A 111,513-nucleotide genomic window follows, 5' to 3' on the forward strand; every position below is an offset into this window, starting at 1 on the left:
CTAAGGAGGATATGAAAAACAGGGTGGGGGTTGGGGGAAGGATGTTCAAAGATATCTATTGTCACATTGGCTGGGTAGCTCAGTCGGTTAGAGCATCATCCCAATTTGCCAAGGTTGTAGGTTTGATCCCTATTCAGGGAACATAAAAGAATCAACCAATGAATGCATAAATAAGTGAAACAATCTCTCTCTCTCTCCAAAAAAAATTTTTAATAAAAAAACCACTATACTTTCAGGGATCATTTCTATAGTTTGTTAAAATTGTTTTTAAAAGTACAACTCCATAATATGGTGCCATGAGCTCTCATATTCTTCTTGTTGGGGCCTGAGCTGATCTTGCAACTGACCTTTTATTTTCCCAGAGTGGATCTTACAAACTGTTAAAGAAAGCATGATTCAATCACTCCATAAACACCTCTAGACACCCACTATGAGCATAGACCCCTTCTCAGGAGGGGACTACAGAAAACAAAGACAAGGTTCCAGTGGATTTGTCCTACTTTCAAATAGCTCTTAGGCTGGCTCAGAAAGAGTAGCAGAATGCAGGAAGCAATCCTCACTACAAATGCACTTAGGCATCAAGTGATTTCATAGTTATCACAGGTGAAACAAAATAAAAGGAAAATATTCTCCAACTTAAACTTCCAATGAGTTGGACTTAGCCTGGCCTTGAGTTTGTCTCCAGAAGAAATTCCCACTAGGTTTCATGCTTTTTCCCTCTGGAGAACAAGTCGCAATGCCTTTTTTTAAATCTCATGGCCTTATCTTTTAAAATACTAACCCTTTGTTTTAACTGTACAAGTTTTCCAATAATTAACAGCTACCACATTTAAAGCATATGTTTAAAATACACATTTACACAAAACATAGTTTTGCCTGCAAACTACTCATTTGCAAAAACATCACCAAAAACAAANAGCAGAATGCAGGAAGCAATCCTCACTACAAATGCACTTAAGCATCAAGTGATTTCATAGTTATCACAGGTGAAACAAAATAAAAGGAAAATATTATCCAGCTTAAACTTCCAATGAGTTGGACTTAGCCTGGCCTTGAGCTTGTCTCCAGAAGAAATTCCCACTAGTTTTCATGCTTTTTCCCTCTGGAGAACAAGTCGCAATGCCTTTTTTTAAATCTCATGGCCTTATCTTTTAAAATACTAACCCTTTGTTTTAACTGTACAAGTTTTCCAATAATTAACAGCTACCACATTTAAAGCATATGTTTAAAATACACATTTACACAAAACATAGTTTTGCCTGCAAACTACTCATTTGCAAAAACATCACCGAAAACAAAAGGTCTGAATCTGTTGCTGTTAACGAGGATCCACTTTAGGGATTTTTTCAGAGTAAGTTTCCTTCCCCTCTAGCCAATTCAGAATCACGTCTCCCTCCTATCTTCAAAAGAAGTCAATTTTCAGACATAAATTTATGTGTAAATCAAAGAAAGTATGCCTGTAGCTTGTCATTTATATCAATAAAGTGACATGCATTTGTTAAACGCTAGCTATGTGCCTAGCCATGTTCTAGGTGCTTGAAAGTACAAAAGAACAAGGAATCTCTCTGGATCTATTTAAAACCTATTTTGTCACATTGAAAACGCTTCAAAGATTCCAAAGATAAAAGAGCAAACTTTTTTCCACTGTGAGCCTTTGAAGCCCATGTTAACTACTACAGAAGAGTTTTCGAAACTTAGATTCTTAAAGAGGTGGGAAAAAAATGGGTTGGCCTGAGGTTTGAAAGAGGTTGTGGCAGCCAGTATGAGGCATTCTTCAGGGAAAATAGTGCTTTTAGTGTCTATGAGTTCTTAACTATAAAGGCAGAGTCTAGCTGGCTGTGCTGTGGGTATCAGGGCAAAATTTTCACCCTGGCTGGAAGGTAATAACTATAAAGCCAGGTAAGAGCTTCCATGTGTTTCTAGAGGGCAATTCTAAATCATAAGAGCATAGAAAAACAGAGAGAGGACAGGAGACATCAGAGACGGAGAAGGCTTTGCTGTTTTGTCCACAGAAGGAAAGACATATGTCAGAGGCAGAGCTGCCGAAGCTCATTACTGGAGGTAGAAGGCAAAGAGGAGACCTCATTTTGAGAAGACAATCGCAGGGATCTGAGCAGCTACCATAATTTTTAAATTCAAAGGTTAGAGTGGTACAGGACTCTTACTCAAATAAAATATTTATAGATGGTTTAAGGCCCCAAATTATTATTAAATAGATGAGGTTTAAAAATAAGTGATTCATTGAAATAGATTACAGGTATCCCTGGTTTTGCATGGTTCCAAGATGTAGAAATTTCAGTTACCATGAGTTAGTTAAATAACACCGTTCAACAAAACAATTCAAATCTCACTTACCATTGTATATTAATTGTGAGTAAACAATTAACCACTGAACACTCATTATTCAGTTCTTGCACAGACATTAGAGAGTATAACCATGCTGCATCCTTGTCTCCCAGTGATAAGCTTACAAAATATGTTACAATAAAGATTAAAGTGCAGCAAAAAACCAAAAAGGGATAGTGCTGAAAGTAAAATAGGACGTGATTAGAAGACTTGAGAAATGGCAACAGAAAAGCAAAGATAGGATGAGATCTAAGCTTTCATGAAGCTATGGTATAGACTCTATTGACAAAATGCAATGACTATGAAAACAAGGTAAAGTTACTTCATTATATTTTATAGACTAAATTGTAGTAGGAACAGAAAGCCAATGATGGTAGAAATGCAGTACTTCTTATTTGGACTGAAGACTGAAATAAAAAAATAATCCCAATCACTTTGACTAGAATTCAGGCCAAAGTGTTAAAATTAGCTGCGATATTGAAAGAAAACAGTAATTGCAAGGAGACCCAAAAAGAACCTTTAACTGCCAGTTTCACCATTTCAGATGTCAGCGTGAACTGATTAGTGTTAAACTATCTGATGAAATGATGTACAAATAAGGATACTGCAGTGAAATTTGAGCCCAGATTCCTAGGATTAGTTAAAACAGGTAGTTATGATGCTCTCAAATATGAAAATAGCTATGACAAAAACATAAAGATCTCCCGAGGAAGAGAGATTGGTACAAAACAAACACACAAACAAAAAAACCCAAAACCCTCAGGTGAAGAGAAATCTCAGAAATAGTTCAGATGTTGAAAATGCAAATGCAAAGAATGAAATATTGAGAGCTGATACAAAATTAGAAAGGTTTACGACAATTTACCAAGGCTAAAGTACTAATATATGCTACAACATGGATGAACTTTGAAACATTGTGCTAAGTGAAAGAAGCCAATCACAGAATACTACATATTATATGATTCTATTATGTTCAGAATAGGCAAAACTATAGATATAGAGAGTAGGCTAATGGTTGCCTAGGAGTCATGGTAGGGGTGGGGTGGAACTGGGGAACTGGAATATGATAACAATGGGCTATAAGAGATCTGTTTAAAGATAGCAGAGAGCTGTCAAAATAGAAGAGCCAAGATTCCAAAGAAAAAGGAAGCTCACTAAAATGAGTTCATTATTTTGTTTACCTCATTACCCTTCAAGGCAATGATGAGCCTTACTGTGGTAGGGACTGTTGGGGGTGAAGGGATAGGGCTGCTGAGAAGCCAGGCAGAGAATGAGTGCTGAGAGACAGAGAAACCAGTACTCTCATGGACTTGTGGGGGAGGGGGGACAGGACTTGGGGCCTGCCAAGGCAGCCCAGACTTAAATAGCCAAGACTCCCAAAGAGGGGAGGCCTGGGAAAGAGAGGGTGGCATTCGGTGATTTCCCTCCAAAACTAATAAAATTGTTTTCAGTAAGACTAAAACCAATTTATTTATTGTTTATTTAGTAAGACTAATAAAGAAAAAAGGGAAAAGGCACAGATTACCAATAACAAAAATAAAAATAGAGACCTCACTATAGAGCCTGCATGTTTTAAAGAGACTCTGATAGGCTATTAGACTAATTTTATGCCAATACATTTTAAAGTTTGGATGCAATAAACAAGCTCCTAGAAAAATAACAGCAAAACAGATATAGGAGGAAACATAAAATTTGAATAAAGCTTTAGCTATTAATAACACTGAATCTACTCTTTTAAAATCTTTCTACAGGCTTCCAGTCAAGATGGCAACGCTCACATCCTCCCACAACCACATCAAAACTATAACTAAACTACAGAAAAACCATCATCCAGAACCACCTGTAGTCTAACTGAACAGAAGTCCTACAACTCAGGATATAAAGAAGAAGCCATATCAAGACTGGTTAGGAGGAATAGAAACCTGAAAAGGAATGGTCCCATGCCCACATATGGTGAAAAAAATTAGCAGGGATGCCCTGGCTGGTGTGGCTCAGTGGACTGAGTACTGGCCTGCAAACCAATAGGTCACCAGTTTGATCCCCAGTCTAGGGCGCATGCCTGGGTTGCAGGCCAGGTCCCCAGTTGCAGATGTGCAAAAGGGAACCAATCGATATTTCTCTCCCTCTCTTCTTCCCTCCTTTCCCCTCTCTATAAAAATAAGTAAATAAAATCCTTTTAAAAAACATTTTTAAAAAACTGGGAGGGATATTTTGGCTACAGAGCCCCCCACTAAGAAGTGAGGGGGTCCCAACCCCACTTCAGGCCCCATCAGCCCAGGAAGAGAAGTCCCCATAACTTTTGGCTGTAAAAACAAGCAGGAAATGAAACTGAGTGAGACAGAGGGCTTCTGGAGTTCCAGGATTTCCTCTTAAAGGGCCTATGCATGGACTTACTTGGATTTACTCCATCTGAGTTCTGGCACTGGGGCAGCAGCAGCTTGAAAAGTATCAGAGACATACAGGGAGGAACTAAAGTGTCTAGCATCAGGGCAAGAGCTGAGGGTAGATTTCCCTCAGACAGAAGTGTTGACAGAGGCCATTGTTCATTTTCTGAGCCCTCCCTACACAGAGCCAGCAGGCAGGTGCCATATCTGAATCTCCATCAACCTGGCTAACACTATTCCCCTTGGGCCTGGTGGTTCCCTGAGACCTTGCCCTACCCAACTTACAAGCCCACCCAAGCTGTTTCCAGTACCTTTTCCATACAAATATCCTGCCTTGGCTCATTCTTCAGACTTTCCTAAAATCTGTCAAACAAGCAGCACCTGATCTCAGCATGTCCTGTACCTCTCACTAAGTGACCTCAGGCCCAGCACTAGCAGCAGCCAGCCTTGGTTTACAGGTTTGCTTCTCCTGGGCACATCTAAGCCCAGCACAATTAGCAACCATCCTTATATCACTTTGTAGCCCATGCTGGGTGGCCCCATGCTGAATATACATGGTGGCTGACCTTGGCCTGCACTTCCTGGGAGGCCCCAGAACCAGCACAACTAGTAGACAGCTTCAAATCATGTGAAAACACCAATTAGACACCTTGACAAGCAATCCACTCAAGGGGTGACTTCAGTGGACACCAGAGCCCCACTGAAGTAAGTCCTGCTCTGTGGGGTAGACCCCTGCACAGCTGATCCTCCATGGTGGTCACAGCCAGTCCTGTAGCCTACTGGCTTGGAGATAAATCCCTACCATTGATGTGCCAACAGCAATCAAGGCTCAACTACAAGAGGAGGGTATATACAGTCCACTCAGGAAATAGGGGGCACATCTGTAGTGCCCAGCTTGGATGATCAGGGAGGCTGTACCACTGGACCCTAGAATACCTACTATGTAAGGCCACTTTATCAACCCTGGGAGGCATAGAAGCTCTACCTAATACATAGAAACACAGGGAGACTGCCAAAATGAGAAGGAAAAGAAATATGTCCCAAAGGAGAGAACAGAACAAAACTCCAGGAAATGAATTAGACATAATGGAGACAAGCAATCTACTAGGTGCAGAATTCAAAACACTAGTTATAAATATGCCCAATGAACTTAGGGGAAGAGTAAATGAACTTAGTGAAAACTTCAACAAATAGATAGGAAACATAATAATGGAACTATAAAACATAAAAGAACCAGTCAGAAATGAAGGATACATTCAATGAAATTAAAAATACATCACAGAGAATTAACAGTGGAGTAGATGAAGAAGAAAATCAAATCAGCAATTTGGGAGATAAAGAAGCAGAAAATATACAATCAACAAAAAGAAAAAAGAGTAAAAAAATGAGAATAGTATAAGGAACCTCTGAGACAACTTCAAACATACCAACACTTGTATCATGGAGGAGTCAGAAGGCAAAGAGAGAGCAAGGAATTGAAAACCTACATGAAAAAAATAATGAAAGAAAACTTCCCTAACCTGGTGAAGGAAATAGACATATAAGTCCAGAAAACACAATCAGTCCCAAACAAGATGAACCCAAAGAAGGCCACACCAAGAAACATCATAATTAAAATGTCAAACGTTAAAGACAAAGACAGCATCTTAAAAGCATCAAGAGAAAAACAGTTACCAACAAGGGAGCTCCCATAAGACTAGCAGTCAATTTCTCAACAGAAACTTTGCAGGCCAGAAGCGATTGGCAAGAAATATTCAAAGCACTAAAAAGCAAGGACCTGCAACCAAGAGTACTCTACCCAGCAAAGCTATCATTTAGAATCAAAGAGATTCCCAGACAAGGAAAACCTAAAGGAGTTCATCACCACCAAACCAGTATTATACGAAATGTGACAGGGTCTTCTTTAAGAAGAAGGAAAAAAAGGTTAAAATTATGAACAATAAGAGGGCAATAAATACCTATCTATCAACAAGTGAATCTAAAAAATAAAAATAAAACAAAGAAACAGAACAGAAACAGACTCAAAGATACAGAGAACATTTTGACAGCTGCCTGATGGGAGGAATTTGGGATCATGGCTGAAAAAGGTGAAGGGATTTAGAAATATAAATTGGTAGTTACAGAACAGTCACAGGATGTAAAGTACAGCATAGGGAAAATAGTCATTAGTAACAGCGTGTTAACTATGTATGGTGTCAGATGGGTACCTGATTTATTGGGATGATCACTTAGTAAGTTATATAATATCTAATCACTGGTACATACACCTTAAATTAATATAATATTGTTTGTCAATTGTAGTTAAAAATAAAAAATTATTTAAAGTCAAAAAAATAAAATCTTTCCACAAAGGAACTCCAGATGTAGTTTCATTCCACTGAAGAATTCTTCCATTAAAGAAGAAATACTAATACTAAGAAAACTTCTCTTGGAGAAGACAATCTATAAAAATAAAGTAAATTTACCTCTGGCTGGTATGGCCCAGAGGACTGAGTACCAGCCTGCGAACCAAAGTGTCACTAGTTTGATTCTCAGTCAGGGCATATGCCTGGGTTTGTGGGCCAGGTCCTCAGTGGGAGTGCATGAGAGGCAACCACACATTGATGTTTCTCTTTCTCCCTCCCTTCCTCTCTATCTAAAAAATAAATAAGTAAAATCTGTTTTTTAAAAAGTAAATTTATCATGTTTACTAGAAAACAAGGCCAATATACAACAAAAATAAAATACCAAAAATAAACTATTAGAAAATAAGATTTGAAAAATTGTACAATAGTAGCTCTCACCTTCCCCCTCCCAGTGGATCTCAGATTTGAGTTTTTTTAAAATAATCATCCAACATTGAATTTAACACTTTGGAGGAAGTCTTCATAAGAGATGGTCTATACTGATACAGTTGGACAATAGGACTCAATTTTCTCCAACAAACGTGAATATATGCATGTCTTCCTTTTAGACAGGCCATCAGAACAGGCCATCCGAACAACTCTCCTGGTGCTCAGCTGCAAGGAAAGTCGATGTCCCAGGAGCTACAGTAGCTCCAGGTATGTCTGACTAAGTTCTGTGGAAGAAGAAAGGGAGCTAAATAACACAGCTGATACCATCCACCAGCTCAGCCTCAGTTTACTTCCAGGTGCCTCTTGTTTTCAAGGGGCACTGACCCTATAGGGGGACCTACCTTGGACCCGGCTGGAGAATCTCCCAGAAATGTAGGCAAAAAGGTAAGGGCCAGAGGCCAAGAAGCCTAACTGCTGATCCTCAGAGTTTGATGTTGAACCTGTTGAGCTTAAAGACTGTTAACACCTCCCTTCTACCACTGCACTGATGATTGTTTAGAAAATGATTATGACAAATGTTATAATGGGTTGTTAATGCCCTTAATATGTAAGAAACATACAAATATCAACCCAAAGGACTGCTAAGGCCCAAAGTACAAATAGGCAACAATCCTGAACAGAATTTACAGAAAAAAACATCAATTCTAATGTCCAATAACCATCTGAAAAGTGCTTGCCTGGGGTAAAAATCAAAACAAGGCTAACAAGGCTAATTCTAAACTAACTGCTATAAAAATACAAATGCTATGAGGATGAGGGTTAATATGTCCTAGCCCACCTCATGTATAAATAAGTCAAAACACCTTTTACTTGAAATAAGTACAGGCTCCAGCTACAGCAAAAAGGAAAATTACTATCTTCCTTCATGCTGTTGACCTGACTCTTCTATCATGATTCAGGAATGACCTTAAGAGAGATGTAAATCTACTGGCAAACTATATTAGGAAAAAGAGTTTTGGCAGAATATATCTCAGCATTCAGACTGACAACATACTCACAATATACCTCTTCAACACACATACACAATCACTCTCACACACATGCACACATACTTCCTGAAACTCATTTGTTTTAAAAGCTTTTCAAAGCATACCACCTCTTGATTGTCTGACTTCTTTCTGACCACTTTCCACTTGCCAGTTAGTTTTCCTGTTTGCCCTATAAACACCCTGAAAGGTTTGCATCCTTGGATTTATTCTCTTTAGGTTACACACCTTTTTGCTTAGTGGTCTCAGACTCTATCATTGCTTCAAGAACTATCTCTATGCTAACAACTTCCAAATCTGTATCTCCAAACCTGTGTGAACTTTCCTCACAAATTCTAGATCAACAGTTCTCATATGCACATATGTCATATGTCATATGATGTGACTTCAAATGTACACATCTAAAGTGGAATTTTCCTTTCTTTCCTTTCCTTTCTTCATTCCATCTACTTTTTGTCCTGTGTTTATTTGTTCATTCATTCATTCATTCATTCATTTACTCATTCAACAAATAGTTTCCAAGTGTCAGCCATTATTGACCCTTCATTCTTCCAAGCAAGAGAGAATCAACCTTCATTCTTTTCAGCCCTTTTTCTGCTCAGGTCAACTTTGTATTCTAACTCTGATCTCTTGTAATTAGCTCTTTTCTTCATGTCTACTAACTCTTTAGCCTCAGTTCCCATCATTTCTCACCAGGATGCTTGCAGCAACCTCCTGTATGTTTTCCCTGCCAGTGAAGTCAGTCTGTTTACCACAGTGTTGGCAGAATTAGCTTCCTAAAAAATAAATCATGTCATGCCACTTCATGTTCTTAAAAGCCTCATAGCCTATAGCAGTGATGGGGTATGTGGACCAGAAGCACTGGAATCAGCTGGGGAGCTCATTAAGCTGTCACTTCCTAAGCCCTAGACCTATTGCATCCATCTCCTTGGAAAAGAGGCCTAGGAATACCTATTTTTAATGAGCTCCCCAGGTGATTTTTGTGCCCACTAAACATGAAGATCCACTGGCCTACGCAAGAGAATCCAAGCTCCTTAGACAGAAATACAAGGTTCTTCGCTGACTGGGCCCAACTGGTATCAGTTTCCTCCACTTCTACTGTGCACCCTACACACAACTCCTGCTGAATCTCTCACTATTGTCTAGACACTTCAGGACCTCCCATACCTCCATGTCCTTCTCTACACACAATTCCTCTGCCTCCTTCCCCTAGCAAAAACTAGTCTACCCTCTTTTGAGAATCCTCCCCTGACCACCACCCCGTCCTTCCTCAGAATTGTCTCTCCCTCATTTGTTCATAGCCCTTTCCTCACACCTACACCATGGCCAGGCACTAGTCCCATTGAATCAGGCTTCATAACCATGTGGCCCAAATCTTTATAATAAGTCTTATGTATTGGTTTGTGTGTGTGTGTGTTTGTTTATATACACATCTTATAAGTTCTCTGGAGAACCCTGACTAAAATAGCCACCAGTTGGCCATTTGAAAAATGTTTCTATTTTAAACCCCCCATTGAAAACTTTGTCCAAAATAAAAAGACCACCCACCGAATGGGAGAATATATTTGCTGATACATTTGATAAGGGGTTAATATCCAAAATTTATAAAGTACTTACAAAACTCAAGCTCCCAAAATCAAACAATCCAGTCAAAAAATAGGCAAAGGAACTGAACACACACTTTCCAAAGAGGACACACAGTTGGCAAATAGACATATGAAAAGATGCTCAACCTCACTAATCATCAGAGAAAGCAAATAAAAATGACAATGAGATACCATCTCACACCTGTCAAAATGGCTATCATCAATAATCAACAAACAAATGTTACTGAGGGTGTAGAGAAAGGGGAACACTTTTGTGTTATTGGTGGGAATGCATACTGGTGCAGCCACTGTGGAAAGCAGTATGGAGACACCTCAAAAAATTAAAAATGGATCTGCCTTTTGATCCAGCAATCCCACTTCTGGAAATATATCTGAAGGGAACCAAAACACCAATTCAAAATAACATAAGCACCCCTATGTTCATTGCAGCATTATTTACAATCATCAAGATATGGAAGCAGCCCAAGTGTCCATCAATAGATGAGTAGATAAAACAACTATGGGACATTTACACAATGGAATATTACTTGGCTGTAAAAAAGAAGAAAATTTTACCCTTTGCAACAGCATGGATGGACCTGGAGAACAATATGTTAAATGAAATAAGCCAGTCAGAGAAAGATAAATACCATACGATTTCACTCACGTGTGGACTCTAATGAACAAACTGAACTAATAAGCAAAACAGAGACAGACTCATAAATGGAGAACAGATGACAGCTAGTGGGGCGGGGGGACATTAGGGAGTGGAAGGATTGAGCAAAAAGGAGGATCCCATGGACATGGACAACAGAGTGGTGACTGCTGGGGGGAGTGGGGAATAAAGGGACTAAATGGTAATGGAAAAAATACAATAAAGATTTTTTAAAAATCTAAAGCCTTGTCCATTATGTTAAGTGCTCCTGTGAAACAGTGATAGGCACAACCTGAGTGTGCTGCTGGTGCCCAAATGTGCATCACGTCCGTGTTCCATACTCACACATCCAGCTGTCCACTTCAATTCTCAACTGAACATAAGTACCTCGCACTGAACATGTCCAAAATGGAACTCCTGGTTTTACTCTCCAAACCAGCTTACACCCAATCTTCACTATCTCAAGAGATGGACTGCCACTCACCCATTTGCTCAAGACAAAAACCTACAGCAATCTCAATTCCTCTCCCTCATTTTCCTCAGTCCGCTAACCAGCAAGTCTTGTTGATTCTGCTTCAGTCTGAACACTTAACACCACATCCACCAGCTTCTTCCTGGACCAGCCACCATCATCTGCCACCCAGACCTTTGCAATGGCCTCCCCCAGTCTCCCTGCTTTCACTGTTGCCTCCTGCTTTTCTCCATAGAGTAGCTAATGAGTATTATAATTAGACATTTTTTTAAAGATTTTATTTATTTTTAGAGAGCGGGAATAGAGGGAGAAAGAGAGGGAGAGAAACATTGACATGTGAGAGATACATCGATCAGTTGCCTCTCACACACCTGGAACCAGGGACCTGGCCTGCAACCCAGGCATGTGTCCTGACTGGAAATCAAATTGGCAATCTTTTGGTTGGCAAGTCAGTACTCAATCCAATAAGCCACACCAGCCAGGGCTATAATTAGACATTTTAAAAGGTGACAAAACTGCCTTCTCAAAACCTCCAACAGCTCCCCAATCGCTTGGAAAAAATTCCAGATCTCTACAAAGCCATACAAGGCTACCTCCTCTCCATGCTTCTCCTACCAGTCCCTTGTCACTCAACCCCTCCACAGTTTTATCCTCCCAAGTATATGCAAGTCTTCTCCAGTACTACTGGAGAAATTCTGTTTCTCAAATATATCATGTTTTCTCCTACCTCTGGGGCTTGGAGCTTGCTGTTCCCTCTCCTAAAATGCTCTTTGCATGGCTCACTCCCTCTTATCTTTCAGGTACCTGCTCAGATGTCACCTTCTCAGAGAGACCTTCCATCTGCTTCCCCAGCACTCTCTATCCCATCAATTCACTTTATTTGCCTTCAGAGCACTCATTACCAACTGATGTTACTCTATTTACTAACTTGTTTGGCTTTCCCTCTCTCTCCACTAAACTATAAACCTCATAAGGGGAGAAAATTTTTCTTGTACACCTTCAGACACATGAAACATAGTATGTGTACAATAACTAAATGAAAAAATGGGTTCTTCTTAGTATGTAGTGCCAAAAATTCAGTGTTTACACACTGATGTGTATCCTCTTATAAGACACAAAAATTATATAATTCATCCTGTTTACCTTTTTTCTAAACTTCCAGGAAGTCCAATTCTAAATTTTGTATTCAAGGAGGTGGGGGAGGAGAGTGAAGGGGGGCTAAATGGTGATAGAAGAAGACTTGACTTGGGTTGGTGAACACAAAACACAATGCTCAGATGATGTCCAATAGAATTATATACTTTAAATCTATATAATTTTATTAGCTAATGTCACTCCAACAAATTCAACTTAAAAAATAGTAAATAAAAATAAATTTTGTACTCAAGCCCACCTTAAATTTGGTTTCCTTTATACTTAATTATCCCTCTATTACATGGCTCTTGATCTATTATTATTGTAACATTCTATAGAGTGATCTTTTGTGGTAAACCACCTCAATTCCTTAATCTAGGTGGACTATAAAAATTAATACATATTTATTTTTGTTCTGTCATTAATTCATGGGTGTTAACATTGTCTCTCTAACATGACTAAGCTTCTTGAAAACAGGCCTTCATCCAGGGTGGGACAAAAGGTAGGTTTACAGTTGTGAGTACAAGAAGCAGAGTTTATTCTTGTACTATTATTTCTTAATTATTGTATTATTTTCTATATGAATAACTGAAGACCTACTTTTGCCCCACTCTGTATAGTGGTCCTTCATATTTCCTCAAACACATTTCAATGGGTAGAACTTACTATATTTGCTCAATAACATTATTAAAATACTGATTTCGTCAGTGGTTAATTGATCAAAGGCATAACCACATTTGGTTACAAGTGAATAAGCAGGGTCTAGAGAAAGTTGTCATTTCCCTTTCAAAAAGTGGACAAAGAGTTGTTAGAAGTGAGAGAGCAGGAGCTACCTACATAAAAAAGTGAGCTTGACTTGGCGAGGAAAACAGGGAGAATATCACAGGCACAGCTAAGACTGATGCAAAGCTCAGTGGCAGAAAACCTAGAAGGGGCCAAAGGTTCTTCAAGGAAATGCTCCTGGAAAAACTGATAGACAGAAAGTAAAATAGGGGAGAAAATAGTTTGAGGCTACCTGGAGGAGAGGCTTGAAGAAGGGTGAAGCTATTGATCCAAATCTTGCCGGAGAGATAAGAACACCCCTTGGAAGAGTGATTGGGTTTTGTCATGAACATGGAGGATTGCCCAAAAGTGAGGACGCTAAAGGTGGGGAGAAAGACAAGATAGGAGAAAAAAGAGAGGGAGAGGGGTAAGTTCTGATAGAACTTACAAGTCCTGGCAGGACTACCCCTTCACCACTAGTTCTCGACATTCGGCAAAAAGCCCAGCCGCAATCTTTTTCTCTTTGAAGAGTGTATTTTTGTAAGATTTTATTTATTTATTTTTAGATAGAAGGGAAGGGAGAAAGAGAGGGAGAGAAACATCAATGTGTGGTTACCTCTTGTGCACCCCCTACTGGGGACTTGGCTGGGAATTGAACCAGCAGCCCTTTGGTTTGCAGGCCAGCACTCAATCCACTGAGCCACACCAGCCAGGGAGCCCAGCAGCAATCTGAAAGGCCAGCACTAACCATGAAGGCCAGCAGGCAGGAGGAGATGTTGACATGGTGGGGGCAGCAATTGTCCCCACTGCCATCTTTCCAGCTGGCTGGGTGCTCCACAGTTTCACAAAAATCCTTGGCAGCACTGCAGTGCTAGACACGTGTGAGGTTTTGAGTTTCTGTAGGTGTTTCCCCACACCAGGATTCATGCCCCATGAATCCACAATTCACGTACCTCACACCAGGAGAGGGAAACAGGACGGGCAAGAAAAGCGAGTGAACACAGCAGACACCCCTCGTCCACAGGCACTCTTTCAGCATCCAGAGCCTCCTACTGGACACTTCGCTCAGACACTAATGTCTAATAGAGGCCCAGAAATAGCAGGGACAAAATGTGACGTTTCATCTGAAAACTGTGCCAAATAACTGCATGCTAGTGATATAATGTGCCAGGGTTTTTGTGAAGGGTTTTAGTGTGCTCAGAGTACAGCTCTCCATTACTGAGACACTTACCTATTACAGAGCAGGAAACAGATGGTAGGGTGAGTTTTAACACATGAGGGAGAGCACTTTCGCTTAGAGGGCTTTTGCCTAACTTTGGACCTAGAACCACTGACACCTTCAAAACACCTAGTGAGCATTAATTAAGTGACACTCACTAACTCCACCAAGAGGTCAAGCTACCCTGATGCACAAGCTGAGAATCACTCATAAATCTAATTAGTACAGGCAGGACAAATGGAATAAATTCACAATAAATCTTGAAAAATTTGTATCGAGTGCAGCTGCGACTGTCATGTCCTTCCCACCTAGGTCAGCAGTCAGGTTCTCTTTATCCACTAACACCGTCCACTCCCTTCTTCTCTATACTTGTAGAGGCACAGCCATGTCCATGCAAGATCCTCTCCACCATCAAAGTGCATGTTCATTGAATACTTCCTGTGTTCCAAGCACTACGTTTACATTTCCATCTCATATAAGCATCCCAACAACCCTGCAAGTTAAGTGCCACTATTAACCCATTTCACAGATAGGTAAATTCATCAAAATTAAGCCCTTACCAAGTTGGTGGAGCCAGCCTTGGACCTAAAGTATTCTGACTCAAGAGCTCCCATTCTTCACCTTTAAGCTGTCTAGACTGTCTCCCACAGGATGACACAGGGTTAATTCGACAGATGCCAGAATGAGGCACATCACCCCACACAACCACTTTCCTGGAAGAGAAAGAGGTGGTTGCAGTTGATGGGGGGAAATGGATTTACAAGTCAGAGACAGAGAAGATGAGTACATTTAAAACTCGGAGTGTATAATAACTCTGAATATAAGTGGCTTCGTTTGCTAAATTAAACTGGTATTGGCTGAGATTACAGTAATGCAGCAATCACTTTCATTTTAATCTAGTTTATAATATTTGAAGTTTCTTCCTAACAAACATGAGCCCTGACTGGTGCGGCTCAGTTGATTGGGCGTCATTCCACAGAGCAAAAGGTTGCCTATTGGATCCCCAGTCAGGAAACATGTTGCAGGATTGCTCCCCAGCCAGGGCACGTAGAAGAGACAACCGATCGATGTTTCTCTCCCTTTCTTTCACCCTGCCTTCCCCTCTGTCTAAAAATAAATAAAATCTTTTTCTAAAAAACCATGAAGCTCAGAGAACATCTTTCAATTGATTCTGGAGAGATGAAACATTAGAAAAATCTGTATCAATTGATCTCAATGCAGAGATTCTTCTAAAACTAAAACTCTAAGCTCTGGGTCTCAGCTTCCTACAGAATACCACACACACACATACATGCAGGCACGCAGGTGTGCGGGCGCACACACAACACACCACATACTCATTACATATATTCCAAGAGCACACACATACTAAACAAAAAACACACACAACATAAACACATACAGCACACAATACACACCACAAACCACACACTACACACACATATCAAAGCGCACCCATATTCATCATCAAAAAATATACCATAAATACACACACATACACCACACTCTTACCACATACATACATATATGCCACCAAACACCCATGCCACACAAACCACACAGATAGCACACACACACTAACAGCAACATGCACTGCCTTTGCTTTTAATCTCTTCTCTGCATCCATTTCTGGTGTAATAGCACCTTTTATTTTCAATGTGAACTGTACAGCTCTCTAGGGGCAATTATTTTAAACTTCAGAATGCCTGAATTAAATGACAATTTAAGTTAATTTTTTATAATAAAAATGAAATTTACATTAACAAAAAAAAGTGTGGGGCTTCAAAAATCATACTCTTAAGTTTACGAAATCAGTGCAATTTTAAAATCTTGAATCTGCCATTAGGGGAAGAAAGGAAATCTATTTTGCAACCTGGTACATTCTTATGTTGACTTTCTTACTGTGACTCATGCCATAGATGCCTTGTGCAAATGTAAAAGAAAATAAATGGACTGGTATGTGAAAAGAGTTTCAGTGATGGGGGAGAAGCTATATGGGAAGGTGAATCACGCACTTCCCAGCCTTCAGTCACTTGAAGCTCCTCGGACAGCCCAGATCATGTTTAAAATATTTATTTATTTATTTATTTATTTATTTATTTATTTATTTATATGTATGTATGTATGGCCCTGGCTGGGGTAGCTCAGTGGATTGAGCATGGGCTGCAAACCAAAGGGTCACCAGTTTGATTCCCAGTCAGGGCACATGTCTGGGTTGCAGGCCAGGTCCCCAGTGGGGGCCACGTGAAAGGCAACAAGACAATGATGATTCTCTCTCTCTTTCTCCCTCCCTTCCCCTCTTTCTAAAATTAAATAAATAAAATCTTTAAATATATGGATATATTTTTTACTCATAGTTGGGAAGAGCTTCACAGGACACTAATGGAGAATAAGAGACAATTTTTAAACTTGTCCTGACCAACACTTCCTGTTTCCACTGTAAAACAATCTCAGCCTAACAGCCTATCCTCTAGTTCTTTATTTTCAAGATTTTATTTATTTACTTTTAGAGGGAGAAGGGAGGGAGAAAGAGAACAAGACAAATATCAATGCATGGTTGCCTCTCACGCACCCCCCACTGGGGACCTGGCCCACAAGCCAGGTAATGTACCTGGACTGGGAATCAAATAAGTAACCCTTTGGTTTGGAAGCTGGTACTCAATCCACTGAGCCACACTGGCTAGGGCTAGCCTCTAGTCCTTTTATTCTCCCAATTTAAAACCTTATGGCTAGGACTTCTGGCCAAGATGGAGGCATAGGTAGAAACACTGTGCCCCCTCCCACAACTAAATTTAAAGACAGCAAAGTTTTAGAAACAAAAACACAGCCAAAACAGTGAAAATTGAATTGTATGAAAGTCCAATAACAACGAACCACTCAGCCAGACCAGTAAGAGGGGCAGAATCAGCGGTGGAACAGGGTCGGGCTGGAAAGAGTGTTCAGTCTGACCAACCCAGGAGTGGAGGCAGAGGTGGTTGGTGGATTCCAGGTATGGGGTGGCAACAGGCAGACCCAGTGAGGGTGCAGGGTGGCTGGCTGACTGCGGTCACACATTCACACACAGATAAACCAAGCGAAGGAGGGAACAGTGAGACAGACCACTCAGGCTAGGGCCCCAGCAATGGGAATTAGAGCCTGAAAGCACCAACTGGAAAGACTTTCTCGGGGTCAAGGGGCCGGGAGAGGCTCCCAGGCTCACAGAGAGTTCATAGGAGAGACCCACAGGGTCCTGGAGAGTACACAGGCCTACACACCCGGGAACCAGCACCAGAGGGGTCCAATTTGCTTGTGGGAAGCCGCAGAGAGGACAGAAATCTGACAGAAAGGGCACAGGGCAGCTGGCTGACTGCAGTCACACGTTCATGCATAAATAAACCAGGCAAAGGAGCCAGCAGTGAGACAGACCATGCAGGCCCCAGTGGCTTGCAGGTAGCAGCAGAGGGGACCGCCATTACCCCTCTCTGACCCCGCCCCCACATATAGCATCACAACCCAGCAACCTGGGTTGCCCCGCCCTGATGAACAGCTAAGGCTCCGCCCCCATACCTAACAGGTGCTAACAGACCAAAACATTATGGCTCAAGAACAGCTCAAAGCCCCAGAGCCAATAATTCTAAGTGACCAAGAAATAGCCAACCTTTCAGATGCACAGTTCAAAACACTGGTGATCAGGATGCTCACAGACTGGCTGATTTTAGTCACAAATTAGAAAAACAAATGAAGGCTATACTAATTGAAATGAAAGGAAATGCACAGAAAACCAATAGTGATGGAAAGGAAACTGGGACTCAAATCAAGTGGGTGGACCAGAGGAAGAAAAGAACTACCAAACAGAAAAGAATGAAGAAACAAGAATTCAAAAAAATGAGGAGAGGCTTAGGAACCTCCAGGACATCTTTAAACATTCCAACATCTGGATTATAGGGGTACCAGAAGGGGGAAAGAAAAGCAATGAGTGGAAAACTTATTTGAACAAATAATAAAGGAGAACTTCCCCAGTCTGGCAAAGGAAATAGACTTCCAGGAAATTCAGGAAGCTCAGAGAGTGCCAAAGAAGTTGGACCCAAGAAGGAACACACCAATGCACATCATAATTACATTAGCCAAGATTAAAATGAAGGAGAGAATCCTAGAAGCAGCAAGAGTTAAGGGGACAGTCACCTACAAACCATTTCCCATTAGACTGTCAGCTGATTTCTCAAAAGAGACCTTACAGGCAAGAAGGGGCTGGAAAGAAGTATTCCAAGTCATGAAATCCAAAGACATACAGCCAAGATTGCTCTATCTAGCAAAGCTTTCATTTAGAATGGAAGGGCAGATAAAGTGCTTCTCAGATAAGGTCAAGTTCAAGGAGTTCATCATCACCAAGCCCTTATTATATGAAATGTTAAAGGGACTTAATCTAAGAAAAAGAAGATAAAAAATATGAACAGTGAAAGGACAGCAAACACACAGTTATTAACAACCACACCTAAAACAAAAGCAATCTAAGAGGACAGTTAGATCAGGAGTGGAACCATAAGAATGGAGATGACATGGAGGGTTAGCAACAGGGGAGTGGGAGGAGGAGAAGGGGGGAGAAGGTACGGAGAATAAGTAGCATAGATGGTAGGTAGAAAATAGATAGGGGGAGGGCAAGAATAGTATGGGAAATACAGAATCTAAAGAACTTGTGACACATGGACATAAACGAAAGGGGGAATGGTGGGGGAGGGGTGTGCAGGGTGGAGGGGAATGAAAGGGGGGAAATAAGACAACTGTAATGGCATAATCAATAAAATATATTTAAAAAAAAGAAAAGAGGTCTGCAATGTATTGTTAGGTAGAAAAAAGCAAACTAGAAAATGGCATTTATGGTGTAATCTCATATTTGTAAAAAAGAAGAAGAAACATATGTTTGTTGTGCATAGAAAAAATCTGAAGGAAGCAGGAATGGTCATCTCTAGGTGCAGGATTACTGAAAAATTTTACTTACAATGTCATTTATTTGAGTGTTTGACTATTTTCTAAAAGTATGGGTTTTTCTAAGTATAAAAACCAACAAAGACTTAAGAATATAGTTCATGCTGTCCTCTCAGAATATAAGCTCCTTAAAGACATGGATGACAGATGAGCACTCCTCTACACACTGCCTGCCGCCACAAATAAGGGGATTCTTAATAAACACTGATTTTTATAGACCAAACAAAAGGAGGAACTCAGTCTCACAGACAGGGTAAGTTTCAGGAAAGTAGTGATGACTTACCCTTCAGAAGACTTCTGCCTGGAAATCTGTGGGAGAGCATATTAAGCAGAGTTTCGAGAGCCCATCAAAGCCCCGGCAAGCTAGTGATAACCAGAGCTACACTCTAACCTATAGTAGGATTACGATCAAAATGTATGTAACCAGGGTAATTCTATATAACTACACTATTGTAAAAAGCTTTTCAGAATCTACTTGACTTTTCTAACAAATACGTTGACAATTTAGTGTGGGAAACCAACCCATAGAGCAGGATTTGTCTCCTGGTCTACACTGAGGGGGTCCTATGAGATGCTGTCTGCCCAGTATTTTCGCTCTGCTCTGCATTAAAATATACAAAATATGTACAAGGGGTAAGACATGGCTTCCAGAATACACGAGTTTAAATAAAAATACATTTATTGGAAAAGTAATGTATCAGTTAACTATACATTAAACCACAAAAGTGCTTTACAGATGATTACCCTAAAACTCTGGCGCATGCAACAGGAAGCATTTTTCTCACATACATAAGTCTGCAGGAGTTGGTTGGAGTAGCTCTGCTCCACGTGTCATCACTCTCCTGGGAACAGTGGAGAACCCAGGATGTGTTCATGGCAGTGTAGAAGTACAAGAGGGCCAGGCAAAACACAGGGGTATATCTGAAGCCTTTGCTGTTATCATGTCCACTAACATCCCATTGGTCAGAGTAAATCATATGGCCTATCCCAACAGCAGGAGGACTGAAAATATACTCCATATCTAGTGAGAGGAACCACAGTCATATGGGAAAAGGCCGGAACACAGGCGTAGGTTGAAGAATTGGGAACAATCATGCAATCTTCCAAAACTAACACGAACTCCTGGTTAACCAATAACACAGTAACATTTGTTTTCAGACTTAGTTGGTTTTGAAAGGAGGGCACTAGTGAAACAGAACAGAAGGAAAGGGGAGGAGTGGAAACTAGAGAAGTGCAGCATTTTAGACATTTCCCAGAACAGAAGAAGGGCTAGAGGAGGTGCCACAACGGAGGTCCCTGGAAGACGACATAAGAAAGCAGAACACCCTCATGAATGACATTCACTAATGAAAATTCAGGAATATAGAAAAACAATATAAGGCAGTAGGAAGAGAAAGATATAAGAAAGGTAAAATAAAACCCCAGAGAAAAACAATTTTTAAGAAAACTTCACAGAGAAATCAACTGTTCAAGCATCACGTTTCTGCATTTGAAATTGGCATTTCTTGTATGGCCCTCCCTAGTCTATTACCTACAGTTTATGGTTTATAATCTGAAAGAGGTTGCCAACCCCCATGAGAATTTCTCTGTTTTAAAAAAGTGTGTGTGTGTGTGTATGCAGAATTTTTTTCAAACCAGGCAGATCAGAAACTTCCCAGAATTTGATCACAAAACTGGAAATGGCAGCAGCCACACCCATCCTTCTGGCTGCCCTGAAGAGGCTGTCTCACGGTCACTGCTTCCAGGTCCTGGGAGGTGCTCCGTGTTCCGAACCCTCTGAGGCCGCCCTCTTCCACATTTCCTGGGAACCCTGTGAACTGTCCTTTGATCCTACCAATACACGTATTTCTGCTTAAATGAGTCAAAATTGGTTTCTGTTGCTCTTAATCAAAGAACTGTGTCAGGTGTAAGCCCCTTTCTTTTTTTATCCTCCAAGGAGATGAGAGAGAGAGAGAGAGCCCTTAAAGCAAACAAAAAAGCATGGCATCACTCAAGAATCTAGTATCTAAAATTATTTCATGAAAATTACTGTTACTATGGCAACCTTTCCATGTGTATTCAGCGAGTTTATAATATATTAACACTTGAATGTAACCGAACTATATTGGTTTATTCGGCATTGGTTCCTTTTTAAATGGCTTTGTCTCATAAAAGTTATCAGAGCTTCTAGTTCAAGATGGATGACTAAATGAGTAAATCTACTTTTCCCTCTAAAATTCCTATTGAAATAACAGCATAAAGTCCTCCACCATTCCACACATACACACACACACACTCACACACACTCACACACACACCCATATAATCCTTTAAAGTCCCAGCTCCGGGCCCTGGCTGGTGTGACTTGGTGGATTGAGCACCAGCCTGTGAACCAAACAGTCACTGGTTCAATTCCCAGTCAGGGCACATGCCTGGGTTGCAGGCCAGGTCCCCATTAGGGGGCAAATGAGAGGAACCACACATTGATATTTCTCTCCTTCTCTTTCTTTCTCCCACCCCCTCTCTAAAAATAAATAAATAAAAAATAAAGTCCCAGCTCCTATTATTAGAATCTGTTCTGATGATCCAACATGGTTAATATCCGTCTCATTAACTGATACATTAAAAGCAATCAAGCCAAAATCCTAATGAGATTTTTTTTATTTGACAAGTTGAATAAGAAGTTCATATTGTATTTCTTGAAGGGTGACTATATTGAAGAGTGACTATAGAGGAGCCAAGGAAACGTGGAGAAGAACACTGACCAGACAGGCCGTGACCACCGAGAAAGTGAAGACGGGCAGCAGCAAAGCTGCCCAAAGAGCCCGGGGCATGTCTGTTTCTCACCCCGCCGAGCCCTACACCGCATACACTAGCTCTTCCTAATTATCTGCACCCAGGACAAGTTCAGCCAGAACTTTGGGCAGCAATTTGTCTCCAAGAACACCATATAATTCATTCACATGCTACATGATTCTGAGATTCAGTGGCTCACTAATGCAGAGAAGAGCTTCATCCTGCCTGAAGAAACCGGTCAGGCAGCCAAGGAAGATAAATAAAAAAATAAAGAGGTGATCCACACATACTATAGACAGTGATGTCTTTACAACTACAGAGACCCTTAAAAACACTTAAATTCATCAATAAGGAGAAATTGATTGCACACACACAAAGTCCAAATGGTCAAAAAAGTGAAGTGCAAGGAAAAAGTCTTTACTACAGAGAGCAACCCTTACAATCCCAGCATCCCATGCTATGCAAAGCCTGGAAGGAGTGCCCAGCAAAGAAATGGAATAGTGATGAGCAGGAAAGAGACAAAGACTCTGTCGCTGAGGAAATAGAGATAGAAGCCCACACTGGTTTGCCTCTTCCTCACAGGAGCATATGAGCTTGGCTAGGTGAATGAAATGGAAGCAGGGAAGAGAAAGGAGGAAGAGTGGGAAGAAAAAGAAAAAGAAAGAGTAATGAAAACTGGTATGAATTGAGTAATAAACAGCTCAATAGAACTGAAATAAGAGTCCATAATAGAGCAGTGTATTAAAATTCAGTTCACCATAAATGGACATTTCAAGTGAAGAAGCATGATAGCTATTTTATTTTATTTTTTTAATATATTTTATTGATTATACCATTACAGTTGTTCTATTCCCCCCCCTTCATTCCCCTCCACCCGCACACTCCCTCCCCCACCATTCTCCCCCCCTTAGTTTATAACCACGTGTCTCAAGTTCTTTAGATTCTATATTTCCCCCACTATTCTCGCCCTCCTCCCTATCTATTTTCTACCTACCATCTATGCTATTTTCTGTGCCTTCTCCCCCCTTCTCTCCCTCCCACCCCCCTGTTGCTAACCCTCCATGTGTTCTTCATTTCTATGGTTCCACTCCTGATCTAGCTGTCCTCTTGGTTTGCTTTTGTTTTAGGTGTGGTTGTTAATAACTGTGAGTTTGCTGTCCTTTCACTGTTCATATTTTTCATCTTCTTTTTCTTATATAAGTCCCTTTAGCATTTCATATAATAAGGGCTTGGTGATGATGAACTCCTTGAACTTGACCTTATCTGAGAAGCACTTTATCTGTCCTTCCATTCTAAATGAAAGTTTTGCTGGATAAAGCAATCTTGGCTGTAGGTCTTTGGATTTCATGACTTGGAATACTTCTTTCCAGCCCCTTCTTGCCTGTAAGGTCTCTTTTGAGAAATCCGCTGACAGTCTGATGGGTACTCCTTTGTAGGTGACTGTCCCCTTATCCCTTGCTGCTTCTAGGATTCTCTCCTTCATTTTAGTCTTGGCTAATGTAATTATGATGTGCCTTGGTGTGTTCCTTCTTGGGTCCAACTTCTTTGGCACTCTCTGAGCTTCCTGGATTTCCTGGAAGTCTATTTCCTTTGCCAGACTGGGGAAGTTCTCCTTTATTATTTGTTCAAATACGTTTTCCACTCGTGGCTGTTTCCTTCCCCCTTCTGGTACCCCTATAATCCAGATGTTGGAATGTTTAAAGATGTCCTGGAGGTTCCTAAGCCTCTCCTCATTTTTTTGAATTCTCGTTTCTTCATTCCTTTCTGGTGGGATGTTTTGTTCTTCCTTCTGGTCCATTCCATTGATTTGAGCCCCAGTTTCCTTTCCATCGCTATTGGTTTCCTGGACATCTCCCTTCATTTCAACTAGTTTAGCCTTCATATGTTCCTCTAATTTGTGACTATAATCCACCAGTTCTGTGAGCATCCTGATAAATAGTGTCTTGAATTGTGCTTCTGAGAGGCTGGCAATTTCTCGGTCACTTAGAGTTATTGGCTCTGGGACTTTGCGTTCTTCTTGCACCATCTTTTGGGCTGTTCGTGCCTGTTCCGTAGCAGGATCGGAGCCCTAAAGTGTTCACTAGAGCAGGGCAACTAAGTCGCTGGATTGCGACATTGTATGTGGGGGCGGTGTCAAAGAGGGACAATGGCTTCCCGTCTGCCGCCTGCCGCCGCGTCCCCCACCAGCGCCGCAGCCACCACCATCACGAGGCCCACTCGTTTCATTCCACTGCACGCGAGTGTGCCACTGCCGTCAGCCCTCCACCACTGGGTTCACCCCCTGGGGCCTGCGTGGTCCGTCTCACTGTGCGCGAATGTGCGACCATGGTCAGTCTGCCCCACACCCCGACTGGTTCCGGGCTGCCTACGTGCCTAGGTCGGGGGATCTGTCCTGCCCGACCCAGCTCCGCTGCTGGCTCTGCCTCTCTTACCGTCCCCGTTGAACGGTTCGTAGTTGTCGGACTTCTGTATAATTCAGTTTTCTGGTCTTTGGGTGTGTCCTTGTTCTCCAAACCTTTGTTGTATTCAAACTTGGTTGTGGGAGAAGGCACAGTGTTTCCATCTATGCCTCCATCTTGGCGGAAGTCCGATAGCTATTTTAAATGAGTTGTAGTAATTACCTAAAAATTGAAAAAATAAAGATGGATCCCTATCTCATAGTATACCAAAAATTAAATGTCAGATATAATAAAGACCTAAGGTCAAAAAACAAAAGTACAAACGTACCAAAGAAGATATAAGAATATATGGGTAAGGAAGGCCTACTAAACAATAAATTAAAAAAATTAATGCCTGTTTCAGCTAGATAATAATTTTAAACCTCTGTATAATTATAGACACCAGAAACAAAAATAAAAGGTTAAAAAGTCAAAATTTGTCAAGTATTTGTGATATAATTCACAAATAAGTTGAGGAGAAAAAGAGGCAAATCATTTTTTTTCATGTGCAAGGGAACATTGCCAGAGACTATTCAATATCTCCAATTTTTATTCTGTGATGGTTCTATAATAATAAAAATTTTAGTTGGGCTTGTAGTTACCCAAAATAAAGATATTTCACAGCCTTCCTTAAAGCTTAGTCACTGGTAACACATGACTGAATTCTGGCTGCGGCAATTTGTGAAGAAGGGTCATGAAGGAATATCCAGGAACCTTCTAAGAGACAGTATGCATGAGTCCTTGACTCGCTTTTCATCTTTTCCTCCATCCTGCTGCCCAGTGATGTGGACTCCAGCCAGTGGTGTCCATGGTGTTGTGGCTGCAACAAACAAAATCACACAGACTACAGAAGTCCTGTGGAGTAAAAGGGACAGCATAGCCACTCTCCAAGTGAGAGAGCACCCCAAACCTTGCCTGGACAGGCTTTTATTGCTTTCTGGGAGCATTACATCAAGGAAGGTCCTGATCCATTATGCTAAGGTTTACTTTAAGTGATTACTTCTTACAGATAACAAAGAAAAGAATGTTGCAAATGCAAGGGAATGATAACAGTGATTGATCTGGTAATACTTTGTCCTTGGGACAACTTAGCACAGACTTTAGGGAGTTACTTCAAAGATATACATTAAACATCTGCTGTCTAAACTCAGGGTGAGGGAATCTTAGGAAAAGCAAGCCTCAAAGCAGCCTAGGTATAATGCAGGCCTGGTCCCCCATGGGAAAGCCGATCTGTGGGCCTGGCTCCTGTGTACCACCTCCCGCCTGTTAGTTTTCCGAATCAGAGCTAAGCTACATTCACCATTGCCATGCGAACCAGTTCCCTATAGCCCATAAAGCAGATGTTTCCATCTTTGGACTTGAGCTCAAGATGAAAAATCGTATCATAACAGGAAGAGAGATCCCTTATCCTGTGGAAGAGTGTCAGGAATGGTATATATGTAGATGAGTGGTAGTGAGGGGGATGAAAAGTTGAACAAGACAATGCTTAATGGCTTCTTTTTGATGAAGCAGGAGAAAACACAGCTAAGAGTGAGAAAAATTAGAACTTAAAGACAATGGCATTGGCATGCCACAATTGTTGAAAACAGACAAGTCACAGAATGAAATGATAGTGCTGAGAGCCCAGCAATGGTTTAAGGCCATGAAGGTTTAGCAGCACCAATCCACAAGGTTTATTGAGTGCATTGGTGGTTCAGTGGTAGAATTCTTGCCTGCCACAAGGTTTATTGCAAGCTCTACTGATTTTTTTTCTAACATTGATTAACTTACCTGATGATAGGAGCAAAGGAAGCAAATTGTGGCAATGACCCAAGGTTGGGATACGGTGTAACGGGTTTAGCAATAGAAGTGAAATGGGTATTTAGATGATCAAATGTGATAAAGAAGAAAGAAAGCCCAACATAGAGTTACTAAACCAAGAGAAAGTGGAAGCACCAAAGGACTGAAAATCTGACAACGTTAAAAAACAGATATAGGGGAAATGAAGCTATAAAAAAGCTGGGGGCTGAGTCAATAATTAGGATTCTTGAGTTTTACTTGAGTCTTCCAAGATGAAGGTGTTCTGGGAAGAAGGCAAGATCCAGAATATGGCCACGCACTAAACAGAAGTGCATCTCATAGTTAAGAGCATGCACTTGGAGCCAGAGAAAATTCCTCTCACCAATTTTATTGTTATCTTCACTTAACCTTGCTTTTTTATCATACCTAATCCACATGAATGTGGTGCAAATTAAAAGAAATAACTTATCTAAAGAGATTTATTCAATGTCCAGCACATACTGTGCTCTCAATAATTGCAAAAAAATAGAAAAAATACCCAGGTACCCTATTATTCTGCCTACTATTAATTCAGAAGAATAACACATTATTGGGTAGAAAATGTACTGCCCTTAATATTGATGCTAATTATAAGCAAATTCCTAATAAAAAAAAAGTGAAAATTCTAATCTAATCATGAGCTCTTATTTTCTTTGACTGAAAGTTGCTTAGAGGTCCTGGCTGGTGTAGCTCAGTGGATTGAGCACAGGCCTGCAAACCAGAGGATTGTGGTTCGATTCCCAGTCAGGGCACATGCCTGGGTTGCAGGCCAGTTCCCAGCAGGGGCACACATGAGAGGTAACCATACATTCATATTTCTCTTCCTCTCTCCTTCCCTTCCCTTTGAAAGATAAATAAATAAAATCTTTTAAAAAATTAATTACAAAAAGAGAATTGCTTATAATATGAATTTTAAGTACTACTTGCACATTATGGCGTTCATGAGGATGTGCCTGTTACAATTATAATTAAGTCAGCAATTACAGCACAAACTCAACCTCTTCATCTAAGCCAACATTTTGAAAAGAGGAAACAAATATTTATAAATGAAAAAAGGGCCTTATTCCAGATAACAAGTAAAAAATAATCATAAGTAAACAGACAACAAGGCCAGTATGCTTGGAGATGGACGAATTATTCTTGGTAAAGCTGGAAAGGACATCAAAGTTACCTGGGCAGTCAGCAGGTTCAGTGTCAGAAAGCTTTTCCTACTCCATGTGCCCTTATCACACCTCTCTCACTCTGTAAATCATTGTCTGAAGTGTGAGAACTGGATATGAATATCAAAGGTATAAAATAAATCACTTCAGAGACTCAAGATGGAGATGGAGATAAACACAGCTCACCTCCTCACACAACCACAGCAAAAATTACAGCTAGACTACACAGCAAATATCACGCAGAATTGTCAGAAAATCAAGCTGTATGGAAGTCCAGCAACCAAGGAATTAAAGAAGTCACATTTATCCAGATGGGTGGGAAGTGCGAAGATACGCAGAGAGACAACGAGACCCGGACATGTAGAAGGGGCAGTCCCACACCCACATGTGGTGGATAAAAATAGGAAGGACACCTTGAGAGCCAAGGATCCCAGCCCTACACCAGACCACCCAGTCCATGCTTCCTCTGCCAGGAAGGTAAGTCCCCATAACTACTGGCTGTAAAAAAACAATGAGGGTTGGGCCGTGTAACTCAGTGGGTACTTAAACAACATAAAAAAAGACCAAAGCAAAAATGAAGGTTACACTAAGTGAACTAAAGACTGTCAGCTGATTTCTGAAAAGAAACATTGCAGGCTAGAAGGGACTGGCAAGAAGTACTCCAAGTGATGAAAAGCAAGGACCTACCTCTTAGATTACTCTATCCAGCAAAGCTTTCGTTGAGAATGGAAGGGCAGATAAAGTGTTTCCCTGACAAGGTAAAGGTGAAGGAGTTCATCATGACCATGCCCTTATTATATGAAATGTAAAAGGGATTCATTTAAGAAAAAGAAAATCAAAACTGTGAACATTAAAATGGCAATAAATTCACAACTACCAACAGCTGAATCCAAAAAACTAAGCAAACAGGCAGAACAGAACAGAATTATAGATATGGAGATTATTTGGAGGATTATCAGTTGGGAAGGGGAAGAGGGAGAATGAGGGGAAAGGTGCAAGGATGAAGAAGCACAAATTGGTAGGTACAGAATAGACAGGGTGATGTTAAAAACAGTATAGGAAATGGAGTAGCCAAAGAACACACATGCATTACCCATGGACATGACCTAAGGGGGAAAATTGCTGGAGGGAATGGGGGGATACCTGGTGGAAGGAGTCAAAGAGGGAAATATTGGGACAATTGTAGTAGCATAATCAATAAAATATTTTTTAAAGATTAAACTCCAGCCCTGGCTGGTGTGGCTCAGTGGACTGGGCACGGGCCTGCGAGCCAAGGGATCGCGGTTTGGTTCCCAGTCGGGGCACATGCCTGGGCTGCGGGCCAATTCCCAGTGGGGGGGCACATGGGAGGCAACCATGCATTGATGTTCTCTCCCTCTCTCCTTCTCTTCCCCTCTAAAGATAAATAAATAAAATCTTTTAAAAAAAGATTAAACTCCAGTCATTTTTCCAGGTGCAGGTTAACATTCCAACTCATTTGTTGTGCCTTGTGTGGAAAGCAAACATTGTGTACGATTACAAATGCTGGTCATAATAGTTTTCACACTCAGAGTCTTATCCTGTTTCCCATGTGTTACGTCTTCACAAAGCGCATGAGGTTTTAAACCAATGTGACCAAGAGCAGAGATGGTCAACAGACCATTCTCTCTTCTTCTGTGGCCCATTTCTTTCTGGATGGGCTACTCTGTACACATAACATAATTGTGTTGTGCTCACTATCTACTCCTTTATATAAAACTCAAAGGGGAGTTATCAAAAAGAAAAGCAAACCACCTTTAAAGATGAAAAATACAGGCAAGTTCATTGCTTACAATCACATTTGGAGGCTAGCCTAATAGGACTTTATTATAATTTTAAATGTTTCTGAATTGCTTTTTAGCTTCTAGTCATGTTATCCATATGGCTTCTGTTTCTTGAGAGAAAAACATAATTTTTCTCTTTTTAACAGAATTTCCTAGTTGCACAGTTATTTTCAACCATACAAAAGCCAACATTAAAAACCAGCCAAGGGAAATAATTACAACTTTCAGACAGGGAAGAGGTAACTAATCTGATCTGTATTCAATAGTTCTTGTGCTTAAGGAATTTAATTTGACATCAACAGAAAAAGGATTTCTCTGAAGGAAAAAAAATGCAATTTAATCCACAATGTATTTAGCTATAGTTCTATTGACAGATTTGTTTGTTTTTCTGATTCATTTGGTGCTTAACGAAGGTATTACTTTAGCGCTTGTATCTCTGTTCATTGTTGTATGATTCTTTAATCTTAATTTTTTTGGCTGTGAGATAAGTAAAATAATTATAGTGAGAGATTTGTAGTGCATATCAAAACTGGACACCTCCAGGAGGCAAAACCACCTAAGGACATACAGGAACTGAACAATATAATAAATAAACTCATGTCTGTGGAACAGTTAAAATAGTTGATTCCACATTTGATCATAAAGAAAATTTGATACATGTTTGTATTGTTTCACTTTTTGCAACAATCATGTGTTGCTTTTATAGTGCCAAAAAAACAAAAACAAAATAGATTAAAAAATTTAAATGTGTTGTTTCTATTCTTAATGTCTAGAACAATGTTTGGCTCATATTAGGCACTCAGTAAGTGTTGGCTGCATAAACAAACAAATGAACTTAACACCCATTGAGTACCTGATACTTGTTAAACACTAAACAGCAGGTATTGCCTCATAGTTGTGTGGTCTAAAGCCATTTGGGTTAAATGGATTTTGTTATATCACAAAGCAAACTACATGTTCTAAAACGTAAATACAGATAACAAGTCTGCAGTCACTTCTTTAGTGAATGGCAGGGGCTATACCTGTTCCGCAACTGCATGGTAAGTTATTCTGCTCAGTAGTTTTTTTTTGTTTGTTTCTTTTTGCTGTTGTTTTTTCTTTACTTGTATTGTTGACATTACAGATGTTCCCATATACCATTATTGTTTTTAAAAATATATTTTATTGTTTATACTACTACAGTTGTCCCAATATTTCCCTCTTTGACTCCCTCCACCAGGTACCCTCACCATTCCCTCCAGCAATTTTCCCCCTTAGTTCATGTCCATGGATCATACATATACGTTCTTTGGCTACTCCATTTCCTGTACTGTCCTTAAATTCACCCTGTCTATTCTGTACCTTCCATTTTGTACTTCTTCATCCCTGCACCTTTTCCCTCATTCTCCCTCTTCCCCATCCCAGCTGACAACCCTCCAAATGATCTCCACATCTATGATACTGTTTCTGTTCTGCCTGTTTGCTTAGATTTTTGGATTCAGTTGTTGATAGTTGTGAATTTATTGCCATTTCAATGTTCATAGTTTTGATCTTCTTTTCCTTAAATAAGTGCTTTTAACATTTCATATAATAAGGGTGTGTTCGTGATGAACTCCTTCACCCTTACCAGGTCTGGGAAGCACTTTATCTGCCCCTCAGTTCTAAATGATAGCTCTGCTGGATAGAGTAATCTAAGAGGTAGGTCCTTGCTTTTTTCATCACTTGGAGTACTTCTTGCCAGTCCCTTCCTGACTGCAAAGTTTCTTTTCAGAAATCAGCTGACAGTTTTATGGGAACTCCTTCATAGGTAACTCTCAGCTTTTCTCTTGCTGCTTTTAAGATTCTCTCTTTATCTTCAACGTTTGGCATTTTAATTATCATGTGGCTTGGTGTGGTCCTCTTTGAGTCCATCTTGTTTGGGACTGACTGTACTTCCTGGATTTATGTGTCTATTTCCTTCACTAAATTAGTGAAGTTTTCTTTCATTATTTTTTCAAATGTTTTCAATTTCTTGCTCTTTTTCTTCTCCTTCCAGCACCCCTATGATTCAAATGTTGGTATGTTTGAAGTTGTCCCAGAGGCTCCTCAACCTATCCTCATTTTTAAAAATTTTTCTTTTTCTTGCTGTTCTGATTCGATGTTTTTTTCTTCCTTATGTTCCAAATCATTGATTTGATTCTTGGCTTTTTCCCCTCCACTATTGGTTTCCTGTATATTTTCCTTTGTTTCACTTAGTGTAACCTTCATTTCTGCCTGGGTCTTTTTTATGCTGTTGAAGTATCCAATGAGTGACCTGATGTATCCTCAAGTGACCTGATCACCAGTATTCTAAACTCTGCATCCAATAGGTTGTTATCTCTGTTTTGTTTTGTTTTGTTTTCTGGGATTTTGTTCTATTCTTTCCTTTGGGTGATATTTCTTCGTCTCCTTCTTTTGGAAGCCTCTCTGTGTTTGTTTCTGTGTATTAGATAGAGCTGCTTTGACTCCCTGTCTTAGTAGCATGGCCTATTGTAGAAAAGTGCACCAGTAAGTTGGAAAGGGCAGAGGCTTAGGTAATCACCAAGGCAGGGCAACCTGTGTCACCATTCTGTGGCTCTGTGTGGCAGAGGGCTCAGAGAGGCAATCTGCTGCCTGGCCTCCGGAGTTTTGTCTAGGAGGAAGCTCTCTCCTGGAACTCACTCTATTACCAGACACTTCAATTTCTCCTCTTATCCCATTTGTGCCCTTCCAGCTGTTGCCCCAGTGCTGAATCCCAGAGGCGGTGAGTCTGCCTAAGTCCTAAGTCCATTGCAGGCTCTTTAAGAGGAGTCTCCTGAGAATCACACAGTTTCTTCTGCCACTGAAACCCCCACTGATTATTACAGCCAGAAGTTATGGGGACTTACGTCCCTGTGCTGGAACCCTGGGCTAGGTGGTCGATGCACTGGGGCTGGGATCCCTCACTTCTGAGGTATCCCTCCCAAATTTTATCCACCTATATGAATGTGAGATTGCCCATTCCACCTCTCCATGTCTCTGTCCCTCCTACCTGGGTGGATGAATGTGGATTCCTTAAGTCCTTGGTTGTCAGACTTCCATACAGCTTGATTTTCTAACAATTCTGGGTGATATTTGTTTTGTAGTCTAGTTGTAATTTTTGCTGTAGTCATGTGATGAGGCAAGCCATGTTTACTTATGCCTCCAGCTTGACCAGAAGTCCAATCTAAGAATTTAAACTTGAAGTTGGCTATTGTTCCATACATTTAGGAAGTTAAATTCACCTAAAATCTTCACCCATCATTTTATTTTCTACTTCAGAAACATAATAGCTCATTAATTAATATAGAAACTACCATTACAAGCTCTTATCTTTGGAGGAGAGGGTAAATTATTTCCTTTCTAAAAATTCTTTTGAATTAAAAGTGACTTGTTTTAGTCCTGGCTGGGTATCTTAGTTAGAGTGTCACCCTGATACACCAAGGTTGCAGGTTCAATCTCTGGTCATGGTACATGCAAGAAGCAACCAGTGAATGCATTTTAAAAAATGGAATAACAAACTGATGTTTCTCTCTCTCTCTCAAATCAATAACTACAATTTTAAATTTTAAAAAACATGACTTTTTTCAAGAATGTCTTACTTGGTCCTAAGACATATTTGGTATCTACCCAAATAAGCTGCTTTGTTCATTGCTGTGTTCATTGCTTTGTTCATTGCTGTTCATTGCTATGTAGGTCTGTATCAAAAGAGAAACCAAGAAGTCAATGAATAAATAGATTAAACCAATTCCAGAAAGTTTCCTTTAAAAGCAGCTATTTTCCATGATCATCACTGTTAGTGACCATCGACCAAGTGTTTTACCCTCATTATTTCATTTAATGATCAAAATAATTTTACAAGGTGACATATTACAGCATCTCTGTTTTATTGGTGAGAAGTCCTAAGATCAGAAAAGTCAAACAACTTGCCAAATGTTGCACCATTTCTAACTGGTGAATCTAGGATTGGACCCAATGACTGCAAGCTTCTAGTGTGGCTGTCGCCTAGGGTTGGTTAACAAGAAAGACTAAGAAGAATCCAGATTGGTCACTGGGATAGAACAGGCACAGGTATTTCACCAGGAGGTCACTGAAAAACCACTTTCAGACCAAGGGCCCTGGGGCCCTGAGGAAATAGTGAGTTCCCTTGCTCACAGCCCAGTCTCTGGGTGTCCCAGCACAGCGAGTGGATAGGATAGTCCAGGATAGCTGCATTCGCCTCGCTATCCAGCACGATGCTCTTGCCCAGGCAACACAGTTGCCTGCTGCTGTGGTCTCTGCTGTCCAGATCGTGCCAGGCCTAGTCCTGTGATGAGCAGCACCTTCAGGGGCCTGAGCCCCCCTGAGCCTCCCATGACCCCAAAACCCAGGGAAGTCCCCACACCAGGACCCCTAGCTCCAGGATGCCTTCCCCCCGCTGCCTGCACCCAGTTAGGTTCTCAAGAGCCTGCTACCATTGAGGGTAACTCTTGTGGGCACTGGGGGAGGGGAGATAGGACCAGGGGCTTACCTTCCTGTAGCACCAGGTTCATGGGACCTAGGTCTCCTTCTGAGTCACCATCTCCGTGTTCCCCACTTCTTCCAGCTTGAGCCCAGAATGGCAGCCTCCAGAGCCACCAGCATGCTAAGGACCCTCAGAGCCCACAGCACTCTCATGGTGGAGTCCAGTGGTGGTTCCCACAGCTCTCCCACCAACAACCCAATGCCGTGATCCTGCTTGGCCTTCAGACCATCTCCCCCGGGAGGACAGGGGAGGAAGGAGACAGGTGAGAGCTTCACAGCTGGCTGGAACTGCAGCCCTTGCTCCCTCTCCCTGGTCCACCAACCTCCTCCGCTTCCTGAGGGTTGTGGGCCACATCTGCCTACTACCTTCTCCCAGGCAGGCCCTCCGTCCCACCTCCATGAGAATTAAAATCCACTGAGTCAGTTGCTGTGCTGGGCACTTTAGATACTTTATTTTCTTTACTTCTTACACTTTAAACTCCTGACTTAACAGCAAAGAAAGCTGAGACTCAGAAAAGCCTGCAGAGCAGGGGGGACCCAAACAGCCAAACCTGCTCCGTCTGCTCTCCTGCCCTTTCCACCTCACCTCTCTCAGTGGTAGCGCAAGTTTTAGTGGAATAAGTCATTTGTTAGCCATAATTCCCCAGTTCTCACCATTAAAAGAAAATCCTTTGGGAAGAATAGGTGCTTTTCTGAAAGGGACTGAGGGTAGAAGTAGGCTTGTCCAAATAACAAGCCCCAGGCTTCAGAGTTAATCCCTTCAGTTCAACCAGGCCTGATCATTCTCAAGTTGCCTTCTAACATCCTTGATTCAAATTCAAGGCTCAGTAACCAGTTTAAGGAACACGTCACGTGTGGATACAGAAGGAGACACCTGGGATGAGGGAGATCTGTCTTCTGAGTGCCCTATCTTCCACCATTAGCTCCTCTCCTTGGTCTGTGACATAACCACTCTGAGCCATAAGTTCCTCAAGCAAAGTGAAACTAAGGCCACCTATCTGATGGCATGGCTGCCAGGGTTGGTGCCTGGCACAAAGGGAACCTTGGTCCTGTTGCTGTGGTGCCTCTGTATCCAACAGACCATGTTTCCTAGGCCTCAGCCGGGGGGGAAACATCTCATCCTGAAGAGACCAGCTTCTATTTCTCACGGCAAACCTAGCTTGGGAATTCCTTGTGCCTCCAAACAACGCCCTGCCCTCACTGCTCGCTCACCCACGCAGGCAGCCTAATGCTCTCTGTGCCCATCTGCCTCTCACGAATTAGTTCCAGACTCTTTCTCAAAGAGTAGACGCCACTCTGGTGTTCCTCCCACCACCAGTGACTGAAAAACAAACTGTGCCTTCACAGAACACTGTGCTCAGCAGGTCAGCCTGCCTCCCAGAAGTGCGCACTGGAGTTTTAAGAAGACGAAAGGATTCCTGGAGGATTTGGTGGGGTTTTGGAGAGAGCCTCTGGGCAGATCACACGCTGTGACAAGTTCTTTCCAAACTGTGATATTTCAATCATGCCTTCTACAAACAACTAACTTTTCACATCTAACACTAATGGTGGCTGCCTGTGCTTATTTCCCCCCCAAATCTTAAAGTGAGTTTGGGACTTGACACGGAAGCAAATTCATGGTTTTCTGGACGTTGCCCGCATTCCACAGTGCCGGTGAACTGGCAGACAGGCACAGGCAGGGGGTGAGCGGCCTCTGCTGATGGGTGCCCCAGAGTGAGAAACAGTTAGCACATCCAGCCTCAGGAGGGCAACAGCTCCCGTGACCCCATCCCCTCCACTCCAGCCGTTAGAGGACATGGAAGGGCTGTAGAAGGAGTGAACATCTCACACCCTAGTATCCCTAATGTGCACGGTTTTCTGCTAGCAGTTGTGTTATCTTCCTTTGAAATTTTTCTCTTCAATCATAGATTCTCATTATCAGGGAAGTGAGACATTGGAGGCAGAGGAAAGAGAGACTTACTTCGTATTTTAAAATACCCCCATTGGGTAATGCTTTAAAATCCTTTAACTGAACATTCAAATGCAAGAGAAAAATGAATCTAAACACAGACCTTACATCTTTCATAAAAATTAAATCAAAATGGATCATAGACCTAAGTGTAAAGTACAAAACAACAAAACTTCGGGAAGACAAAATGGGAGAAAATCTAGGTGAACTTGGGTTTGATGACGACTTTAATACATTAAAAGCATGACCCGTGGGGGAAGGGAGTAATAAGTAGTACTTCATTAAATGAAAAATCCTTTCACTGAGGGCAAAGTTTTTTGTTGTACAAATAGAATTGACATACAAATATCTGGAAGAAATAATATTGAGGGTTAAAATCATACTAAAGTATAAAAGACTGATAGCAGATCTTTGCCTAAGTCATATTGCTTTGTTGTTGTAGTGTAGGTATGAAGAAAGATGAGAGCATTCTAATACAAGTATTCTTTTTTTTTAAGTATTCATTTATTTTATAGGAAGGGAAGAGAAAACACTCATGAAATGTGTAACGAACAAAGCCTTCACCTAGGGATAAGCATACCACTTCCGTGCTAGCATCCTGGACATACACCTTCTCTGCACACACAAGGAAACCTGATGGTCCCGGCAGAACTCAGAGTGAGTATCTCCTTGGTATCAACAGCCAAGGCAGTCTCCCTAAGTCTCAGGTCTAACCCAGCTGTTCAAGTCACAGTCTTACATATTTGCATTAGTTTAAAATTTTAATTGTTAACAAAAAGAAAAGATATTTCAGAAAACTATATTAACTCAGTACTTGACTCAAAAAATTAGAAAAATAATAAAGCAAAAGAAAAGAAATAGATATAGGCAAAATCAAAAATTATAAAGCAATCATGAAGGTAACTGAAATCTAAAACTCTGCTTTTCTGAAAAATATCATTTCACAATATAAGCAAACATTTAGCAAATGTAATAAAGAAAAAGAGAGAGTATAAAATGCAATGTATGAAAAATGGGATAAGAACAACAGAAATCAAAATTTCAAAAAAATGAAGTATATAATCTTAGTCTGCTCCTCTCACAAACCGTGGAAGTTGAGATCCAGGTCACACCCAAGGAGAGCAGCCCTTCTCCCAGCGCCTCTGCTCCTTCCCCAGTTCTGGCCACTCCAAAGCTTCCGCCTCCCAGATATCCCCAAGTCTTCCCCAGATGTTCACTTCATGTATCTTTTTCATCTCTCTCCACCCTCCCTCTTCATTATGTAGATTGGTTTAGCTTCTCTGACTTCTTTTGGTTGCCTTTCCACCTCTCCCACTACTTGAATTCTCTACCATGAGGAATACCCTGAAAGCTGACCCAACAAGACAGAATCCTACCCATTCTCCTGAGTTCAGGTCCCATTTGCTCCCCCTGCTGTCTTGATACTTTATGGCAGGGTTCCAGAGGGTTCCCAATCTGATTCCCAGTTCAGGGCACATGCCTGGGTTGCAGGCCTGGTCCCCAGTAGGGGGTGCATGAGAGGCAACCACACATTGATGTTTCTCTCCCTCTCTTTCTCACCTCCTCCTCCCTCCAAAAAGAAATGAAATCTTTAAAAAAAAAAGAAATCTGGGTTCCAGTCCACAAAGCACTCACACATGAACTAATCTATAAACTCTATCCCCCACCCCATCAAAAAATGGAGTTCAACTCGGAGTTCAACTCGGCATTGAAAGGGCAGCCCTCAGGAACCCAGAAGTTTCATTCCCAGAACTCAAGGATGGTTCAATATTAAAACTTATAACATCCCACAGCAACGTAACACAAGAGAAATCATGGGACCTTGGGGGCTGCCGAAAGGCATTTGCAAATACAAATAGGAAGTTGCCATGAACCACAATTTTGAAGAAAATGTAGGTGACGTCTCTGTGAAAGAGACAGAGATTGAGGCTGGGGGCAAACAGAGAAAATGTACTTTTTTCAATCCAGTGACAGGGAAGTCAATCTGCAACGTGAGTTACTTTCATTGGTGTCATCCTCAGGACCAACTGAGCATGTAAACGCTTGGAATGTGGCTCTATAGGATGTCTTTCTATCTCTAGAGGCCTGGAGAACTGATATGACTTGTTGAAATTATTGGCCATTTTTGGTTTCAGTTTTCTTCACAGTCCCAAATATATATTCACTATAACTAATTAGGTATCCTCACAAGACTATGAAGAATTTAAATTACCCACATTCCCACCATCCAGAGAAGTCTACCCATAAATATTTTAGAGTATTTTCTCCCAGCATGAATCTGGGAACATAAGCACTCCTGGTGTTTACTAAGGACCTATCTGTCACCGGTGTTGGAACAACCATTTCTGTCTCCCAAAGCACTCAATGGGACCACAGAGGCTGCTAGATTAAAGAGCTTTCACAGGTTCTTGAGGCAAGAGATTAGACATTCATCTGCCCACAAAGCACCATGGACATTAGGTGCCCTTCCATTGGTAGTAGAGTGCCTTCGGGGTGTGGTTTGGAAAAAAGCCTTACCACATGGTTCAGAATAATTGAAGCCTGAAGAATATAGACACACACATACATTCCCACTCCAGTTGGGCATCTCAGCCTTTGGAAATCCATGAACAATTGAATTTTATGAAAATGTATGGAAAGAGGGTCTATAGCTTTCACTAAATTCTCAGAAGCCTGGTTTGAAAAGTTCTTTCCAGCTCTAATATTCTGGTACTATTTGCGTTTCGAGCATTTATTCTGTCTGCTTAGAAGACAGAGGCCTTAGAAGAGCTGGAAACAGAAGCGAGGCTAGTTTCCTACATCAGAAAGAGGTGCCACTGTTCAAGGATAAGCCCAGAGAAAGGGGGAAGTGTCTGGTCCCAGTGCGGCTCCTACGTGAAGTTGCGATGTGACTAAGGGTTACTAACCTTGGGGTCAAACTAAGAAACAGAAGGAAATGAGCTATTTTCAATGCCCACCATGCACGTGACACGCCTCAGGACACTCATCTGATAAATGTTAGTGTCAGGCCTCAACCCTGGCTCCCCCCAATTTTAGAGGCTATCTAATCTCCAAGCCAAACGACCTCCCCTAATCAACTGTATTCTTACCTACACCCTGGTTTTCTCTCAAACTTCTATCTTAATTAGGAGGTCAGTTAAACACACATCAAACTTATTTTTTAAAACGTATATATTTTATTTTGAAGGATTGATTCCAAAACATAAAAGAGTTATATAAACCTTCTTTCCAAAAAAAGCTTTGGACTATTAAAAAAAAAAGAAAAAACAGATTAAGAATTTATTGTTCAAAGGCTGCCATCTGGTGGCCAAAGATAGTAAACCAGAAAAATACATCATAGAAAAGTTATGAAAAGAACCCATATCCCTAATCATCTGGTTTGTTAGCAAAGATTGATAAGCTGGAAAATTACATGAAAAATATTACCTGCAGAATTATATGCAAAAAATATTACCATGTTTATGTCCCACTAATTCTGATCTGTAAGAGATACTATGCCTGTAAACAATGGTAGCAGGATGTTTATCAAAATGTTTCCAAAAGCCAGTTACAACCTCACCAGACAACACACTTGACAGTTAAATCCACCTGCACCAGAGTTGTTTTCTGTACGCTTTTATTTTTTTAAGATTGACTGATTGATTTTTAGAGAGAGGGGAAGGAGGGAGAAAAAGGAGAGAAACATCTATGTGCAAAAGATACACTGAGTGTATGTCCCAACCAGGGACCTGGCCTGGCAACCCAGGCACATGCTCTGACCAGGAATTAAACCTTTTGGTCCATAGGCCATGGTCACTGAGCCTGTGGTCACCATGGTCACATGGTGTGGCCACTGAGCCACACCAGCCAGATCTCTTTATGCTTTTAAAGCATGACACAAGGTTTCATTCACTTAACAAAATTTTATTGGGATCTTATTATGTTCCAGGTACACTGAATTTCATTGGGTGCATGATGGAGAACAAAATAAACAGCATCTGTTCTAAGGAACCTCATGGTCTGGTGAGAAACAGAGTCCCAACCTGTAAAGTTGTGTATCTGTGCCCTACATGGGCCTCAGCCTGGGTGTGTGAAGGGGAGGTGCCTAAAAGCTTCTTCCTGCAGGGGGCACTCTTTTGTCATTCTCCTTAAGGGGACGTGGGCCATCAGCTTCTCTCAGGTGAGGAATTTAGATACCTTCGGTCTCTTACCTAATGCATGACCAGCAGGAGGGATCACATTTTAGTATGTGACCTATCTTTTCCCCTTGCTCTGTCATGAATGTTTCCCCCTTTACAGGTTCCTGAAAACAAAAGTAAGTTTCCATTCCCTAGTCACTGGGCAATTCTCTAAGAATACTCACGAAGATAGTGGAAATGCTATCAGCAGTACGCAAGAATCCAACCTCAGCTGCCTTTTCAGGCAGCCCTCAAAGCCCCTTCCCCTGGCCTGGCCCTGGCCTCCCATCTCCAGAACGCAGACAAGGAAAGAACATCAAAGGCTGGTGGTTGGCTGGTGAGCCCGGACATGGAGAGGCCCCGGACCCTGACAACTCTAACCAGAGTTGTAAAGGTACACTGTATAGTTTCTGTATAAGTTTCTGCAAACAGTCCTTGGCAAGCAACCAATTATTCAATTTGAATATATAATATCAGTATTTTTCCCTCCAATCAAGGCAAACAGTAAAGGTTGGGGGTGGAAGCAATGGGTTATGTCAACTCTTCAACTTGTAGCTACCAGAAGTCACGGACCATTTTTTATTTTTAGTCCTAGATCCCATGAAAACAGCATGGGCCAAGGGAGCTACCAGCATGCTGGGATGACGTACGCAATCCACATGAGTGATAACCATCGACTGTTTTGCAAACTACCAGTCTCTGCTCCAAGTAATTCCAGAAAGGCCATGGGTCCCAAGGCACTCCACCTCAAGATGGTCCTGATACTCATGACAGCCAGAGTATGCCACCCCATTCAGACACAGTGATTAGTCCAGAGATGGGTATGTGACCTAAGCAAAGAACTCAGTACCCTTTCTGTGCTTTGGTAACAATGGCAGCAGGGGGTGGGGCAGAGTGGGGAAGTGTTGTGCTCTCTCTCTCTCTCTCTCTCTCTCTCTCTCTCTCTCAGGCCCATGGCTATTTTTACTGCTCTCTCAAGAGATCAACACAGGAAGCAGAACCAAGAGATAGAAAAAACACCATTTAAACCCCTAGATTTGACTATGCTGTGGATTCAGAATCAGCATAAAGTGGTGCAGATGAAGAATTCTTTCAAAACTTACTTTGCTTTCCATGCTGATAGCGCTCTCACAAGCATGGCGAACGTCCCCAAACCCGCCAAACTTTCTGTAAGAAGTGTGGCAAGCGTCAGCCCCACAAAGTAACTCAGTACAAGAAAGGCAAGGACTCTCTTTGCATAGGGAAAGCAGAGTTATGAGAGGAAACAGAGTAGCTATGGTGGAGTTACTTATGGAGGCTAAGCCAGTTTTCCACAAAAAGGCTAAACTACAAAGAAGATTGAGCTGAGGCCTGAATGTGTTAAGCGCAACTGCAGATCTAAGCAAATGCTGCTTATTAAGAGATACAGGCATTGCATCTTATCTGGGAGGAGATAAGAAGGGAAAGGGCCTAGTGATCCAGTTCCAAGTTTTATATTTTGTTTTGTTATGTGACAATAAAATCTTGAGGATATGTTTACTTCAAAAGAAAAAAAACTTACTTTAGGGGCTAGGGCTGTGTCTGCAGAGTGGTTTCCGGGGTCACTCACAGAGCTGCCTCTTGCATCTCTCAGTAAATTCCAGAATCTTCAGCTCTTTGGCCTGTGAAGAGAGACCACACTAAGACCCAGAAGGAGGCTGGCTGGGGCTGCTGGGCCAGACAAGAAGGGACCAGCAGGAAAGTGTGGTGAGGTATCAGCAAAAGTGGAGAACTCCAGCACTCAGTAGACTTCAGCCCCTAAAAATGTGGGAAGATTCTAAGCAACTACTGGCTGATGAAGTCAGAGCCAGAAAAATGAGAGAATGGAATAGATGTGAAGTTCAGCACCAAGCATCTCAAAGCACAGTCCAAGCAGACACCATTCTGGGATGGTGTTTGCAACTAGGAGCCCAGAACTTCCTTAGAGCCATGAAGCTGGAGAAAGAAGCCTTCTACCACAGCAACTGCTAAGAGGGCAGGCATTGCAGGACTTATGAAGATTGTAGAGGAGGTTTACCCAGACACACAGTTTGAGAAAAGCTATCCCTATTCTGACCCTCCCAGCAAAACAGACAACCCCAAATGGTCCGTGGTAGATGTACTGTTGGCTCAGATGATGAAGTGTTTCATTCCCCTGGCTGAGCTCAAAACCCATCACCAAGCTCACAAAGCCACCAGCATCCCTTTAGAAAATATGGTGCTCTTCACTCTCCAGAGATTCTTAGCCCCTGACCCAAAAAGAGTTTCATTTTATTTTAAGCCTAGAGGAAAAGAACTAAGTCAACTGAGATACTTGTTGGAATGGGCGAGACACTGCTCCAAAGAAATGAAGCTTTTATAAGGTAACAGGAGGTATGAGGATGTTTGCTTATTATATTCATCTGAGGGTACAAACACAGGTGGTTTTGTGTACTTTTCTCAATAGAACACTAATAAAAAACAACTTACTTCATGGGTTAAGGCATGGATGCCAAGAATCTCTTGTGCTTTAGAAAACACATCTGTCAATTTTGGTCTTAGGAAAAAAAAGAGACCTTGAGGACAGAGCCAACCAGCTGAAGCTTGAAGCCTCAAATCTTCCAGGGAGGGGCTTTAAGGATAATCCAGTACAAAGCCCTAATTTTAAATATGAGAAACCAAAGCTGGGAGGAAAAAGAGGCTTGCTTGAGGGAATTCTCACTAGGGTTAGCATTTGGCAGAAGAAACTAGGATTGATGAGTGCTGGGCCACACACATACCCAGCCCTACTGAGTTCGTGCTTGTTTAATCCTCAGTCTGGGAGGTACATATGTTAGGCCCATTTGACAGATGATGGAATTGGGACCAGAAAGGTTAAATGTTCCCAGTGTCATACAGCTTACATGAACAGAGCTGAGCCTCATATATAAGCCCACGTCCTTTTTCTTTTTTTCCTACTCTACCTTTAGATGATATATGTGAAAGTAGAGGCAGGACATAGAAGCGAGTAGGATTTAGCAGTGATGCCAATCCTTAAATAAGGTGTCATTGCCTCAGAGCATCTGAGAAGAGTCAAGGAAAAGATTGCAATAAAGGGCAAGACCAAGTTTAAATTACCAAGTGAGCCCCTTAAATTTCCACATCCCAGCTGCCTTCTAGAAATTGAGAAAGTTGAAATTCAAAATATATTTGAAGTTGAAATAAATGAATAAATTAACAAAATAAATTCAAAATAAAGTTGAAGTCTCAAAATAAACTTGCAAAACAGAACTGACAAAAAAGTTGAATAGTGAGTGGCCCAGAATCCTGGACTTCTAAACTCCTTTTCCACTTCCCTGCCTTGGCCATACCCTTCCCTGAGGTTTAGGTAGACAGCAGCTGTGACAGGGAACTCTCGGGCATTTGATTTGAGTATGTCACTGATTTCATGAGTCTTTTGACAATTGTGTCTATAATTGTGCCTACTGATACCTTCTTGAGTCAGAAGCATTAGTCTCCTAATCATTAGGAGACTCCGAAACTCAAAGCTGTCCTGCCAGTGGCTCAGTGGATTGAACACCAGCCTGCGAACCAAAGGGTCACGGGTTTGATTCCCAGTCAGGGCACATTCCTGGGTTACAGGTCCCCAGCAGAAGGCTCACAAGAGGCCACCACACATTGATGTTTCCCTCCCTCTCTTTCCCCTCCCTTCCACTGTGAAAAATTAATAAATAAAATCTTTAAAAAAATAATAATAAGTAAAATAAAATAAAATATAAAACCCAAAGCCCATCCCCTGGTAGCAGAGTTTATTGGTTTGCCTTAAAAATAAAAAGAACTAACAGATTAACTATAAATATCTATTACTCCAGTTCAGAGTCTAATGGGCTTTGAGAACACTTTTCTCCAGCTCTGACTCAAGATCTGCTATTAACTGTTCAAGGTCTATTCCCCACGCTCTCATGGAAAGCATTCACTTGCTCAGTTTCAGTTTCCAGTTCAGCTCCGTTACATCTTATCTTCCTTCTTTTACAGCAACAGAACTCGATAAATTTGCCTTCTTAGCTGGAGTTGACGTAACCGTCCATATTCAACTGCATTGTTTTAATAAAACTGCTGCCTTGCCCGGCTATAACGGGACCAAGATAAAAGAAGATAACCCCCAATGGAGGAAAAACTACAACCTGGCTTTACAAATATGACTTCCATGGTTCTGGTCTATTTTTCTACACCAGTGGATCCTGTACCTTGAGAAGATTCTACCCAGTTGTAACACAATGATAAATCTGAATAAAATAAGCAAAGAAAGGTCATTTTTTTCTAGTAACAACGTCAACAGTAGCCCACCTGGGAGAGAAGTTCAGCCAGGAAGCCTATATACCTCAATATCTCACACTCATTTTCAGCCCCTCCAAGTCATTATTTACATTTGTTCTCCTACAGGAACTATTATTCAAGGTCAAGGAGTAGCCTGGCTGAACAAAGAATGTAGGAGTGGGTGGTTACCTTACTCTTCAAAATTTTCCTTAATTACATCATACATATTCTTATACTTTCTGTGATACAGTCTCTCCTTGTTGGAGTTTCTTATCAAATATTTTCATTTTGGTTTTATTTTTAAATATTTTATTGCCTATGCTATTATAGTTATCCCAATTTTCCCACTTTGCCCCTACTCCACCTGATACCCCCATTCCCTCCAGCAATCCCCCCCTTAGTACATGTCCAAGGGTCATGCATATAAGTTCTTTGGCTACTCCATTTCCTATACCGTTCTTAAAATCACCCTATTCTGAACCTACCAATTTGTGATTCTTCATCCCTGCACCTTTTCCCCTATTCTCCCCCTCTCTCCTCCCAACTGATAAGCCTCCAAATGATCTCCATATCTAAGATTCTGTTTCTGTTATGCTTGTTTGTTTAGTTTGCTAGATTCAATTGTTGATAGTTGTTAATTTATTGCCATTTTTTAAAGCATTTATTTATTTATTTATCTTTAGAGGGGAAGGGAAGGAGAGAGGAAGAGAAACATCAATGTATGGTTGCTTCTCGTGCATCCCCTGCTGGGAACTGGCCCCTGCCGGGAACTGGCCTGCAACCCAGGCATGTGCCCTGAGTGGGAATCGAACTGTGATTGTCTGGTTCTCAGGCCCGCACTCAATCCTCTGAGCTACACCAGCCAGGGCAATTTATTGCCATTTTAATGTTCATAGTTTTTATCTTCTTTTTCTTAAATAAGTCCCTTTAACATTTCATATAATAAGGGCTTGGTGATGATGAACTCCTTTAGCTTTACCTTGTCTGGGAAGCACTTTATCTGCCCCTCAGTTCTAAATGCTACCTTTGCTGGATAGAGTATTCTGGGTGGTAGGTCCTTGCTTTTCACCACTTGGAGTGCTTCTTGCCAGTCCCTTCTTGACTGCAAGATTTCTTTTCAGAAATCAGCTGACAGTTTTATGGGAACTCCTTCATAGGTAACTCTCAGCTTTTCTCTTGCTGCTTTTAAGATTCTCTTTATCTTCAACCTTTGGCATTTTAATTATCATGTGGCTTGGTGTGGTCCTCTTTGTGTCCATCTTGTTTGGGACTGTCTGTACTTCATGGATTTGTATGTCTATTTTATTCACTAAATTAGTGAAGCTTTCTTTCATTATTTTTTAAAATATTTTCAATCTCTTGCTCTTTTTCTTCTCTTTCCAGCACCCTTATAATTCAAATGTTGGTATGTTTGAAGTTGTCCCAGAGGCTCCTCAACCTATCCTCATTTTTTTAATTCTTTTCTTTTTCTTGCTGTTCCGATTCGATGTTTTTTTCTTCCTTTTGTTCCAAATCATTGATTTGATTCTCAGCTTCATCCACTCCACTATTACTTCCCTGTAAATTTTTATTTCACTTAGTGTAAACTTCATTTCTGCCTGGGTCTTTTTTATGCTGTTGAAGTATCCTGTGAGTTCTCTGAACATCCTTAATAACCTGTGTTTTGAACTCTGTACCTGCTAGACTACTTATCTCCATTTTGCTTAGTTATTTTTCTGGAGTTTTGCTCTGTTCTTTCCTTTGGGCCATATTTCTTTGTCTCCTCAATTTGGCAGCCTCCCTGTGTTTGTTTCTATGTATTGCATAGAGCTGCTTTGACTCCCTGTCCTAGTAGCATGGCCTATTGTAGAAAAGTGCACCAGTAAGTTGGATGTGGTGGAACCTTAGGTAATCACTTGGGAAGGGCAACCTGTGAGAACCAGGTTGACGGTGTGTCCCATATTGTGTTGCTACTCTGTGGCTCTGTGTGAGGAAGGGATACCTCAGAAGTGAGGGATCCCAGCCCCAGTGCATCGACCACTTAGCCCAGGGTTCCAGCACAGGGATGTAAGTCCCCATAACTTCTGGCTGTAATAATCAGTGGGGGTTTCAGTGGCAGAAGAAACTGCGCGATTCTCAGGAGACTTCTCTTAAAGAGCCTGCAATGGACTTAGGACTTAGGCAGACTCACCGCCTCTGGGATTCAGCACTGGGGCAACAGCTGGAAGGGCACAAATGGGATAAGAGGAGAAATTCAAGTGTCTGGTAATAGAGTGAGTTCCAGGAGAGAGCTTCCTCCTAGACAAAACTCCAGAGGCCAGGCAGCAGATTGCCTCTCTGAGCCCTCTGCCACACAGAGCCACAGAATGGTGACACAGGTTGCCCTACATTGGTGATTACCTAAGCCTCTGCCCCTTCCAACTTACTGGTGCACTTTTCTACAATAGGCCATGCTACTAAGACAGGGAGTCAAAGCAGCTCTATCTAATACACAGAAACAAACACAGAGAGGCTTCCAAAAGAAGGAGACGAAGAAATATCACCCAAAGGAAAGAATAGAACAAAATCCCAGAAAACAAAACAAAACAAAACAGAGATAACAACCTATTGGATGCAGAGTTTAGAATACTGGTGATCAGGTCACTTGAGGATACATCAGGTCACTCATTGGATACTTCAACAGCATAAAAAAGACCCAGGCAGAAATGAAGGTTACACTAAGTGAAATAAAGGAAAATATACCATAAAGGGACCATAGCCACTGCCTGGCCTCTGGAGTTTTGTCCAGTAGGAAGCTGTCTCCGTGCATTCACCCTAATGCCAGACACTTCAGTTTCTCTCTGTGTGCCACTGGCACCCCTCCAGCTGTTGCCCTGGTGCATGGGAGCCCAGAGTGAGCAACTCTGCCTATCCTAAATCCATTTCAGGCTCTTTAAGAGGAAACTCCAGAGAACCCTGCAGTTTCTTCTGCCACCCCAACCCCCACTGGTTTTCCCAGCCAGAAGTTATGGGGACTTACCTTCCTGGCACTGGAAGCCTGGGCTTGGTGGTCTGGTGTGGGGCTAGGATCCCTCACTCCCAAAGTAACCCTCCCAATTTTTATCCACCACATGTACATGTGGGACTGTCGTTCTGTGTCTCCATGCCTCCACATTTCTGCCTCTCCTAACCATCTGGATGAATGTGACTTCTTTAATTCCTTGGTTGTTGGACTGCCATAAAATTCAATTTGCTGATGATTCTAAGTGATAGTTGTTTTCTATTTTAGTTGTCATTTTTGCTATGGTTGTGTAAGCAGGCAAGTCGTGTTTACCTATGCCTCCATTCATTCTTGTTTTAATATTGATATGCTAAACAAGATAGCATTGTTGATTAGTGGAAAATAAAATTGAATGCTTTTGCAATACCTGTTCTGAAGCCTTCCCTGAGCATTTCATCTGAAGTTAAATGTTCTGTAAATGTTCTGGTGCCTCATTATCTCTGCCTTAGCTAATAGTACAAGCTGCTAAAAGCTATACAGGGTCTTCAGTACAGTTTGTAGTGTTAATATACTGTACCCCAAAAATATTGCCACTCCCACAATCCTGGGATACAGTCATGATGCAGCTCATCTATTCATGTAGATGATTGGTACAGTTTTTCCCAAGGCATTCGTTTCAGTAATAGAGATTCAAGGCCTTTTCGATAGCTATGAGGAGTCTGTTAGCCAGGGTTCCCAAACCCCTCAGACCTGCTGAGGTTTCCCTATTTCCCTGAGTGTGGTGGCTGAACTGGAGCCAACAGCTCTGGGGCCTGAATTCTATCTCTAGCCAGAGGTCCCTAAGATATACACAAACCAAAGGACTGAGGTAGGAGCGCTGAGATCAAAGGACAGCATCCCAGAAACATCCTGAAGTCCCTCCCCTAGTCCTCCACAGTAACCCAAACACCTCCTGAAATCCTAAACTCATGGTGATGACCCTTTTCTCCAGAGCAGAGGTTCTTAAGTAGAGGGCCAGACACCTAGGGAGTCTATGAAAGCACTTCAGGGACTTCATAAACTCCCTATTAAAGTATATAAAATGTGTATATATATACCTTTACTCTGGGGAGCAGACTTCATAGCTTTCATCATATTTTTTAAAGTCTAGTCTATGGAAGAATCTTAAGAGTTCTGTGGAAATCTCCAAGTTGGGATTAAAGGGACAGAGAGAGGTAGTGAGGCCAATTCTGACACAGGTCAGTCCTGAATCCCTGATATTCAGCCATATCCAGTGTTTGTGACATTGCCAGATGCTAGGTTCCAGGATATGCCCCCGAACCTGCAGAAACTCTTAACGGCCTAAGTATGGTCTGGTCCGTGAAAGACTATTTGTACCTGGATATCTCAGAGACAGACCCTGAAGAAGACAAATACATATGCTCTGAGCCCAGGCCAAGTCTCTGGGATTGGCCTCTGGGCAGGAAGAGGGGATAGGGACCATTGAAGAGAGGCAGCTCAACTTCAGACCTGGTCCCTAAGAGCCTGGGCCAGAGAGCAAGCCCAAACTTTGCAGAAAGGATAAGCTGGTCCCTCCTGCCACTTACTCTCCCTCATTTAATGCCCAAGGTCTCCCTGGTTCCTGAAATAACATTGACCCTGCAGAGAAAAAGTCCGCAACTGACCCAGAAAGCCAGAAAATGGTGTAGGGCACAGCCTAATCTGGAAGCTTCAGAAATACAAGGTGCTTTGAAGCCGAGGGTTCATTTATATTGTGGGTCTCAAACTTCAATATGAATAAAAACCATCCTTGAATGTATTTTATAATACAGATGCCTAGGCCCAGGGATTGTGATTAAGTAGTCCTGTGGTAGAGCCCAGATGGTAACACTTTTTAAAAGGTAACTAGTAATTCTGATCTCAGGACTCCACGGAGTACACCTTCAGAAAGTTTCTACGGGCACTAGGGCATCAGATGTGGAGGGGGGACTAAACCAATCCCTCCTTCCCAATCCCAGTGAAATAAAAGCAGATAAAATAACAGTTTCCAGTTATCATTTATTTAGTCTTCTGTGCCACATACTATGATAAACTTTTACATAAACTATTTATTTCATTTAATCCCTTACAACCCTGAGGTTCAAAGAAAATAAGTAACTTGCACAAGATCCCTCAGCTGAGTACCAGAGCCAGGACTGGGACCCAGATCTGAATCCAGGGTCTGTTCTTAACCAATAAAACCACAATTTTTAAAAGGCTTCCAGTGCCTAGTGCCTACGGCAAAGGAGAAACTATGAAGCCACCTCCCCTCTGCAGCTGGACTGGGGGAGAACCCCACAGGCCACAGGGTAAGTAGGCAACCACTGCAGGGAAGAGCCAGAATGGAAGAACTGTGGTAGCTGGGCTAATGAGGTAAGGACCACATTCTATTGCAGAAGGGACAGAGGACAGAGATGAAAACGTTGGGTGGTGATAGGTGGACAAAACAGATAGACTATGCTCAGAGAAATCAAAAAATGCCATGGAAAAATTTGGGTCAGTGCAGGCCCAAGTCCCCTGCAGGGCTATGGCCCCTGCTTAGTACTGCATCTACACTCTTCAACTAATAGGGAAATGAATTTGATGCACCAGAATCAAGACCAACTTTGAAGCCCAAGATCCTTTATAGATTATCAAATCCTCATTCTCTAAAGGGACATAACAATAAGTACCTACACCATACAGTTACATACAGTGACAAGTAAATGAGATCATTTGAATAAAGTGCTTAGTATACTGTTAGACACACAGAATTGAATATGTGTTAGCTGCTACAATAATTAATTGCTACTAATTATGACTATACCCACACCTAACAAGAAACCACTGTAGCATCTTAATTACTTGTGAAAGACAGGGAGGTCAGATGTGGCCTCTATGGATTGAGATTTTTCTCCAGAGAGGTTATTTTGAGGGTGTTTTTTAAAAACATACCATATTTTGCCATGTATAATGCACACCCACATTTTTAGCCCAAGCTTTCAGGAAAAAATCTTTCATTTTAATTCTTTAATTCAATTTTTATTTATTTATATTTAGTTGTTTTTGTATCATAAAGGAATTCTGGCATTTATTTTTGAATATATTATAGTACAAAAAATTTTATGTAACAAGTAACTACAAAACACAAGAAGAGATACAAGGTTCAAGAAATTTTATGTACCAGTAGAAAATTTACCATATTTACACATCAGAGAAAGCCAAGAACTCTTCATCGCTGTCAATATCAGAAGTATGGTCTTCTTCAATTTCTACATTACAAGTGTCTTCTGAGGAGTCACTTTCCTCATCCCAGTAAATTTCAGTCCTCAGTTCCATCCATAGCATTGCTGATGTCACATTTGTTAAACAATTTCACAACCACTTCCTTCTTGACACCATTCTACGATCTTAGGATCCAGTCATGAACTGGGTGATGGATGCTTTCTTGATCCTTCCTATAGGTGTTAAATCATTCCCAGCTGACTGCACCCATGACGCCCACTTTTTCCCCATTAGGGTTTTAAAGGGCTTGTTTACTGACACATCAAGAGGCTGCAGTTGGCTGGCTAGCCCACTCACTGTCACAGCAAGTTGAGTTTTCAAGTCTGCTGTGATTGCTTTTGCACTTCGTGTAACACAGACTTTGAAGTGATCAAAAACAGGCAAAGCTGGTTTTTCAAGTAATCCTCCAGGACTCCATGCCCAGACTTTGCTAAACCAGATTTTCATGCCTGTTCATTCGTCCATCCTTTTTCATGCACATGGACAATAACCCCACTTGGAATCTTTTCTTTCGGAAACATTTTTCTTTAAAGATAATCATAGGTGGTAGTTTTGTCCCATCTGCACAACAGGCTAGAAGAGTAAAATGTATTTTCTCATGACCACTAGTTTTAACAGCCGCCGTCTTAGGTCCTTTGACGTCCACAGTTCTGTTGGATGGCATGACAAAGGTGAGTGGGACCTAAACCATACTGGCAATTGGAGACAACTCAAAGTTCTTTGAAAGACTAATAACATAAGAATGAAATTCCACAGCTTGACTCTCATAGGCTGCTGGAAGTTTGGGGGCAAGTTTCATTCCTGTCCTCATGCTCAAATCTTCTCTCTTCGTAAAGTTGAAGCACCATTTAGATGTCCCTGAGAAACCATCAAGGTTTTTTCTAGTGCAATCATTTTACCTTTGTATCATCTTGGACAAAACAGAGATCCCAGTTTGGCACTGCTCCAGGTTATAGGTATTCATCTCCTGCTCCACCTCCAGCTACTCTGGAGGTTTCCTTCACACTGCCTTCTTTGTCTTGGCATCTGAAGAAGCGTTTCTTCCTGTTGCCTCCACAACCTGCTGACACTCTCTGTGGGAAGAGGTCTAGAGTGTCTCTAGGCAGCTCTGTTGCCATGCTTTTTAGCATATTTAATAATGTTTAGCTTAAAGACTGAAGTGTACAAAAACCACTTTGACATTTTCCAATAATTTCTCCCAACTAAAGTGTACAGTCACGCTGTTCACCCTACGGTAATAAAGTCGGCATCACCTATCTTATCAAATGGATAACAATCAGCATCATCTATCTCACTCTGTGGATAATAACACTCACTCTTCATTTCATTTTGTTGAAGCATTGGCTGGAACTGCTTTCATTGCAAGTTCATGGTAAATTCAACAAAACTGATTATTGTATTCTAGGGTATTATTGTGCATGTGGATATCATTATTGCTTCCTAGAGTCACACTTTTAACATGTAAGCATAAATAAAAGAATTAAAAACAGCCCTGACTGGTGTAGCTCAGTGGATTGAGCACAGGCTCTGAACCAAAGGGTCGCCAGTTCAATTCCCAGTCAGGGCACATGCCTAGGTTGTGGGCCAGGTTCCCAGGACAAGGTGCTCGAAAGACACACCGATACTTCTCTCCCTCTCTTTCCCCTTCTCTTCCCTTCTGTCTAAAAATAAATAACTAAAATCTTTAAAAAAGTAAAAATAAAAGAGTTAAAAACATTTCTATAAATACATAATTAGTACTACCCATGTATAATGAGCATCCTTATTTTTCCCTCAAAAATCTGGGGGGAAAGTGTGCATTATATATGACAAATACAGTAAATTCAAGAACAAAAAGAGTCATATCCCCAATTTAATCAAAATTTAATCAAACAATTTAATCAAAAACACTTTAGACTTTCCCTTACTTTTAGTTCCAAAGCCTGATTTAATCCAACTGTTCTGTCCAAATTCGTTCTGAGGGGAAAATGAAGCTGTGTGGTTCTCTACAACTTTTTCATTCAAGAACTACCTCTATGTGTATCAGAAATGACCTGTGACTGTTAGCTAAACTCCCAACAGTTTTCCACTACATGAGAGAGACACCCCAAACAAATCAACTTTATTTTCAAACAACAGATCCAAGCAGGCCAGCAAGGAGACCTGACAGCTGAACTGTGATGAACATTAGGCTGTGTATTCCTCACCACATCCAGGAACCCCTGATATTAGAAAGAAACCTCACCCCTCCACCCCATCACTGAGCCTGTTTGCTCAGGGTGAGAGAGAACTTATGAGACAGACTTTCTGAGAAGGGAGTATCTGGGTGGTTTTGGGTAGAAAAACATGAAAGGAACAGAAGAAACTAAGTCTCCCCATGACAGAGGAAAAGAGAAAGTATATTACAGAATTGAATAAGATCAGAGAACAAGTATAGCATAGAAAATATAATCAGCCCTGGCTGGTGTAGCTCAGTGGATTGAGTACCAGCCTGTGAACAAAAGGGTCAGAGGTTGGATTCCCAGTCAGGACACATGCCTGGGTTGCAGGCCAGGTTCCAAATAGGGGACACATGACAGGCAACTATACATTGATGTTTCCCTCCATCTCTCCCTCCCTTCTTCTCTCTCTAAAAATAAATACATAAAATCTTTGAAAAAATATAATAAATAATATTATAATAACTATGTATGGTGCCAACTGGGTACTTGAAAATATTAGGGGAAACACTTATATTTTTGGTTATCTAACCAAAGTATTTGGTTATCTAACCACTATACTATATACCTGAAACTAATATAAGGTAATATTGAATGTAAACTGTAATTAAAATTTTTTTAATTAAAAAAAATTTAATTAAAGATCAGAGAACAAAACCAAATGGTGCCTTTCAGGATAAACAAGGGATCCCTCTGGCTGCTCTGAGGAAAGGTTACTGAATGTCTCCAGGGAGGATGGATAATTATAAGGAGAAGAAATACATAGTTCGTCCTCTGCTTCCATTCCTGCATTAGGTCAGTTTGAACACAGTTTTGCTCATATTAGTCAGAGCTGACATGGGTCCTAGATATGATCAGGCCTATCCCAGCCACCCTCACCAACCAGAGAACACATTCATGACAAACCCAAATTCCTAATTCCTGAACCATTTCGAATCACCCCACATTGGAGCCACTCAGGAATAGTACAAGCTTTGTTTAAAAAAAACTGTATTTTTTAATTCAAGAAGTAAAAGTTCATAAGCAGTCCAGAACAGGGGCCAGGAGTTTGCTCTAAACATTCAGTCATACTTGCTGCAGAAGCTCAGGCTCCACAGAATCACTCTGGCCAGTGCTTCCTGAGATGCTCTTTCAGCTGAGGAATGGAAGGCAGCAGCTGCTGGCACTCATGACAACGCAGGGGCAGCTTCAAGAGCTCAGGCATCCCATCTCGGACAGTCACTCTGCCAGCCTCTTGCACCATTGCGATCACAGCTGCAAGCAAGGAACGAAGTTCAGAGCCAGCTACTCTGGAAAGCCAATACAAAATTTTTAAAAATCTGACTACAAATAAAAATATGAGAGGTACCCCAAAGCTAGTAAATTTGAGGTTAGACTCATTACTAGGAAAATGGGCTTGATCAGATTCTAAATCTGGGCAACCTATTTTGGAGTTGATTACTTTCCTTTGAGATACACTCTAAACAATCCATGTTACTATGTCAAAGGCTTATCACAGTGTTTTACTCATGGTTGGCTCTTGGTCAACGGCCCCGGTCATTGTTAACTTGCCAGCATACTAAAGTTCTACAGAATATACACTGAGAAATGCTTCCTTCTGCATATATAGCCTTCCCCTGTTTATTAACCACTCCTGGCATGAGGCAGCCCCAAGCTCCTACCCAGCAGATGGCAGAGGAAACACAGAACTATTTAGAGCTTTCATATCTATTAAGTCCAATAACTCTCAGAATAATTTTTAAGTCCCCTGGTATTATAATAAAACACCTTTTGACCTTGACATAACAGCTTTCTAGGTCCCCCAAACAGGCTGCTCATGGCAAAGTAACAACTCTACTACATGCCTTATAGTAGGCATAAAGAGAGCCTCATTAAGGCTCTCTTAAGAGAGAGAACACAAAGTTATACATGAGTTTTGTATAACTTTGCGGAACACAAAGTTATACACGAGTTTTGAGACCTGGTAATTATTTAGGGAAATAGCTGAATCAAGTATAGGAACACGAGAAAATGAAATAAGTGTAAAAGCCAAAGAATACTGTTTACCTTGTGATTCTAGGAAATATTCTGTATTAAAAGAATTCCAATGTTTTTTGTTTTTAAGGCAAGGAGAATCAAAATCCTGGCTGATGACATGAAGGTGGACATGGCTAGTTGAGAGGGAAAAAAACTGATGATTAAATCCATTAAAGACTATGGTTAAATTAAAAAGACAAACAGTACAAGTATAGGTATGTAAACTATTGACAGTGTTTCCATTTAATTCAATTCATTCATTCACTTTAGACTATTTAATGCTCATTAAGTACCTAGAAGGGCCAAGTGCTAGAACAAAGGCTTCCAGTGCTAGAAACTTCCTAGTGCTTCCGGGCACTAGGCACTGGAAGCCTCTTTTCTAGCACTGAGAATTTAATAGTGGACAAATAAGAAAGGCCTCTGTTCTTTCAGAAATTATATTCTCATGAGAGGAGACAAATAAAATATAAGTAAATCCATAAACAAGGCAAATTCAAATCATTAACATTGCTAAGAAAATAAGAACACAAGGAAATATGATAGAGAGTGTCCAGGGGGTGGAGGTTGCCTCTTTAACTAGCTTGGGGTGTTCGGGGAAGGCCTCTCCCAGGAATGATTTCAGCTGAGAAAGGAGTCAAGCAAGCAAAGATCTGGGGAAAGAGTGCTGCAGAGAGCAGGGGGGCCAAGCACAAAGGCCCTGAGATGAGAAAGGGCTCAGTGTAGCCAAGGAACAGAGAGGTAATATGGCCAGCATGACTGTAGCCATGGAGCAGAGATTAAGTAAGAGACAGATCATAAAGGTCTCGTAGGTCAGCAGGGGGTTTGCACTACATTCTGTGTGCACTGGGGAGCCACTGAAGGATTTTAAGCAGGGGAGTGCTACTATCTGAGCCACACTTTTAAAAGATGACTCTGACTGCTGGGTGAAAAAAAGACTATAGAGTGAGTAAGGATGGATACAGAGAGACCTAGCAGTTCACACCAGAAATAATGATGTTTTAGACTAGTGCTATAGTAGTTGAGATGACAAGAAGCAATCCAATTTTTAATACATTTTGGAACAGAACCAGTAAGACTTACTAATGAATTGGATATGGCTTTGAGGATGTGCCACCTACAGAAATGGAGAAGCTTACAGAAAAAATAGATGTGAGGAAGAAACTCAAGAATTCTCTTTTCAACTTGTTAAACCAAGTAGTATGCCTTTTCGTATAGCTTTGACTCCTAGAATCAATAATACTTTAATAATCTAGGAGCAAGGACACCCTACAATCAACATTACAGAAACCTAGTGTCCAAATCTTGGTTTATAAATATCAGTCTCCAATAAGAGGAGCTAGGGATCTTGACAGATGTGGTTCATTCCAGGGCTAGATCAGGAAAAATATAAGGTGACCCTGGAATATCTTATTTCAGAAAACAAAGAAGTGCTCAAAAAATGTCGGGGGCATGTCAAAGTACTGCAGGAGCCAACCTAAAGGAGCTTCCAATGACCACAGCTGGAACCATTTAAGCAATAAAATAAATAATAGGTCAAATTAAAACCTATAGAATAAAGTAAATATCCATGAGTCCTTACTGATAAATAATTGAACAAATACAAAATCGGGCCCTGGATGATGTGTCTCAGTGGATTAAGCACAGGCCTGTGAACCGAAGTGTCACTGGTTTGATCCCAGTCAGGGCACATGATTGTGTTGCTGGCCAGGTCCCCCATAGGGGGCGCATGAGAGGCAATCACATATTGATATTTCTCTCACTCTCTCTTTCTCCCTCCCTTCCCCTCTGTCTAAAAATAAAATAAAATTTAAAAACTGCATAATCAAGGTCAGGTGGGGGTGGGGGTGGGGGAGACAGCTCTTCCACACAGAAGAATTCCAATTAATAAATTAGAAGGAATGAGAAAAACATAAAATCACCACAAGATAAACTTCATAGTAATAACTATCACAGGCAAGATCCACCAAGAGAGACGCTAAAAATTACTGGGCAAACGTTTAAGGAGGAATTAGATAGTAGCAGTCTCAAAATATTCATGATATTCATCAATTATAAAGGATAAAACAGTAACTTTGAGTAGAGAAACCTGGCAGACATCACTTAACAAAGTGACCAAGGTTAACATCATGAGTTATAAACCGTATCAACATCATTCACTCCTTGATACAATGCACTAAGAAGGACACATCACTGCTATGGCATTTTTGCAAAAGAAAAAAGAAAGAAAGAAAAAGAGAAAGAAAGAAAGAGAGAGAGAGAGAGCGAGAGAGAGAGAGAGAGAAAGAGAAAGAAAAAGAGAGAAAGAGAGAAAGAAAAAAAGCATAACCTCAATCTAAGATGAAAAAACATCAGACAAACCCAAACTGAGAGATAGCCTGTAAGATAACTAGCCAGTGCTCATCAAAAGTGTCAAGGTCATAAAGACCAGGAAAGGAAGAAGTGTCGCAGATTAAGGGAGACTAAGGAGAGGTAATAAATAACTGCAATGCAGGATCCTGCATAGGATCCTGGAGTAGAAAAAGATTATAAGAAAAATGGGTGAAATTCAAATAAGGTCTAGTCTCTAGTTTAATTGTGGTGATATTATGAAAGATTTTTGTTCTGCTTTATACTTTTCTGTTTCAGATTTTCGACATTGAAAATACATTACTTTTACAATTTAAAAAAGTTATTTGTTACCTCTTTCTTTCTATAACATTTATTCGAAATTATGTCATAAAGAGTGATCATAAAAGGATATTAAGTGGTAACTTTACTTACTGCTCGTTTTGTTTCCCACCCACACCTGCCATTGTTTTCAGCATTTCCCTTAGCACAACAGCACTCATTCTATGAAGAAGGCATGCACCATGGTCACTATGGAAAAAGAGCTGTGCAGTCAAGGGCTCTGTTAGTCGCAAGCTCTGCAGCATTAGGGAAATAAATAGCATTATGGGTGACTTTTGCCCTAAATTTTTAAAGAAGGTTTTAACAATAAAAATATTTTTCTAATAAAGTATAATGTACATTCACCCTATGACCTAGCAATTCCATTCCTAAGTACTTATCCACAAGAAAAAAATGAAGTATGTCTATGATACACGCAACAATATGCATGAATCTCCAAATTATTCTGCTGACTAAAGAAAGCCAGGATGAAAAATAGTATACATTATATTATTCCATTTATAAGTTCTAGAAGAGACAAAACTCATCTATGCTGACAGAAATCATAACAATGCTTGGGGGAAGACTAACCAGAAAGAACACAGAGGAGCTTTCTGAGACAAAATGACAGAAATACTTGACAGAAATACTTATTCTGTATCTTGATCACAGTGATAGTCACATGGTATGTACGTTTGTCAAATTTGACCATTTGTACATGTGACCAAACTATAATCTTATTATGCATTTTATTCAATGTACGTTATGGCTTAATTTAAAAGAAAGAGTACTGATAGGAGAAAAATATGTGGCATGAAAATTTTATTAGGTTAAAGTAGCCTAATTACCCATCTAAATAAAATGTGAAGAATGTTGGGTGCTTAAAATAACCAAAAGGTATTATGATACATGGTGCAACACAGATGAACTTTGAAGAATTATATTAAGTAAAACTAGCCAGTCACAAAAAGACAGATTTTATATAATTCCATTTATATGCAGTGCCTAGAGTAGTCAAATTCATAGCGACAGAAAGTAGAACGATGGTTTTGAGGGGCTGGTGGGAGGATGGGATGGAAGGTTGTGTGGGAAGATAAAGAAAGTTCCAGAAATAGACAGTGGTAATTGCTGCACAGTGTAAATGTACTTAATGCCACTACACTGTACACTTGAAAATGGTTAAAATGGTCAATTTTGTTATGTTTCTTTTACCACTGCAAAAACCCCCACCCAAGATAAAAACCCTGAACACCAATTAGTCTGCTTATCTTGTTGCTTAGCTGTAAACAACTGTAGAGATCTGCCTTGTTTGCACTCTTTGAAAGCAACCAACATTCGTTTCGGAATCTCTCTGGCTGTGAGCCAAAAGAAAACAAACTCTGCACTTTTCTCTCATTTTGTTTTAAGTCTTAGATCTACTAAGCTGTCGTGACAGAAGTCAGTGACCTTTGTCTCCTTCAGAGCAATGGTCCTTAATCACTTAGGGGTGATAGAGGCTTCTGAAAAGTCATTGACCACAATTCTTCATCTAGTTCATAGCTGAGGTCCTCAGAGGCTTACACTTTGAGAGGAACAAAAAAAGTATGATTGAATTACAAGCAGAAGTAGGAACTCAAGGCTTACAGGCAAGTCAGACAGAAGGGTGGAAGTTTCAGCCAGCCTGCCTTGGAAACACCCCACTCTACACCCCCAGGCCTCGTGGCTATCGGCACACTCAGCAGACTCAGGCTGAATCCATTTGCCCACCAAGACAAAATCATGACGTACCAGCACTACCCACAAGGCTTACCTCATGCTGGGAATGGCATGGTAGCCCAATCGAAAGCGGAGTTTGCTGGACTCAGCAACATCTGCAATCACCTTTTCCCCGACAGCGTGCATGTGTTTGAGGAGCTCAAGGTGTTCCCTGGTCACAGCCTTCAGACTGGAAATGGAGGCCCATGGTAAGACCAGCCAGTGGTGACGAGCCTTGGGGTATTTATCCTTAATCACCACCACCTGCTCATCTTTGTAAACCTAGCAAAGGGACACAGGAAAAGGGAACAGATATCTCCCAGGCATCTTCTGTGTGCCAAATGATGTCATATTTGTTAACTCACTTAATCCCCACCATAATCATCTACAAAAGGCTTTAGTATCCCAATTCTGACAGATGAAAGCACAGAGACTCAGATAAGTTGAGTGTCTTATGCAAAGTCACAGTCACTACAGAGGAAATCTAGGATTGCAACCCAGATTCAGTGGACTCTAATCTGTGTTTTAATCACCACGATACACAGAATACACAGAAGATGCACAGTACAAAGTAGTTCCTAAGGATCTCATGGGAAATCCCTGCAGGCATCAATTCGAATGCCCCCTTCTCCACTCAACCACAGCAGACCACGTGACATCTGCACATGCATTCCAAGAAGCACTATCAGATCTGGCCCCAAGTCACTCCAGGATGTAATTTAAGAAGAATTCAAAGAACCCTCCCAGGGTGATGCGGAACTATTAATCCCAGAGCAGCCTGTAAGTACAGTCACAATACACCATCTAATGCTCTCTTGATAGAAACCACATTAAGGTTAACTCATCTCCTGTTAACAGTATCCAGAAGTTTAGGAGGAACAAGGCAGAGGGGATATTCATTTGAAGAACAGAGCTTCTCTCCAAAGAATTTCAGGTGCTCACTTAACTGACAATGGGAAAAGCTACCTGTCCTCACAAAATAGCCCAATGAAACAAATTTCATTCAGCCCTGGCTGGTGTTGCTCCACAGACTGAGCACCAGCCTGCGAATTAAAGTCACTGGTTCAATTCCCAGTCAGGGTACATGCCTGGGTTGTCAGCCAGGTCCCCAGTAGGGGGCATGCAACCAACTGATGTTATCTCTTGCATATCAATGTTTCTTTCCCTCTCTTTCTCCCTCCCTTCCCCTCTTAAAATAAATAAAATCTTTTTTTTTTAAATCTCATGCAGAATGACTGGTCTCCTTTGATTTGTAGTTATGACCTCTGCAGAATGGTCATTTTTTAAGAAGATTTATTTTTGTATTTATTTTATTTATTTTTAGACAGAGGGGAAGGGAGAAAGAGGGAGAGAAACATCAATGTGTGGTTGCCTCTTGCGTGACCCCTACTGGAGACCTGGCCTGAAATCCAAGCACGTGCCCTGACTGGGAATCAAACCAGCGACCCTTTGGTTCACAGGCCAGTGCTCAGTCGACTGAGCCACATCACCCAGGGCTCTAGCCATTTAAAACATGACATGTATTTCAATGCCAAAATTTTTCTCTGACCTGCATTTTGGGGTCCTGCATAGAAATCTTCAAGCCTTGACTCCAGTGGCCCAATGACTCCTAAAACAAAAAAGGGCAATGTAAATCTCAAATGCCAATAGTTAAATATGACATTAGTTAACACTGTATGTCAGCAAAGTCCAACCATACTTGGAAATAAGGTGAAAGTTTTAAGAATTTATTTTAGCCATGGCTGGTGTGGCTCAGTGGATTGAGTGCCAGCCTATGAACCACAGGGTCTCCAGTTCTAATCAACCGAGCTACCCAGCCAGGGCTTAAATAAGGTTAATTTTTAAGAATTAAACTATATGCCCTTTATCGCGATCTTTTGCCTTTATAACCATAAGTCATCCTCATTTTCTTCCTGTGTTCAGAGCCGCAGGTCCTCTCCCACTCCATCTAAGCCGGACTAGGTTTCCACTTTGACATCAGGATGGGAATCACATGATCTATGAAAAGTGTTTTATTTTTTTTTAATATACTTTATTGATTATACCATTACAGTTGTTCTATTCCCCCCTTCATTCCTCTCCTCCTGCATACTCCCTCCCCCACCATTCTCCCCCCTTAGTTTATAACCACATGTCTCAAGTTCTTTAGATTCTATACTTCCCCCACTATTCTTGCCCTCCCCCCATCTATTTTCTATCTACCCTCTATGCTATTTTCTGTGCCTTCTCCCCCTTCTCCTCCTCCCACCCCCCTGTTGCTAACCCTCCATGTGTTCTTCATTTCTATGGTTCCACTCCTGATCTAGCTGTCCTCTTGGTTTGCTTTTGTTTTAGGTGTGGTTGTTAATAACTGTGTGTTTGCTGTCCTTTCACTGTTGATATTTTTCATCTTCCTTTTCTTATATAAGTCCCTTTAGCATTTCATATAATAAGGGCTTGGTGATGATGAACTCCTTGAACTTGACCTTATCTGAGAAGCACTTTATCTGTCCTTCCATTCTAAATGAAAGTTTTGCTGGATAAAGCAATCTTGGCTGTAGGTCTTTGGATTTCATGACTTGGAATACTTCTTTCCAGCCCCTTCTTGCCTGTAAGGTCTCTTTTGAGAAATCCGCTGACAGTCTGATGGGTACTCCTTTGTAGGTGACTGTCCCCTTATCCCTTGCTGCTTCTAGGATTCTCTCCTTCATTTTGGTCTTGGCTAATGTAATTATGATGTGCCTTGGTGTGTTCCTTCTTGGGTCCAACTTCTTTGGGACTCTCTGAGCTTCCTGGATTTCCTGGAAGTCTATTTCCTTTGCCAGACTGGGGAAGTTCTCCTTTATTATTTGTTCAAATAAGTTTTCCACTCGTGGCTGTTTCTTTCCCCCTTCTGGTACCCCTATAATCCGGATGTTGGAACGTTTAAAGATGTCCTGGAGGTTCCTAAGCCTCTCCTCATTGTTTTGAATTCTCATTTCTTCATTCCTTTCTGGTGGGATGTTTTGTTCTTCCTTCTGGTCCATTCCATTGATTTGAGTCCCAGTTTCCTTTCCATCACTATTGGTTTCCTGGACATCTCCCTTCATTTCAATTAGTTTAGCCTTCATGTTCCTCTAATTTGTGACTATAATCCACCAGTTCTGTGAGCATCCTGATAAATAGTGTCTTGAATTGTGCTTCTGAGAGGCTGGCAATTTCTCGGTCGCTTAGAGTTATTGGCTCTGGGACTTTGAGTTCTTCTTGCGCCATCTTTTGGGCTGTTTGTGCCTGTTCCATAACAGGATCGGAGCCCTAGGTGTTCACTAGAGCAGGGCAACTAAGTCGCTGGGTTGTGACGTTGTATGTGGGGGCGGGGTCAAAGAGGAACAATTGTGTCCCATCTGCCGTCTGCTGCCTGCCGACTCGGCCCCCTCGGGCGCCGCAGCCACCACCGTCACCAGGCCCACGCGTTTCGTTCCATTGTACACGAGTGTGCCACCGCTGTCAGCCCTCCACCACTGAGTTCGTCACCTGGGGCCTGCGTGGTCCGTCTCACTGTGCGTGAATGTGCGACCATGGTTAGTCTGCCCCACACCCCGACTGGTTCCGGGCTGCCTTCACGCCTAGATCGGGGGATCTGTCCTGCCTGACCCAGCTCTGCTGCTGGCTCCGCCCCTCTTACCGTCCCCCGTTGAACAGTTCATAGTTGTCGGACTTCCGTATAATTCAATTTTCTGGTCTTTGGGTGTGTCCTTGTTCTCCAAACCTTTGTTGTATTCAAACTTGGCTGTGGGAGAAGGCACAATGTTTCCACCTATGCCACCATCTTGGCGGAAGTCTATGAAAAGTGTTTTAATGCTAACCTTCCAGATTTACAAATTACTGACCCATTTAAGTAGCTCATTGTTAAGTACAATGCCATTATCACACTACCTTCAAGTGGCTTACTTAAGGAATTCAAGAGAAAAGTACCAATTGACTGGTGACACCAATAAGTGACTCTTCCATCTTGGTTAATAACCCTTGCCATGGTTAATAAATAACTCCTCACATGTGCCTGGGCTTTGAAGTATACAAAACAATTAAGCAGTCATTATATCTCCTTTAATCTCTTCATCTATCAGGCACACTAGCCTCACCTTTTTGGTAGATGCATCTGTTCCCTTGTTTGGGGGCACAAAGCACTGGCTGGAGTCACTCCCAGGCTGCAGTCCTGTACTGGGCTCAGCTTCCTGGACAGCATCCCTTTCTACAGAATCACTGCTGCCTGACCTCTTTCTCTTCCTGTGTGTCTCCAGGCCAGGGCTCTTTGCCTCCTCCTCAAATTCTACAATATATGGATAAAGTTCATTCACCATGTGGAGAACCTGGCCAGGCTGCAGCTTTACCTCTTGGTCCTTCCCAATTATGACTGAGTCAATGCTGGTGGGATTGACCCCTACCTAGGAAATAATAAGAAAATAATTATAATGATAACAATAACACCATTACGAATATAGCCACTGCTATGTTAACCACTTACTATGTGCCAGGCACTGTGGTTAATGATCACTTCCACTGCTCCATCACTCCCACACATGGCAGAGAAGAGTGATGGGCTGGCACTCTAAAGTCAACAACACGAGAAAATCATCAAGTATAAAATGGAAATCCAAGTTATATAGAGACATACCTGCTTTACCCTGACGTATCCTTTGTTACACTCTGCTTTCAACTGTACTGAAAAAGATTGAAAAAAGTTAAACCCAAATGCCATGAAGAACCAGGCACTTATTCCTACTGTCTCTATAAGACAATGAAGCCTCACTCTAGGAGGCAACTTGACAGGGGATTCCTTAAAGGCCCATGAGCAAAACTGCCTGTCATACAGGTGGCTGGGGCTCCAAATCCTCCCATAAAATGTCCAACAGTGTACACACCCCCTTACCTACTACTAATATCCCTAATGAGGCAGCTTCACTGAATCCCCACAAGTCCCCCTATTCCAGACTCCTTGGCCCACCTGGATCAAACACTGCAGTCATGGAAAGGGACCCACTTCTCTCACAAGCTCTTGGCTCAGGATTAAATCAGGCTTCCACTATCATATAAAACTATCAGATGCCTTTAACAGATAAAGGGGCAAATGATACATTTTCAGAAAACAGAAGTTCAGCTGGCCTTGGGTTGAAGGAATGGAGAGAATATTCTAGGAAGAGGAATATTCAAACAGAACAGCCTGAGTATGTGTGAGCAGAAGTAACATTAAACACTCATGTTCAGAGAAGTGAACTAAGCTTCTGGAATGAGACAGGGAACAAAGAAGAGACACCATAGCTGCTCTCCAGGGAGGTGTCACAGGCAGAGGACAGGCTGACATTGTGACAAGGGGGACAGAGAGCAAGAAGCAGTATCTGCTTCTGTATCTCAGGCCTAGAAAGGGCAAGCATGACTTTTTCTTTCCCCTGCCTAGATTAACTCATGTGGCAAAACCAATGGTCAGCGCTGCAGACTCTAAGCCTTGGGAAACCCTGCTATGGGGAACACACCATAGGTGGGAGGCCTGGGAGCAGTAAGCATGTCCAGAAGTTTACAGGCAAAAAAAAGGAGGTATATGGTAAGGCTTTTTCCTAAGGACTTTCATTTCATTAAATCCCAGTGATGACACTTCAAGAGCTAAATGCCATAGTCTTAATAAGATGCCACCCTCTGTATGAGGCAGTATGTAAAGGATGGAACCATTTCATCGCTTCTCAGATATGGTTTCAGCCTGGAGATCCCAGAATTCAACAGTCTCACTGCCCAACACAGACACTCCCTGAGCAAAGCAGGGTGCAGGATCGGTCCCACCACCCACAGCACCAGGAAGGACCTGCCTGTTCTCAACACTGAATAGTAACTACTTTCAGAGGATGAAATCAGGAGTGAATGGGGCCCTGGTGTTGGCTAAAAGAGCTCAGTTCCTGAGTTCTGTTTATAGCAGAAAAAGTTCTTCTATCATGAGCATCCAAAAAATGTGCACCTTTGGTTATCACCACTCTAAAGAACCACACACAATACTCTCCACATTCTTGAGACCAGTTACCTTGCTGTCGAGAACATTTCTTATCAGTGATCTTGGTCTCTGGGCTCCGCCCAATGGTGACTGCTTCCAAATGTGGAAGTTTGATCCGCTGGTGCCGGTTGTCCTGTCTCACCAACCAGCACACCCGCATCTTTACTCTGAGAGACGAAACAGAAGAGAACTGCTGGAAAAACGCACAAGTCCTCCAGAGCCACACCCCAGCATCCCCCCACATGCCATTTACAAGCTGTTCATCTGGAGACAAGTAACTTCACCTCCCTAGTTTCAATTTCCTCGCCTGTAAAATGTGATAATGACAGGACTAATGAAGATTAAATAACATAACGTGAGTAAAATATTCACCTCTGTGCCTGAATCATGCCAAGCAATCAAATATGTGTTATACTTACTGATATACTTTATGTGGACATTAGGTTACATGCTGAGGGTCAAAGAATGATTAAACACTGACTTTATCCTTGTGGGGCCTGGTGTACAATGGGACAGAGAGACTCATATGCCGATTCTAAAAATATAACGCAATAAGCATTTATTAAGAAGGAAGTAACCAAAAATGGCACTAGGCTGGCCAAAGGAATGACTGACACTTAAAGTATAAAAAAAAGGCTGAACTAATAAGACATATATATGCTTGTGCTGTTTTTTTTTTTTAAGTACAAAACGGAGTTTGCCTGGCAGAAAACCAAGACATAAGAACACGATGTTCTTCAGTCTACAGGCATTTTGTGTGTATTAGATGTATTAGCTGTCATCACATACTGATGTTAAAACGAAGAAAAAAAAACACGAAATACTTTGCCTGGCCGGTGTAGCTCAGTGGATTGAGCGCGGGCCTGCAAACCACATGATCGCAGTTCGATTCCCAGTCAGGGCACATGCCTGGGTTGCAGGCCAGTTCCCAGCAGGGGACTCACGAGAGGCAACCAAACATTGATATTTCTTTCCTTCTCTCCTTCCCTTCCCCTCTAAAGATAAATAAATAAATAATATTAAAAAATAAAACGAAACACTTTGCTGCCATCTGCCAGAAGACTGTCATAAGAAATACACAAACCTACAATTTCTAAAGTATGAATGCAGCACCTGTGTGCAATATACAGGCAGCACAATAGTGGAGTTGTGATGCTCTTTTGAAAAACAATCACTAAGGCCATGCAGAGAATCAGCAGAAGAGAAAGAGACAAGAAATTCTGCCTGAACAAAAGCAGAACAAAGGGGATGGTGAGGAAGAGCCAGAGGAAATCATGAAGGTAGACTTAATTACTGACTGCATTTGGGGAATGACAAAGGAGTAACTTGGGAATACTTATTAACCAAAAGGAAAAATAAACAAAGAGAAATAATTTGGGGATACATGGTAGGTGAAGAAGGGATGATTTCAGATTAAAACACGATTAGTTTAGGTTGCCTATGAAAGATCCAAGGGTGGAGCTGCATATATAGGTATGAAGCTCAGGGAGAGGAATGGACCGAATATATGAGAGGGAGGCAGAGAGAGGATGAGATTACCCAGGGAGGTAGAGCAGGGAATTACATGCGGGAACAGGACTAGATCTTGGGATACCTCTCTAAGACTCCCTAAACTTACCAATGCTCAAATTTCTAATACCCTCTTTACAAAATGTCTCCCGTAAGCAGGGCACCATTTATCAGGCCCTCTGCACAAGCTTTGTGTCCAAAGGGGAGGGAGAAGAAACCGTATTTTAAAAACCAGAGTTTCACTCCCATCTGCAAAGACAGGATAATGCAAGGAAGAGTGAACATATGAGTGCTCAGGGGTGCCCAGTCATAGAAAATGGATCAGTGAGGAAAAGTTCCCGAAACCTTCCAGTTGAAAAGGCCAGGAGCCGATGGAAGAAAAGGAGTGGGCGGGGACATCCCATTTTTAAAAATACAAGTGACAGCACAGATTTCAGCAATGACAAGCCACTAGTGAGGGGTGGAAAGCAGACCTTAGCTGGCTGAGCCAGAGGAGTTGCCCCAAAGGGTAACAAAAAAAGGCAGAGGGGTTGAAAGAACACTAAGCTGAAAAGCTGAAATCTGACAATCATTAAGAGACAATTGCCAGGTTCTGACCTACACACTAAGGTGAAACAAAAGCTGCGTGTAGGAAGGCTGGAGTGGAGAAATCTAGGGTCAAATATTAGGCTCAGTGGATTGAGCACCAACCTGTGAACCAATAGGTCACCGGTTCAATTCCCAGTCAGGACACATGCCTGGGTGGCAGGCGAGGTCCCCAGCTATAGAAGTGCAAGAGGCAACCAATCAACATGTCTTGCACATCGATGTTTCTCTTTTGTCGTTCCTTCCCTTCTCTCTACTATAAATAAATAAAATCTTTTTTAGAAAATTGGTCAGGAAGCTGTTAATATGTGAAGAGTGAAGTCCAAAAGGCAGTTTAGCAGGTGTTTGTGAAGGAGGTGATGCCAAAGCATGAAGAATCAGATATAAATCCAAAATCTTAATCTGGAGCTTCAAATGATAATGGTGCTACAGGCAAGCCCCACTTTTAAAAGCTATGTGTTCCGAAGGGTGTCTGTTTGTTCTCACTGGAAACTGATGAACGAGCAGGTATATTGATGAACTGATGAACAATGCACTGAGAAGTATATTTTCATTAGGCAGGGAAAGAAGTCATGTGATGATGACTGACTACTCACTGCAACAATAGAAGAATCCTGACAAGAGCAGTTTGACAGCAGAGACAGGAAAGAATCCAATGGACAGCTGAGAGCATGGCTGCTTGTTGTAGGATAACAGGAACTACCCTTCCTGTCCCACACAAACACATACTCACATGCTTCATTCCCCACAAAGTTCTGAAGTTATGATGTTCCAACTCAGCACTCCCTGAGAAGCTGAAACAGTGATTATACAATGCTTATGCAACTAACCTTAAATAATATCTTGACCTGTTTAAGCCTCTAGTTCTAACTTCTAGGAATGAAGCATTTTAGAATATGGGGAGCACTTAAAGACAGGTGTTCCTCAATCTTCAATATAGTCCATCCAATAATAAAACTCCATAAACTTGCCCTGGCTGGTGTAGCTCAGTGGATTGAGCATGAGCTGCGAACCAAAGGGTTGCCAGTTCAATTCCTAGTCAGGGCACATGCCTGGTTTCGGGCCAGGTGCCCGGGGCAGTGGGAGGGGGGAGCACCACCTGAGAGACAACCACACATTGATGTTTCTCTCCGTTTCTCCCAGCCTTCCCCTCTCTCTAAAAATAAAAGTAAATAAAATATTTTTAAAACCCTCCATAAACTGCAAGCTCTACTAACAGCAGAAGTCCATGCTTGTTTACCAATATAGCTCAGCACTTAATACAATAATGGCATACAGCAAGAATATAATAATTATTTGCAAGTGAATGACCAGATGACCTACCCAGCTTCTCTCCCCTTCTTTCTCTCTTCCCTTCTCTGGCACCCTCTCTTATGTGGGGTGCTTTTCTCCTCTCTTTGGGCAATCCCATCCTCCCATCTATGTGGGTAAGTCCTAATTCTGTTTTTCAGCTCCATACTTTCCATTCCGGAGTTGTGGGAACTGATAAGGAAAAAATTGTGATTAAGGAACCCAAATGATCCAACAGGCCACACAAGGCTAGCAATCTGATAATCTGGAACAGTGCTGTCCAGTGGAATTTTCTACAATGATGAAAGTGTTCTAAACCTGTGCCATCTAATAATATAGCCAACAGGTGACAGTCTGAAATGTAGCTAGCACAACAGAGGAACTGAGTATCTTAGATTCCTTTTAAACTTAAAGTTAAATAGCTAGTTGAATGTGGTTGATGGCTACCATAATACCCAGCACAGCCCTGGAAACTTGCCCAGCCCTGAACAATCCCAAATCCCTCAGGCTTAAAGTTTATACCCTCATATTCTATCCCCATTGAGGTTATCTATTTCCCCTCCTACTTCTTTTCATTGGACTAGTCCCATTTACCCCTCTCTCTCCCCTATCCCCAGACTCACACATATATCCCTCAGGTACAATGTACAGAATCATGTCTCCCAAATAAATAACCCTTAATATCCCCTGGTATTATTGATTTATACACTTTCCTCACTCCTATATACCTAAGTCCCTCACACACAACTTTCAAGTTCCACCTCCTCCCTAAGGCTTCCACTGAGATACCTTCTCTTCTCTACATCTTGTTATTGGGTGTGGTTCATTTACCTTCACAATTCTCCAAAAATTAAATGTGGATGTAATTCTACTCCCCAGATGAGAACAAAATCTCCTTGAATAAAGACTGCATCCACGCCCAGAAAACTCAGAGGAAGGCTTTCTGGAGATCACTGCTCTGGGTCAGGCCTGGCCTTAGACTTCTGAATTCCCTGGTGTTCAGCATACCTTTATCAAGCACATATTCTGTGCTAAGCACTTGCTAAATGTCTTACTTACATCATCTCATTTAATCTTCACAACGCTCATTCTAAGGAAGAAAAAATTTAAGGCTTAGAGAAGATAAGTAATATGTTCAAATCACACAGCCAGTGTGGGCCAGAGCTAGGATTTGGAATAATGCCGAAGAACAGGTTCTTAATCACTGCACCACATACCAATACCTTTTGTCTTCACTCATTTGATCATTCAAATGATCAAAGTTAAAAGCATGTCAAAGTTAAAGCATGCCCATGCCCTGGTCAGGTGGCTCGGCTCATTGGAGCATTGTCCCATACAGGTTCAATCCCCAGTCAGGGCATATACCTAGGCTGTAGGTTTGATTCCCAGCCAGGGTGCATATGGGAGGCAACTGATCAATGTTTCTCTCTCCCTTCCTCTCTCTCTCTCAAATCAATGAACATATCCCCAGGCAAGGATAAAAAAATTACCTAATGCCCAGTATGTTCCTTGTGCCATTCTGATGCTAGGAATAAAAACATAACACATCTTATTTGCATTGTATGATACAAGTATAATACATCATACTTGCCGTCAAAAGGGTTTCATGGGAGCACAAAGGTGGAGTACCCATCCCAGAATTGGAGAAAGGAGGTGTCAAGAAAAAACTTCCTATAGGAGGTGGGCCTAAAAATGAGTCCTATATATTGAATATAAACCAGGTTAATTAGGTAAGAGGGAGCAGCCTAATTAGGTAAAAAGCAGAAAGTAGACAAAGAAATCAAGAAGATTCCAATAAAAAGGAACAGCAAAGGCAAATACACAAAGAAACAGCACTGTATACAGGAAGAAGCAGTTCAATGTTGCTGCAATCTCAAGTATGAGGCAGAAAAGAGGCTGGAGATGTAAAAGGTCCACATGAAGCAGAGCCCTGGGTGAGTGGCTGAGTAGCTCAAATTTTAAAAGTTCCAATGGATTTTGCAATTCAGTAAATAATAAATATTTGCCGAATGAGAAAAAAGATCAGATGAAAGAACAGAGAGCTCTTTAAAGATTATTAAGCAGGACTTTGACACAGATGTTTTCAAAGATCTTTTAGGAGAGGAAGTAGGTAGTCTGGAGAACAGGTATGTGGGGAACAGAACGAGAGACAGAAACAGAAGCCCATGTTCCAGGTAAGAAATGATGAGCCTAAAGTAGGACAATAGTAGATAGAGACAAAGTAGAGAGCAGAGATTTGAGAAACATTTAGGGAGCGAAATCGCCGGGATTTAGTGATGAATGTGATAAAGTTCAGGGAAGATACTGAGTTCAGTTTTGGGCCTCTGAATGAGAACTGCCTGTGGGACTCACACACACAGAGCTGCCCAGAGGGTAGTCAGAGGTGAGGGTGAAGCTCAGAAAAGAGGTCTTAGATGACAATTCCTATATGAGAGCATGTCAGGAGTTAAAACAAAGCCAGGTGATGTGCTCACTGAACAGTGTGTACAGATTGAAAAGAACAGCGGGCCACAGCCACAAGCATTGGAAACACCCAACATTTTAGGAGAGGATAAAGACTAACAACCGGAGAAATGACTGGTGTGAAAGGAACCTGGAGGAGCTAAAAATATAAGCTCCTTAAGGAAAGGTACTTTGTGTTATTCATCTGTATTACAATAAATGTTCACTGAACAAATCAGCTGAGTGCATTATACTGGAAAGCAAGAGAAGAAAGTGAGAGGCATCAAAGTTTCAAAAGCAGCAAAGGGGTCCAGTAATGATTTTTTTTTTAGATTTTATTTATCTTTAGAGGGGAAGAGAAGGAGAGAGGAAGAGAAATATCAATGTATGGTTGCCTCTTGTGAGTCCCCTGCTGGGAGTTGGCCTGCAGGGAACCGGCCTGCAACCCAGGCATGTGCCCTCAGTAATGATTTTTAAATGTCTATCTGGTTTGTGAATTAATTACTGTTAACTTCAAGTAAAAATTCAGAGGTCTAAAAGCTAGACTGCAGAAGGAAATGGGAGGTGAATAAACGGAGACAGAATTTAAAATACGCTTTAAAACAGCTTGGATAAGAAGGGGAAGAGTTGCTGGATGGCAGCTAATGGAAGACGATCACAAAGAACTTTCTCTTTTCTTTCTGGCTTACAGGTGGGAGTGGGGGTTAGGGATGGCCAGAAATCTGAGAAATCTGACCTTGTTTATACATGACTGGGACAGGGGCAGAAAAGACAAATGAAAACAATGTCTCATAGGTGAGAGTACAAAACAAAGGTCAGAAACACAGATGGAGATTTGCTTTGATCAGAGGATACAGCTCATCTTAAGGTAAAGGTGAGTGTAAACCTAGATGGCTTTGTTAAAGGGAAAGGAGACAGAAACTTGAGGAAAAGCACATCTGATGCCTTCAATTTCCCCTATAAAATAGTAGATAACAACAAAGTGAAGTGTACGGGTGCTTAAGGAACAGCTGAATAAAATCAATATAGAATAATGGGTAACGTCCAGGGCTCTGAAGTCCAAATGCTTGAGTTCAAACTGTGGCTCCACCACCTACTCACTGTGTGACCTGAGACCAGTTACTCAACCTAAGCCTTCACTTCCTCAGCTGGGAAACAATATTCATAACTCTCTACACTACAAGGGCTAAACGAGGAAATACGTAAAGATCAGTGTCCGGGAAAATGTAGCATTCCAAACTCTTACCACTCTCGTTAACAGTAAAGGTAGAATGAGAGTAGGAGCTAAAGACCATCCCACAGCAGACTGCGCAACTACAGTGAACATGTACAAATCCGTACTGTCTCCCCATATGCACAGTCCTGTCCCGAGTGTCCTAACGATCCCCAACGTAAGCCCAATTCCCAGAAGGCTGCAAACCTGGGCCACATTAATTCCAAGTGGCAATTATATCCCTGTTTTGTATCTCTGGCCGGCAGAAGAGCAGGCTTGCTTCTTCTCGAGGACGCTGTGAAGGGCCCTCAAGTTCCCTTCAGGAAGCGTTTCTCCAACAATGTCCTTCCTGGTCGGCTGAGCCTGTCCATGGTTGGACAGTGCCCACTCTCTAATCTTTCCTCTGTTTGGGTCTCGCCCGAGCTAGGTACTGGTGTCGGAGTCACGGTGAATGAACGCGAAGAGGGGCGGAGTCCAACGTGAGCGCAGCCAACTCACGACCCAGGGGAGCGGTGGGAAAGTGAGAAGCCCGGAGCCCTGCAGCCCGAGGCCGGAGCAGCGCCTGCCGGGGAAGAAGCCTCGATGGCGTTATTCCAGGCGCCTCGCTCATAGGCAGGCGCGAACCTGGCCTCAGGCTCACGACCACGACTTCCACACCGCCAGCACCGGAGGTAGGCCCGAACTGCCTTACCTCAGAGTAGACAACTTCACGTCCGTCCCCGCGCCGCACCACTTCCGGCGCTGTGGAGTGACGTCTCCAAACTGGAGAGAACCACGTGTCACCAGGGCCGTTCAGAAGATTGGCTGTCTCGCCCAATGCCCGGATCCTAAACGCCCACCCCAATCGGTCCCTCAGGGGGATGTGGCCCAGCGTGGCTCCTGGGAGTTATCTCGTCATCTATCTATCCGAGGGCCGCTCCCCTGTCACTGCCTCTCAGTCCTGAGTTGGGAGAGACCTGGGGCAGCTATCCCCGCTGTGGCCATTTCTAGGCAGCAGTGCAGCCTCTCGGCACTCCCCTGGGAAGGCACTCACTACCTTTGGTAAGGCCGTTTTCCACTGTAGACAGTACCTGTTTGTAGCATTTTTCCCCGCCCCCTTTCAAAACTATTCTTTCTCCTTTTTCAGGGCAGAAAGGACTGGTGAGGCTAGAGGTAAGGAAACCTCCTAGGACTTTTTCTTAATACTGCCCACTAAGTGAACTGGCTGGGGGCAATCAAGAAAGAGACAAGCTAGATGCTGGGATGAGCCGTTACCAGATTTTTGTAGTAATCCCAGGGTGTTCCCTCGGAGTCATGTATTGCAATCACTAGAAGGCATTTTGGCAGATAGAGAAATTCCTCTCATGGATGAAGGCACAGTTCATAATTTTTCTTAAACTCAACAGAAATTCATCTTTAAGGAGTCACATTTCTTGATCAAAATGGAATACTGTTTCCTTCCATAGGAAAGCAGAAACTCAGTGTTATGAAGATACCAGAGGTATCAAAACAGAGGGTGGGTGGCCCTGGCTGGTGTAGCTCAGTGGATTGAGTGGAGGCCTGTAAAGCAAAGGATCGAGGTTCGATTCTCAGGGTACATATGCCTGGGTTGCAGGCCAGTTCCCGGTTCCCGACAGGGGATGCACGAGAGGGGCAACCACACATTGATACTTCTCTCCCTCTCTCCTTCCCTTCTCCTCTTTCTGAAAATAAATAAAATATTTTTTAAAAAGAGGGTGGGTAGATCTTCCAGGAAACAGGAGAGAGACTTGTCTGTTAGCAGAGAAATGCAAGTTTACATTAGGGTCACAACAGGAAGTGGGGAAGCACAGGAAGCACCTCAGCAGCCACAGCGGCCTCATGGTGGTGCAACGTGGTTGATAGTGCTTGAGATAAAAAGAGGCAACTCTGGGGACTTGTTTCCTTGTTCCATCAGAATTAAGCTTCTTTTAGCCTCTGCTTCTACCTGACCTGCTTTCCTGTGTCTTGCATTCAAAATTGGATGGAATTATTCTAATTCGATTATTCACCATATATTGTGCAAAACTGGGCAGTTTCCACGCCAAGTCCATTAGGTCTAGCCCTTTGTGTACACGCAGGGTTGTCCAACTGCAGTCCCTGGGCCGCATGCCACCCAGTATGGCTATGAATGCAGCCCAACACAAAATCATAAATTTACTTAAAACTTTTTTTTTGCTCAACAGTTTTCATTAGTTTGTATATTCAGTGTGTGGCCCAAGACAAATTTTCTTCTTTTGGTGTGGCCCAGAGACACCAGAAGGTTGTACACCCCTGTACAGCATACTATTGGCCAGAGAAGCAGGGGGACATGGCACAATGCATTGCTAAGGACATGGCAAACATTAGACTTTCACAGACTCCAAAACCAAAACTTTATCACAAACAGATAACAGAAATAAAGAAAGTAGTCTGTAGTATCTAATGTAGACCCATGTTGGATCTGTAGCAGTAGCCTCACACCTGGGAATGCACATTCTCGAGCTTCACCCCTACCTTACTGATTCAGAAATCTGGGGGTGAATCCCAGCAACCTGTTTTAGGTTATCCTGATGCACACTCAAGTGAATTTGAGATTCCCTGATGGAAGACAAAGGCTTCAAACTGTACACCATGATAAACTTGTTTTGTTGGCCAACTCAGGCCTTTTGAGGGGTTTTTTCTCTTGGAATCCTGGTTGAAAATTATCTGACTATATGTAAGGGTTTATTTCTGGGTTCTTTGTTCTATTACATTGCTCATTGCGTTTGTCTTCATGCCAGAAACACCCTGATTTGATTACTGTAGGTCTACTTTTGAAATCAGGAAGGATAAGACCTCTCACTTCTCTCTTTTTCAAAATAGTTTTGGCTGTTCTGCTCAGGGGGGGTTAATTTTTTTTTAATTCCAACAGTTAAAAATCAGAAGTTCTCTCATGAAAATTAGGATTCTTGGTCTCAGGAGAAAAACCACCAATTCAGCAAATTCTGGTAACAAATAGCTGGAATTGTGAGTGGTTGCTATGTGCTCTCTCTAGTTTGCTGCTGTCTCCACCCACTCATTTATATAACCTGCCTGGCTCCCTTAAGGCCCTTCTTTTCTTTGAACTTTGAGGCCTCTGGTCTAAAGGAAAGGCAGTTAGTTGCATGTTTCATGTATCCAAAAACTTCACTGCAAGCACCTGCAACTCTGCCTGTAGCTTTCTCTGGCCCCAAAAGCATTCTCTGACTGCATACAAGCCAGAAGTGAGGGACTTTACACGCTGGGAGCAGTAGTGCAATGTTATGAACGAGTGGATGGGGAAGCTTGTTTCCTCACCCCAGGGTTGGAACAATGAAGCATGCACTACACTGTCTCCCAGAGGGTCTCCAGCAAGAGCCCCGGTTGCCCAGAGTGGTAACCTGGACAATGGCTTCCTTCCCATCCCTGGCTCACTTCTCCACGCCTGACTGGAGCTTCTTGGGATCATCTCCTAAACAAATGACTCACACTCAGATCTTTGCCTCAGCGTCTGCTTCTGGGAAAAATGGCTGGTTCTATTAAGGTTTATAAATTAGTAAATGGGATATTTAATTCTTTACATTTAAAAAGTGATGTGGACATTTTGCATATTATTAGCCTTTTTTGAGCATGAGGTGGGAAAACATCAAAGGATTTTAATCAAAGGAGTGACCTTTTTCTAAGCCCTGCCACCTCCAACCAAAGTAACATATTTTCAACACAGTCATTCTATTTATTTATTTAAAGAGAGAGAACACTGCAATTTCTTCATATCTTAATGTCTGTATCCATTTAACAACCACTAAGAGTGCCTCCTCTCTATCAGACAGTGAGTTAGGAGTTGAAGTCAACAAGCCAGACATAGCCCCTCCCTTTATGGAATTTTCAGTCTGGTGAGCACAGCTCCAGCATACATTTACCTTGCACAGACTTCCCTTTGACCTATTCTACTCTCCTGAACCTGTCAGTATTCTTCCTGCCAATCTGTTCTGTCTCCCACTGTCTTTCTCATATACTTCAGACTGGATGCCCCATGGTTTGCCTCCTCTGGACAAAAGATGTGTATGTGCATGCTTTTACCCTATTCAGGTAACCCCGGGGACCCTACTACTTTGTCACTCTTTCACTAGCAAAACTACCAGCTCTGTATGTCAGAACAACAGTTAATTGCATTTATGCTTTCTTTCTTCACATACTTTCAGCCAGAGGAAAGTGTCTACTTACTTACATAGAATAGTCACACACTAAATTATATGGCCTGTTACAAAAGTTTTTAACAACTCTCCAAAGGGTTTTTGATACAGAAGAAACCTCACTTCCCTTCTATGTGACTTCTGACATCTTAGAGATGGGGAATATGGCATATGCAATTGAAGAGAAAAAAAGAAAAAATTAGAAAATATGGATTTAGAAAGTAAGGATCATCTATGCTCCCAGATGATCCACTCTGGCCCATGCCATGGTGGATTTCAAGTGTTCCTCACCCCTGGCTGCTGGACTGCCTACACCAACTTCACACGCACCCTCAAGGGAATTCTGCTGTTTGCTGAGATGCCGTGCCTGTTGATTCTGCTCTACTTCATCGCCTCCACATCAGCATACTTTTCTGTCAGTGGTTGAGATGATTCTTGCTGCTGTCTTCTTTGTCATCTACATGTGTGACCTGAACACCAAGATAAAGACTATTAAGTGGGCCCTGACTGGTGTGGCTCAGTGGGTTGAATGTCAACCTGCAGATTAAAAGGTTGCCAGTTCAAACCCACTCAGATACATGCCTGGGTTGTAGATTTGGTCCCTGGTTCAGGTGCTTACGAGAAGCAACTGATCTATGTTTCTGTCCCACATCAATGTTCCTCTCCCTCTCTTCCTCCCTTGCCCTTGCTGTGAAAATAAAATAGAATCTTTTTTTTAAAAAAATGAGATCATCAACTGGATTTTGAGTGATTTCTTCCAAACCCTCATAGCAGCCATCCTCTTCCTGATCATCTCCACTGTCATCCTCATTGAGAGGGGAAACCACTCCAAAATCACCACAGGGGTGATGCGCCTAATCCCTGCATACCTCTTCTGCTTTGATGCCTCTGTCACCTTCCCCTTGAGGCAGCAAAGAGGTATAGCAGCCACTAATGAACCTACAGATGGCCAAGTGTAGGTGAACTCCCTTCATTTCTCTCTGCAACCCGCATATAACACTTCCATTAAATGGCTCCTCTCTACCCTTATGAACACTCCCAGCCAACTGCCAGCCCTCTATTGAGATAAAAGTGCCTTTATCCGGATAATCTTTCAGCCTGCCCTCCTAGGTGTGACCTCCTTTATAGGTGTGCCTAGGTCCCCCTGCTGAAGTACCCAAAAGCGCACACCAGTTCTGCCTGGACTATGTTCATACCTAAGCCACAAAATGAGAGAGAAGGGTGCCCCAGATTGCAGACTCCAGGCCCCAGGTTGTGACTCATTCCAAATACCCTCAGCATGGGGGAGGTTCTGTGGAGAGAAAAATATAAATAAATAAACAGATTGTTAGAATATATAATAATAATTAATCCTCTGATTAAAAAAGAGGAAATGTAGATTTAGCCTTTCTCTCTGTGATAGTCTATTACTTTACTAAAACCTATCAATTCTCACCTCAGAATTCCCACTCTTATATAGTCCCCTGCCACACTGACTCTGGAGTTGGCCAAGAGACTGACTGGTTTGGGCTTAACAAGTATGATGTGAACAGAGCTGTAATAGGTGCTTACACATTGTGGCCTGTCCTCTTGGGGTGATCCTCTTCAGAACCCAGCTGCAATGTTGGTAGAAGCCCAACTCAGCCGCGTGAAGAGATCACGTGAAGGAGAACCAGGCCCTCGCCAACATCCCCAGCTGAGCTCCCAGCCAACAGACAGCGTGTGAGTGATCCAGCTTGGAAGGATTCTCTGGCCCTAGTCAAGATATCCCAGCAATCACCACACAGAACAAAGATGAGCTATTCCTGCTTAAGCCTTGTGTTAACTAAAGAATTTTGAGCAAATAAATGACTGTTGTTACTTTAAGCCACCAATTCTGGGGGCAGTTTGTCACAAAGCATTAGATAACCAGAACACTCTCTTTTCTATTTTTTTAAGGCATTCTTAACACTGAAATGTCTAAACTTTGGACCAAAGGTCAACTTCACTAATAAGAAAACTGACTTATATACTCATGTAATTAATTTATTGATTAATGAGAGGGATATTAACCATGTTGGATCATCAGAACAGATTCTAATGACAGAAGCTGGAACTTTTTTTTTTAAAGATTTTATTAAGGACTTCCAGTCAAGATGGAGGCAAAGGTAGACACAATGTGCCTCTTTGCACAACCAAAATAAGGACAACAAAAATTTAGAAACAGGAAAACCACCAGAACCGACAGAAATTTGAACTGTACAGAAGTATGACAACCAAGGAGTTAAAATAGACACATTCATCCAGACAGGTAAGAGGGGTGGAGACGAGCAGCCAGATGAAGAGAGATTGCAACAAAAAAAAAGTGGTGGCTGGCGGACCCTGGGTGCGCAAGACAGCAGCAGGTGGACCCTGGGCAGGCAGGCAGTGGCTGGTGGATACTGGGCACAGGGTGGCAACAGGCAGGCCCAGCAGGCAGTGATTGGGAAGCAGGGCACAGCACAAAGGGCCACTGGCAAACCGGGTGGTCCCTTCGCGTGCAGATAAACCAGGCAAAACTGGGGAGTGAGACAGACCATGCAACCCAGGGCTCCAGCTCGAGGAAATAAAGCCTTGAAACACCAATTGAAAACACTGGTGAAGATTGAGGTGCCAGAATAAACTCCCAGCCTCACAGGAGAGTTCGTTAAAGAGACCCACAGGGTCCTAGAATGTACACAAACCCACCCACACAGAAATCAGCACCAGAGGGGCCCCGTTTGCTTGGGGGAAGCAGCGGAGTGGACTGAAATCCAGCAGAGAGCAGAGCAAGTGTCATTGTTCTCTCTCTGACCCCACCCCCCTATACAGCTTCACAACCCAGGGACTGGGTNCTTTGCACAACCAAAATAAGGACAACAAAAATTTAGAAACAGAAAAACCACCAGAACCGACAGCAGGCAGTGATTGGGAAGCAGGGCACAGCACAATGGGCCACTGGCAAACCGGGTGGTCCCTTCGCGTGCAGATAAACCAGGCAAAACTGGGGAGTGAGACAGACCATGCAACCCAGGGCTCCAGCTCGGGGAAATAAAGCCTTGAAACACCAATTGAAAACACTGGTGAAGATTGAGGTGCCAGAATAAACTCCCAGCCTCACAGGAGAGTTCGTTAAAGAGACCCACAGGGTCCTAGAATGTACACAAACCCACCCACACAGAAATCAGCACCAGAGGGGCCCCGTTTGCTTGGGGGAAGCAGCGGAGTGGACTGAAATCCAGCAGAGAGCAGAGCAAGTGTCATTGTTCTCTCTCTGACCCCACCCCCCTATACAGCTTCACAACCCAGGGACTGGGTTGCCCCACCCTGATGAACACCTAAGACTCAGCCTCTCACTACCTAACAGGCACAATAAGACAAAAAAAAATGGCCCAAACAGAACAGATCAGAGCTCCAGAACAAATACAACTAAGCAACAAAGAAGTACCCAACCTATCAGATGCACAGTTCAAAGCACTGGTGATCAGGATGCTCACAGAACTGGTTGAATTTGGTCACAAATTAGATGAAAAATGAAGGCTACACTAAGTGAAATAAAGGAAAATGTACAAGGAACCAACAGTGATGGGAGGAAAACTGGGACTCAAATCAAGGGAGTGGACCAGAAGGAAGAAACAACCAAATAGAAAAGAAGGAAGAAACAAGAATTCCAAAAAATGAGGAGAGGCTCAGGAACCTCCAGGACATCTTTAAATGTTCCAACATCGGAATTATAGGGATACCAGAAGGGGGAAAGAAACAGCAACGAGTGGAAAACTTATTTGACCAAATAATAAAGGAGAACTTCCCCAGTCTGGCAAAGGAAATAGACTTCCAAGAAATTCAGGAAGCTCAGAGAGTCCCAAAGAAGTTGGACCCAAGAAGGAATACACCAAGGCACATCATAATTACATTAGCCAAGACTAAAATGAAGGAGAGAATCCTAGAAGCAGCAAGAGATAAGGGGATAGTCACCTACAAAGGAGTTCCCATCAGACTGTCAGCGGATTTCTCAAAAGAGACCTCACAGGCAAGAAGGGGCTGGAAAGAAGTATTCCAAGTCATGAAATCCAAAGACCTACAGCCAAGATTGCTCTATCCACTAAAGCTCTCGTTTAGAATGGAAGGGCAGATAAAGTGCTTCTCAGATAAGGTCAAGTTCAAGGAGTTCATCATCACCAAGCCCTTATTATAGAAAATGTTAAAGAGACTTATCTAAGATAAAGAAGATTAAAAAATGTATAGTAAAATGACAGCAAACTCACAATTATTAACAACCACACCTAAAACAAAAACAAAAGCAAACTGAGCAAACAACTAGAATAGGAACAGATCACATGGAGGGTCAGCAAGAAGGGAGTGGGAGGAGGAGAGGGGGAAAGAGTACAGAGAATAAGTAGCATAGATGGTAGGTAGGAAATAGACAGGGGGAGGGCAAGAATAGTATGGGAAATGTAGAAGCTAAAGAACCTATGACACATGGATATGAACTAAAGGGGGGGGCAATGTGAGTGAGAGAGGGTGTGCAGGGTGGAGGGGAATGAAGGGGGAAATGGGACAACTTTAATAGCAATCAACAAAATATATTTTTTAAATTTATTTACTTATTTTTAGAGAAAGGGATAGGAGGGAGAAAGAAAGGGAGAGAAAGATCAATGTGTGGTTGCCTTTCACATGTCCCCTCCTGGGAACCTGGCTGGCAACCCAGGCATGTGCCCTGACTGGAAATCAAACCAGCGACCCTTTGGTTCACAGGTCGGCCTGTACTCAGTCCACCGAACCACGCTAGTCAGGGCTATTATCCCATTCTACAGATAAGACAACTGAGGCACAGAAAGGATAAGTAACTTGCTTGTTGCAGGGCCAGGACTTAAACCCAGGGAGTCAGTTTCCAGGATCCATATTCCTTTTCTTAAACTGTATTATTACAATTTTATTAAGAAATCCACTTCTACAACTGTCATGGAGCCCAGGCTGGATTAATAGTGACAAGTTCTATAGGTAACTCACACTGAATTTTCTGGTTATAACCACTGTCTTCTCCCTCTACATCAAATGAAAGCCAAATTCATGAGTCTTCAATCCTCACCCTCCTATTCCTGAAAGATGCCAAAGCCAACTATGCAGGAGAGTTTTTCAGAGATGATGATCCTGTCTTCCCAGAAGACAACCCCTCTGTTTTATAAGGCAGAGAGCAACCCAAGCCCTGGACAGGCTGGGGCCTGTGCAGGCCTCCATCAAAACACATATTCTTTTTTATATATATAAACATTTTATTTAATTTTTAAGAAATGGGAGGATAAAGAGAAAGAAGGAGAGAGAAACATCAACGTATGAGAGATACATCAACTGGTTGCCTCTCACACATCCTCCTCAGGGGACCTGGTCTGTAACCTAGGCACGTACCCTGACTAGGAACAGAACCTGCGACTCCCCAGTTTCCAGGCCAGCACTCAATCCACTGAGCCACACCAGCCAGGGCGAAAGCCCACAGTATTAACCACTATATACTCTCTCCCAGTTTCCTGTCCTGGCTCTGGCAGAGCCATTGCTGTTGAAGTGTGAACAAGGTAAAGTTACACACCAGAAGATGAGCATCTTCATCATGATGCAGACATCATCGTGACTATGCAAGTAGAAAGTTGCACACAGGGACCAAGTTCCTGCTCTGAAATACCTCTACAATATCAATAACAACAGGAAGATAACAGTCAGAACTGAGAGGTGATGATGCTGACCAGGAAGAAAGACCCTTATGCCAAACCCTATCCCCAAAGCTTCTAACTCTGCAACTAAAACAACTAAACCCTAATCTGTGAGCTCAACTCACCCCAGTTCCCCTGCAGGTCTGTCGAGAGCCTTGAGTCAATAGCTGCTAGCTCAGCACTGAGTCTCTTTAATGATAGTGATACCATGCCCTGTGACTGGGTCTTCCCATTGCACAAACTCATGGCAACAGGCCCACTGTAGCACCATGACCAACCCTGCCTCTGCAGTGAAGGACAGCTGGATGTGAGAGTTTGTATCTAAGCCAACAGTACTCCCAGGGTGACCTGCAAACTGGCTTCCCAATTTGATGAGGACACACTTTCCTGACCCAACACCACCACCACCACCAAGTGTGAGCATGCACATACAAATTCCCTAGTCTCCACTCCCATATCTGGAGATGACCCGAGAAATTTAATATTAAAATATTGAAATGGCAGTTTAACCCACTAGTAAAAGAACTATTTCATAACTGTATTGCTTGATAGCTATAAAAGGACTCCAGAGTTGGGGAGCAGGGTGTTATTTCTTGGTAATCAGGGGAACTTTCTACAGGGAGTCTTTGAACTGGTCTTATCCATTTGACATTCACTCAAAAACTACCTCTCAACACCTGCCATATGCCAGTCACTGTGGTGGGTGCAGGAGATCAAACACCGTGGACCCATGACCCCTCAGTAGACCCATGACCACTGAGACAGTGCTCCACCTCAGAAGTGCTGCTTCCGCCCATGGACTTGCTTTCTGGGGTGTTGCCATCAGGCTGTAAGAGGCAGCCTTGTGAACTGGCCACTCTGTCAGGAATGCTGTCAAGGACACTGCTGTTCACATGATAACACACTGTTCTCTGCATGAGCATCCCTGGGAGACAATACAATCTGACCTCAGTTCTGGGAATAGTCTGACTTCTCCAGAGTAATGGGTTTGTATTTTATCTATGGATATCATGAATTGTGGGACCAATGAGGCTGTCAGATTAGGGACAAATTCATGTCCCAGCTGCAGCAACTGTGAAGGGCAATCCTATACTCATTTTTAGCTTTGTCTCTGGCTTCAGTTCTTCATTCTCTTCCCCTTTAACTTATGGCATCTTGCATTGTGTGTGTATGTGTGACTTTTGTTTGGGGTTTTTTTTCTTATATCTTTGGAAATGGCTATGAATCCTTTCTGGGAGATGGTATCACCATCAATATTTATAATGCATATACATACACCTATTTACATAAATGCTATGACAGAGATGTGTACACCGGGTGACGTGGGCACACTAGAGGGTTTAAAATCAGTTGTCACCTGCATCAGAGGAGACCTTGCATAAGGGTCACTGAGTTGAGTCTTTCTTTTGTTCTTTGTTTATTGAGGATGTTTTAGAGTTTATTCACAATGTAGCAACTATTAAACAAAATTAAGTTGTTAACAAGTACAAGAAGATGCTGAAAATAATCTTGCAGAGTACATTTTTATGTCATTGCATGGGTTTATGGGACACCATAGAAATTGTTTACAACAGATTGAGGCTACTGCCATGAGAGTTCCCTTTATCAATTTTTTTTTCTGACAAAAAGATCATGGGGCAGAGCAATTCATATCTACATCAGCATTTGTGTTCAGAAAAGAATATTCAAATGGAATATCAAATTTAAGTTAGAAGATATTTGATAGCAAAGTAAGATAAAAAAGAATTTAAATAATTATCTAGAAAATAATGATGTACAAGGTCTATCCAGAAGATATCTAGCCATGTAATATGAAAAATAGAAACAATTATTGAAGAAGATACAAGATACAAGAAACATTGTATGCAGGACAATGACATCTCAGTCCTCTTCAAAGTAGGCATCTTAGGACCTCACACAGTTCTCCCAGTTGCCATCAGCTGCCCTGTTGTATTTTCCTGAGTCTCATCAATTGTGTGAAATCTCTTCCTTTTCAAAGGTGATTTTAATTTTGGGAAAAGCCAGAAGTCACAGGGTGCCAATTCTAGGCTGTAGGGGGGCTGAGTCACCTGCATGATTTGATGTTTCAACAAAAAAAACTCTGCACGAGATGTGATATATGTGGGTGTATTGTCATGGTGAAACTGCCAATCACCAGCTGTGATCTTATAAACTGTCCAAATAGTTTCTGCAGAGGAATGTTCAAGTGTAACACAAAATTTGATGCAGATTCGTTGTTCTTCTCAGTCATCTCGAATGCAACGACCACACAGTACACGCGCTCACACAATGGCATCTACCACTCCCACAGACCACTACAGTGAAGTTGTCATTGTTCATACATGTGCCTTCCAGTCCACTCTCCTTGGCTGCCAGGTTACATTTATGTCACGCAAACCATTCTCATTATATTAACAATGGCTGGACCTTTTCCAAGCAAACGTCATATGTCATTATCAAAACATGATAACAAAACATTATCAACTGGATTATTCAAATAAATGAAAACAAACACTACTTAGAAATTTAAACTATCTAGATCAAGAGTCTCAGATTTGGGAGGAATATTAAAAATCATTTAGTTCAGCCCTGGCTGGTGTGGCTCAGTGGATTGAGCACAGGCCAGTGAACTAAGGGATCACGGTTCGATTACTAGTCAGGGCACATGCTTGGGTTGCAGGACCAGTCCCCAGTGGGAGACGCACGAGTGGCAACCGTGCATTGATGTTTCTCTCCCTCTCTCCTTCCCTTCCCCTCTAAAGATAAATTAATAAAATCTTTTTTAAAAATTTAAAAATTCATTTAGCTCAGTTGCATACCTGTGCAGCACTGTTCTTCCTTAATTCTTCATTCCATTTTGAGGTACACCCCCAGCCTTAAAGTTTCCCTGGATTGTGCAGTTGCCTGTGTGAGAACAGGGTGAGAGAAAGAATAGTTGCTGACACACTGTGTTAAGTGTGCTAGATCAGCAGATTATTTTAAATACACTCAATTTAGTTCCTTTTGTTTTCTCTTTTCTTAAGAAAGAATTCTAGCAATAAAAACTCTGATTAACAAACTGCATACAGAGGACCTCAAGAAATGGTCAGGATCTCATGGATGAAGCATTCCAAAGTATTACAAAAAGACAGGAATAAACACGTTTACTGCACATCCTCTCATTCTTCAGTAATATGAAAGATTACAACCATCTTCCTTCACATAAAAGAAAAGAGAGAAGGAAGGAAGGAAGGAAGGAAGGGTGGGTAGAGGGATGGAAGAAGTAAAGAGAGAAATAGAAAGAAAGAAAATAAACCAGATATACCCCTATGACCTCTTTCAGCTATCTGCAACGCCTGGCACTTTAAATGGAATACTTGTCTTTGCAATAGGTAAAATTGTTGACTTTTAATGCAGAATAAATAAACAGAATGCATTATTCTGCCCCTGCCCTTATATTAGAATTTTTTTTAACTTAAAAGCAAAACCACCTGACAACTGCTCACTGCTGAGAGGAAAGGCTACTCTGAATTCACCATTAGTCACTCAGATACTTCCCAGAGCAGGGCAGTCCAGGCAGGCAGAAAAACCACCAGACTACAAGGCTAGGCTGGATGCTCCATGAGGGCAGAGCCAGCTCTTCTTTTTCACAACTATGTACCCAGAGCCTGGGTAAAAAGTCTGGCACAATGAATATTCATTCATTTGTTCAATCAATACCTCCAATTCAGTACCTACTCTGGAACAGGCAGTGTTCTAGATGCCTGGGATACATCATAAAACAAAGCAAAGATCCCTGCCCAAATGACATTTAAATTCTGTGGGAAGGGGGTGTGGAGAGAAGAGATGATAGATAAATATCATGCTCTAAGTGTAATGGAAATAAAATAGAGCAAGCTAAGCGGGATTAGGAGTGCTGGGAGCAGAAGACTGCAACTCAGAATAGGGTAGACACTGTAGACCCTACTGAGTAGATGACACTTAAAGACTTGAAGGAGGTAAGGTGCTAACATTTGTTGATTAAATAAAGGAATCAGAGCAGTATAAGGAGACAGGAAAATATTAGGCATGTTCTGGGGATGGTGAGAAAACGAGTTTGAGAAGTTTTGGAGATGAATCTGGGAAGGTGGTGGGAAGCTTACTAAGAAAGGCCCTGGGTGAGGAACTAAAGGGTATGAATTTATAAATTTAGAGTTTACAAAGGACTTTGTTTTATAGTCCCATTTAATTTTCACATCTCTAATAAAGTTAATTTCATCTCCATTTTACCAATAAGGAAACCATACTCAGAGAAGCTGGGTAATTTTCCCAAGATTACACAGCCAACAAGAGACAGAGGCTGAACTTATCTGACCTTCTGACTTCTACCTTTAGGCTTTCCCCATCACCTCCCTCAAGAAAAAATACACAGGTAGTAGAAAGAAAGGAGCTTTATAAAATATACAACAAAAATATGGAAATGCTTACATGTCAGTTATCAGAAAACACAAAGATACAAAGTAAAACTAAAATTTAAGGTAAGTGCTTAAAGTTATACACCCTGTAGCCCAAACGGGTACTGGTGTGGCTCAGTACCTTGGGCATCCTCCTGCAAACTGAAAGGCCGTCGGTTTGATTCCCAGTCAGGGCACATGTCTGGGTTGTGGGCCAGGTCCCCTGTTGGAGGCTCTCTTGCAAGAGGACCAGCACACACTGATACTTCTCACCCTTCCTTTCTCCGTTCCTTTCCCTCTCTCTAAAGTAAATAAGTGAAGAAATAAAATCTTTTAAAAATCATAAAAAGTTATATATACCCTATAAAACAAATGATTGTAGATGCTCAAAAAAGTTAAAGAAAACAGTACACTAAGTAAACAGTAAACTAAGAGCCTACTTTGAAACACATGTAATGTAGCACTGGCAACAGAAAATATGTGGTTGCAAAACTCTATCATAAATGCCTTTCTTTTTACTCTAAATTTCTGAAACTTACTTTCAGATTGACTCTCTTTCTCTTAGAAATACAATAATACATTGTGACTTGATTTTCATTAATAAAAATATTGTTCCTCAATTATACAAGGAATACATGAATACTTTCTTTAAAAGGTTAAAGTCCCCAACCAATCACCCCACTTCATCCTGGTCCTCAACCTCAGAATAAGTAAGCAGCACTATCATTCTGGAGCGTGTACCCCGGCTCCTTTTCTATGGATCCTTATATACCCAGTGCTACCCGAATGTCTACATTTGGATGCTAATATGTTTAAAACTGAACTCATCATTTTCCCTTCAAGGACAATCTGGTTCTCTTGAGTTTCCCATGTCAGTGAATGGCAGGCATCACCCTAACAGGAAATGTACATTCCGTATTTTATCTGCCCAGTCACCCATCACAGCTAATCAATCAACACCTGTAGATTTAACTCTTTAACTTACTGTGCTACCACTCTCTATGCTCCATTCTCACTTCCAGTGCTTTAATATTGGCCCTGTTTGCCTACCACTTTTACTGCTGAAGGGCCAATTTCATGGATACCTTACCTGTATAGTTGCATTGGGTCTCATGCTTAGAAGGGCCCCATGTTTAGTTCAGTGCTCTGCTGTCAGTGACTTGGAATTCTTAATTATTGAACAAGGGGCACTATGTTTTCATTTTGCACTGTCTCACAAACTATATAGCCAGTCCTATACTACTGTGATAATACCCTAACTGGTACCTATTTTCCCAGTAAGGCCCTGCTGTTACTCAGCCTTCACAAGTCTAGGGAATCAAAAGAAGATATTAAATTAAAATTGGATCAAGCAACACTGAGCACAGAGATCTGCCCAATTCAAGGCTGTGAATTCTAAAGTATAACTTTAAATTGAAAAGAGGAGTTAAATTTCCATTTAACAAAGGACCTAACCGCACTATCTACAGACACTTTTGCATTACCAGTACTTAGGGAAGACGGCCAAAGTGAATACAACCCTCTGTAAAGCCAGTTGGTATGGGTCGAGGCCATAGGCTATGCATTCAGAGAGACTGGATTTAAATTCCAATTTGACCACTAACTGTTTTATCTTGGGCATATTACTCAAATTCTCTAATTTTTATTTTCCTGTTGATAAAGTAGATAAAATTATCTGGTGGAACTTTTGTGAGACTCACAAAATAACAGGAACCCAGTTTGGTTCAGCTAAACTACTCTCTGCCAGACCACGCCCTCACACCAATGACATCAGGATGAACAAGACTTCCTTCTAAAGGGTACAGTATGGAAAAGGGGTACAGGAGAGGAATAACTTCACAATGGAGAAAACTGAGAAACACTACTTCAGCCAGGTGATCAAGGTCAACATCAATAGTGATGTCATATTCATAGCACATACCTGGAATATATGATCAAATTAGCACCTTATCTGTGTGGTCTTCCTCTCCAAAACCCATAAACCCATTCAAACCATGAGAGAAACTTTAAACAATACAAATTGAAGAACAGTCTACAAAATAATTGGCCAGTATTCCTTAAAACTGTCAAGTTCATAAAAAACAAAGCAAATCTAGGAAACTGTCCCAGTCAAGAGGAGCCTAACTAAAAGTAATGCAATACCCAGTGCTAGCTGGTGTGGCTCAGTGGACTGAGTGCCAGCCTGTGAACCACAGGGTCACTGGTTCAATTTCCTCAGGGCACATTCCTGGGGCTGTGGGCGAAGTCCCCATTGGGGACATATGAGAGGTAACCCACAGATGTTTCTCTTTCATGTCCATATTTCTCTCCTTCTTTTTCTTTCTCCTGCCCCCTCTCTCTACAAATAAATGAAGTCTAAAAAAAACAATAATAATGTATCATCAAGATTGGTTCATTAGTTGTGACAACTGCACAGTTTTACTATAAAATATTGATACTATGGAAAACTAGGTGCCAGATATACAGGAATATCTGTACCCTCTTCACAACATTTCCATAAATCTAAAACTACTCTAAAACTAAAAGTTTATTTAGCCCTGGCTGGTGTAGCTCAGTGGACTGAGCGCAGGCCTGCGAACGAAAGGATCGTGGTTCGATTCCCAGTCAGGGCACATGCCTGGGTTACAGGCCAGTTCCCAGCAGGGGACACAGGAGAGGCAACCATACACTGATATTTCTCTCCCTCTCTCCTTCCCTTCCCCTCTAAAGATAAATGAAATCTGTAAAAAAAAACGTTTTTTTTTAAAAAGTTGATTTAAAAAATAACAATTGGAAGTTGGAAGGGAGAACAGCTCATAAAGAAGATTAAAACTGTGTGTAGTCACAATGGTAAGAAGAAAACCAGAACAAATTGGTGACCTTAAAAAAAAAAAAGAAAAAGAAAAGATTTATAGCCCTTCTAGACCCCACAGTCAATTAAAATCTAAATGCTGCAAGAAATTTCAATTAATTTATACAAGCATAAAAATAGCATTTTGGCTTCAATTTTACTCTCAATTTTGCATTTTCCAATAAAATGATTGGTTTCTTTTTAAATTAAAGGAAAAAAGGATACATAGGGGGGCTAAATGGTAATGAAAAAATACAATAAAATTTTTTTTAAAGAAGAAAAAAGGACAGCAGTAATTCTGTACATCCAAAACTGGAGTCATCCTGCCCCCTCCCCCATTTCTGCGCCCAACACAGCCTGCTCTTCCTCCTTTTTCTAGGCCTCTCAGCTCAGAAAGGGCATACCCAACCATCCTAGTGCTCATGCCAAAAAGGGCAAGGTCAGCTATGACTCCTTCTCCTTCACCTCTGGAACCAGTCACCATGACCTGCAGATTTCACCTTTGCATTGATATTTGCTTTCCTCTCCATTTCTGCTGTTTAGGGCTTGTCACTTATCAATCTCATTTCTCTTCAGAGAAGATTTCTAAGAATCCATCCTTCACATTAGCACCCAAATGATTGTTCTAAAATGTAAAATGATGCTGACCAGTGTGGCTCAGTTGAATGAGCATTGTCCACAAAATGAAAGGTGACTGGTTTGATTATATCCTGTTCAGGGCACATGCTTGGGTTGTGAGTTCAGTCCCTGGTTGGGGCACATACAAGAGTCAATTGATCTATGTTTCTCTTTCACATTGATGTTTCTCTCCCTCTTTTTCTCCTTCTCTATAAATAAATAAATAAATAAATAAGATGTAAATATGACCAAATCATCCTTAAAATGGAGTTGCTATGAGGATTAAAATATGACATTTGTAATGAGTTTAGCACAATGCCTGACAGGTGCTCAAAAAAAAGTCAGCTGTTAGAAATTATATCACCCAATCCCTAAAACCCTCTCATCTCTCTTAAGAGCTTTCAAGATAAAACTCAAACTAATAATATCATGCTCAAGCCCTTACAACTTGGCTCCACCATAGCTCCAGCCATCTCCATCTGCCTGCATGGACATCTGTGATCTGGTCACATGGTTACTGAGAGTCAACCAAGATATCACTGAAATAAAATACAATGGTAAGAAAAGAGGCCATTTATGGAAGCAACAAAAAGATAAAGTCTAGTAACATACTTAACAAGAAATAATCAGGATACAGTTTTTAAAAACAAAACAGGTAAATATAAACAAAGAAAGTGAATATGGACTTCTGGCCAAGATGGAGGTGTAGGTGGAAACACTGTGCCCTCTCCCACAACTAAATTTAAAGACAGCGAAGTTTTAGAAACAAAATCGCAGCCAAAACACAGAAAATTGAACTGTACGAGAAAGTCCAACAACACCAAACCACTCAGCCAGACTGGTAAGAAGGGCGGAGTCAGCGGTGGAGCGGGATCCGGCAGGAAAGACCATTTCAGTCCGACCGACCCAGGAGTGGAGGCAGAGGCAGTTGGTGGACCTCAGGCATGGGGTGGCTACAGGCTGACCCAGTGTGGGCGCAGGGCGGCTGGCTGACTGCAGTCACACATTTGCACGCAGATAAACCAAGCGAAGGAGCGAACAGTGAGACAGACCCCTCAGGCTAGGGCCCCAGCAATGGGAATTAGAGCCTGAAAGCACCAACTGGAAAGACTTTCTCCGGGTCAAGGGGCCAGGAGAGGCTCCCAGGCTCACAGAGAGTTTGTAGGAGAGACCCACGGGGTCCTGGAGAGTACACAGGCCCACACACCCAGGAACCAGCACCAAAGGGGCCCAATTTGCTTGTGGGAAGCTGCAGAGAGGACAGAAATCTGAGAGAGAGCAGAGCAAAGCGCCTTTTTTTCCCCCTCTCTGACCCCACCCCCACACACAGTGTCACAACCCAGCGACTGGGTCACCCCGCCCTGGTAAACACCTAAGGGTCCGCCCCTCATACATAACAGGTGCAAACAGACCAAACATTATGACTCAAGAACAGCTCAAAGCCCCAGAGCCTATAATTCTAAGTGACCAAGAAATAGCCAACCTTTCAGATGCACAGTTCAAAATACTGGTGATCAGGATGCTCACAGAGTTGGTTGATTTTAGCCACAAATTAGAGGAACAAATGAAGAGTAAACTGATTGAATTTAAGGGAAATGCACAGGAAACCAATAGTGATGGAAAGGAAACTGGGACTCAAATCAAGGGAGTGGACCAGAAGGAAGAAAGAAACAATCACACAGAAAAGAAGGAAGAAACAAGAATTCCAAAAAATGAAGAGAGGCTTAGGAACCTCCAGGACACCTTTAAACCTTCCAACATCTGAATTATAGGGGTACCAGAAGGGGAAGAACAGCCATGAGTGGAAAACTTATCTGAACAAATAATAAAGGAGAACTTCCCCAATCTGGAAAAGGAAATAGACTTCCAGGAAATCCAAGAAGCTCAGAGAGTCCCAAAGAAGTTGGACCCAAGAAGGAACACACCAAGGCACATCATAATTACATTAGCCAAGATTAAACTGAAGGAGAGAATCCTGGAAGCAGCAAGGGATAAGGGGACAGTCACCTACAAAGGAGTACCCATCAGACTGTCAGCGGATTTCTCAAAAGAGACCTTACAGGCAAGAAGGGGCTGGAAAGAAATATTCCAAGTCATGAAATCCAAAGACCTACAGCCAAGATTGCTCTATCCAGCAAAGCTTTCATTTAGAATGGAAGGACAGATAAAGTGCTTCTGAGATAAGGTCAAGTTCAAGGAGTTCATCATCAACAAGCTCTTATTACATGAAATGTTAAAGGGACTTATCTAAGAAAAAGAAGATAAAAAATATGAACAGTGAAAGGACAGAAAACTCAGTTATTAACAACCACACCTAAAACAAAAGCAAACTAAGAGGACAACTAGATCGGGAGCAGAAACATAGAAATGGAGATCACATGGAGGGTTAGCAATAGGGGAGTGGGAGGAGGAGCAGGGGGGAGAAGGTACAGAGAATAAGTAGCATACACGGTAGGTAAATGAGGGGAGGGCCGGAATACTATGGGAAATACAGAATCTAAAGAACTTGAAACACATGGACATGAACAAAAGGGGGGGAATGGTGGGGGAGGGGTGTGCAGGGTTGAGGGGAGTGAAGAGGGGGAATGGGACAACCGTAATGGCATAATCAATAAAATATATATTTTTTAAAAAGATATTTTAGCCCTGGCTGGTGTAACTCAGTGGATTGAGCGCGGGCCTGAGAACCAGACAATCGCGGTTCGATTCTCAGTCAGGGCACGTGCCTGGGTTGCAGGCCAGTTCCCGGCAGGGGCCAGTTCCCAGCAGGGGATGCACGAGAAGCAACCATACATTGATGTTTCTCTTCCTCTCTCCTTCCCTTCCCCTCTAAAGATAAATAAATAAAGTATTTTTTTAAAGATATTTTATTTATTTCCAAAGAGAGGGGAAGGGAGAAAGAGAGAGAAAGCCTCTCACATTCCCCCAACAGGAGACCAGGACAACACCCAGGCATGTGCCCTGATTGGGAATCATACAAGCAACCCTGTGGTTTGCAGACCGGCGCTCAATCCATTGAGCCACAATGAAGAGAGCTATCACAATTTTAAAACTGCATTCACAGAGCCCAACAATTTTAATTCTAGATATTCATTTACAGAAATATTTGCATGAGTGCCTGAACTGTATTTGAGAATTTCTCAACCATAAACAATATTTATTAACATTGTAAAACATGGGCAATCACCAAAACATTGATTAATATGACAATGGTTAAATTATACTGCCTGCATCCCACATACCATGAAATCATTAAAAATATGGTAGGTTTATTATCGGAACATGATGACAATAACTTAAATAAAAAGGGTAAGGGGCAAACATATTTAATATGATCCCATTTCCTTATCAAACATCACATATTTAATTATTGTTAATCTTGTTCTATTTTATGTAAATAAGAATGCTTCTTAAAGTGTTAATTTCTATTAGTGAAAAGTCAGAATACTCATCAGGACATATTTTCAACATCGAGATAAATCTCCATGAAGGAAAACAATATGAAACAGAACATATGTAACAAGGTTTTTAAATTTTTAAATAAGTACTACATTCAGATGGGTTATATATCCCAAAGTTACAAAAGGGTACTCGGTGAAATGTCTCCTTCCATCTGCTTGTGGGTGTGGGGGAGAGGCATATTACAAGTTTCGGGGAATCCTTCTGAAATATCCTATGCACATACAAGCAAATAAGCACTAGTTTTCCTTTTTTTTTTTACTCTACTTATATGCCCCGTATTTTTAATCTTAATAAATAAAAAAATTAGCCCTGGCTAGCATAGCTCAGTGGATTGAGCACGGGCTGCGAACCAAAGGATGGCTGATTCAATTCCCACTCAGGACATATGCTGACGTTGCGGGCCAGGTACCAAGTGGGCCCCAGTGGGATCCCAGTTGCCATGTGAGGGGCAACTACACATTGACGTTTCTCTTTCTCCTTCCCTTCCCCTCTCTAAAAATAAATTTTAAAAATGTTTTTAAAAATAAATAAAAATAAGCAGCCCTTTAAAAGCTACTGAACCTTAAAATTCAAAAAAATAAGCTCACTTAGTGAGCTTGCAAATTTTAAAGGCATTTTCAATATAATATTGCACAGCCTTCTGTTGGCAGGCTCTAGAAGGTATCTTCATGTTTGTTATCAATTGGTAAAACATACTGTGGAAATTCTTGGTTGAACTGTTGTGCTGTACTGATGCTTATCTCACATACTTCACCAGTGTTAAATTCACAAATGCACAGTTTTTTACAGCAAAGTAGGAAGTTTAGAACTACAATGCTTACATAATACACGAACAGTATTAATTTAGTTATTGTTTGCTCGATCATCTCTTTATTGCTCATGTTTTCACAACTGCTGGTCTCTCAGCCTGGAATATTTACTTAAGTGGTGCAAGGTTCCCTAATAAGCACCTCAATATATTTGTTTATCGACGTTTATCACACAACTCCTCTTTGTGGCGAACTCCTTGAGGACAGGGAGCATGACTTACATGACTTTTATATTATCAAGCACTGGTGCCCTTCCTGGCAGTATTAGAGTTTCTGTAACTGCTGATGGGTAGAAAAAAAATTATAGCAGAAATAGTGTTTGATAAGGTAACATCTAAGATTGGGAAAATTAAGTATTCATTGGCTGGAGCAAAAGCTCAGAAAGGTGAAAAAGTGCATTTGGGAAACTGCAAATAGTTCCACGTCACTGGTGTACATACACAATTTAAATAAAAGAGATAAGGCTGGAGAGATACATATGGGGATGCCTACAAGGTAAAGTTTAGATTCATTAGCTTAGCAGGATATAAACAAGAGGTGTAACCCAACTAGCTCTGAAGCCTCAATTCCTGCCACTCCAGCTCCCTTTGTTCTGGCTATACCCAATTACTTGCAACTTTAAAGTCTAAGCGATGTGAACCGGATTTTTTCAACTTTCCAGTTACCGCTTCCTTGGAGCTAGATGGTACTCCTAAATTTGTTGTGTAAATGAATAAGGAAAACAGACCACTTTTTCCAACATGCCCCCCCTCCCAGCATTTGAAATCCCAAAGACTCACTTTGCAGACGGTAGATCCAAGTTCAGACAGGTGGAATTTAGAAAATCAAATAAAACAATCTGTCAGTCACTCTTGGTGCTACTCCGTGTTACCGGCTAGCCAAGCCAGGCGAACGCCGGGCCAGGGAAGAGCTCCATCGTCCTCAGTTTGCACAAAGGGATGGCAAACGTTTCCCTGTTTAGTGCTGCCCTGGAGCCTAACGCATACAAGGAGGCAAGGCCCAAGGTAGATAACTCATGTATAGGAGTGTGTACAGAGCTCTTCCAACTTCGCAGTTTGAATTACAAGGTCAGGGACTGCGTGTGAAAAGGAGCAAGACCCAAGGCCTGTGAGATTGTTCTGGGGCCCAAAGCCATCTTGCTCAGCATTTCTTGCTCATTGGGATCCCAGAACCTCAGGACTAAAGAACTAAGCTAAAAGAGGCAAGAGAACTAAGCTGTAAGAGAAGCCAAAAGAGACAAACGAAGAGACAGCAGGGTGGAGGTGCTGCAGGGCTTTGTTCTATGAGACACTTATTCGGCACACAGCACCCGCCAGCAGTCCTGTTCCACCACGTCCTCGCAGGCCAGCCCCACTGATTTGAAAATTCCGAGCTTGCTCGGAATCGCAACGGCCCTGGGCAATTCCGGCTCTTAGTTCACACTCCTGTATTCTCGGGCCGACCCGGTGGAAGAATGGGCTCCAGAAAGTTCCAGGAGCGCCAGAAACCCAAGCTTAGACCCACCCCCACTAGGTCTTTCGGCAAAGCCCAGTTCAGCTCGAGCACCCCCGCGCTGTTACCCGGGTAACCGCGGGCGGTGGCAGCGGCGGGAAGGGCGGGACTTCCTGCGGGTGACGCGTCTGGGCTCGGATACAAAAGACGACTGCCCCGGCGCGCCGGGCGGAACTTTCCAGAACACTCGGTGAGAAGCGGAGGAGCGGCGGCTTTCGGAGCTGCGCGCCGTAACGCGCCCTTTCCCGCTCCTCCACACCTGCCTCGGCCCGCTCACCGGTGAGTTTCAGCCCTCGCGCTTTCCGTGGAGCCAAGGCCGGCGCCATTAACGGCGCCATGAAGCTGGATGGAGCCGTGGTGGGAAGGCGGTTGGCTCCGCGTGGGCGGGAGAGGTATTGGTTCTGGGATCCACGATTCTCATTTTGGAGGCCTGGTGTGTACCCCGGCAAGCTATCTTTGGCACGTAGTGTGTAGGCCCGAGACCTTTCATACAGCTTCCCCTATATTCCATCCAACCTGAGGTCTCCAAGGACTTGCTATCTAAGGCTTTTCCTCCTTGCGCGCCCCCTCCCCTCGCGCTCTCTTGGGGGTGGGAGACCCTGCGCGCAAGCGCAAAAGGAGCCTAGGGCGAGGGGCTGCGGGAGGAGTCGGGTGGAGGCTATGGTTTCGCTTCTCGCGTCTCTCCTCTTTGTTGCTGGCTGGGCTTCTACCCCTTCGCTCCGTAGTGAGAGGGGGAAAGGAAGAAAATTTTAACAATCTGCGCCTAGTGCAGGGGAAACTTAACGTCGTGTAAGCTACGCTGACTTGTGGGGGGTGAGGGTTCGGCGGTGTTCGTGAAGGCGCTGTGAGTCCTGCGATTGAGAAACACTTAGGATTGTCCAACAGTTTCAAACCACTCCTTGCCTCCCCCTCTGTACCCAGATGTATTTTTTTTTCTAGGGAGTGTGTGACTTACGAAATTTACCAAAGACGATGATAATGGAATAAGCAGTGGACTGAACCTGTTTGTGCTCTTTTTGATTACTTCTGTTTCTGAGGGAGAAGGGAAACTCGGAAGAAATAAGATGATAGTGGTGTTAGTATGGAGGCTTTTTCGTGTGGAAGACTGGAAACCAGCTGCTATAGGAGAAAGCTTTTGAATTGTTCCCAGATAATTATTAGCTTGTATTTAGTTGGTTAGAACTGACGGCTGGATTATCACAGGAATTGTTACCTAGTCTGAAATTCAGGGAAGGTGGGGTTCTTATAATCAGATTTGGCAAAGAAGAGATTTTCCTATTTTAAACTCTGATTTAACTAATTACAACTGCTGGTTAAAATTGCATTTTTTTTTTAAATTTCAGGCTGTCAAAAATGGTTAAAGAAACCACTTATTATGATGTTTTGGGGGTCAAACCCAATGCCACCCAGGAAGAATTGAAAAAGGCTTACAGGAAGCTGGCCTTGAAGTACCACCCTGATAAGAATCCAAATGAAGGAGAGAAGGCAAGTTGTATATTTATACTCATAAACATAGCTTGAATAGTAGTCTGCCAGGGGTATGTAATTCCATTACAACGTGAAATTTAGTATGCCAAATGTAGTGGCTATGCCTTGTAACACTTCTTTTCTCGAACAGTTTAAACAGATTTCTCAAGCTTACGAAGTGCTCTCTGATGCAAAGAAAAGGGAATTATATGATAAAGGAGGAGAACAGGCAATTAAAGAAGGTGGAGCAGGTGGTGGTTTTGGCTCCCCCATGGATATCTTTGATATGTTTTTTGGAGGAGGAGGAAGGATGCAGAGGGAAAGGAGAGGTAAGAAAATAATCTAGTTCACATGCAGTGATTCAAAGTAGCCTCTTGGTCAAAGCAAATTTTTGAGAATTCACCTATTTTAAATATTGGTATAATGTTGCAAACTGTGAACTGCCATTTTGATTTATGGTATAGTTTTTTTAAATGAGATTTGATGTAACATTATTTAGGCCATTCAAGTGCTAACAAGTGACTTGGATTGTTGGACACAAACTTTAGTAAGGTTTAGTAAGCATTAGTTAAAGGAACAAAGTATAGGAATGTAATTTTCAAAGCCCTTTTGACAGATCTTATCTGATAGCCCCAACCCAGTAGGAGGTACTCAGTTGAAAAAGAGTCCAAGTTTGAGGTCATGTAGCAAGACATAGTAATCAGGATTGGAATATTAGGTTCACTACCTCCAAATAGCCTGCCATCTGTTTATCATTGCTTCATTTTTATTATACGAAGATATGTGCCTTTTGCATTTATAAAAAAATGTCATTTCCTGGCTGTAGAGATATTTATCATAGGAAAACAGTGTTAGGGTCAGAGTCGATCTCACTTTGTTCCCAGTACAGTTTACACAAATAAGGGCTAATGGTTAGAACCCATTTTGAAGGAGTAGGGAAGCCATTAAATTTCACTTTGAGCCATTTAAAATTCGACTGGAAGTTGTTTACTCAGTTTTTCTTGAAAGGGGGGGGTGTGTGTTTATTGTCTTAAAACAATTTGCAATCGCAGTCAGTCACTTAGGGTGGTTTGTCCCGGAGAAAAGTAGTAGGGTTTTTTCTGTTTGTTTGTTTGTTTGTTTGTTTGTTTGTTTGAATTATCTTTTTAATAATGAATTGACTGGCAGACTCCTCTGTGCGATTTAGATAAAATGAAGGGTCTGTCTGTGTGATACCAGAAAATGCTTCCTTAATCAAACTTAAGCTTTATTTTTTTATACTCTCAAATCTGTAAAGCTAAAGTAAGAAGGGCAGCTTACAGCATGCTGGACCCAACTATGTGGGACTATATGATACAGAACCCAAGGTGAAGCTAGGAGCAGAAGAATATAGTTACTGGTACTTCACACTTCATTGGCAACTAGAAATGTACACAACAGGCATGTTGTGCAGATAAGAGTTTAAGAACTTTTTTTTCACTTAGGCATAAGGCAATACTGTTTTGTGGTGGGTAAAGTCCTTGTGGAAGAACCACTGGCTAGGGACTTATTAACCATTGGCTGGTGTCCTCATATGATCTCTACCTTCCACTTCCCGTTCTGAAATGAGATATGGCACTCCTCAGTAGCCAGTGGTCTAAACAAATTTAGACCAGACAAAATTCAATCTAGTCTGCGATAGCCACATTGATGTGCTCAAAAGCCACATGTGACTTAGTGGCTACTGTGTTGAATAGTGTAGATGTAAAACAGCTTTATTTTTTTTTAAGATTTTATTTATTTCTAGAGAGAGGGGAAGGAGAAAGGGAGAGAAACATCAGTGTGTGGTCGCCTCTCCCACATTCCCTACCAGGGACCTGGCCTGCAACCCAGACCTGCGCCCTGACTGGGAATCTAACCTTTGGTTCGCAGGTGGGCACTCAGTCTATGAGCTACACTAGCCAGGGCAGAAATCCACTCTTTCTTTTTTTTTTTTTTTGGATTTTATTTATTTATCTTTAGAGGGGAAGGGAAGGAGATAGGGAGAGAAATATCAATGTGTGGTTGCCTCTCATGAGTCCCCTGCTGGGAACTGGCCTGCAACCCAGGCATGTGCCCTGATTGGGAATCGAACCTCGATCATCTGGATCGCAGGCCCATGCTCAATCCACTGAGCTACACCAGCCAGGGCAGAAATCCACTCTTGAAACTAGTGCTGGCCAAGTAGTAAATGTGCTATTCCTGCTTCTGGAAGTAGTAGTAATTGGTACTTAGTGGAGACTGAATAAATGCATCAGCTTCCCTGGTCAGTCGTGATTGTTGTAGCATGGAAGTTAGTGTGCTAAAGGAGTTGTTGGATGAAGTAATTTGTCATGTTGCTCAATGTCCTAGTAAGTGAAAGACTTAAAGAACGTATTGGGACAGAAGTACAGTTTAGAGTAATTACTGTGAAATATGCCTTTATTTAAATGACATTGGTTCTCTGAGGTGATTCTGCAGTTAATGTTTTTGATTGCCATAATCTGTAAGATAGCTACACTACATTCTCAGGCAAACTATTTAATCTCACCCAATTTTCCTTATCTGAAATTACAGTTTGAGGATCATGTGGGGATAATGTAGACAACATTCTATGCATATGCATGTAATAGTCAACAGATATACCCTATGAGCCTCACCTTTCATTATTCTTTACCATTTTTATGGTGCATTGAACGCAAATAAGATGCAGCATCTTAGGTTCTAATGAGCAATATTTTGTTCCAGGTAAAAATGTTGTACATCAGCTCTCGGTGACCTTAGAAGATTTATATAATGGTGCGACAAGAAAACTAGCTCTGCAAAAGAATGTGATTTGTGACAAATGTGAAGGTATGGTCTTTTAACATCTTAACTATAACTGAAGCCTTTCTGGAGATAAAAAACTGACAAAAATACACTACCTAAAGATTGAAGAGTGCAAATAAAAAGAAAACTACATAAACCTACCATCTAGAGAAATACTAGCAAAATATTGGCACTTTTATATATATATGTTTAAATGTAGTTGTAATCACTCTTAGTGTCTTTCTTTCTAAACATTGTTCAAGCAAGTACTTATTATTATCTCTAAAACATAATCATTCCAGTGGTTTCATAATATGTAGTATGATTTAAACAGTGTCCTATTTTTTCATAGATTAAAATATTCTCATCTCACAGATAAAGTATGTTCTATGAATTGTTATTTGGGAGCACATTTAAAATTCACAATTCTGAAATGGCTCCTTGGGAAAATAGTAGTCTGTTTATAGATATAACTGAGGCTGACTGCAGCTGTATGTTGTCAAATACAAAGGCTGAGTTGTGGGTTCTTAAGGCAGCATTCCATCATATCTTGCAAATGTTAAAAGTGAAGTGTTTAGGAACTCTCTTATTAAAACATTCGTTAGTGTGTCCAACACTGAGTTTAAACATAATTTAATTTCTTTTAAAACTATTTAGGCCGAGGTGGTAAGAAAGGAGCAGTAGAGTGCTGTCCCAATTGCCGAGGTACTGGGATGCAAATAAGAATTCATCAGATAGGACCTGGAATGGTTCAGCAGATTCAATCTGTGTGCATGGAGTGCCAGGGCCACGGTGAACGGATCAGTCCTAAAGATAGATGTAAAAGCTGCAATGGAAGGAAGATAGTTCGAGAGAAGAAGATTCTAGAAGTTCATATTGACAAAGGTGAGTTCTAGCCGTTTCTTAACTCTTTAAAGCTATGGCAAGAATATTTACATTTTATAAATAAAATGATTTATATGATTCATAAAAATGATTCTCAATAGGGGTGTATGTATGATCTTATCAGCCAGAGATATCTTATCTACATCCAATATCTGGATGTTTTTCCATCCAGACATTTTTGCACATCTGTGGGGAATACATTAGGAATCTCCTAAGTTAACATAATGCACATCATTAAATGATAGAATGGTGGGATAAATTACTAGGTCTACCTCGTTCTAAATTGTAATTAATTAGCTTTTGCACACATTGTTAAGTTCCTTAGGAACTGCTGGGTTAAGTAGTACGTATTTTTGATTGTGAGGGGCCTCACTAAAACTAATATTTCCTTGAAAATTTCCCTAGCGAAATTTTTTTTTAATTGATTTGTAAGAACTTAAGAATACTGCTTTATAAAGTGTTTTTTACAGACTATGTAAACCTGTCTTACTGGTTTCTGACTCTTGGATTTTAGGTTATAACATGTAACTAACTTTACATTTTTTTATTTTGCCAATTCCTTAATTTCAGAATTTATAAAAATATTTTTAAATGTATTACAGCAATGCACGTTTGTTGTAGAAATCAAATATATGTAAACTGAGTAAATTAAAATCTCTGACTTTGCTATTCTGAAATAATAAATGTGACACCATCTCATTAATGGGTACATCTGCATTCCTTAAGCCCTGCAATAGTAGTTTCCCCTGTGGATCATGATACTACACTTCCTCACATTTCCCTCCTCGTTTGGCCCACATTTTGTAGTTGGGATTTTTTTTCTCCAGTATGATGCGTGGCATCCCTGCACCCCCTCTGCTACCCATATATGTACTTAGGGGAGGGCATTAATTTTGCCTTTACCCATGCTCTTTACTGTAATGAAACAACCAGCAAAACATACCTGAGTTTGTTACAGTATTGTAACAAGACAGGTACATTACCTCACCATGATTAAAACCAGAGTATGTTTAGTTTTATCAGTGTGTGATGCTGATCTTGTGGTTTAAATTTTTATTGGAAAATACTTGTGCTTTTAACACTAACCACATAGGCTGAAGGGAGTGTTACATATTTATCCTTTTTTAAGGGTGCTAAACTGGATCATTTCTTCAACAAAATGGTATGAGTTTTTCAGTTACTTAGATGTTAGGTATAGATTTCCTATATGTAAATATTGGTAATATAATAAGGAAAAGATAGTTTTGATGTATGTTTCTGTTAGGGTTAATAGAAATAATGATATACTATACATTCCATGAAATTGAAATAGTTAACATTCATGGTTATAGTGTTTGCCAGTCACTGATTTGTTGTCAGCATAGGACTTGTTTTTTTTTTTTTTTTTTATCCTCATAACAGCTTTGATGAGGTAGGTCTCTGTGGGACAGTTGATGGTTAAGAAAGTTACGCAACTTGCTTCCCTGGATAATGCAGCTGGTAGTAAATAGCTCTGAGTCTTGAGGCCTGGGGCCTGATCTGGTGAAGTTTGTGTTCTCCACTGTGGTAGCTTTCTGCAGTAAGAAATTGGACCAATCAAATGAAAAACTTGAATGAACTTTCTTTTTATGCACACATAAACATGCATCTGTGCTTCTTAACAGATTGCGAATCTGACCTTAGTTGGATGTTAAATAAGAGTATAAAATTAACCTTTTGTTTTTAGGCATGAAAGATGGCCAGAAGATAACATTCCATGGTGAAGGAGACCAAGAACCAGGGCTAGAGCCAGGAGATATTATCATTGTTTTAGATCAGAAGGACCATACTGTTTTCACTCGGTAAAAACTTTAACCATTTACTCAAACTGACATCTTTCATAGTTGGAATATTTTTTAGAAGTGTAAGTGAGCTTTTCATTACTCTCAGAACATATTTCCTAGAAATGCCCTGGAAAAATCTATTGGGAGAGCAAAGCTCTGGGTAATATCTTTTCTAAAAGGTTGTTAATCATTAGTATTTCCATCTTTTAAAAGACACTAAAAAAAATCAGATTTTAGCTTTTTATCTAAATTTAGGTAAGCTGTTACCTAATCTGGAATTTAAAGGATAAGAACTTCAGTTTGATGATTTGTATGAATGTAATGAACAGGTGGATTAGGGGACACCTCCCTAGACAAAATTTTGCCCTGAAGTTTAAGTGTCTAGAACCATCTCTATTAAAAACTGTAAATTTGGACCTGTTGCTTTGAAAAAAAAATTTAAGATTTTATTTTTACAAGGGAGGGAGAAAGAGAGGGAGATAAACATTAATTTGTGGTTGCCACGTGCATCCCCTCCTGGGGACCTGGCCTGCAACCCAGGCATGTGCTGCCCTGACTGGGAATTGAATGGGCAACCCTTTGGTTCACAGACCCACACTCAATCACTGAGCTACACCAGCCAGGGTGCTGTGAAATATTTGATAGTGTTTCCAGTGAACTTAAAGCAAAGCACAAGAAAACTTGATGGTCAACAGCAAATGTGATCAATATACACCCATGGCTGACTTTAAAATTCTGGACTGGATTAGGATTCTAATCTTACTAGGAATGACATATGAAGGAATTCCTTCGGTTTTTTAAGATTTTGTTTTATTTATTTATTTAGAGAGAGGGGACGAGAGGGGGAGAGGGAGAGAAACATTATTGCTTCTTGTATGCACCCCAGCCCAGGACTGAACCCACAGCCTAGGCATGTGTCCTGACCAGGAATTGAATCAGCACCCTTTCACTCTGTGGAACAGTAATGTCCAACCAACTGAGCCACACAGGTCAGGGCTGAAGGAATTGGTTTTAAATTCATTGTAAAAGAACATTCAGTGAGTGTCTCAACAATGAAACACACTGTCAAGCTCAGGATTTTAATGCTGTTGTTTGAGATAAATCCTCAGGTGTTTTCAAGAGGGTGTTCTGCCTGATGTTTTTTTAATGTGGATTAGAAAAGGAAGAAAATCTGAGGAGGAAATGGCATGTTAAGTATAAAAGATTGTGTTTATAACCTGCCAGGCGCTGTCTCAATTTATGTGCATGAGTAAATTTCATAGGGCCCCATAATCCAGGACCCAGCTGAGGTCTGTCCAACTTACACTATAATGTCTTTTTCCTGATACACATTTGCTTTCTTTTAGCCTCACTTTTGTGAGACTTTTTTCTCCTCTGAGAAACTAGATTTAAAATTAGGTAATGAAACAGGTCAGAAATGGTAGACACCACCTAGAGTATGTGGAAGGGTTCTGAAGCCTTGTCCAGAAAGTAGGGCTGGCAGATTCTGTGTAGTTGCTGTTCCCAGTTCTCGACTGTTTAAGAATGGAGAAGAAAGGACATTTTTTGTGAAAGATAACCTTGCTGCTGTTAAGAAAAAAATTGCCTACTGTGGTACTTACTGGTGATTTGAAAGATCTGAGTATGTGCTATATTTATGCTAATGCAGGCGAGGAGAAGACCTTTTCATGTGTATGGACATACAGCTGGTTGAAGCACTGTGTGGCTTCCAAAAGCCAATAGGTACTCTTGACAACCGAACCATAGTCATCACCTCTCATCCAGGTATGGTAGCATGAGCCTCTCTTTCTATTCTGGTCATTTCTTTTCGTTCTCTGCAGATAGCTAGTATAGACGCTACGGAAACGTACTTGCTCAGTTACATATCCTCCTTATGAGCTGAGCTGAAATTATATGGTCTTGGCTCTTTTTTTGGAAGCCCCTAGAAAATCCATAAATGAAAAGTAAAGTATTGATTTGTAACTTTACCTCCTGTGAGTGAGCTAGGACATTCCTCTGTTCTTTATTTTCCCCTATTTGTTAAAATGTGGCTGTATTTAAGGAAGAACTTGGCTTCGATGTTTTTAGGCCAGATTGTCAAGCATGGAGATATCAAGTGTGTACTAAATGAAGGCATGCCGATTTATCGTAGACCGTATGAAAAGGGTCGCCTAATCATCGAATTTAAGGTAAGCTGGAACGTATTCTAGGAATATTTAAGTGACTACTTACTAAAATCTGGTAACATTTACATTTTTCTCAGTGGGAAGAAGCTTCAAATTTATCTTCTCCCTTGTCCAGGAAGAAATAACATTGGTCTAATACTACTTACTGTTGTGTTGGTCATTGTTAACATGTTGGGATTGGTTTTGGTTTGCCCCATTATTTGGCTACTTAAAGATTGGTTAATGGGGCACAGTGCATGGCAGGTAGGTATGTTTAAGATTTTCTTTTTGTTTTTTTATAAGATTTTGTTTATTTTTATACAGGGGAAAGGGAGGGAGAGAGGGAAACATCAGTGTGTGATTGCCTCTCATGTGCCCCCTACTGGAGACCTGGCCCAGAATCCAGGCATGTGCCCTGACTGGGAATTGAACCATCTACCCTTTGATTGACAGGCCAGTGCTCAGTCCACTGAGCTACACCAGCCGGGGCAGGATTTTGTTTTTATTTTTAGAAAAAGGGGAAGATGGAGGGAAACATCAGTGTGTGGTTGCTTCTTACACACCCCTTATTAAGGACCTTGCCCACAACCTAGGCATGTGCCCTGACTGGGGATTGGGTGAATAACCATTTGATCTGCAGGCTGGCACTCGATCCACTTGAGCCACACCAGCCAGGGCTGTAACTGGGATCTTACAGTTTCAGTGGAAGGACTTGGGACAACTATTGTGAATTTTTGGCAAAAATTACAATGCTTGGTTTATTAGTACGGTGGTTCATAAAAGGTATTTTAGGAAAGGCTCTTGTATAATGTATTTGCTGAACAGAACAATGGTTATTACAGTACAGTTTTACTGAGATCATTATTTTTTAAAAAGGCCTTACTTGTGCCATATGTCTCAAACTGAAACTAGTTCAGAACACTAGACACTGTACCTTTTTTAGAACGTGTTCTAATCTGAGATTGGCGGATACACTGAAAAGTTTTACGGTTACATGTGTTTTGGGGAAATGGGTCGACAGTAATTTAAGGAACTAATTATGAAGTAAATCAAATTGAACTTAAAGTAGAAATTTCTTTCTATAGGTAAACTTTCCTGAGAATGGCTTTCTCTCTCCTGATAAACTCTCTTTGCTGGAAAAACTCCTACCTGAAAGGAAGGAAGTGGAAGAGACTGATGAAATGGACCAGGTAGAACTGGTGGACTTTGATCCGAATCAGGAAAGACGGCGCCATTACAATGGAGAAGCATATGAGGATGATGAACATCACCCTAGGGGTGGTGTTCAGTGTCAGACCTCGTAATGTGGCCCGTGAGTGACACTCACTGCTGGCGTTTTACATACAGTAGTGAATGAGTGAAGGACTGTAATCATAATATGCTCACTACTTGCTATTGTTTTTGTTTTAATATTCAACTATAGTAGTGTTTTAAAAGTTAAATGAAGAATAAACTCAAAATATAAAAGCTCTGACTTTGCCCTGTATGTATGATGACTTAAGTGTGCAAGATAAGTTTAATACCTGTAAAAACTATTTAAGAAAAATTTTCCCCCTAGCATTTGTTAGGCCATACTTTGTAATTACTTTCGGCTATGTACATGGAATAGCTTAGACTGAACTGCTAGGTTATATGTATTGACTTTGGTGTATGACCCAATTGTTAAACTCTGAAGTTAAAATTCTGTATTTAACTGGCAGTCAGACAAAAAAAACTTAATTTATAGAGAAGTGTTAGCTTGTATAGTTGTATTAAGTGGGATTCATTGTAATGCCTCTGCATTTATTGCCTCAGCTGTTACTTGAAGGTGGCATGCCATATAATTTAACCTGTGGTATCAGTGATAGAAACAATACTTTTCTGAAGAAGGGGTTTATCATAATAAGCTGCTTCTTGAGGGCTTGCACTTGTAGAATTGCATTCCCTTCTGCAGTGCCATCTTTTCAAAGAAAAATATATAACTATATCAGTCCTTGGTTACATTTTTTTTCCTTCTCTTTGGACCATAAGCCTTAGAGTAGTGACTTCTGGAACAGGCTAATTTAGAAGTTGAGTGACGAGACCTTTACATGGAAAAGTAATTTGCATGTATGAGATAGGAAGGTGTTTTTTGTTTTGTTTTAGGTATGTTCCAGGCTTACTTTAAACCATTTAACTTATGCTCCAAAGTAACTGTAATTTAATGTTGGTAGTATAGCAAATTATGAATAGCTTTAATTGTATGTTTAAAAGTCATGTTCACAAGCTTAAGTCTGGATATCAGAACTTAAGCAATTCTTGAAATGTATGAATGTCTCCTTAATATACTGATTACAAAGCATTTCCAATGTGTCACTACAGGCTTTTTTTTCCAGAAGAAAGCATTAGCGTTTCACTAATTAAGATAGGTAACTTTTCATTTAACTAGTTAAAATGAGTAATTCCATTACTCATAAAATACCATTAACTGTAGTCAAAATATTTTCAATTAAATGTGTGGAGAGTGAAAAGTATCAGTCATGAGGGAAATGCAAAACAAACCACAGTGAGCTGCTACTTCCCATCAAATAATCCAAAATCTAATTCAAACTGAAAGCAAATGAGAATGAAGAAGTTGGAACCCTCTCGTGGCTGGTGGGACTGTAAAATGGGGTACACCTGCCGTGGGAAAGTTGGGCAACTCCTCAAAAGCCAGGCATGGAATTGCTGTATGACCTATTCTGTATACTTCAAATTCAGATAACTTGGTATGCCACAGCCAAAGGAAACCAGCTGTGTTGTCTAAAAGATGGTAAACAGAACATGACACGTTATACAGGGATTGGCAAAAGTAGGTTTACAATTGTGAGTACATGAAACAGTTTGTTCCAATATTAATCACTAGATCATACAAAACCTACTCTCACCCACCTTAAATATGACATGCAAAAGGACTGATACTGTATGTTATGCTTCCAGCTACACAAATGCCATAGACATTTGTGTAGGGGGGGAATATAAATGGAGAATTGGTGCATAATTTTTCTGTCTGGGGTGATAAAAAGTTTTGGAGATAGTGGTGGTTGTATAACATTGAATTGTACACTTAAAAATGTTTCAAAGTAAATTTTATATATCTTACCACATAGAACTTTTAAAAGAAAATAGAAATCAGTAAAAGAAAATAGTCTGGAGAGGCAGAAACTTGACAGGTTTGTAGTCTTAAAAAAAATGCCTCTTAGAACATTGGCCAAGGTTATCACAGAAATACAAGTGCATTTCCTGACCTCAGCACTACCTGCTTTCTCTATGATGCTTACCCCCACCCATTCACACTTTCAGGGAGTGAGAATAGAGACCAATTATGCCCCTCAAGGGTACTGTGTACAACCTTCCTGTGTGTAAAAGTTAGCATCAAATCTGTTTTTTGCATACAGTGCTGGTTTTCAACCTTGGCTGCAAATTGAATTACCTGGGAAGTTTTAAAATCTAGGTGTTTGGGTACAGCCAAGTTTCAATACTTATCAATGTGGGGATGTGATTGTGATTTCCATCTAGGACAGAAGTGCCACATAGAATTAATGTGGAAGTTCAACTAATGGCAGCCCTTGCCACTGCAAATGAGATACTGAGGCTGAGACCAAGGGAGCATCCCAGCTTAGACGTCACAATTTTCCTTTTGAAATAACTGGAAAAATGAAGCACAGGCCCTGAAAGCACAGGGAAAGAAAATGCTAGTGAGCTACAATACAAATACACAAGGGTTTCTGAAATCTTGCACCTTTATCACTTCACAACTCCGTGAGACTGGCAGAACAAGGATCAAACCAGCCCTCTATCTCAAGTTCTGTAACCACAGATTAAACAAATTATGAGTTGAAAAATATTGGGGGGAAAACATCCCAGAAAGTTCCAAAAAGCAAAACTTGAATTTGCCAAAAGAATGATACATGGCTGTACCCTGCTGTAACCTGAATGTGAATCATTTTTATCTAAGGGGTCTTGAGCATCGTCCCAGTTTTGGTATCTCCTGGGGGTCTGGGACCCAATCCACTACAGGTACCAAGGGATAGCTGTACTTTGTAGGTGAGGAAACTGCCCTCTAGTCTACTGATTCTCAGATTCGCGTGTGCTTGCTGAGTACTACTGCCAGTTTCTGCTTCCATAGGTCTCGAGTAGGGCCTGAGACTGCTTTTTCAGAAAAGTTACCAGTTAACAGCCATTGTGACTGCTCAACTATTTACTTTTAGAAGGGAGGGAGAAAGGCAAACATCAATGTGTGAGACATACATCAATCAGTTGCCTCTCACACCCCCAACTGGAGACCCAGCCCACAACCCAGGCATGTGCCCCACCAGGGAATCAGACTGGCTACCCATGAGTTAGAAGGTCAGCACTCAAAAGTCTGCTGAGCTATACCAGCCAGGGCTTGCTTATAGTTTTGGTCATCTTCTTAAATAATGATTTGGTGGCGCAGACACCGGCCCATGGTGTCCATGGCGTTAATGGAGGAGGTACAGGACAGATTCACATGTACTACTAAATCCTGTGGAGGAAAAGGGACAGGCCACTCTCAAGGGGAGAGTGCTGTGCGCCCTTGCCTAGACAGGCTTTTATTTGGTTTAATTTGCACAGGAATACAGGTACAGCTCATTAATTATTGTCAGGCAGTAAGGATCAAACAGTAGATAGTGTACAAAGAACTACTAGGGCTTATTCTGAGTCATGGTCTATCAGCTAAAAGGCTACAAAACTTTGGGAAACAAACTCATTTCCTGCTTGGACCTTTATCATTTAATTCAGAGCATTCTTAGCAAAGCAAGCTTCATAGGATTTTCCTCAGGCCTGATCTCCCAGGGAGCCGGTCCTTTCCAGCACAGTGCTGCACTGCCCTCTGTCATTGTTTCAGGTTTAAGTCAGGCAGAGGAGGCAAGATAAGAAATTAGGAGACTTCTCACAGACAGAATGAGGACTCAGGCTTTGTCAAAGCTGAGGGGCAAGGGTCCATCACTCCCTTTCTCCATAGCCCCCCCAAGTCCTTCCCAGGGGCCTCCTATGATCGTGCCTGTCTTAGGTTCCCCCCCCACTTGGGGAATCTTACCTGTCCTTGGCTAACTGATCAAGCATTGGGGACCAGTTACGGAAAAAGGAGCAGAAGCGGTGCTCCTGCCAGGTAGATAAGCTTTGTCTCCTTAGTGGCTTTTGGTCTGAAGGTCATTCACTCAGCCCTAGCCATGGGTGGGTTACAGCTCCTGAAACCAGGCAGGGCAGCTCCCAACAATTTGGTGATGATGAACTGCTTTAGGGTTTTTTTGTCTGGGAAGCTCTTCATCTGCCCTTTGATTCTAAATGATACCTTTGCTGAATACAGCAATCTTGGCTGTAGTTCCCCGCTTTTCATGACTTTAAAAATTTCTGCCAATCCCTTCTAGCCTGAAAAGTTGCATGTAAGAAATCAGCTGATGGTCTTATGGGAACTTCCCTGTAGGTAACTGCTTTTCTCTTGCTGCTTTTAAGATTCTCCTGTTATTTTTTTAAAATATTTTATTTATTTATTTTTAGAGAGGGGGAAGGGAAGGAGAAAGAGTGGGAGAGAAACATCAATATGTGGTTGCCTCTCATGTGTCCCCCACTGGGGACCTGGCCTGCAACCCAGGCATGTGCCCTGATGGGGAATCGAACTGGCGACCCTTTGCTTCACAGGCCCGTGTTCAATCCACTGAGCTACACTAGCCAGAGCTGATTTTGTGGTGGGTTTTTTGGGGGGTTTTTTTTGCTTGCTTCCTTATGTTCCAAATCATAGATTTGGTTCTTGGTTCCACCTACTTGTTTCCCTGTAAAGTGTACATCATTTCAATTACTGTGCCCTTCAGTTTTTATTGGGCCTTTACGCTGCTGAGGTCCTCCCTAAGTTCCTTGAGCATCCTTATAATCAGTGGTTTGAACTCCGCATTTGATAGATTGATTATCTCCATTTCATTTAGGGTTTTTGTGTGTTTTTTTGGAGTTTTGATCTGTTCTTTCATTTGGGCCGTTTCTGTCTCCTCATTTTGGCAGCCTCCGTGTGTTTGTTTCTATGTATTAGGTACAGCTGCTTTAACTCCATGTCTTGGCAGTATGACCTAATGTAATGTCCTGTAGGGTCAAGTGACACAGCCTCCCCTATCACCTAATCTGGGTACTTGAGGTGTCCCCTTCGTGTGGCCTGAGTACACCCTCCTCTTGCAGTTGAGCCTCCATTGCTGTTGGAAGATTAACGGGAGGATTTCCCCAGGCCAGTCAGCCGGGAGGATTGGCTGTGACCACAAAACACCAACCTCCACCCTCCATGGAGGATCAGCTGTGTGGGGGCAGGGTGCTGATGCTCTAACATGGTCTGTAGCTGTCCACTGGGTGTACTGTCCCTGGGGTTTCCTGGATGGTACAGGCCAAAATCAGCCCCCACCTGTGTTTTGCCTGGGGCCACCCTGGTAAAGCCAAGCTGTGACTCTAGGCTGGCAGCTGCTAGTGCCTGGCCTAGGGCTCAGTGAGGCTGGCTGTTGCTTGTTTGAGGGGATTTAGGTAGTTGTGAAGCATAAGCCAAGACCAGCTGTTCATATGGAAAAGCAGCTTGGGTGGGCTGGTAAGTTGGGTGAGGCAGCATCTCTGGGATCTCCGGGGCAGGCAGGTCAGTGTTAGCCAGGTTGATGGAATCTGATATGACACCTGCTTGATGGTTCTGTAGTGGGAGGGTTCAGAAAAGGGACAATGGCCTCTGCTTGCCTTGATGCCAAGACATAATCAGTTTTTCCCTCTATGCCACTGGTACCTTTCAAGGTGCTACCCGGGCTAAAGCTCAGAGATGGAGTGAATCTGAGTAGGTGAGTCAGTGTGTAGGTTCAACAGTAACTGGGAATCCTGCAGTTTCTTCCGACTCAATCCCTAC

The 111,513-nt window shown here is 41.7% G+C and overlaps 2 protein-coding genes and 1 pseudogene across 12 annotated transcripts; 2 read left to right on the forward strand and 1 right to left on the reverse strand.

Annotated features, from left to right (window-relative positions):
* Positions 1 to 7,691: 7,691 nt before the first annotated feature.
* APTX (aprataxin) lies at positions 7,692 to 95,604 on the reverse strand. Of its 11 annotated transcripts, XM_037036123.1 has the most exons (10): positions 94,837 to 95,604; positions 77,797 to 77,979; positions 77,442 to 77,536; positions 65,068 to 65,204; positions 63,676 to 63,722; positions 63,143 to 63,445; positions 60,592 to 60,651; positions 59,098 to 59,324; positions 54,693 to 54,796; positions 53,279 to 53,900 (listed from the first exon to the last, which is right to left on the reverse strand). In XM_037036123.1, the coding sequence occupies exons 4-10, from the start codon at positions 65,195 to 65,197 to the stop codon at positions 53,746 to 53,748; spliced, it is 1,026 nt and encodes a 341-aa protein (XP_036892018.1). In that variant the 5' UTR covers positions 65,198 to 65,204; positions 77,442 to 77,536; positions 77,797 to 77,979; positions 94,837 to 95,604; the 3' UTR covers positions 53,279 to 53,745. The 11 variants fall into 11 exon arrangements, with proteins under 11 accessions (XP_036892014.1, XP_036892013.1, XP_036892018.1 ...); XM_037036119.1 differs by lacking the exons at positions 77,442 to 77,536; positions 77,797 to 77,979; positions 94,837 to 95,604 and adding exons at positions 7,692 to 7,788; positions 72,284 to 72,731 and having other exon boundaries at positions 53,718 to 53,900; XM_037036118.1 differs by lacking the exons at positions 77,442 to 77,536; positions 77,797 to 77,979; positions 94,837 to 95,604 and adding exons at positions 50,889 to 51,521; positions 72,284 to 72,731 and having other exon boundaries at positions 53,718 to 53,900.
* On the forward strand, positions 41,582 to 42,295 carry LOC118979824 (thymocyte nuclear protein 1-like; annotated as a pseudogene).
* Positions 95,605 to 95,668: 64 nt separating the features above from the next.
* On the forward strand, positions 95,669 to 106,951 carry DNAJA1 (DnaJ heat shock protein family (Hsp40) member A1). Its single transcript, XM_037036117.1, has 9 exons — positions 95,669 to 95,827; positions 96,892 to 97,033; positions 97,167 to 97,344; positions 99,740 to 99,844; positions 100,457 to 100,684; positions 102,390 to 102,504; positions 104,135 to 104,250; positions 104,554 to 104,654; positions 105,716 to 106,951. Exons 2-9 carry the CDS (start codon positions 96,902 to 96,904, stop codon positions 105,932 to 105,934), a joined length of 1,194 nt encoding a protein of 397 aa, XP_036892012.1. The 5' UTR covers positions 95,669 to 95,827; positions 96,892 to 96,901; the 3' UTR covers positions 105,935 to 106,951.
* Positions 106,952 to 111,513: the final 4,562 nt, after the last annotated feature.

The sequence above is a fragment of the Sturnira hondurensis genome, unplaced genomic scaffold, assembly GCF_014824575.4.
Source record: "Sturnira hondurensis isolate 20B ecotype Veracruz unplaced genomic scaffold, ASM1482457v3 Scaffold0022566, whole genome shotgun sequence".
Lineage (NCBI taxonomy): Eukaryota > Metazoa > Chordata > Mammalia > Chiroptera > Phyllostomidae > Sturnira > Sturnira hondurensis.

Bases quoted from the DNA above. Each gene is read 5' to 3' on its own strand.
- APTX (XM_037036119.1), bottom strand. The intron at 59,325-60,591 runs GTCAGAGAAAAA...TCCCTTTGCTAG, and splicing joins TGCAGGACCCCAAAATGCAG to GTTTACAAAGATGAGCAGGT. The intron at 54,797-59,097 runs GTAAGCCTTGTG...CCTCTCAACTAG, and splicing joins CATGCCATTCCCAGCATGAG to CCATGTCCACCTTCATGTCA.
- DNAJA1 (XM_037036117.1), top strand. From the start codon at position 96,902: ATGGTTAAAGAAACCACTTATTATGATGTTTTGGGGGTCAAACCCAAT. The intron at 97,345-99,739 runs GTAAGAAAATAA...ATTTTGTTCCAG, and splicing joins GATGCAGAGGGAAAGGAGAG to GTAAAAATGTTGTACATCAG. The intron at 102,505-104,134 runs GTAAAAACTTTA...ATGCTAATGCAG, and splicing joins GACCATACTGTTTTCACTCG to GCGAGGAGAAGACCTTTTCA.